The 144,179-nt window shown below is 36.2% G+C and overlaps 8 protein-coding genes and 1 non-coding gene across 14 annotated transcripts; 5 read left to right on the top strand and 4 right to left on the bottom strand.

The window, feature by feature from the left end:
* The first annotated feature begins 21,140 nt into the window (after positions 1-21,140).
* On the top strand, positions 21,141-26,402 carry LOC110895078 (eukaryotic translation initiation factor 4B2). The gene is made up of 3 exons (XM_022142349.2): positions 21,141-22,540; positions 24,139-24,666; positions 26,048-26,402. The coding sequence occupies exons 1-3, from the start codon at positions 21,345-21,347 to the stop codon at positions 26,070-26,072; spliced, it is 1,749 nt and encodes a 582-aa protein (XP_021998041.1). The 5' UTR covers positions 21,141-21,344; the 3' UTR covers positions 26,073-26,402.
* Positions 26,403-27,398: 996 nt separating this feature from the next.
* On the bottom strand, positions 27,399-27,471 carry TRNAR-ACG. Its single transcript has one exon. It is a non-coding gene; the product is annotated as a tRNA-Arg (tRNA).
* A 929-nt stretch (positions 27,472-28,400) lies between these two features.
* On the top strand, positions 28,401-30,443 carry LOC110895079 (alpha-L-fucosidase 3). Its single transcript, XM_022142350.2, has 5 exons — positions 28,401-28,727; positions 29,016-29,228; positions 29,336-29,508; positions 29,632-29,902; positions 30,053-30,443. The coding sequence occupies exons 1-5, from the start codon at positions 28,493-28,495 to the stop codon at positions 30,313-30,315; spliced, it is 1,155 nt and encodes a 384-aa protein (XP_021998042.1). The 5' UTR covers positions 28,401-28,492; the 3' UTR covers positions 30,316-30,443.
* Positions 30,444-42,103: 11,660 nt separating this feature from the next.
* Positions 42,104-43,251, bottom strand: LOC110892963 (ATP-dependent DNA helicase pif1-like). Its single transcript, XM_035981277.1, has one exon. The coding sequence runs from the start codon at positions 43,249-43,251 to the stop codon at positions 42,172-42,174; it is 1,080 nt and encodes a 359-aa protein (XP_035837170.1). The 3' UTR covers positions 42,104-42,171.
* A 1,775-nt stretch (positions 43,252-45,026) lies between these two features.
* Positions 45,027-65,711, top strand: LOC110895080 (GDSL esterase/lipase At3g26430). 2 transcript variants are annotated; one of them, XM_022142352.2, is made up of 5 exons: positions 45,027-45,264; positions 63,744-63,953; positions 64,084-64,253; positions 64,421-64,691; positions 65,226-65,711. In XM_022142352.2, the coding sequence occupies exons 1-5, from the start codon at positions 45,033-45,035 to the stop codon at positions 65,486-65,488; spliced, it is 1,146 nt and encodes a 381-aa protein (XP_021998044.1). In that variant the 5' UTR covers positions 45,027-45,032; the 3' UTR covers positions 65,489-65,711. The 2 variants fall into 2 exon arrangements, with proteins under 2 accessions (XP_021998044.1, XP_021998043.1); XM_022142351.2 differs by lacking the exon at positions 45,027-45,264 and adding an exon at positions 59,444-59,742 and having other exon boundaries at positions 65,226-65,699.
* Positions 65,712-79,446: 13,735 nt separating this feature from the next.
* LOC110895081 lies at positions 79,447-86,726 on the top strand. Of its 5 annotated transcripts, none has more exons than XM_022142354.2 (15): positions 79,447-79,772; positions 80,770-80,852; positions 80,944-81,043; positions 81,731-81,868; positions 82,716-82,820; positions 82,914-82,997; positions 83,065-83,180; positions 83,752-83,853; positions 83,933-84,049; positions 84,151-84,207; positions 85,581-85,647; positions 85,725-85,778; positions 86,135-86,209; positions 86,283-86,312; positions 86,411-86,705. In XM_022142354.2, the coding sequence occupies exons 2-15, from the start codon at positions 80,809-80,811 to the stop codon at positions 86,546-86,548; spliced, it is 1,227 nt and encodes a 408-aa protein (XP_021998046.1). In that variant the 5' UTR covers positions 79,447-79,772; positions 80,770-80,808; the 3' UTR covers positions 86,549-86,705. The 5 variants fall into 5 exon arrangements, with proteins under 5 accessions (XP_021998046.1, XP_021998049.1, XP_021998045.1 ...); XM_022142353.2 differs by having other exon boundaries at positions 79,480-79,772; positions 80,667-80,852; positions 86,411-86,726; XM_022142355.2 differs by having other exon boundaries at positions 79,599-79,772; positions 80,686-80,852.
* A 6,983-nt stretch (positions 86,727-93,709) lies between these two features.
* LOC110895082 (beta-1,4-mannosyl-glycoprotein 4-beta-N-acetylglucosaminyltransferase) lies at positions 93,710-95,812 on the bottom strand. The gene is made up of 2 exons (XM_022142358.2): positions 95,438-95,812; positions 93,710-95,059 (listed from the first exon to the last, which is right to left on the bottom strand). The coding sequence occupies exons 1-2, from the start codon at positions 95,549-95,551 to the stop codon at positions 93,962-93,964; spliced, it is 1,212 nt and encodes a 403-aa protein (XP_021998050.1). The 5' UTR covers positions 95,552-95,812; the 3' UTR covers positions 93,710-93,961.
* Positions 95,813-120,355: 24,543 nt separating this feature from the next.
* Positions 120,356-121,461, bottom strand: LOC110896749 (ethylene-responsive transcription factor ESR2). Its single transcript, XM_022143893.2, has one exon. The coding sequence runs from the start codon at positions 121,448-121,450 to the stop codon at positions 120,497-120,499; it is 954 nt and encodes a 317-aa protein (XP_021999585.1). The 5' UTR covers positions 121,451-121,461; the 3' UTR covers positions 120,356-120,496.
* Positions 121,462-133,070: 11,609 nt separating this feature from the next.
* LOC110892964 lies at positions 133,071-134,402 on the top strand. The gene has a single exon (XM_022140093.1). The coding sequence runs from the start codon at positions 133,071-133,073 to the stop codon at positions 134,400-134,402; it is 1,332 nt and encodes a 443-aa protein (XP_021995785.1).
* The last annotated feature ends 9,777 nt before the right edge of the window (positions 134,403-144,179 follow it).

Below are 144,179 nucleotides of genomic sequence, written 5' to 3' on the forward strand. Positions count from 1 at the left end.
TATGACCCATATATCAAATTTATCATTTAAAACCAAACTATGCACCGTAGGGGTATTTTAGTAATTTCACAAGGGCTAAAACTGCCAAAACTGGAAACCTGAGTTCAAAATATTATACTTACTGTTATTATATGAAAATATGCAATTTACATCAGTAGGTATAAGTCTTATATGTTAAAAACGGGTATAACGCTTACTATGCGCTTAAAACGCTAAAAATGCGATTTAGAGCCGTTTCCGGGTTTTTATATGAAAGCTGAGATTTTTATATTTCCAGAAGGCTCAAAATAATTTATTTAACATATAAAATCAGTAGGAAAAGGTTTCGGGTCAAAAGAATGTGTAAAACTCATTTTATGGCTTAAACGGTCAAAACCGACATAAACCGAATTAACTAGGCGATCTAAGATCCGATCAGCCAAAAATTAAATAAAAATCATCTAAAATCCCAAAATATTATATATCAACAGTTGGTAAAAAGTTTTGTATCAAAATGTGGCCAGAAACGGGTTCTACACGAAAAGGGCCGTTTATGTAAATTTATAATATAGTTTTACGCTAATGGCCATAACTCACAATCTGGACCACCAACTGATCCGAAATTTTCGGTGCAAGTTTATATATTAGAAATAAAGATTTCCATCCTTTCACTTTTCCAAAAATCACGTTTTATATCAAAAAGGGCAAAATAGTCAACTTTTAAGCATAATCGGAAACATGCAATTTAATCGGCTAAGTATAGACTCAATCAACAAAAATTCCAGAAAGTTTTACCAAAATAACAATGGTCAAAAATACTTTCTAATACAGATCTCGAACATGCATGTACGAATCCGAATCGATAGTCTACGAAATAGTCGTTTTATAGGACTTTCGGTTCCGATTCGTGTTTATACTATAGATTGTCGAGTTGATGATGATAAAACACATTCTTATATGTATTACAAGTTATTTATGATGATCAAACAGATTGCATGTCTAATATATTAACATTCAAGCTTATTTTTGCAAAAATCACTTCTGTTGACTTTTTAGAATCACGTTTGACTCGACAATTAGCATGCATATAGTGGGATTCAGATAGTACCCTTTAGAGGGTTTGTTTCCCACATAAATACCCACACATATCAGGTTTTAATTCGAGAAATGACTGATTGAAACTTGTTTAATCAGAAAGTCAAAGTGTATGATCAAACAGTTTGACTTTTAGCAATAATCAAAGCAAGAACGGATTAGAGATCGAATTAGAAGCTTACCAAGGTCCTATTGATGTTAAGCTATCACTAGAAATCGGCCTTGATGTCCAGAAATGCTCCAGAAGTCCTTGAGAGCTTTTGCTAATTGAGAGCTTCTTGGTTACAATTGCAAATGCCCAAGAATGGATGAAAAATCTGATTTAAAGCTGGAAATTCAGAGGTTACTGTATCCTAGGCATGCATGGCATTTCATTGGATCAAAAGGAGGTGAAAAACAGCTGTTTACAACCCAAAATCGGACCCAAATCAACCCAGTTCGCGACTTCTGTCGCTGGGCGCTGGGTCGCGGCCCGCGTAGCACCTCAGGCGGGCGCCTGGGGTCTGCAGATCCAAACTTCGCTCAATTGTTGCAGTTTTAGTCCCTGTACTTTGGTTGCGATGATTCGGCTACTTATCTTGACCCGTAAACCCCCAAACTTGGTTTTTAGGAACCTTAGGACTTTTACCAACATGGTAATGTCCTCGGATAATTTTGCGCTCAACCGAAAAGCCATGAAATTCGACGTTGACGCTTTTAGTCCTTCAAGTACGGTTTTGGCCATAACTTTCTCATACGTTAACGAAACTTCAAGAAATTTTAACCACATATTCTAGTGAGTATATTTTAGCTTCTCAAAGCTTCGGGTCTGCCAAAAGTTCACTCAGAGGTATAAGTTAAACATGTTGACACTTTTGGCCCCTATAGTTTGAAATACTTCACTTTTGTGCAATTTCCGCGTCGTATGATCCATGAACCACCCGTTTAAGGTTATAAACATTATGTAGGGTTATCATAGAGTCTATTTATCCATTGTTGACACTTTGGACCCTTACGTTCCATAGTTTTCACTGTTTGTCACTTTTAGTCCCTCTAAAGTTTGTTTTCACATACCGGAACATTATGACACGTGTCAAGACATTATTGGACGAAATTTTTCGAGGTGTTACATAAGACCACTAATCGCGTTTAACCTTGTTAATCACCTTTTAATCCCCTCTTTAATCGCGATTAGATTTTTAGAAAAATTCGCCATAGTTTCCCCTAAACTATGACGTTTTCCCACGTTATAAAAACGCATTTAAATCACCAAATCAAGTTTCTAAATCACCACAATTTACCAAGTTTCACCAAATATAATTTTTACAACATTAATCAACACTCTTTCCTTCAAATTTCTCATGAGCATTACTTATGTTAAATTTCAAGACTTTAAAGTTAATCACTTTTCGAGTTAATCCTTCACATAAACTTGATTATGCTTGTTTTATGCTTTTAGAAATCCCCAAGTCTTACATATTTCAAGTTTATTAAGAATACCAAGACTTTTTATGTAACACCTTTTATAAACAATTTTATATAAACTTGTTTTATGTAAAAACCAAGTTACTAGTGTTTTAAAAGTCTTGATTCAAGTTCATTCTCATGTTCTATCTTTCAAGAACACTAATCAAAGCTTCATGTATGTAATACTCATGAATTTGAAGGTGATGATCTTGTAGGATTTAAACATATATATGTTTAAATCACATTTTCAAGTTTATTATGGCTAGATTAACATATCTATGAAATACTACAACAAATAAACATGAAGATCATCATAAATCTCATCTTTAAATAACTAATCTTGACGTAATCAACATAATCAACAAGATTACACTAACTAGTTGCACTAATCTACACAAATAACCACATAATAAGTTTAGATTAGTAGATTATTAGCTTTGAGATTAGGGTTTTTGGTGTGATTTTTATTAGTCTTTTTGATGATCAACTTGTACTTCCATAATGTATACATAATAAGAAGCTTAAATATGGGTTTAAGAAATCTTACAATTTTGCACAAGACAAGATAAGGAAATAAGAAGAAGATTAAGCTCCAAAGTGCTCCTAGTGATCCTCCATTGCTTAAACTATATTGAGATGTTCTTGAAATGGGATTTTGATGCCTAAAATGTCGTGTTCTTTAAATCAAAGTGGGTGTTATGTGTGTGTATGTGTGATCCGTGAGGTGAGGAAGGGAAAGAAAAGTGTTTGGTTTGTGAGATTTTGCAAATCATAGTGGAGGTGTTGTAGTTATTATTGTAGAAGATTTGCATGTCAACAAAGTCAAGAAAGATTTCTCCTAGCCATACTTGAATCCATCATTTTCTATCATCTTTCAAGTTTTGAGTTGATTTGGGTGGGCCCCCATGTGAGCCGATTGTTTTGTTGATGTAGCATAGAAAGATATATATATATTTTTAATAAAAAAAATAACATGTTTAAACATAAATGTTAATTTGGATGTTTAGGCATTTACTAGAAGTCTTGTGCCATTAGCCCACTAATATTAGTTTAGGGTGTTAAATGAAGTCCAATTAGTTTATTAAATTAGTGGGTATAAGTTTTGGATGGTAAAAAATACCGCTAGTTCGCTCACCCATTCGATATCGGGTGATATACGAAAGTTGTAGTGTAGTACCAGGAGCTATGGTTTTATTTTACCATCGATGTTATGGCATCTATTTAAGGCGTTTGTGATGCCAAAATATGGTTAACTAGCTCGCTGGACTAGTGTAAGTTGTATTTTGATACCTTAAACGCTTTCCGTTTAGGCGTCGGCTAATTAATGACACTTTTATTTCGTACCGACGTAGGTTTGCCGCAAGTTGTTATCCCGCAACCAAATGATGTATGAAGTGATTTTGAGTTCCAAATTAAGCTTAACTAGTTCGCCATGTTGTCCGTTTGGTTGTTTTGGCGTTGGAAAAATTGCTTACTAGTTCGTCGGTTCGCTAACGGACTAGTTTAATGCATAGCGATATAATATCGGAAGCTTATGATTCTGGTCATCTCATTGATATCCTTAAAATGTTTTAGTGTATTTTTCATCAAGTGACATAATTCTGAAGTCCCGGAAATGCTTTGTTATAGGTTCGGACAAGTTAAAAGTGCTATATTTTTAGCCGAAATAGACATTTTTGAGATTTGGGCGTTATACCGAAAAGTCTTGTTTATTTGCAAGATGTGTTTTCATAATAATGTTTTCTTATATAAATGGACTCAATTATGTTATCCGAGTGTCGTTTTTTCTTTTTCAGTGTTTCGTTCTGTTTTCAGGGTTTTGCTGGCATGAATAGTGTGACCGTGAATAGTGCACGCAACACTTTTTACCAACACTTTTAGGACATTGTTTGACTGGTTTCGAAATATAACGAAAACCAGCATATGTTTTAGCTTCGTTTTCTTGTCCTAACACTGATATTCAGTATACGACACAGTTACGTAATTAAATTACGCTAAATGCATGCGATTTTGTAAATAAATAGTGATTAGTTTGTACGGAATTACCAGTTATTTGCCAGTTGTCACAGTTAATTTGGTAAACAGGAATTTCGGCCGGAATTATCTCAATCACGAAAGAAGTCAAAGGTTTCTGAACTTTTGTCTTGGCGGTCATCGTTTAAAAAGGAAAGATTGTAATCTGTGTCTAAGATTAATTTGTTTCCAAATGTGTTTGGATGTGGCATGCCCGACCGAATGGTTGAGAGATTGTTTGCTGAACTGAAGGTCACGAGTTCGAATCCCCGAAGGGCCGGTCCGATCAGAAGGATCCCCTTTTTGTTATTTTTTTGACTTAACTGAACTAACTGAGGTTCCTAACTCAGTTAGTGGTCTCCTTTATAAAAACTAACCTGGTTAGACTTTAACTAGGTTATCTCCAATGTTTCAAAGGATTAACTAACTTAGTTAGTTTAATCTAACAAAATTCCTTTTTATTTATTTATTTCACAAAATTTGATAAAAAAAATTTATTTATTTAGTCAATTAAAATGTTAATTAACTATTTAAATATTATAACTATTTGATTTAACCCAACTTTCTGGTAATCTACCGAATTAACGTACGAAGTCCCGATTTTTGTCCGGTTTAGGGTAATCTCTTGATAATACTTGTTTCGAGAGCAAAGATTAGGATATCTTTCCACTGTTTTTACGTGTTTGACATAGTTTAACGTGATTTAACGTGTAATAACATAACATAGTATTAAAACAAGCATATGATCAAAACGATGCACTTTTTCATTATGATCCAAGTCTCGAAATACAATAGAGTAAACTGAGAGTACAAATGACTGAAATTAGAAAGTACAACCCATAAAGCTATAAATAGAAAGATCAAAACGCGGAGCGTTACAGTTTACGCCCTAAGGGAGGCTATTGACGAAATGACGGGAGTGGAGGAAGCATTGGTCGACCGTATCAATCATCTAACGGTGGGACTGGAGGGTTGTCTCCGAGAGGTGAACCTCTTGCACCAGAGGCTAAACCTTCTCGCCTCCCCGCCCTTGGTGCCTATAATAACCCAAAGGGCGTGGAACGTGGTGCCCGAAGTCATCATTCCGGCCGATTGGTACGCCATGCACCCTGAGCCTCCGCAAAGAGTGGTGCAAGGAGTCCCGGTGAATGTTCCCCCTCAGCCACAAGTTGCTGAGGAAAATGAAGCCGCCTTCTTCCTTCCAAGGGAAATAGAAGAATGGCTTTAAACAACATCTAAGGAAGAAAACCATCGGCCGAAAGTCCTACTATATCGGGAAGCTATTCTCGAAATTTTCTTAAAAAGTAGAACCCTTTATGATAACCTCGTGTACCACCTGACCTAGTTAGTTTTTATTTTATTTAGGAATCTTATGTATTTCTCTATGGTTTAAATGGAACAATGGTTTTAAGGATTGGATGGTTCATAACAAATAAAACACACTCATGGTGGTAAAGGATGATAAGGGAAATGAGAAACATGGACCCATGCACAAGAACAAGGCCACACGTCAACAATTTCTCCGTTACAGTAGGTTCAACACGGGCGGTGCCCAGCCAACACGGCCCCGTGCTGAACCCCCTGCAGAAAAACGCCCAGTTCAGGTAACTGGACACGGGCCGTGTTCACTAGACACGCCCCCGTGTCCAGGCTTCTGTTTCTTTTTCTTAATTATCGTTACTGGCACCTGACCACGGGGCCGTGTCCGGTCCCCACGGGGCCGTGTCCGGTCCCCACGGGGCCGTGTCCAGGCTGCCAGTAACATTAATTTTTGCTTTTAAACACCATGTTACACATTTAATCAACCTAAAAATTTATTTTTGGGACACATTGAGGACAATGTGTAATTTAAGTGTGGGGGGGATGCTAAAACCTTGAAATTTTGCAAATCCTAATAACAAGCCTTACACAAAACTCTATTGGAACCGCTAATCACCCAAAAAAAAATTTTTTTTTTTTTACTTGTCTAAAGTTTAAGTTGGGAATTCTAAGATTAATAAGGTTATATTTTTGCAAGTTTACAACCGATAGCGTCGTGATAAAAAGAACTAACATAAGAAAATTATGAAACGGTATGACAAGCTTAGTTAAAATTCGATTATATATACTTGATCACATAGAAAAACCCATTCCCACAAAAAGTGAGTTTTGAGCCTTTATTGATCATACAAATACACATCTTTAGACTAAATGCTCATTTTTCGTTTCTTGTGTGAATAGCCGCTTGGTTCTTACGACTCTAGAACTTGCCACGACAATTCATTCCTGGTCCTTACCAACTTAAACCCAAGTAAGTAAATGATGGAGGCATTAGGACTAACCCTTTTTCTTTCAAAACCATTATTTTCATTTTTCTTTTCACCTACCTAAAAACTCCCCCTAGTTAACCCCTTTGAGCCTAAACCTTTCATTTCTTTACCTTAAAACCCTTTTACCCACCAAAACCCTTTTTATTTTTTACCTTTTATTTTAGTGACAAGCTCGGTTTTCGTGTGACTAAAAAAAAAAAAAAGATGATGAAGTTAGAAATAAACAAACAAAGCTCTTAAAACAAAAAGCTTGTTTGAAGAAATACTTCATTAAGAATAAAAAGTCACTAAAACAAACGGTTTTACGAAAACCGACGCTTTTTACGCTTTTCGCCCTTTTCTACTAACCACTAACCCAACTACCCACCTTTAGCCCAAGCCTTTACCCAAAAAGTCCTCTTGATATTTTACAAAGGTAACAAGTTAAAAAGGGGGAGGACTGATTGCTTGGCAAGCCTATGGTAGGAATAAGTTCCACGCCGCTCTCGAGTGATTCACTAAAAATACACCTTCGGCCGAGTGTGAGTGATTTCTCCCGTGAGGTATGTGACCTTGTATATAAATGGAATTTTAAAAAGGCATGCTATGCCCAAATAAGTAATTTATCCTATGAAACGTTCTAAATAAATCATAACGAATAGGATTGTATATAAATGAAAATAAAACCAAAAAGATCTTGGATTCCCGACACTCTATGACAAGCCAAAACCTTCTCTTCTACCCATTCCATTTGGGAGTGTAAGCCACGTATTAAAGAGTTTTGCTTGAGGACAAGCAAAAATTCAAGTGTGGGGGTATTTGATGTGTGTAAAATGCAACATATAAATTACATCAAATGAGGCATAAAACTAACCCTTTTTAAGTACTAATGTTGGAAAAAGAGTGTTTTTGTCTTTCTTTTGTATTTTCAGGATTAAATGAGCTCAAATTCACAAAAGAAGCAAAAAGACAGCTAAATCTAACATAAATACAAGAAAAGGAACATAAGTGGATTGCCTGACCCCTCAACAGCATCCTCCCAAGCAAAATAGAGAAGGCAGAAGACTGAACACGCCCCGTGCTCAGCCAGCACGGGGCCGTGCCCAAGAAGCAGCAGAAAAAGACAAACCTATAGAAGCTTTTATTGCCCACCACGGGGTCGTGCCCAGTGAACACGGGGGCGTGGCGAAAGTACAGCAGGCGCATTAATTGTAATTGCGAATTACAATTAATGAAGAGAGAGAGTGTCAGACAGGCACGGGGCCGTGTCCAGCGGACACGGGGCCGTGCCCAGCCTTCTGTTCAGCCTATAAATACGAGTGCTTGGCTTCATTGCAACTCATCCCTTGGCACACCACCTCTCTCACACTTCATCCACCACCCACCATCATCACAACACCATCATCCACCACCATCATCCATTGTCCATCATAGAGTGTGTGAGTCGTCTCGGGATCCAAGATTGATCGTAAGAGTTCTTGACAATCAAGGCCATGTTTGCCTACGTCTCTTACATCACTTGGTGAAGTCAAGTGTTTAGTATAATACTTTTTATTTTTAATCTTTTGCACTTTTTATTTGGTTTTGTATTAATGACTTTAATAACTAGTTGCTTATGTTGAAGGTGATCTTTCCTTATCGTTTGTCCATGGTGTCTTGGCATTATTTTACTGTCTATATAAAATAAAAGATTTTCACCATTCATATCTCCACGGTCTATATGGAGGTATGTTGGCTACCTGGTCGGGGGTTAAGGGAACGGTTTGGTAAGGGTCTTGCCCTTGTTCAACGTTTAGAGGTCCTACAAGGGACCTGCGTCAATTTTAGTAGGATCTCCTTCAATGCCCATAGGTATTGGATGGCGGGGATCCAAACTCTTTGACCCCCTCATAAGTTAACTACTATTAATACTATAACCCGGCTATTTAGGACTGTATCCCTGCTGACTCAAACTACTTAGCCGAGGGTAACGTCACCGCCAAAAGCGGGGCCTACCATAATTTGCATTAATAACTTAATTCATTATCTTCCAATAATCCAACCCTTTAGGATTGTATCCTTGCTGACTCAAACTACTGGGTTGAGGGTAACGTCGCCTTCAAAAGAGGGGCCTACTACAATAACTAAGATAATCTCTTAAACAAGTGCAAAAGTGCGAAAATAATCAAAGGTTATACTAATACACGAGTCGGATCCAAGTGATTCATCTTGTCTATCTGTTTTTATTTTCATTTTATTTTCAGCATTTAGTTAGTTTTTATTTTCTTAGTTTAAAAATCTTTTCTAACTTTTTGATTTGATTAGACGTTGAGGATAAACTGGTACAAAAAGCTCTTGTGTCCTTGGATGACCTCGGTATCTTACCAACACTATACTACGTCCACGATGGGTGTACTTGCCCATATGTGTGTTTAGTGTTAGTAAATATCGTGTTTTATAAATTTAAAACTTGGCTAAAAGTGTAAAAAGGGCTTAAATATACATCTAAATCATATACACACTTGCACGCATCAATAGCCTTCTGATGATGTGTGTTACCGGAGTAGTAGGGACGATTAACACAGTTTCTAGCAATGTGCCCCGAAATTCCACAATTAAAACAGGTTTGTCTCTTTGAGAAAAAGACATTCAGTTCTGCTTGTGTTATTCCAGGGAACTGATTTGGTTTCTTCTTTTCCTTTGATGCTGATTGCTTGTGCGTATGTTTGGTCTTGAAAGAACCCTGCTTACAGTTATCAGCACAAGAGCAAGTATCAACAACTTTACCCTTCAGCTTAGGTTCAGTTTGCTTGAGAGACGGGTTTTCCTTTTGAATTTTCTTTTTCCGTGGTCTTCTGTTTTTACGTGATTGTCTTTTCTTTAAAGGAGCAGATTCGATAGACTTTGCTTTGCTTGAAACGCTTTCTTCCGAATCTGATCCTTTGGGATCAAGAGTTAAATCATCTGTTGAATTGACTTCCACAAATTCCTTTTCCTCAGAAACTATGTTCTCAGGAGTTTCTACAGAATTGGCTTCCACAGATATCTCTTCTTCAGTTTCATCAGTTGAATCAACTGTTGAATTGATTTCCGTGGATCCCTTTTCTTCAGGCTCCGAGATCTCATAAGTTTCCTCAGAATTGGTTTCTACGAATTTCTCTTCTTCAGCTTCATCAACCTCTGAGTTTCTGACATCAGCTGATTCTGGTTTCTCAGACGAAGAGCAATCTATGTTTGAAACTGTTTGACTCTCTTCAGGCATTGCACTACTTGGTTCTGAGTGTTTGTCATACCCAAAATTCCTAGAAACGCTACGCTCATCATCTAAAGTACCAGAATCTACCACTTGAATGTCAGGTTCATCAGATGATCCCTGTTCATCAATTTCTTCACTAACACAGTTAAACATATCAACTTTCTTATCTTTATCATGTTTAAAAATTTCTAATGTATCAGTTGATGTTTCAGGCACATTAGAATAGTTACCCGAATCAACAGAACTGGTTTCTGAGTCACTTAAAACAGGTGTTTCAAGTTTATCAGACAAAACATCATATTTCCCTGTTAAAGCATTTTCGTCACAATCATAATCTAAAACCACAACACCTAAATCATCAGTTTTAATCGGAATACCCCGACTCTCAGCATACCAAGACATAACACAGTTCCAAGCGTAATGATTGGGTTTGGTAGCATCAAAATCATCAGCAACATCAGCAACGATTGAATCTGGTTCATCATCCACTGCAGACTGCTCTTCAACTGTCACTGATTCTGCACATGTACTAAAACAATTAATGTTATCTACATAATCAGAATCAGAAATTGACATAATTTCTTGGTGCTCCTCAGTTGACGTTTTTACTTGTTCTGTTTCATTTTCTTTTTCAGATTCGCCACCCGATTCATTTGAGCAATTTTGATCCGCATTTTTAACAAAATTCATTGGTTTTTGAAAATCAGCGATCTGGCATTCTTTGGTTTGAAAGGCTCCCATGGAACATAATCACTCGGTTTACCATAAATCATTGTATCATAATTTTCTTGTTCTTGCTCAGAAGTAGGCATTCTTGAGTAATTATGATTATATGGCAGTGGAACCTGTTTGTAGCCCAAACCCTTACCCTTATTTTCTTTATAAGCAAGTTGCACATCACACAGATTACGAACAGTGTCACTGGAAGTATCAAACTTTTTGATGTTTAACTCGTTTTGTTTATACTTTCCAGTGAGGAGCTCTAGCTCACCCTTCACAGAGTCACATTCAAGAGTTTTAACTGTGAGTCTATGTTTGTAGTCGTGAACCCAACATTGCTGTTGATTCACGTCTCTGTGAAGCTGAGCTATATCCTTCTTAAGTGCGTCAATCTTTTCATAGAGAATTTTATTGTTCTCTCGAAGACTGATGTACTTTGCCATGACACTGTTGTAATCATCCATCATTTTAGAATTGAGTGCCCTAAGTTGTACAACCCTATTCCTGCATGGTTCAGTACACAACAGATAGTTGACAGTGTCGATGAGCAATCTAGGTTTGTCTGGCTGAGTTTGGACTTGGGCTTGGGGTGCTAGTTTGGCCACTTCATCAAGATGAGATCCTGTTGATTGTGGGGCCTTCACATTAGATGATGCAGCAGCCACATGTGAAGGTGAGGAAATCTGAGCGGCGTTGGGATTAGTAGCAAGTGGAGAAGTAGCAACGACCTTCTGACAGTTAAACATAGATGACGATGTGTTTGCGTGATTCTGACTCCTCTGCTTGTCTTCCTGGACATATTCATTGACTAAAGAGATCACATCTTTTGTTTCCATTGTAGAGTGATTGTATGTCCCCATGATAACTGCAACACGATAGTCCCATGTCTTGCTTCATGGCAAACCGTACAGAATCTATGTGGATGAAATTGTAGCTCGACATGGTGTTCCTTTAAACATCATTTCTGACAGAGATGCTCGTTTCACTTCTCATTTTTGGAGAACCATACAATCTGCTATGGGGACCCAACTTAATCTGAGCACAGCTTATCATCCGCAAACGGATGGTCAGTCTGAAAGAACAATCCAGACTCTGGAGGATATGCTTAGAGCTTGTGTGATCGATTTTGGTGGTAGTTGGGATTCACATCTTCCGTTAATTGAATTCTCCTACAAAAACAGTTATCACTCCAGCATCAACATGGCTCCTTTCGAGGCTCTCTATGGTCGAAAATGTCGTTCACCAGTCTGCTGGAATGAGATCGTCGAGGCTCAGCTTACTGGACCTGCCCTCATTTTAGAGACAACAGATAAGGTTAAGAAAGTTCGTGATAACCTTCAGACAGCTAGAAGCCGTCAAAAGAGTTACGCGGACCTAAAACGCAAGCCCTTGGATTTTCAAGTCGGTGATCGTGTATTACTTAAGGTCTCACCTTGGAAAGGTGTGATCAGATTTGGAAAGAAAGGAAAACTTGCACCTAGATACGTTGGACCATTCAAGATCGTCGAAAGAATCGGTAAGGTAGCCTACAGACTTGAGTTACCTCCTGAACTTGGAAATGTTCATCCAACCTTTCACGTGTCCAATCTCAAGAGGTGTTTAGCTGATGAGAACCTCCACATACCGCTTGACGAAATTCGTGTTGATAAAACACTGAAATTTGTTGAGAAACCGGTGGAAATCATGGAACGTGAAGTCAAGTGGCTTAAACGCAAGCGCATTCCTTTGGTCAAGGTTCGCTGGGAATCTAAACATGGACCCGAGTTTACTTGGGAACGTGAAGATCAAATGAAGGCGAAGTATCCGCATCTTTTTCCACGAGTTTCCTCTAAATAAAATTTCGGGACGAAATTTCCACAAGTAGGGGAGACTGTAACATTTGTGCTTGAAATCATTGTGAACAGTTCAGTTATCAATAAAACAAAGTTATTTGATCCCAATGTTTGTTTGGTTATGTTTTACATTTTTCATGTTTTGACTTTTGTTCGATTTTAAACTCTGCATCGCTTTCTAGAGAATTATACGCAAACTGGTGCGTAAACGTACTCAGTTTAATGCGACAAATACTCCGGAACATCAACATATACTTAACATACCTTAAATAACCTTTACATAACTTAGAAATAAGTTTTGAAGGCTTTGGTATGGCAAAAACAAGTTAATTCGCTTACAGGGACTAAACTTGACAAACTGCGAAAGTATGCCAATTTGAGCTGTAACAGACATTCCGGAACATGACCATAAGTTAAACATATCATAAATATCCTCTCCATAGCTTAGAAATAGGCTTTGAGGTGTTCGGTGTGCTAAAATAAACTTTTGGATCATTCAGGGACTAAAAGTGTCAAAAAGTGCATAAGTTTGCACTTTCGCGCATAACTTACGTTCTGAATACATCCGGACATCCATAAATTTATGTAAGCATCATAATATTATGCCTTAGTGTTTGGCATGAGAAAAATCCATTCGTCGCGTCATTTGGATCGTTTTTCGCGCTTATGCGCATTCCGTCGTAATTAAGCGAACATCGCGATCGTACGACCAAACGAACCAACATCCGGCATATTTTTGAGCATGTTTCATGTCCACAATGTTTAAGAATCATTTTAGGGCCTTAAAGATGGCTTAACAGGCTTTAAACATGTCGGAAATGGCCTTAAACCACAACAGAGACCTAAACTGTCATTTCTGAAAGTTGTTTACTGATCAGGACATTCAGGCGGCCCGCGTAAGCCCAGGGTGACCCTTTACGCGGCCCGCGACAACCCTTCAGATCAGCAAAGTTCGTTTTTCCAACTGCTAGCAGCCTTTCAGCCCTCCAAAGGGCAATGCCTCTTGCATATCTCTGGGGTTGGGGTCACATTATGATACCACAACTTTGCGACACTTGTACGAACGAGATTCGAGCACGTAAATCGATAAACGATCCTAACGGTCTTGCATATCCTATAAATACCCCCCCCCCATTCTTGTTTAAAACCCACAAATCTGATCAAAGAGCTCTAAGTTGATGCCATTGCTTCATACCTGAGCTCCTGGATCAAGATTAGCTTTCGGGGACCCTTCGTAAGTGTTCTTTCGTTCTTTTATCGCTTTTCGAGTCCGAAAGTCAAGCTTTGTTTGACTTTCTGCATTGACCAGTTTATGGTCAATGCGAAGTTCGTTTGAACTTCATAACGTGAGCGTGATCACGATGGTTATAGTCCATAGTGACTATACCTACTGATTACCATGTTATCTAGGCTCAGTGACGAGTCGTAGTTTCGGCCAAAATGCGCATTCTTGCGTATTTTGTAACCAAACTACTCATAGGTATCAAAACCATTTGTTTTGATACCAAACCTGTTTTCTAAACTTAGTTAAGCATGTTCTAACATGCTTAGCTCGTCACTTTTAGTATAGTGCTTATATAAGGTCGTAAGGTAAGCGATCTAATCGCTTATACTTTTGAACCCGACCATTTGGTCGATCATTAGGGTCCGACCAAACGCATTGGGTAACCATAGTTGTATAGGGAATAACCTTCCGAGGTTATACCTTATGGTCACGACGTTAGGCGTTCCAAACGCGTTTTACGCGAACGACGTTAGGCGTTCCAAACGCGTTTTCACATGTGTTTTTAGGAGCTTTTGCGTAGGACGATGATCATGACACTAGGGCGGACCTATGCTTAGAGACATAAAAATGAAGATAGACTTAGATTAACTATGTTATGTACTCTTGGTTTTCATGTTTAAGACAATGTTACACTCTTGTCGATAAATAAAACGTAACTTTGTATGCCATGATTGTGAAACAATTAATTCTGTTACAACACTCCCAGACGTTTTCGCCACGTTTGATTGCTCCACGTGGTCGGGGTGTGACAGAGGAGACGGTGGCCGGAGGTGATGACGAAGGCGGAGGTGGGGTCGCCGGAAATGAAGAAGATGAACGGAAATGTGTTAGAGTGGTGATCGGGGATGATGAAGGTAGATGAAAATGGTGACGAAGATGATGATGAATAGTGATCGGAGAGGAATCGGAGATGGAGAGGTTGGTGAATGATGGTGGGTTAATGACAGGAGAATGAGGACGATAAGGGATGATGATTGGAGATTCGAGGTGACCAAAGATGTGAACGGAGGTATAGATGGCCGTTAACAGGAGTAATGATGATGAATGGCGTTGGTCGGAGTTGAATGGAAACAAGTTAACGGGAAATGGTTGCAGGTTGAAGGTTGAGTGGAGGACTGGAGGCGGTCGCCGGAGAAGATGAATGAAAGACGGAGATAATGGACGGGCTGTGGTGGTTGTCGGACGTGATGATGGAGGTCCGTGCGATGGTCGGAGAGGACGGTGGTGACTGACGATGTTCGGTGTACAGAGTTGATGTTCGGTTGACGACGGAGTGATGACGAAGGGTGTCGAAGATCGGAGATGGATGACGGCGAAGACAGACGGTGATGTGCAGGAAGAATGATGAACAATGGATAGAATGAATGTTGAAGATGAAACTGTGAAGATGGTGTTTCGGATGATTTCGGATGAATTTGTAGTTGATCTCGGATGATATTTTATGATCTCGGATGGATATGATGATGAAACGATGATGTAGTGATGAATTATGGATGATGTCGGGTCAAATTATTGTTGATTGCGGATGATTGCGGATGAATATCTTGATGATGATGTCAGATAATGTACGGCTGATGATGATCATGGATAGAACAATGTTGATTTCGGATGAAAGTTGTATGATCTCGGATGAAAGAAGATGTGTCTCGACTGTTATCCGAAATGACTTCAGAAATATGTGATGATGATAATCCGTTGCAATTTTTGAAATAAAAATGACGTTAGTTGACGTTGATGATAGTAGATGATCTCTGATGATGATGATGTAACGGATGAAGTCAAATGAATGTTGTACGATGATTGATGAAATGATGATGTTTCTGATGTTTTAATAATGAAGCAAAGATGATGTCGGATGATGATATTTTGAAGATTTGAAGATTTTTAACACTTTCTAACCAGATTAAAAAGCAAAATATGTGATTTTTTGAAGAATGCGATGAACACGAAGAAGATCTTTAACCAAAAAATGCAGAATTTCTTGAAAAAATGATATCTAAATGGCTCTAATACCAATTGTAAGTCCCGAAAATCCGGATCAAACAACGATATCAAACAATCACCAAGGATGGGCGGAATCCAAACTTGATGATGATCAAGAAATCAATAACACGATGATGAAGATTCGAAGATTCAAATGATTATAGATTCAATGCTTAAACTTGCATACAAATCTTGTTTGTCTAATACAAGTTTCTAAAACATGGAACCAACCCTTTCCCTTAATTATCATCTACTATTTATAGTAAGGGGTTTCCCCCAAAACCCTAGGCCCATAATTCCCCCAAAGCCCACTCTAATACCCACCACCTTCTAGAAGCTTGGTCCATTTAGCCAATCCTACTAATCCATAAACCTATTGGGCCTAACAACTTTTATGCATATATACTTTTTGTACTTTAAATTCCAATCCGAATCCTCCGTTAACATTCCGATTACTCATACACCTTCATTTACCCCATGTAGGGTGACCTCGGTGTTTCCAACTTCCAATTCTCCAACTCTTCACGGGATTACCAAAGGAACGCTTTGCAAAACTGTGAGTACACTTGAACGCCCTTTTTACGCTTTACACTTTTTAGGTGCAATATGTTTAACTTATCAAATACATGCAATCACACTTATACTTTATGCAAACACAAACAATCCATCATAAATGCTTAAATATGTGATACTTGATTTGTATTCTTGGAACACTCTTATGTGATTCGCTTGTCATTAACTTAGTATGAGCCTCCTCTTAACATGTATAGCGCTATAGGAGTAACGCACCGCCCATAGTCTCGTGGTCATGTTAAGTCTTTAATTCATGCGGTAATCAGAGGATTGACTTGTTAAATTGCATACCATGATACATTAATCTCGTTAACTATTTTTGCCATGTGGATTCGTTTAAACCGTTTTTATATACTTATGCTATTATTAATCTTGTGTACTCGTCAATACCTTGTGTGTTGAACTATACTGTTAAACATGTTGCAGGTTGATGATGTTGATTTTGATGAAATCTAGTAGGGAAGACTTATAAACACATTTAGAAATACTAGATTTTGTTGTTGCATCGTTGTTAAATTTTGGTTGTACTTTATCTTTTCAATGTTGTACTTTGATTTCCTACGATGTAGCTTGACAATTATTGTTATGAAATGAATTTGGTTTGAATTAAATATTGTCACAATAGTGTTATGAAGTCTCGAGTAATCTCGTTCGTCTCACTCCGATGTTTCCGCCATCAGTTGGGGTGTGACAACTTTACATACTTTAACTTTTAATTCCCGAATCGAATCCGTTAAACAAAACCGCAACTCACACACCTTCGTTTCCCTTTAGGGTAACTTCAGTGTTCCAAGCTCAAGAACTCGTCCGACTCACTTTCGTGGAAACTCTACGCAAAGCGTGAATATACATGACCTTTTTCCATTTTCACACTTTTTGGTGCAATATATATACCGTATTAAAACTCACACAAACACACATACACAATTACATTATTTATACAAACGAATCCATCAATGCATGCTTTATACATTTATACTCTAGAAATACATGCATGCTAGAAGCCATTATTGCACTATTCTTTGTCATTAACTTCGTACAAGCCTCTCTTAACATGTATAGAGTAGCACACCGCCCTTGTTGGGTCTATGTTAAGAAATCATACAAAGAGGGTCTTGTGTTTGCGACAACAAGATTACGTTAGTGGAATCTTTGGGTTGACACGTATGTAATGCATACTAGTTCATGTTATGTTATGCCGTAGTATACGTTTTTGCCATGTGGATCTCGTTAAAATTCTCTTTATACATATGCTAGTACACTAAACTTGTATGCTCACCAATGCTTTTGTATTGACATATTACTTTAATATATATTGCAGGAGCATGATATTGATACATTGAAAAAGAAATTTAGTAGGAAGGACTAGAAACGCCCTTATTTAAATTGATGTTTTGTTGTTTAAGTTGTATTGTGTTAACTGTTGTTTCCTTTAAAACGATGTATTATCCTTAGCATGAAATGAAAAATTGTTATTTTAAATACTTGTCAATTAGTCGTCATGAAGTCTATTGCAATCTTGTTTTCGTTTCACTCTGATGTTTTCTCCATCGGTTGGGGCGTGACAGAAAAGTTGGCAAGAAAGCCTCCAGAAAGTCATCTTATGCCAAAGGCCCAAAATTAATAGTGCAACATGTAGAGCTTCTTACTTGCTATCATTTACATCTAAAGCCTCCAAAACACAATGTACTATTTTAGGGCATGTGTATAATGAAGTTTGGATGATAAGACGGTCAGGATACGAGTGTTAGGTGTGTTCATGGAGTCTCCAAAGGTTTTTTTTATCAACTTAAGGAAAAACGTAAGTCTTACACCTTGAGAGATGGATGGTTGCTTTAAGATGCATGGAAATGAATTTAGAAACTTGTATAAAACATGTATGAGACTATAAATCACCAGACATGATAAAATGTATGATCGAAACATAAAATCTAAAACATTTTATTGCTTGAACATTAAACAAAATTACATGGAATATGAATACAGAACAGGTTACAAAAACGAGTCGGGTTCTAGGATTCGTTTTTTTACAGATGCTACAAAAATGGATGTTATTGATCCAAATCGACAACCGCAGGAACTTGATTATTCAATTTTGACACTCAAGAACTGAATGTGTCATCGGGTGTAAACCACATGGAAGGAAATTGTAGTTTACTCATCCCTTTTTTCATGAGTGCATCCTTCGCAGCTCTGCTCCTATCCTCATTACTCGCAACCTCGCTAACTGCAACCGACATGAATAGCGATTAAGGGATATATTAGGATGTAACTAGAGGTAATCAATTGCCACCAATGGGTTCTTTATACCATATCAAAAACCCCGACTTATTAGTTCGGTTTGGGCTTCAAAACGTTGAACCGACCTTGACTATAGTACTACTTACTAGGATAAAAGGTCAAATTTTTTTTTTTTATTTTATCGGGTTGCATTATTATTTTCTTTCAATTTTGTGTGTTGGATTGAAATACATTTTATTTTATTTGTTTATGACTAATGGTGTACATGTCTTTCAATCCTTCCAGTAGATTAATGTGGCACTTGGTGACATAAGAATTGATTGATTTATTTATTTTTTACAATGCATTTGTTTTGTATAATCGTTAAGTTTACTGGAAGTTTCAATGAGGCTCAATCCTTAGCAGTAGATCAATATTCTTTATGTTAGGATTTATGTGTAAAACCGTAAAGGCTAAATATGTTCCAACTCAACAATGGTCGTTGAAGGACTTAATTAATTTTTGATTTTTGTCACTTCACTAGTTCACTTGAAGTGTCATTATGTTATAAGGCATGTATGCAACTTACTTTGAAAACAAGCTACACCATATATTCAATAATTTAACGGTGTCATAAATAAGATACTTTTGTCGACAACCCATTTTAAGATTAGATTCTTGTACACCTACTAATTACAACCTAACATTAATTTTACAGTTTTACTGATACAAATTCCTTCATCCACAAATGTCATGACTTCTTATTTTAGAATCGTAGTTAGATCATTAACATTTAACATATTATACTAACTAAAATAAAATGAGGTTTAAGTGTTTAATTATTATACTTTTGGCATTTCATTTAAAAACACCATCATTTGAACATAAAGTTATGTTGTTGACATTTTCGGATGTAATAACTTTTTTTTATGATTACATTAACATGTAATTATATAAAACATGCTACAGGTAATCATACATGACGTTATCAATTGTATAAGATTGCTTTTTAATTATTTGTAAGTTAATTGTAATGTAATTATTCTAGAAAAAATATTTTTTATTTCTCTTTTATGTTAATGAGGCGTCAAGAAGATCGATATGAGCCAAGGCTTGGGGTTCGAGTTTACTAGCCAACTTATCTTGGCATTAAATATATCTATTAATTTATGTTGATGAGGCGTCAAAAGTCGATATGAGCCAAACTTAACTGGGGGTTGAGTTTAAAACTGTACTAGCCAACTCATTTCGGTGTAAAATATTACATTGAACTAAAACTTGAGCTCGAGCTTAGGTCTTGTTTGCAACTCGACTAGCTTTTTTGGTTCGACAAGCCAACATTTGTTTGAAAATAAAACAATAACATATATGCACTCAGTAGCAACTAAAGAATTTTGATCAAAGCAATCAAAATATCAACCATCAAAGCAACCAAAGATGATCAAAAACAATTGGAGAGTAAACAGCCATAAAGCTGAATGCTTATTTGGTGACAAACAAGACTCATGTATGAAACAATTGGTCTGCTCGAATTTCCTAGTGAAGAACACAAAGATAGCGTCAGTAAAAACAAGAACTAAAATTAGCACTCAAATGAGGTGAGAAAAATGAAATAAATAATCAAGATGGTGGATGGTTGAGCTTTTTATCAGTATGAATTTTTCTTATATTTCTTGAGTGAGTGAGTATAAGAGGTAAGGTAATTGATATCAACTCAAACTCGTCTACGAGCTAGTTCGACGCAAGCTATATAAGTTGTGACGAATTTCTGACAATTATATTTTCAACTGATTTTGAGAGGTTATTTTAAGCTATATGTTTGAAATGGCATGAGCCATAAACATTTTTGGATTAGCTAAGATTCTTTATCCATGAAAATTTAATATTTTTTTTAATTATAGAAGACTTTTAGATAGGATGAGTATTTTGTACCGAACTCATATCCTCTCATTTTTTTTATTCACTTTTTATATTTTTTGGTATTGATACTTTCGGTTCAATATGATATAATATTTTGGGTTAATTTACTATCGAGTATCCGTACTATTTTGATACCATACCTTACCATCCACTTTTGCTACTGGTACCCATTTTTTCAGTTTTTGAAGATCAGTACTTTCGATTTGATACAAGTACGGTACCGGACTCATCCCTAGAAGCTAACTTTTTAAATAAGTACATAACTTAATACTGAAGGACGTGAAACGTAATTCACCCAAAACAACCCCTGTTAGCTGTTTTCACACACTAATCTCTGCACCCACGTCTAACAAATAAAATACTGCCACGTCAACAATATCACCTACTTCACATCCCCACTCTCACACAACCAATCAGAAACCATCCAATAACCATCCAATAACCATCCAACGGTCCGTGCATTTCACGCTCCACTCACACGCGTCACCACCAAACCCCCCCTCTTTCTCTCTCATCTCACACTTTCTCTCTCTAAAAACTCCGAAAACCGCACATTAGCGACAGTTGTTGAAGATTATTCGTTTCACACCATCGCTACCACCACCAACCACCACACATCTCCGCCGTACGCCGGATTTATCGTCCTGTTCACGGCACAAAACCTAGCACCACTACGTTACAAATCAGTTATTACACATCGTTCGGTTTGAGATCTGTTACAGATCTGTTGTTGTTACAGATTTTACAGATCTAAAATGTCAAAAGCATGGGGGAAGATCGGCGACTGGGCGGCGGAAGCCGAGCGAGCCGAAGCCGAAGAAGCCGCTGCCGCGGCTGCCGCCGCGGCAGCTCCACCGCAGAGTTTTCCGAGCTTGAAAGAGTCGGTTATCTCCAAAAAAGGTAAGAAGAAGACGAAAATGACCTTACAGGAGTTCACGATGGCCGGAGGTGTTGCCGGAGGTATCTCCGGTGGCGGTTCTCGCCGTGAGCTGGCGTTCGAGCACAACAGATTGACTCCTGAAGAGATGATGCAGCTTCCGACCGGTCCGAAAGAGCGTTCTGCGGAGGAGATGCAGTACGGAAGGATCGGCGGTGGTTTCTCGTCCTACGGAGGTGGCCGTAGCGGCGGAGGACCTAGGGGTAGAGATAGAGACGCGGATGGTGACGGTTCATGGGGAAATAACCGGAGATCTTACGGTGGATTTGATGATGAACGTAGAACTCCGGTTTCTCGTAACTCGGAGTATGATAATTATCAACCGTCTAGGGCAGATGAGGTGGATAATTGGGCAATGACGAAGAAAACGCCGTCGTTTGATAGTAGTTCTAGACCTAACCGTTACAGTTCTAGTTCTAGTTCTCTCGGTGGCGTTAGCACCGGAGGAGGAGGAGGATTTTCTAGGGCTGATGAGATTGATAACTGGGCAGTAAACAAGAAGCCTGTAGCTGTAGCACCACCACCTGTTAGATCTTCTAATTTTGGTTCCGGTTTTCGTGATTCCGGTGGCCCGGAACAGGACCGTTGGAGTAGGGGAGTGAGCCAGGAACGGGCACCAGGGGTAACAGAACGACGTCGTTTGGTGTTAGATCCGCCTAAGGGTGATACTGGTCCGGTCGAGAACGTTACTAGGGGTAATAAACCAAATCCGTTTGGGAGTGCTAGGCCGAGAGAGGAGATATTGGCGGAAAAAGGTTTGGATTGGAAGAAAGCGGATTTGGAGCTTGAAGCTAAGAGAATGAGTAGTCGTCCCACTAGCTCTCATTCTAACAGTCGGCCGGGAAGTGCGCAGTCTGGTAGTTCGGTTGAGGTTTCAGGTGCATTGCAGGGAGAGAAACCGAGGGCTAAGGTGAATCCGTTTGGTGATGCTAAGCCTAGAGAGGTTTTGCTGCAAGAGAAAGGTTTGGATTATAGGAAGATTGATTTAGAGTTGGAGCGGAGGCGGCTTGGCAGGTGATGATCCTATTATATTTTACTTTTTGCTAATTAGTTTGATTGAATAAATTAATAGTGTGAATTTGGTATCCATTGATGCACTAGAAACTATAAGTCAATACCTAGCATATGAATTTAGCATTGTTGGGGTCTGAAGATATATTAATTGAACTGAATTCTGAAGACTTATCATTATCTAGCTTGTTATTGTGTCACGAAATGCTTTGGTGGAACCCTTATAGACTAGTTTTTTTTCATTGTAAATTACTGGACTACTGGATTGCATCTTAATCCATACCCTGATTTTGACTCAAATCTAGACATGATTCAAATACAATACTAGTTGGGATGAGAAACATTTATAGACTAAAATGCTCACTTATATGCTCTGAGTTTAATAACCAAATAGTTGAATTGTTGATAATCCTGTTTTGGCTGGTGTACGTTGTGTTGTTGGCCTGTTTGGATATTTTGCTTATGTTTAATATTCAGCAAAAATGGATTATTGATGTAGTTAGTTCTTTAGAAGTATCTCTAGAGTTTATGTCAGTGTTATGCTTTGTTTGTTCTTTATCTTGTCTGGCAAGATGGTCCAGTTTTACTATGCTTGAGTGTGCATCTACAGGTGCAGTTTTTTTGATGCAGTATTGGGAAATTCAAGAATGTTGTTTGGGGAAATAGTTGATTTGCTGATACTGTGATGTACTTAGATGACTGATTGATAGGGTAAAATCTATGTATGTTATGCAAGTTAAGTTGAGTGTATTAACAGTTATTGGGAAGGATAATAATGTTTTATCGAGCATGGTAGTTAATTTAGTTTAGTTTTTGCTTGTGTAGTCTATTTCAGCTCTAAATACGAGGATCTTGATCAAAGCTTTATCCGAAAAAGTTTTCATTGAACAAAGTTTTTCGTTTTAGGTGGATTTTGCTTGCATAGGTGATGCTCATGAATTTGATATGGCACCCATTGTCTAGTTGTTAACTTGTTATAACTTGTATGAAAACTCTGAATTCTGATTCTTGGTTATCTTACACTCAGTTTTTTCTGTTTCATTCCTAACATCAATTTTTATCTTTTCTTTTTTCTGTGGATTGATAAATTTCAAGGTTGAGGGGCTTGATTAGAGCTCCTAATAATACTTATAATTTAAACTGTGTTTGGACACATGCTTTCAGTTTAAATTAAAATGTTGCTTTATATTAAGAAACTATTTTTTCTTGGACTATACTGGAGTTTTGGATCACTAGTGAACCATGTTTCTTTTCAGCAGAACTGAACAATAGTATTTAGGTAACTTGTGTATTTATCCCCTTTATTATCCTTTAAACCTATATGGTTTGATATAGTTGGTGTACTTCAGAAGTAAAAGAGTGTTTCTAATTGGTCTCGGTTTAATGATAGAATCTTTACTACAAATATATCCATAAAAGAAGTCTTGTGTATATTTAACTCACTCATTGCAGTTTGATATTATTTGATTATACTGTAAAATATAATGGGAGATTTGTCTTTTATTTAGTTGACATTTCTCTCTTTTCTTGATCTTCCTATGAAACTTTTATGTGGATGGTTAAATCTGTTTTTGATATCCGAAGGGTTATTACATTTTCAGGCCCGACACAGAGGAAGAAAAGAATCTAAAGGAAGAAATACATAACCTCAAAATGGGTTTTGAGAAAGAATCTACCGAAAATCAAACCAATTTACATAATACAATACTTGAGAAAGAAAGGGAACTGGAACAATTAAGCCGGGATCTTGATGATAAACTTCGGTTCAGTCAAAAAACCATTGAAAGGCCCGGTTCTGGTGCAGGAAGAGTGGGCTCGGGCTTCCAAGAAAGACCAGGTTCTGGGTCAGGAAGAGTGGGCTCGGGTTTCCAAGAAAGACCAGGTTCTGGGTCAGGAAGAGTGGGCTCGGGTTTCCAAGAAAGACCAGGTTCTGGGTCAGGAAGAGCGGGCTTGGGCTTTCAAGAAAGATCACTTTCTCAATCGGGCTCGTTTGATGAGTCCAGAAGTGTTGACTTTTCAGAGAGGCCCCGGTCCCGTGGTGATTTTGGGATGAGACGCGGTGATGACAGAAGAGGATATGGTGGTGGAGCTGATAATAGAGGATTTTTGGGCAACAGAGACGTTGGCAGGTATGCATTCTCATTAAACTTTAATACTTTATATTTTGGTAGCAACTGATATTTAATGTTTTGAATGTCTGGCCATATGCTCTTTTGGACTATTTTAGACTTCTACAATTTTTGAGCTTCTTATATTTTTGAAATTAGGAAAATAAACCATCTTGTTCTAGAAAATACTTAATTTGTTAAGTCTTTCTTTAATCAAACCATGTAGCATACAATATATTTTTTACAAACAATACAACATACTTGCATCTTGTAATATCGATAGTCGACAGCAGGTTACATGCCAGGTATTATTGAATAGTTAAAAATATGCTGATATGGCCATCATGTCCATGTAAGCAATAAATTGATCAATGTCAAACTATGATTGTGGGTTTTTTTGTACTTTTCATTATAATGTGTGTGTCCTGTGTGCTCTTGTGTGTTTTTTACTTCTTGGTGTTCAAGAACCATTAAACCAACTATGAGTACGTTTGATTTTGTGTTCTTGACTACTTGGTGTTCAAAAACAAACATATCAATCATTAATAGTAATACATTTGAGTTTGTTTATTTGTTTTTTTTTTTTTGGCATAAAATGGCAAGATACCACGAATCAAATCTTAATTCTAGTAACCAACTCTAAAATAGCAACAAACCTAACTTTTCTTTGAAGCAAAATTAGCAACGGTTCACCTGTCAGTTTGTACCATTTCTACTAGGGGTGAGCTTGGTACCGTACCGGTACCAAAAGTACGGATCCCGAAAATCGCTAAAAATGGGTAGTGGTACCGAAAGTGCTTGGTACGGTATGGTACTGTTACTAGTACGGTATTCAAAGTTATGAAGTGGGTAAAGTACCGAGCCGAACCGAAAAAGGCCAACTTTGGGTACCGAAATTCATTGGTACGGTTCGGTACCCTTTTTTTCGGCACCCACTACTGATTGCTCACCCCTAATTTCTGCTGTCTTTCTCTATGGTTATATTTTTACTTCCAGTTAAGTACAAATACTCATTATTGCTACTAAAAAAACTTAAAGCTAAAAAAGAAATTTCACAGAAAAAGACATTAACAAATTGCTTTTTCAGCAGAAAAACTAAAATCATGAATTCGTGATGCTATTTTAGAGAATTTTCGTAGTTGGTTGCTAGAATCATGAATCGAGGCATGATAACTTTTGGAAAAAAATATATATATCAACCTTGGAGGGGTGGCACAATGGTACACCCTCAGAGTCCTCTATTAGAGGTGTTAGGTTCGAACCCCATTTTTGAGTTTTTGGGTAATTGGTTCTTATGGATTAGAGAAAACCTTGATCTTCAAAGCAAATCAAAAGTGGATGTCTAAGTATAGAGATGAATGGTAGAGGTTGTGATATTACTGGTTGTATGTTTTGTTTGCAGGTCAGACTCAAGGGATAGATGGTGAGAGTGAATGAATGTGGGGTGTTTGGCAAGTAGAAGAGAAGAAAATAATAATACAATGGTGTTTTTGTCAAGTAGAAAAGAAGCAAATTTTCCAACTTTGAAGAGCTTCTCTGATTTGGTTAAAAAGGACTGAGTTTATTATCTTATTATTGTTACCCAAACACACTTAGTTTTGATTGTAAATCTAGAATGGGATAACTGGATTTTAACTGTTTGTTTATTCATCTACCTTACTTTTGGGATTGGTTTGTATGAACATGATCAACAACTGCCAGTGGAAAGCAACCTAGTAGTTGTTTCTATCTAATCAAATTCATCTATTTTTATGCCATTTTAATAGTCTTTATGTTTGTTAATTCTTATGTTGTATCATAGTTACTTGATGCTGGAATTTGTTTCACGAAACATAGATTTAATGATGTTTGGAATTTGTTTCACGAAACATATGGTTATGGAAGGAATACTTTGTTTTTTTAAATTTATTTATACTACAAGCATTTGGGTTTTGCACACATTTGGCATGTTTTAGGGTTGGGGTATAACATCCTCTCGTATCAGCCAGGTATGTCATCTCAACTTATAAAGCATTAAAAAACCCAATTTCAAGTAGTTAAACTCAATTATACCATAATTAGATTGCTGTTCAATAAATACCCATAATTAGATTCATATTTTCTTTTGAACCCTCAAATTTTATTAAGACGACATACTAGCAGCCAGAACACAAACATACAATCAAGACGTGAAATTACACCACTGACTCCACCTTAACGTTTTAAAAGATGACCCATTTTTAATGCACATAAAACTCTAGGCTTAATGTCTTCAATCACCTTTTAACCTGTGATTTCTTTGCTCGAGAAAACTGTCTCATTTCTCGCTTTCCAAATGCACCAAGACGCTGTCATAATAATCCCTTGAAGCACTTTTCTCTTTCTTCTTGTTTGGATGACAGCTCTTGTGAAAGTTTAGAAGGTCCAAAATCGAAAAAGCATATATAGGGGCACATTACCCCAATTTGAGATTGCTTGCCAAACATACGCCGCTAACGAACATGATAAAAGTAGATGCGAGGTTGATTCAGAATCATAATTACAAATACCACGAGATTTTCTTTTGTCGGGATACACGATCCAAGTTTGCTCTCCGTGTAAAAATGTGTAGTTAGAAATTAAAGTAGACAGTATTTGCTATTTAAAAGACATCACCTGAAAAGTGCTATAAAGATAAAGGACAAAACTTGTAATTTTTCCCTTATAACTAAAGACCAAAAGATCAAAACTTAACAGTTGATATCCAAAATCAGTATTTATAAAATTACAAAAAACGACTCTGCTGGGGATCGAACCCAGAATCTCTGGTTTCGTAGACCAGCGCCTTATCCATTGGGCCACAGAGTCGGTTTTGTTTAATTGAACCGATTAAACATTGTTATCTGTTGATTTTGGGATCAGTGACTGGTGAGCCATGTTGATTTCTAGTTGTGGGATTGTGGTCATGGGAATAGGGTACACATTGATAACGACCTTAATATTAAAATAGAATAAAACTATTAAAACATGTTAAAATTAGTTATTCCAGATATGAAGAAAACCATAATGCTAGTCACCAACTATGAAAAACAAAAATATAAGTACATGTATAAATAGTATATGTGCAATTGTGCATAATCACCTACACAGTTTTATTATTTAGCGTTTCAACGTTCTTCGCTATCCACAATAATATATTTAAGTGTGATATTGGATGTGGTGCCGGATAAAGTGGACTATGAACTCAAACGAACTGGCCGATTAAGCATTGTTTGGTTTAATTAATATAATGTAAATAAAAAAAAACCCCAACGGCATTATAGCCGTTTAAACTCAATTCCAACGGTCAAAAAAGGACACAAACCATTCGGTGACTCTTCCCCGACTTTATTGGTTTACCAACAAAATTGGGGTTGGTAGCGGTGTTACCATGCGGTGAGCGGTCACCGCCAGCCTTCCCGCTAAACACCCGTTACACCCCAAGAAAAAAATACTAGGTATGTTAATTCTTTCTAAAAGAAATAAATCTATTCATAAAACCAATTTAAAAAAAACTAGTCTTATGATTTTATTTGTACATATAAAACAGAAAGTTAATACTTAATATGATTTTATTTGTGGTAGTAACGGTTTTGGATCCCACGACCACGAGTCATTCTAAGATACCACACGTGTCAAAAGACATAAATACCCTCATAACCTTGCATCTTTTCACTCTTTAACCATTAAAACAACACCTTTTAGCAAACCCATTTTGGTCATTTACTAGCACACATATTGCACAACACAACCCATGTCGTACATGTCACGGGCAGTTTTCACCGACACTTTATCTTCCTCGTTTTTATTCATACATTCCACCGCAATATCTCAGCATTTTCTCTAACTCATGGAGCTTATGATGAAAGCTGTTATGCTGTTTTTGCTGTTGAACCAAGTTGTACAAGCCCGTATTAGCCAACACCCGTGTGATTTTCCGGCTATTTTTAACTTTGGAGACTCAAATTCTGATACCGGCGGCTTGTCTGCCGCGTTTGGACAGGCCGGACCACCCCATGGAGAGTCCTTTTTTCATGGTCCGGCCGGCAGGTTCTGCGATGGACGTCTAGTCATCGACTTCATAGGTACTCCGTACTTTTTTAACTGGGCGTTACAGTTGCTCTCTACATGTTTTTATTTTTTAAAAACATGTCCATTATATTAAATAAATTAAAAAAAATATGTAACAAATTAATTTAATAGTCTAAAATATAACTAGTGGTATTGTATACTTGATTTGAATATTCATATTTACTTTTAATTTTAACTAATGGTGATTTATGTGTATACATTTATGTTAATTTGTGTTCATTCACGTTTTATAAATTCTAACAATGTATAAGATGGTTGTTAATTATGTTAATATTTCACAGCACAAAGTTTTGGGCTACCGTACCTGAGTGCCTACCTGGATGCACTTGGTTCCAACTTCACTCATGGTGCCAATTTCGCGACCGCTGGTTCGACCATTAGACCGCAAAATACGACCCTGGCTCAAAGTGGGTTCAGTCCATTTTCTTTGAATGTTCAATGGTACCAGTTCAATGATTTTCATCGTAGGGTCCGAACTTTTCTCACCCAAAAAGGTGACATTTCTTATGTCAATATCAAATAATTGATATCAGTTTTGTATGTATTGTATTGTAATGTATCGTGTTATACGAGTGTGTAAAGTATATTCCATATGATGCAGATGATCCGGTGTTTAAAAAATTAATGCCTAAAGTTGAAGATTTTTCGCGTGCTCTTTACACATTTGATATTGGGCAAAACGATTTAACGGCGGGGTTGTTCCAGAATTTGACCGTCGAAGAAGTTAGGGCGAGTGTCCCCGACATCGTAGGTCAGTTCAAAACAGTCGTTAAGGTGAGTGTCGATTTTAGCATTAAACATTTGTTAAATGTGTCGTGTTTAGAACTACATATACCAAACGTCATTTTAGAATTTAAATCTTGTACCATTGTAATAAATTTGTTTATTCTTGATTAGGACATATATAATCAAGGGGGAAGATCATTTTGGATACACAATACGGGTCCGTTTGGATGTTTACCATACGTGATGGACCGTCAACTAGTCACAGCCGGACAAGTGGACAAATTTGGATGTGTGGGCCCATTTAACGATCTTGCGCAGTTTTTTAACCATCGGTTAAAACAAACCATTGATCAATTACGGGAGGATCTACCCAAGGCATCATTGACATATGTTGACGTCTATACAGTCAAACATGCACTCATTACTCAAGCAACTCGACACGGTGAGTTATTTTAACTTGTTATACAATAAAATGTATTTCGGGTTTAAGATTTATGGTTTAGCGATAGCCGATATTAGCTAGATGGTTATAGTAAGATAACAAAGTGATTGTTGTGTGCTTTTAAGATTTGTACATTTGTTTAAAATGTAGGGTTTGAGCATCCATTGAGGGCTTGTTGTGGTCATGGAGGAAAGTACAACTTCAATATGCATATTGGTTGTGGTGGAAAAGTCAAAGTCAAAGGGAAAGATGTTCTAGTGGGGAAAGCATGTGATGATCCAACGGTAATGATTAATTGGGATGGGGTGCACTATACTCAAGCAGCCAATAAATGGATATTTGATCACATTGTAAACGGGTCATTCTCGGATCCGCCAATACCAATAGGTTTGGCTTGTCATAGACAATACTAAGATAGGTGTTTTGGTTTTTTTTTTTTTTTTTTGTTTGGGATTGTTACATAGACAAGTTTGATATTGGTGGTTTATTGTTGATTTTTGGACAAGGTAACCTTGCGATGATCAATCTTCAATTTTACCTCTATGAGGATCAAATCATAATCTTACATTCAATTAAAAGAATTCACTAATCACTAGCATACTACTACATCTAGCATTAAAGCTCACCATAACCTTACATAATGATGCTTGAACACTAATTTATGTGTTTTGGTCCCGTGATTATCTAAGACCATAAGTAAGATCTAGTCCTTTGACTTGTAGATGAATTGGTTTGGGCCTGGTATGGTATGTAATTTGGTATTCATAATCCCATGCCTAATCGTAATAATCCAATACTTGGTTCTAATTCCATCGGGCACCTAGTACTAATTACTAGTCGAGCATGCAGGTTGTTACGCTACGCTTGTATTGGGATCTCCATACTAGGAGATTAGGTGGTTAAAAGTTAACTCGTCCCAAATCCAATTTAAACTAAACACTTAGAGCATAACTATAACATATTCAAATTCTAATAAATAATTCGTCCCAAAGCCTATTTAAAGTAAACACCCGAGTATAGCTATAACATATTCAAATTATAATAATTGGACTTCGGCTTGAGCTCGCCTTGATCCAGATAACTTAATTTATAAAAAAAAAAAATATAACATGTACTAAAAAAACAACACATAGCATTATATCTGTTGATGCAACAAACACGGGACCAAGGATGGTAGCTAAGCTGGTTAGGCAAAGGGGCTGAAGGGTTCAGTTTTGCCTAACGCAGGTCGCGGGGTCCCTCCACGTTTGCAAAACGTGGAAGGAGGTTCACTAGTATGTTCTTGTTATTTGCTTTGAGGTTCTTTCTCCGAGGCCAGCTCGAATCCAGAAAAGAAAGCAAATAGAATGGAAGTAATGAAGAGTTATTTGGAAGTGACAAAGAACTCTTTGAATGACTAGATATTAAGGAATCTCTGTGCTTTCGGAATGTCTTAGAAGTGTACATGAGCTGTCTTCTTATAGTGGAAGACATCTCCTGAAATAGCATAAACTATACTAGCTAAACCTGTTTGCAAATGGAGGGTTTCCCCTTTTGGGGTTGAAGACTTTGGACCCCTGGTTAATAGAGTGTGCTTGTGCAGACCTGCTCTGACTTTGTGAGTTGGTGAGCATGAGTTGGTGGGACGAGTTTCTAGACATGACTGATGACTGATTACTGTTTCTCGATTTCCTCATTTTACAGCTTTTCATCCGATGAACCTTTCAACCTTTTAAGCTCTTTGCATATTAATCATTTTGTTTATCCTTGGGCTACCCCCGTCGTCAGCCCCCCAAGTCAGAGGTTTTTGGGGTAGTATGCTCAAATACTTCTGACTTTTATGCATGTCTTTTAAAGGCTTCAAGGGTTCGTTGCTTGGAGGCTTGAAAGGTTTGAGGCAGTTACTTTTTTGAATTTTGAATTTGAAACGATTTGACAGTTGATTTGATTGACATGTGTCAGGCGGCGGTTTTGCAGGGATTATTTATTTACCTTTATTACCCCTACTTTACTTTCATATTTATTTTAAAGTTGTAAAATTTCTTCATTTACTTACAATCAATCACAGTTTCCTTCTTCAGGTTAGTTTCTCTTCTCCATTTTCGTTTTTACTTTGTTCAATCATGGGTGCCCTTAAGGATTTAGCAAGGTCATTCTCTCGAATGACACAAGAGGAAGTAGACCTGTTTTGTCTTGAATATGGTATTGATAAGAAATTTAATCCAACTGCCCCTTCTTGCGATGTCTCTGTTGACAAACCAAATCCTGGTTCGATTGCTTTGTATTGTCGTCACTTTCAGTGGTCTAATCTTCGTTACCCTTTTTCGTTTTTTGTTTTGAACTTGCTTGAATATTATCGTGTTTCTTTTGGGCAAGTTCATCTGAAGGGGATGGCTAGGGTTTTGCACTTTGAAATGTTGTGTCGTGCTCTTGGGTATGATCCCTCTTTGTTGCTTTTTCGGAGATTTTTTCGTTTAGCCAAAAATGGTGATTGGTTCACCTTTGAGACATCAAAGGTTGATACTTGTCTTATTTCATCCATGGTTACAACGCTTGGGTCCTGGAAGGATCAGTTTTTCTGGGTTTCTGATTCTATCATTCCTTTCAAAATGGTGTGGAGGCGTCCAGATGCTGTTCTCAATGATCCGGAGTCTTCTGAGTCAGAGTTGAACGATGCTTTTCTTTCAGCCATTCGGGGGTGCCCTTCGAGGGTTCGTCCCTTTCCCGAACATTTGTTAGTGCTTTTAGGGGTTAGTAATATTTGGGGAAAAGCCGATCGGGATCCGGTCTTAATGAGAAATGGCGTTGGTATGCATTTTTTCCCTTATGCCTTTTCTTATTTTACTTTGCTTATGCCTTATTTTCTTTTGTTTTGTTTTTACCAGTTATGTCTGCTTTGGACTTCATCAAGAGTGACGACACGTCCGACGTTGTGTTTGAGGATGCCCCGTCTGTTCCGGGTGAGAATGTTGTTGTTAGGACTTCCGAGCAAAGGTTTGAGGGCACGGGTTATGTTAATGTTGCCAATGTTAAGGGTTTTACCAAGTCTACTGCCCCCAAGTCTTCAAGTCGCCGATCTTCTCGTCGTTTGCTGAAAGCTGGACCTCAATCCACTTCCACTGAGCCAGTGGATTTGACTGATGATATTGAGGTTTCGGAGGATCAGGTTGAAGCGGGTGTTGAACAAGATAAGGAGTTGGTTGTTCATGGCAAGAAGGTTCGAGGTAAGAAGGTTATTCCTGTTCAAGAATCTTCAAGCAGGGACGCTGGAGGGTTGGACCCTGAAGGTGTTTATGTGCCTGCTTGGCAAGTGAAGAATGATGATACCTTTAAGGATGCTGCCGTTTGTGAGGATGCTCTTAGTCATCTTGCTCCTCCCTCTGTTCGTGAAACCATTGCTGAGATGGACGATGACTTTATGTTATCTCGCATGGTTTTAACCACCTGTAACCTTGCTGCCATGCTTCCCCAAGGGATTACTCGGTTTCGCCAAAGGATGCGGGAGTATGAGGATTTCTCGAAGAAGAAGGATAAGATGAAATCCTCCCTAGCATCAATGAAGAAGGAAATAGCTGGGTTTGCAGAGAAGGAGGCAGCGTGGAAGAAGGAGGTTGATGGTTTGAAGAAGATGCATGATATTGAAATGGGTGACCTGAGGAAGAGCTTTGAAGCTAACTTGTTGAAGTTGAAGGCTGATCGAGAGGCCCTAACTGTCCAGCAGCAGGCTTTTCGTGAAGAAAAGGAAGGGTTGAAAGCTTCATTTGGTCAAGTCACTGCGGACAATCAATGGTTGATCGAGCATGGTTTCCAGCAGGTTGTGACTTATCTTTTGCATTCCAAGGAATTTAACTCTGCCCTTGGTGATGTTTACACCAAGCTTTTGAACTTGGGGAAGCATCAAGGCCTCACCGCTGGCTACAAACTTCATGAGTCTGGACAACCCTTGGAGAAGTCACCCATGTTTCGCCCCGAGGCTTCTGATATCTTCAAGGCTTCTGTTGAGCAGATGGAAAGGCTAACTTACCCCTTTATTCATGAGGTATCATCTTGCTTTGGTAAGCCTTTGTCTGTTTTACAGGAATTGAAGCCTGAGGGGTTGAATGAGAAAGTTTGTGCTGAGGTTTTGGGTTCCTTGTCAAGGAAAAGGTCCTACTCTGGGGATAGTGATGATACCCTCTCGAGTTTGCCTGAGGCTTCAAAGGATGCTGGTTTAGAGACCTCTGCGGTTGGTGGTGAAGAAGGTGCTAAGATGAAGAAGACTAAGAAAGCCAAGAAGTCTAAAGATGAAGGTTCCAAGCCTTCTGTTAACTGATATTTATTCGTAGCTTTCTTAGCAAACACTTTAATGTCTGTAATGTTTTTAAACAATGTTAGGTTTTTGGGAACCCTTAAGGTTCCTGTGGTTGGTTAGGCCTGTATGGCCATTGAACACTAGTTTTATTTGCAAGTCACTAGGGCTTGCTTTGACTATCTTCTGAAGGTCTTTTATGGCCTTCCTAACTATGACATGATGGTTGTTGTTGGTGTTATTTTTGTTTGCTCTATTTGCTTGGTTTGCCTTGTGAGGTTTCAACCCTTCAGGCTTTTTGTGTAGTTGTTAATGGGTTGAAGCCTTTAACCTTTCAAGCTTGTTTTCTGTTGGCTTGAAATTTGGGTAGCTTTTGGTTTGGTTTGCATGTTTAGTTGATAAGTTCGTTTATCTTTTGTCCCTTGTTTTTATTTTCTTGTCTTGTCTTTGTTTACTTTGTCTTTATGTTTTTTACACTTTAAAGGGTTCAGTGCTGCAGTCACTTTGCCTTAGTGTTTATCATCAAGACGTAGTATCTATCCTTTTCTTTATTTCGTTGTAATTTGTTTGATTTCGTAAGTCTATTTATTGAGTACATTTTTTAGACTTAAGGAACGATTGGTGTAGGCTGTTCAAACCTGTCTATGAGACATTGTTGTTTTTCTTTGATAAGTCTCATGGAGTTGTATTGATCTAGGAACTCACCCCTTATATAGGTCCATTCAACCCTTGAACCTATTGAGCGATATGGCCTGGGAGCTCATCCCCTTACATGGCCCTTGCCATGGAGTTTTTTGCTAGGTTCTCAACCTGATATTAGGATAGAAAGACAAGTTTGATAAAGTAACTTCATTCATTCAAGCAACATCTGCTTTTACAAAAGGTTTTTGTTTTGCTACAAACCAAACTTTCTAAACATAGAATTTTCTCAAGGTTTTTCCGTTCCAGTGCCTCGGGAGCCTTTTGCCTTCTAGATCTCCCAGCTTGTAGGACCCTCCTTTGTGTGCTTCGAGGATGGTGTATGGACCTTCCCATTTTGGGCCTAGTTTCCCTTGATTTTCTTTTTTGCTTGCTTCGTTGTTTCTGAGGACTAGATCCCCTGGCCTGAATCGTTCGTTCTTGACCTTCTTGTTGTAGTAGCTTTCCATCCTTTGCTTGTATTTGGCTTCTTGTATTGCTGCTTGATCCCGGGCCTCCTCTAGGAGTTGTAAGTTCAACATGGTCTCTTGTGTGTTTACCTCGGGATCCATGTTGACAATTCGTTGGGTTACAACTCCTATTTCAGCGGGGATTACGGCTTCGGATCCGAATACCAAGCTGTAAGGTGTCTTTCTGTGACTTGCTTTTTCTGTTGTTCTGATTGCCCATAGAACGCTAGGCAATTCTTCCAGCCAATTACTTTCATATCTCCCCAATCTTGTTTTGATGCCTTCCACTATGCTTCTGTTGGTCCTTTCAACCTGACCGTTTGACTACGGGTAAGCCACTGAGCTGAAGATTTGGTTGATCCTGTACTCCTTGCACCAAAGGCTGAAGGGTTTCTCAGCGAATTGTTTCCCATTATCGGTGACAATTACCCCTGGCAGCCCATAGCGGCATATGATATTCTCCCAAACAAAGTCTATGATTTGCTTTCCTGTGATCTTGGCAAGGGGTTTGACCTCTGGCCATTTGCTGAAGTAGTCAATTGCTACCAACAGGAATTTTACTCCCCCTTTGCTTGGAGGGAATGGTCCAACAATGTCCATTCCCCATTTATGGAATGGCCATGCTGAGGTTATGGGGACCAAGTCATGTTTGGGACTTTTTGGTATTGGGGAGTGGATTTGACAGGCATCACATTTCTTCAATTGCTCGACGGTGTCACGATGCATTGAAGGCCAGAAATATCCCAAGTTCATGAGCTTTGCAACCACCGACCTAGCCCCAAAATGAGCTCCGCATATTCCTTCATGCACTTCCTTAACCAAATACTTGCTTTGTTCAGGGCCTACACACCTTAGTAATGGTGCAAGGTAACCTTTTTTATAGAGAGTTTCTCCTTGCAACACATATTGTCTTGCTTTGATCTTGACCCTTTCAGCTTCCGTTTGATCATTAGGCAGTTCATTGTTTTGAAGGAATTTTTTGATAGGAGTCATCCAATTTGGATCTTCCTCGGTGACCACATCTTGTACTTCCAATTCATCAATCGACCGGGCCTTCAACACTTCAACCAACACCTTTTTTGTGAGGTGGGCGAATGTGAGAGATGCCAATTTGCTCAAGGCATCGGCCTTTTTGTTTTGGGATCTCGGAATCTGTTTGATGTTGCATGCTTGGAAGGTGTTCATTAACTCCTTAGACTTTTCTTTGTATTTTCTCATGTTTGGCTCCTTGGCGACATAGCTGTCATTAACTTGGCTTGATACTAGTAGTGAATCAGTGAACACTTCAAGCTTTTTGACTTTCATTTCTTTGGCCAGCCGTAGACCGGCGATCAGTGCTTCGTATTCAGCCTCGTTGTTGGTGGTCTGAAAATTAAAACGGAGAGCATACGTGAATTCCAGCCCCTCAGGGTTGATTAAGACTAAACCAGCTCCTGACCCTTCAACGCTTGAAGCCCCGTCAGTGAATAATTTCCAGGCTTCAGGGTTGGAGGGTTCAGCGGTTGTGGTGTTCACTTCTTCAATTGTTTGGCTTGGGACTTCGACTAGGAAATCAGCCAAGACCTGAGCTTTGATGGCTTTTCGTGGGACGTAGGTGATGTTATGTTCACCTAGTTCCACTGCCCATTTTGCCAACCTTCCTGAGTTCTCAGGTTTTTCAAGCACATTCTTGACAGGTTGGTCAGTGACCACTTGTATAGGATGTGCTTGGAAGTATCTTCTAAGCCTTCTGGCTGTTTGGACCAGGGCTAGAGCAAGTTTTTCAAGGGGAGGATATTTTGTTTCAGCTAGTTTTAGAGTCTTGCTGAAAAAATAAACGGGTACCTGAGCCTTGTCTCTTTCAATAGTGAGAACTGCACTGATGGCTTCGTCGGCAACTGAAAGGTACACCGATATGAGCTCCCCGGTTTCTGGTGCTGCGATATCAGGTAGGGAAGCTAAGTGCTGTTTCATTTGATTGAAAGCTTCTTCAGCTTCATCGGTCCATCTGAAATCTTTTTTATCTGAGCAGTTCTTGAGCGTTTTGTAGAATGGTAGAGATCTTTCGGCCAGTTTTGAGGTAAAACGCTTCAAGGCTGCAAGTTTCCCGTTCAAGCTTTCAACTTCCTTCTTGGTTGTTGGTGGTTTAGCTTCAAGGACAGCTTTTACCTTGTTAGGGTTGGCTTTGATACTTTGCTTTCCAACGATGTGGCCCAGGAATTTTCCTTCATCAAACCCGAACGAGCATTTTTCCGGGTTAAGCTTCATATTGATCTTTCTAAGGTTTTTGAAGGTTTCTTGGATATCGTCAAGCATTTGGTATTCCGTTTTGCTTTTGATCACCAGGTCATCGACATATGCCTCCATGTTTCTACCAATTTGGCTTTCAAAGGCCTTGTCGACGAGTCGTTGGTAGGTGGCGCCCGCATTCTTGAGGCCAAAAGGCATCTTTTGGTAACAAAAAATGCCTTTGTCGGTGTGGAAAGCTGTTTTTTCTTCATCCTCCTTCTTCATGAGAATTTGGTGATAACCTTTGTATGCATCGAGAAAACATTTAAACGGATACCCTGTGAGAGAATCAACCTTGAGATCAATTTCCGGGAGCGGGTAGCAATCCTTGGGACAAGCCTTGTTAAGATCTTTAAAATCTATGCACATTCTCCAAGAGTTGTCGGGTTTTCTGACCATAACAGGATTTGCAATCCATGATTGGTACTTGACCTCTCGGAGGATGCCAGCTGATACAAGCTTTTCGACCTCCTGGCAAGCTGCCAGGCTTCTCTCGGGTGCCAAGCTTCTTTTCTTTTGAACCACCGGCTTTACATTGGGTGGTATCCTTAACTCGTGTTCAGCAATGCTTCGAGGGATCCCAGTCATATCTTCGGGAGACCAGGCGAATACATCGCTGTGATGTTTCAGCAGCTTTTCAAGGTATGAAAGGGTCTCTTGAGAAAGGTTGGGGTTGACCCTTATTCGTTGCTCGGGGTATTTAGGGTCGATGACTAACCCTTGCTTGTCTTTCTCACCATTCGAACTTTCCCCTTCGATTAGATAAGCTTCCTGAGAGGGTTGAAGGGTTGCAATTCCTCTTTCGGTGGGAAATTTGACAGTGCCATGGCCAACGGACACTGCCATGTAGAATGCACATTGTCCGGGCCTCCCTATGATTACGTCATAGTTGGAAGGGATGTTGATAACCACGAAGGTTAGTGATCGGGTTCTTTCCTTTGATCCCTCCTTAAGACAGACATCAAGGGTTATTTGCCCCAAAGGCTTCAGGGTTACATCGGCGATACCTTTTATGGAGGTCCCGGAGGGTTGAAGCCTTGAACGTTCCTCATTACTCAACTGGTTGAAAAATTTCTCAAACATGATTTCAGTGGCTGCTCCCGTGTCTATGTATGCTTTACACGTTTGTATGGTGCCCACGGTGGCTTCAACCACAAGGGGACCAGGGAGTGGGTCCTTCCTTGTTGGGGGGAAGCAGACACACTGAAGCTCCCAATCTTCCAACCGTCGCTTCTTGTAAGGGACCTTTTCGTCAGAATATACCATGTTTACTTCCTTCCCTTTGCCTTCAGCCATTTTGTCTCGAACCCCTTTTACCAAATGGGCGAGTTCTCCTGACTTAACAGCCTCTTCAATTCTCTTTTTCAGTTGGAAGCAGTCATTGGTGTGATGTCCCTTTTCTTCATGGAATTCACAGAACTGAGTGGAGTTCTCATTTTTTCGACTCTTGGGAAGAGGTCTGGGAGGTCTAAAGTTTTGCTTGACTTCTTCCGTCGCCAGGATTTCTTGAGGGGTTTTGGTGAGGGGAGTGAAACTCATGCCTTTATCTCTGCTTGAAGGGTTTCGCCCTTCAACCCTTCGAGGGTCTGAACCCTTTGAGCGTCTGTCGTAAGAGTTAAAGTTTCCTCTCTTTCTGGCTGGGCTACTGCTTCGCCAGCCAGGACCCCTTTTTCTTTGTTCTTTGATATCCACGGCTTCCTCTCCCCGAATGTGAGCCTCGGCTCTTTCAAGGGCTTCTTCCAAGGTTTTGGGCAGAGATTTGTTGAAGTCTCGTGTGAGATACTTGGAGGTTATGGCGTTCATAAAACCGGCAACCCTCATTTTCTCATCAGCCCCCACATAGGTTAGCCCTTCTTTCTTGTATCGTTCAATGAATGCCCGTAGGCTTTCATCATCGCGTTGTTTTATCTGAAAGATCACTGTGGCGTCTTTAACGTACCTCCTTTGTTGGGAGAAGTTTGCCAGAAAACCTCTGCTGAGATCGTCGAAGCTTCGAATGCTTTGAGCAGGTAGGTCGTTGAACCAGATTCTAGCGGACCCAACAAGAGTCTGCATGAACATTAGACAGCATTCAACATTCGTCCATTTTTCTATTCGAGCAGCTCCAGTGAAGATCTGAAGATGATCTTCGGGATCTTCAGTCCCATCATACGTTCTGATGTGAGCTGGCATTTTGATTTTAGACTGAAAATCATAATCAGCTATCTGTCTAGAAAAGCATGAAAGGTTACTTGGCTTGTAAGGTTTAGCCAGGTCTTCTTCAGGTCTCGTACCTACGTTGTTGTTACTGCCATGGTTTCCCTGGGTGGCAAGCACTTGATTGATAAAGTGTTGCCAGGGGAAGTTGGCCATCATCTGAGACATCATGTTGGGTATGAAATTGAAACCTTGAAGGCTTCCCGGACCAACTGAGCAACTTACCCCAAGAGGGGTGCTGGCCACAGCACTTCGTGCTAAAGGGAGCACGGACAGGGCTTGCTCCCATGTGGTAGTTAGAGAAGTGGGACAACTGGTCACCGGGGATTGTACGAGTTGGTCGAGTGTTAACTCGTGTCCCAGAGGAGTACCACTAACAGTTGGTTGGGAAGAGAGAATAGGGTGAACAGTGGGGTTTGTCATAGTGGACAGATAAGGGTGAAGGTTTGAAGGGTTGCTGGGACCGGCCTCACCTCTTGTAACGAAGGGTGGTAGAGGTGGCCCAGGAGACAACGTTGGCTCAGGTTCGTCGTAATCTAGACGAATCCTTACCCCTTTTTCCCTTTCTCTGTTCACATGTTGGTTAAGAAGTGATCTTAGCTCAAGGAAGTTATTAGCGACCCCCTCGGGGGTAAGTTCAACACGTGCCGGAGTGTCTGACACACCAACGTTGGGAGACGGAGCTCCAGATCTGGATGGGGTTGGTGTGTTAAAGGTAAGAAACTCGGGTGTACTCCCCGGAGTTGAAAAAGGCGTTGTTATTGTTGTGTGAGCTTGACCACTTCCCGGGGTAGAGGTGTTAGGGATCTGGTTTACCTCTCCCGGAGATCCACTTTCTGACATGGTGGTTTTGAATGAAAGGAGCTACACGTACCAGGTCTCTTTTGAGGAGAAACAGCGGCGTAGCCCCACGGTGGGCGCCAACTTGTTGATGCAACAAACACGGGACCAAGGATGGTAGCTAAGCTGGTTAGGCAAAAGGGCTGAAGGGTTCAGTTTTGCCTAACGCAGGTCGCGGGGTCCCTCCACGTTTGCAAAACGTGGAAGGAGGTTCACTAGTATGTTCTTGTTATTTGCTTTGAGGTTCTTTCTCCGAGGCCAGCTCGAATCCAGAAAAGAAAGCAAATAGAATGGAAGTAATGAAGAGTTATTTGGAAGTGACAAAGAACTCTTTGAATGACTAGAGATTAAGGAATCTCTGTGCTTTCGGAATGTCTTAGAAGTGTACATGAGCTGTCTTCTTATAGTGGAAGACATCTCCTGAAATAGCATAAACTATACTAGCTAAACCTGTTTGCAAATGGAGGGTTTCCCCTTTTGGGGTTGAAGGCTTTGGACCCCTGGTTAATAGAGTGTGCTTGTGCAGACCTGCTCTGACTTTGTGAGTTGGTGAGCATGAGTTGGTGGGACGAGTTTCTAGACATGACTGATGACTGATTACTGTTTCTCGATTTCCTCATTTTACAGCTTTTCATCCGATGAACCTTTCAACCTTTTAAGCTCTTTGCATATTAATCATTTTGTTTATCCTTGGGCTACCCCCGTCGTCAATATCCTAGTAGCATCTTAAAGGTGAGATATAACTTAGAGACTATTAAGTCTTGGGTTCGATTCTCACAAAGGAGTGAAGATGGATATGATCGGGTGGTTCCGCCCAGTATCCAAATTTGCCGTCCAAAAAAAAATTAAGAATTCGAATATTCAGCTGGAATAAAAAATAACAAATTTTAATTCGAATCTCAATCTTGGTTTTTCAAATCGGATTCATATAATTTAAACCCAATTGGATTATCTATATATATACTATATAATAAAAGAAACCAATGTAGGGACACTTGTCATTATTCTAGGCCATTCTTAATTGTAGATAATTATTATTTAATTTAAATTATAATATTAATTAAATTAATATAAATTTTATCAACTCTAAATTATTGGCAAATATTATTGTTTTAATAAGGATAAATTATAATAATATTATTGTTAGCTGAAAGATATAAAATCGGTTAGCTTGAATCCTTGAATAGCAAAGTTCGATAGTTTTAAAACAACAAATAAAACGAAAGTTTTAAAACACCAAATAAAACGAAATAGTTAATAATTGGGTTCTAATTGTTACTTTATTTATTTATAATTATAATCTATCTATACTATACTATGTAATAAAAGAAACCTATGGAGGGACTCTTGTTATTATTCTAGGTCATCCTTAATTGTAGATAATTATTATTTAATTTAAATTATTAAATATTAATTAAACTAGGTTATTACCCGTGTGTCACACGGATTGAACGGTAAAAAAAGAAAACACATATAACTTTATATTCAAAACAATTTAAATAAAATAAATGCAAAAGTTTCCTTAACAAATGATAAATGAACAAAAAAGACTACAAATTTCCAAAAATTTCTTTGTATACAACATTTGTGGTCTTATTTGTAGCATGGCCATCTTTATCTGTTATCAGCATCTTTAAACCGGCTCTACTTTTAACCCTTGATAGTGCCACATAAAGTTGACCATGTGAGAAAACAGGATCTTTGAGATACAATCCAACCTTGGATAATGATTGTCCCTGACTTTTGTTAATAGTCATTGCAAAACAAACAGCAACCGGAAACTGTCTTCTTTTGAACTTGAAAGGAATTTTCTTATCAGATGCTGACAGACTAAGGCGAGGGATGAAAGTTCTTGTACCAATATTAGCACCAGATATAATCTCAGCTTCAATCACCCTATTACCAAGATAAAGTACTCGTAGTCTTGTACCATTACACAAACCATTCTTCTGGTCAATATTTCGAAGTAGCATTATTGGAACACCCACCTTCAAAACTAATTGATGATTAGGTACACCTGAAAGTTTAAGTCCATTCAAAACATCCGGTGAGTAGAGCTTTTCATCAAAAGTTTCGTTTACATGATCTGACTGACAAATTGAATCTGAACTTAAGTACTCATTTTCATCGCCAGGAAACAAAGACATCAAGCGATCATTGATAGATTGAACAACCTCATTTGTAGGTGCTAAAATGGCTCTATCGTCAAAATAGTTAGGCTCATGGAATCTATCAAGAATGGAAGGATAGACAAAGTTAATTAAATCAATAATAGGATCAGAAGAATCACCAATTAAAAGATCTTCAGGTATATCAATAGTTGATTCACCATCATTTGCTTCACCAACTTTTCCTTCTCCGATGTCTAATAGCCAGTTTGAAAAAGCAGTAGTTTCCTTGATGTTTGTAGAGTCGATCCTTAAAGATAACCTCATGTTCTTTGTCAACCTTAAGACTTTGACGTTTGACCAAATATAAGAAGAACATAATGACGCATTAACAATGTCATGCCTGCTTCCATTTTGTACCACAGGAAGAATCTGCCTAAAGTCTCTACCAAAAACAACGACCTTACCTCCAAACATGATGTTTGAGCTGCTATGATTGCCAGAGATCAAAATGTCATTCATTGTTCTATTTAGGGCTTCAAAGGCATGTTTGTGAGTCATTGGAGCTTCGTCCCAAATAATCAAGGAGGCTTTTTTTAGTAGCTCTGCAGCATCACTATTTGGCTTAATAAAACACATAGAGTCTTAGGTTAGATTTAAAGGAATAGAGAAACGGGAATGTGCCGTCCTGCCTCCGGTTAGTAACAAAGATGCAATTCCACTCGAAGCTACATTTAAAACAATTTCTCCTTTAGATCTGAGTACTGTTGATAATGTCTTCCACAAATAAGTTTTTCCAGTACCACCGTAACCATATACAAAAAACACACCTCCTTTATTTCGTGTAACAGATGTCATAATATTATCATAGACATGTATTTGCTCATCTGTTAACGCACTAATGAGAGTAACAACATCGGTCTTCAGATTATCGATATCATAAGATAGCTCTTCGGTAATCAATCGATTGTTGCAATTTGAAACAAAATCAGAATCAGGAAATGGCATTGCTGGAAACTTTTTCAAAGTTGAGTTATTACGAAGTAATATTCTCTCAATTTCAAATAGTGTAAGGTTCTTGATTTGATTGTCGGTAAGTGATAACTCTACAACAGACAAATGTGGATTATAATAAAGTCAGCTCGGAAATTGCATAATAAGAATTTAAAACATAAAGAAAAATCTATATGCTCATTAGCAGGTTTCATCAAATCCTTAACAAATGTAAATAGAAATCTTATTAACTTAAGACAATTGAAGAAATATTTAATAAATCCTTAACAACTGTAAACGGAAATCAATATTAGCAACAATAAGAAAAACTTAAACTGAAAACAAATATGCCTAAGTGCACAGTCAATTTTCAAACACGCAACAATGTAAGGAAAGACCTACAAAGTGTTTACCTACAATTTAATGTTATATTTCTCATCCATAGAAAAAGAAAAACATATGGATAAATGTTGAGATTATGGATATCCTATGGGTCAAATTAGTGAAAACATAGATTAATCATTATACGCAAGACATAGATTAAATCTTATCAACTCTAAATTATTGGCATAAACTTAACTTCAAATCGTAAATTCTTATCTAAACTAAAAAACATTGTTTCACTTAATAGTAGATAAACATGCATATTATTTATTGTTAATGTTATTATTGTTAAATATGATAAATTATATTAAATAACATATTAATCAAACCAAAAATTTAAATTAGTATTAGCCTAATTTAAAAAATCATAAAAAAAATCCATTTTGATTTAGAAAGATTTTTTTTAACAATGGATAAACACGTGTAATACACAAGGTTTTTAAAGATATAGCATTTTTTTATTATTTCCTATATAAAATTAAATTTATTCAACCCGTACAATACACGGAGTTTTTATTAAATATAACTTTTTATTATTTAGTATATAAAATTACATATCTTCCACCCGTGAATACACAGGGTTTTTTTTTAATATAACTTTTTTATTGTTTGGTATATAAAATTATTTTTATTCAACCCGCACTTAAAAAGATAATTTTTTATTATTTAATATATAAAATTTTATTTACTCAACATGTATAATAAATGAGGTTTTTAAAAATATATTGTTTTTTTATTTAGTGTATAAAATTTAATATTTTTTTATTTAGTATATAAAATAACATTTATTAAACCCGTGTAATACACGAGGTTCTAACCTAGTTCTATTTTATATATCAAAATCAAAATTTAGACGCAATTTCAAACCTCCCCTAACCTCTTGAACTCTGTCACTCACTCGCTCACGACAATCTCGCTGCCTGAAAATGGTCCCGGCATGCAACCTATTGGTTTCCATTACATTATTGTTACCACCAATCTCAATGTTCTCTTTGCCGAAATGTAACTTTCCGGCGGTGTTTAACTTCGGTGATTCAAATTCAGATACCGGTGGCTTATCGGCGGTCTTCGGCCAACTTCCTCCGCCTAGCGGCCAAACCTTCTTCCATTCTCCGGCCGGTCGCAACAGTGACGGCCGTCTCCTAATCGATTTCATAGGTACGCATTTAACGTTTTCTGATACATGCTCATCAATTGTTCGTTAGTATAATTTCATAGGTTTGGTTTAAACTTGTTAGTTTGTATTAAAAGTTACTTTTAAAATAATATCAAACCTTGAACTGATCCCAAACTAGACTTACTTCGGTTTAGACGGTTGGATCGGTTTCAAACGAGTACCATTAGTTGTTAGGATTTTCGTTGTTTATATTTCTTCCCTAATTTCTCTTAATAATTTTGGGGTTTTCTAATGGCACACCCCCTGTCTATCTACACACTTTTTCAATTCAATACGCGTCGTATAAGCCTATATGATGCGTATTAAATTAAAGTAAAAAACATGTCAGACTGACAGGTGTAGGTTATGTCTGGCGGCGGGCCTGATACGCATCGTATAGGCCTATACAATGCGTATCAGGCCGCTGTTTTTTTTTTGAATTTATGTTTTGTTGTGTTGTGTCGAATGCGAACCCGAGAAACGAAAGGTATTTCGAGCAGTTGGTCGATGATATGATTGATAAAGATCTTGACACGATTCTTTCCATTTTCAAGTATTATTATAACTATTCAAGCCAACCAGTCTACAATGTGGTTCCCAATTTGCGGAACATAATCACATATTATCTAAAGAAATCTTTTATCATGTGTCATGTGGTAAACAAATACCAAGGCTGTATACAGATCTCTATTCGGTCATCTTTCCAAGCTTTTACACACGAATATGTGGTTCCCAATTTGAGGAACATAATCCCAGACTATCTAAAGAAACGCTTTTATTATGTGTCATATTAGATGTGTTATGGCGAGATTTTTCAAGTTTGCACAATGGGAGAAAAGACCAGCACCTCTGTCAGTATTGTCCTTTAAATTCGCATAAACATATATCCGTTTCATAACCTCCTCCTATAAATCAACCACAACTCACCCGATACATCTTCTCTGGATCACACATGATAAAAGCGCTTCTTTAGACAATCTGGGATTATGTTCCGTTTCTTCAAGATTTACGTCTGATGTCCAAGTTTGATCACATTTGACTTCATCTGCGGCAGTCCAATGACTTTCTTGAGTCACATATCCGACAATAGGGCCCACGGATCTTATACCCACCTGAGTCCGACCTCTGGATCACACATGATAAAAGCGCTTCTTTAGACAATCTGGGATTATGTTCCATTGTTGTTCGTGAATGTTTCGAATCATCATAGAAGACGTGTCGGGTTCTTCTGCTAGTGGTCGGGCTTCCAATGCTCACACGGGGTGATAAACAACGCTGATATCATCATAGAAGTGTTGGGATTCAAGGGTTTATTCTCTTTAGTCTATTAGAACGATCCTTGTTTTGTCACGTACAAGCGTTTAATTCCCAACATCCTTGTAGTGTTTAGAATGTTTGAAGGAAATGTTGGTTCAATACCACCGGTTTCTAACTTTATGCTTGCATCCACCACAATGAATATTAACTTTGTTGGAATCTACGAAGAAACTGTTCGATTTCACGGTGAGTGGAGAAATTAGCGACGGAGAAACTGTTTGTATTTGTGGATTTCGGTTGGCTCAGAAACTTAACAAGAGAAGCAACTAAAAAGCGGTGAACGGTATTTAACGTACACACCGCATTCGAAGATCCTTGCATTAGACACAATTTGTTGTAATTTGTGGATCAACAGAAATAACTGAAATAGTTCTCTTTAATCTATTAGAACGATCCTTGTTTTGAGAACCTAATTCTGTTGTTGAGTACCAACAGAATGCATACACAAATAGTTCTAGTGGACGAAGCAAATGAAACCGGAGCCGTTGTTCAGTACCATCAGCGTTGTTAACTACCAAAAGAATGCATACACAAATAGTTCTAGTGGACGAAGCAAAGAGACCGTTGTGTATCTGAATCAGGTTCTCAAACAAACCGTGAAATCGAACAGTTTCTTCGTAGATTCAAAGTCGATTTCAACTTCCATTGATCAAATAATAAAAACCCTAAGAATGCATACACAAATAGTTCTAGTGGACGAAGCAAAGAGACCGCCTTGTTAATTTTAATGAAGCAATGAAGATTGAATCTGCAAACTGCAACCTTTATTGATCTGGAGTTGGAGAACCGTTGTTAACAAGAGTATGTTGTTCCAAGATAAATTCCAAGATTATTGATGGTAACAACAGTATGTTGTTCCAAGATCAATTCCAATTGCAATTGATGAAACCGGAGCTCTTATCTCGGTTGTTCAGTACTTTCGTGATAACTACAATGTTCATCTTCGTTATCCTTTGCTTTCTACAATTCAAGTAGGCATGGATGCTAAACGTATTGTTATTATATCCGAGACGATTCAAGTGAGTCCTATGAAGCAAGTGTCGGTCCCTTCAATTGTGAGGAATCATTGCATTACATCCTTGTTGAAAACATAATCGATAAATTTAGAGAAAATGGGGTTGAAAGATGATAACCCAACAGTGGAGGATCTCATTCGACAACTTCGATAAATTAAGAGGTATTCTCAAATAATATTTCCTAGATGTTTGAATACCAACAAATGTCCAAAGTGTTACTTCTTCGTTCGCGTGACGGAAAGCTACCGCGTGACAGGAAGCTACCTTGCAAAAATTAAAAAATTAAATCGACACCCTCAATACGCATCGTATAGGCCTATACGATGCGTATTACTTTTTGGTAGGGGACAATGGCAGCCTTTGGTAGGCATAGAAGTTTGAACCCACCTCAATACGCATCGTATAGACCTATACGATGCGTATTGAGGGTGTCGATTTAATCCCCCAATGTGTGCCAATAATAAGACCCATAATTTTATCTTACAATCGATTCTTAAGGCATGTTTTCGGTTATAAACATTTGGTTTATGATAAAATAGAATCCATACTTTGTAACTCCTTTATATGAGAATGTTTGATTCATTTGGTGAACAACATTTAATATTATTCACATTCATGATTCACCAATGAGTTTCTGTTTAAGATAATTTTATATCTTAAAAAGCAAGATGTAAATTTTGTAAATGTTTGATATTTTAGTGTAATCGGGATTGACTTGGTGATCAAAGTGAATAATAATGCACATCAAGCTAGTTAGGAGGTGCGGGAGTGCACGCTTTTTTGAGTTATTATAATTCGAAGTGTACGGGCGAAGCCCGTACTCTATGGGGGTTCCAAGGGGGCAATGCCCCCTTGGCAGGGGTCCGTGGGGAGCGCCCCTGGGAGCAGGGTCCAAGGGGTGGCAGCCCATGGCGGGGTCTAAGAGGCAGAGCCCCTGGCTGGGGTCGAGCTGAATGAAACTGCATCAGAAAATTTTATTTTCATTAAATTGCCTTAATGAAACTGCATCAGAAAATTTTATTTTTTGGAAATTGTAACATTTTCTAAATGATTAAAAATGACAGTTTTTGGCAAGTTTTGTCTGAAAATAGTGATAATTGCCATTAGGCAGTTACATCTAAAAAACCCAAAATTCGTAGACATTTTTTTTGGTTGCATTCTTCCTGGTTCAGACTATTCAAAGACAAAACATACCCTGGTTCAATTCTCGAAAATCAGAGTTGTATTCGATTGAATTATTCGGGTGAACCACCGAAATAATTTGATTTGAGAGTGATTACACGTCTCTCTGATCCTCTGATAATCTGAAAATTCTACCGCAGAAAATAGTCTTCATAAACACAATGTGAGATTATTAACCTCAATGTTTAGGGTATGTTTAGCATGAAGTTTTTAGGAGCTTCTAACTTTAAGCTTTTAAGAAAAAACTCATAGTCAATAAAAAGTAGGGCTGTAAACGAACCGAACGAACAAGAATAAGGCCATGTTCGTGTTCGTTCGTTAAGGAAATTAACATGTTCACGAACTGTTCACGAACGCCTACCGAACATAAGTTTATGTTCGTGTTCGTTCGTTAAGGAAATTCAATTGTTTACGAACAGTTCATGAACACTGGTCTCGAACACAAACGAACACAAGCAAATAAAAATGAACACAAACGAACATTTAACTTGAAAATTAAAAAAATGAAAACATTGTTATCCTTAAACATTGGATATAAGTAGTTAAATACAAATATCAAATGATAAATCAAAACACAAGAAGTCTACCACACCACCAAACGATGAATAAAGTTTAACTAACTTAGACATAATTATCCTTAAAAATGTCTTAGAATGTCCAAATTTTAGCTAACTTAGAAAAAACATGGTTTCAAGTTTTCAATATGTTTAGATAAAAGGTTTATTATTTATTATTTTTTAATATAATCAAACCGACAAATTACCGAACGTTCACGAACGAAGTCGAACGAACGAGATTGTGTTCGTGTTCGTTCGCTAAGCTAACCGAACGGAATTTTTTGTTCTTGTTCGTTCGTCAAGCTAATCGAACGAACATAAACGAACTTCCCACCGAACGGTTCACGAACTGTTCGCTGAACGTTCGGTTCGTTTACAGCCCTAATAAAAAGGCTTGTTTGGTTGAAGGAGCTTGAATCTTTTAGGTTAGGAGCTTGAATCTTTTGGTTGAACGCTCCTACTAGTAGCGTTTAGAAGGAGCTACAAGCTTTTAGGGAAAAAATGACTATTTTAACCTCTAAAGATAATGAACTTTTTAATGTACAAATTTTTTAAATTTTTAATTATGTCCATTTTGGTTATTTTATACATTTTATTAAAAGCTTCAGCTACTCTATCAAACACCAAATATATATCTAAAAAGCTACAGCTACTAGCTTTCAAACACTAGCTAACAACTACTAGCTAACAACTTCCAAACCCCAAACATCAGCTACTTTTAACAAACATACCCATAATATTCAATTCTAAGACTAGAGGGTATGGAGAGCCCCATCCTCAAGAGGATGGGCCGCCATATCACCGCCACTTAGGAAGGGCTTGAGGGTGATGGACCTAGGGGGGTAGGGGACGAACCTCTTTATATATATATATATATATATATATATGTAACACCCCGAAAACGGGTTTGGTAATCAAACCTCGTTAATACTAAAAGACGGGTAAAGTACCGTTAGTAGTAAAATTACCCGGTGAATATTAGGATTTTTAAGTAAGTAAACCTGATATTTAATAAAAAGATAAATAAAGGTTTATGGATGAATAAAGTTTATAAAAGGTCCGAGTTAACGGGACTCAAAATAAACTAAGTCGTAGATTTCCCGAACCCACTAATTTAACTAGGAATGTTTAACCTAGTTAATAAGTGGGAATATTGTTAGAAATAAGTAGGTTGTATCCTACTTAATAACTAACCCAACAAGAGGGGGCAGATTCGGATAAATGGAAAGTTTAATTATAAAATAAAGTTAAAATACAAAACACACACAAGGTGTGTTGTGTACGTCGACCAGAAGGTTCTCCAAGAACCAAAACCCTAGTTTCACAAAATCAATCAAATTGAAGGCCAAATCGGGCTCGAATCAAAGGCATAAATACATACAAATGATCACCAAGTCAAGGGGAACAAGAGGTATGTAAAATTTTGTTGTTACATGAAGTTGTAAAAATTGGATGAACATCACTATATGCGATTTTGGTATAAATCGTAGAAATTAAGACTGAATTAGTGATGTGTACATGTTTAGTAACAAAACCCCAAGTGAAATCATGCATAACATGATATGAATTGAATGATTGAATGAATTCTCACACTAGGCTAAGTGGGTATTAGTCATAAGATAGATTTGATGATATGATTGTGATTAGAATCATCATGCATGTAAAGTAATCATGAAATACTTAAACAATTTGCAAGTTTGATGGTACGTGCGCGACTATACATATTTTTATAATGAAATTACACACGAATTGGTTTTAAATTTATAAAAGTGATTATTACTTTTACATCAAAACACACACGAAAGAGGCAAGTGTACCCCGTCATATATGTAGTAAAGTATCGGTAAGAACCAAGTATCGATCCACGGAAATGGGTGGAGAAATAATACTAGACCTTTGTCACTAAATTACCGGTAAAAACATAAATTGTCTTGGTTTTAATTAATCTAAATTAAGCATAAATAAATACTTATAAAACATAGTAAAATATCTATAAATAGCCTTGCTTAATACACAACCACAGCATGTCAACTAAGTCAGTTTTGGCACTAGAAGCATTCGGTCAATTTTCCATTTTGAGACAATTAGTATCCCTTTCGGGAATCCTAACATGACAATCATTCGGAAAGTTAAAACGATAAACACACTTTAACCACCTAAAATTGTTCTTTAACGTGCGATTGATTAATGTCTACAAAAATCTCCTAAAAATAAGTTAGTCATCCGTTAGGAGTTTTCTAACCTCACTTAATCAAGGAAAGCAACACCGATAAACACAATGCAACCACCGAGACAAGCATAAACTAGATTAAATCACAACCGAGTTCATTTTACAAATCTTGCACATAAATTCACCAAGATAGCAATTTTGGCCGAAACTACTAACTAAGCTAACAAATCATGGCAAGAATTCGTAACAACACCATCTAACCCGTTAGAGTCCTTCCGTGAGGGCAAGCTCTCTTGATTAATAATAATTGCATTTTATTAAACCACTAACCCGTTAGAGTATCATGGTGCCTACATTTTAACCAAGTTAAACTAGTTAACCAAATTAAAAGTTTACTAATACATGATTAAATAAGCTTCATTTTTCAACTATCTTACCTAACCAAGCACCAATCATCCAACACAATTACTTATAATCAAGAAATCAATATCAATAACAAGGTTGCAAACTAATCATCAAAGATAATCATAGAAAACACTTCAAAATGTCATTACAAACATAGATTGACATACTAATAGCTATAATCAAGCAAGGGATTGTTGTGTTTTTGCCCAAAGGCTTACATTAATACATAATAATCAGTCTAGATGCTTGAAACATAACAAAATTATGGAAAGATTTGAGAAACCAAACCATAAACAAGCATAAGAATGAGAATCTGGATAGTAAATGAGCAAAACCGGGCAATGTGGCTTGAATCCGAGTGAAAGCAGCAGCCTTCGGAGCCACAAAATCGCCTGCAGAGCTCCCAAAATGTCCAGAGTTACTACTAAAATGGTTCTGTTCTGTTTAAATGCTTTTTCGAAGTTGCACGGCCGTTCTTCCGATCGCACGACCGTGCACTTTAAGCATTATTGGTGGTGGGCCACCATACTGCATGACGTCACAGATCGTTGACTGGTCTTCGGTCACGCACGGTCGTTCTCGGTTTGGCATGACCGTTCCTTTCCGAGGTTTGAGTTGCACGCTCTGTTCTTTGGTCGTTCTTTTCCGAGTTTATGTTTGACCTCGGATCCGCACGGTCGTTCTTGATCGGGAACGTTCGTTCCTTATCGGGCTTGCCTTCAGTGCCTTGCACGGTGAGTTGCACGCCTGGTTCACTGCCGGATCTTCTTGGTTTGTCGGATATGCACGGTCGTGCATATGGCCGCATGACCGTGCCAAACGCCCAGGTCAGTCTTTTTCCACAGAATCTTCGCAGCTTCATCGTTTTGTCCGGAAAGTCCTCGTTTTTGGTATCATCCCGTCTGGTATGCTGTTTTAGGCCTATAAACCAAAATGTAGATAATTAAGCATCCGAATGACGGTTTTACGGCCGAAAACGCATAAAATGGGGGTAAAACGGGGGACTAAAATATGTGTAAATTAGCGAATATCATTTGAGTATTTGATTATAAGTGATAGTGGTTGAATTTTGATGTAAATCTTGGTGGAAATAACTAGTTATGAACTAGTTAGTAAATATGTAAAATTATGCACATTAGGTGTTTGATAAAATGCCTAGGAGAAAGCCAAATGTTGAAATTTAGTACGAAACGCTTATTTGAATAATATGGCTAGTTAAATGAAATACGAAACGAGAAGAGTTCTAATCATCATGTTGATTTAGACTTAATGTTGTAAACCATGTGATTGAAGTAGTTAACTTTGATAAACTAAGTTAACTAATCATGAAGTCGAATAGTAGCTTCGACATAGAAAATAAATGAGGTGGAATAGTCGTGATTGTTAATGACTAACTTAACCGCCTTGTAAATGATAACAATAGTTTGACGCTTGACAAGCTAGGTGTGAGCTTGTGGATGAAGCGGGTCAAACGGATCAAGAACGGAAGGAAAAGCATGGCATGGATGCAAGGTAAGTGAATCTTACACTTCTTTTGTAAAATACCTATACGTTCTACAAGTGATGAATATGATATAGATATTATTCGAAATATGGTTTCCGACGCGTTTCAATACGGGTCGGAACAAACATAAATGATATAGATCACGGTTCATGGTAAAAAGGGCGAAACGGTAAATTAGTCATGTAATGACTAAGAGTTTTTGAGCTTTCGTTAAGATTACCTTATAGTGTAATATAATAATAATAATGATAGGAATATGATGACAATTAGTCGCGTGTCGACAAATGTAAGTAAAAGTTAAAAGATACTCTCTAAGGCGTAAGCCGAAATGCGTCAAATAATGAAAATGGTAAATTTGTATGTATACCATTTTAATACAAATGCAAAGTGTTTGGTCGTTTAGACCAAACAGGTAAAATGGTGATTTTAGCGCCATTTGACGAATAACGACTAATGAGTATTGTCAAGTCAAATGCGACAGGATAAAAAAAAAACGGCTTACGGAAGTTTGCATTTGCTATAAAATTTGCAAAGTCATTAATGCAAGGTATTAAAATGGGTCAGTACTTGACCCGAACCAGGTACGCATATTTTGAATGATAGTTAGAAGTAATATGATGGTCAAATATTAGTGAACGGCCTTCGTCGTAATACGAGGGACTGAAATTGACCAAAAAGCCCTCGTTGGGTAAATCGAACAAACAACCTTTAAAGGTTGTTTGGAAACGAGTTTTATGGTTGAATAAATACTTAGAATAAGTATAGAAGCCGAAGGAGGTATTATATTAGTCAAATGGCACTATTTGAGTTTTGCCGTAAAATAATGATTCGATAGGTAAAAAAAAAATGGTTTTCATAGATCACCACATTATATCCACCATAAATACAGTTGTGGTAGGAGATTATAGGATAAGAAATGTGGTGAAGGAATGCTAGAAGCAATAGAAGTGATTTTAGGGTCGAAAGTGCTTAAATACCGTAACGGGTCAAAACAATCCTTTAAGTATAAACGGGTTTAAGATCATACCTAAACTTGTGAATTAAACCTAATATGATAGACAACATTGAAATTATAAGGTTCATGTGAAATCGGGATCAAACAATCATGTTGTTTGATAAAATCACGAACGGGTCAAAATTTGGTGAAAAGGGGTAATAAGCCGAAGACTTGAAAGTCTTAAATTTTGTTAATCCGGATGTTGGATTTTAACTCCACATGATGGGGGATCAAATTACAATCACATGGGAAGAAACGGTGGGTCAAACGGATAAGCGTATTGAAAGATACGAAAGTTTTCGTGTCAAATAACGGCAGAAAATGGAAAGGTGGGATGCAGGGGCCACCGTAACTTACGGTGCCACCGTAAGTTACGGTGGAGCTAAAACTTTATGGTAGAACACCCCTGATTTACGGTGGGGGAATTTGACATTCAGGGGCCACCGTAACTTACGGTGACCACCGTAAATTACGGTGGAGGCCAGAATTCAATTGATTGTTTGTGGACCAAGATATCAATGTTGCATTTTTCCTAATTTCCTTATTATATTGGTTATTTAATTATCAAAACTGACTTTTAAGTTGGTTTTGATCACATGTGAATGTCGTTAGTCCCGGATGAAGATCAAGCATCGAGCAAGAACCGAACACACGTTAAACGAAGCTTCCGCAATGTTGTTTCGTCGTTATTCTATAATGGCGAATTAGAATCACATTATGTTGTATCACTTTAAATTGTAAAAGTTTTTAGCAAGCCCGTATTTTCGATATAATTGTGACTATAATTACATGGTTTTGAGATTAAATTATACGATAAACGTTAGATAATAACAAGGGTGTTACAATATATATATATATATATATATATATATATATATATATTATACGTATATGTATGTATGTATGTATGTATAGGTATATGTGAGAGAAGGAGAGAGGAAAGAGGCCCGTCCTCTCTGTCTTGTGGGGCGCCGGCCCCCATACGGCTTGGTCTAACTGTGACGAAAAAAACATCCATTTTAACCTTGTGACAAAATGCTCAATTTCACTTTGTGAGGGTCAAATGTTCAACTTCATCCTTACGAGGATCTAATGCTTAGGCCATGTGTAGTCATAAAGCCCTCAAAGGGGCGTTATACGACATGTGGCATGCCACGTCATCAAGGGGCTTTATGGGGCGTTATGCAATTTGAGGCCGTAGTCATAAAGCCCCTGTGTAATCATTACTCAATTAATTAATTTTCAATTTTTTAATTAATTTCTAACTTTTTTAAATTAAAAAACCATTACATTAAATAAAAAACATTAAATATGTTAAACCCAAAAAAATTTCAAAATCAAATCGCTGCTTCCTTTCCATTTTGCAGGGACCAATCGCTGCTTCTTCTCCAATTCTCCGGCAGGTTTCCGGCGGACTTGCAGGTTTCCGGCGGACTTGCAGGGACCAATTGCTGCTTCCTTTCCATTTTGCAGGGACCAAACAAGTAAAAATCAAAAACCATAAACAATCAAAACGCCGCGAAATTTATAGCGGCGCGAGAATTTTTTGGGCCATAGCGCCCAGGGGGGTGGTGTGCCCGGCGCCATAGCGGCGCTATGGTGGGCTATACCGCCCCACTACGTTCAACCTTAAAATAAAAACATAATTGACTTAACCGATTAAAAGATAACCTCTTAATGTTTAATTCAAATTTAAAAATTTTGAAGTTCAATTCGAACGACTTCGATTTGAAATCAAAATTTTGAGCTCGTTTGAATTAGGATTTATTCACATTACCCGAGTAATAAGAATAAAAAACGAATTTAAATAATATATATTAAATATTATAGCAAACAAATCTAAATATAAATAATATATATAAAAATAAAATATTAAAAAAACAAAATCTATACTTCTATACTATATAATAAAAGAAACCTGATTTTGGACATGTCTCATTCATTGAAGATGTCCACATTTGTAATTTCCTACCTTTTCATACTTAATATTATTATTTACCAAATTGACACTTTTTTATTTAGTTGACCCTTATCTCATATTTTATAATAAGGATTAAACATTAAATATTCGAAGCTATTTATTTATTAATAAAATAAGTTTAGTAAATCTTCTATAATCAATCTTATTTAAGAAGGGGTAGGCTAAATATACCCCCTCTTATTACTTTTTATATCCACTTTCCATAAAATCATATTAAAACTTGTAATATTTACCCCCTATACAAATTATCATTTTAAAAAATATTCTTTTTGTTACGAAACAAATTCAAAAGTGTAAAAAAAGACTAGTGACGTCTTTTTAGATATTTATTTTTGAATTTTTATTTAAATCATTTTTTTAAAGTTTTCATATAATGTTTCTAAAGACACTTTCTCAAATAGTATTTTGATTATGTTTTTTTATTGAACATCTTTACAAATAAATAATAACATTTTTTCTTATAAAAATAATAAAAAAGGTTTTTAACTTTCTTTTAAAAAAAAGTCTATATTATGATTTTTCCTCGTCTAATTTGTATTTTAAAGGTCTTACTTTTATATTTTTTAATACTTTAGACTTGTTTATAAAATAATTAACAATTTTTATTTATAAAAAAAGTAACAAAATATTCTTTTAAAATAGCGTTTACAGTCCTAGCAAATATTAATCATTCATACCGTCTATGTAAGTGAACAAATAAACAAATAGGTACTAAAATTATTTTATCAAACTATAAATTAACAATCTATATAAATTCAAATTTAATTAGTGTAAACAGTAGGGATGAGCTCGGTAGCAAACCGATACCGGAACCAAAAGTACCGGTACTGCAAATCCTCAAAAGTAGGTACCGGTACCAAATATACCCTGTATGGTACGGTTCAGTACCAGTACCGAATATACCCGGTATGATACGGTTCGGTACCGGTATTTGAGGGTAAAAAGCGGTACCGAAAATGTCAAAAACCGGTACCGAATCGGTACCAAAAATGTACCCGGTTCAGTAAATTCGGTACCGGTACCGGTTCGGTATAGGTAACGGGTACCATTTGCTCATCCCTATTAAACAGTATGTTATAAACAAGTTAAAACCAGCTTAAGACTTGGATCGAAGTGAACACTTTTCTAAAGCAAAACAAATGGATAGGGTTGATTCACAAATAGTTTTCTCTTCTTCATTTAAAAAAATATATTAAACTGGTTGACTTCAAAAATATATGTGGATTTTTTTTGTAATCAAAAGTAGGTCATTCGAAACCAAAAGTCACGTAAAAGCATAAACTTAATTACGAATAATCATCGGTTTTCGGCCACGCATCAGATACCCACTTCAAGTCGTTCCAAAATTTAAAAAAAAAAACATCTTAAAATATTTAAAATAATAAATATAAGACATTTAAAATACAAACTAGACGAGGATGAAAATATAATGTAGACTTTTTTCAAAACTTTTTTGTTGTTGTTTTTATATGAAAAACGTTATTAGTAATTTGTAAAGATTTTCAATAAAAGAAAACATAATCAAAATACTATTTGAGAAAGTGTAAAAAATATCTGAAAACTTTTTAAAAAATATGGTTTTTTAAATAAACATAAAAAATAAACATTTAAAAAAATGACTATAATTTTTACACTTTTGAATTTGTTTTGTAACAAAAAAGAATACTTTTAAAAAAAATATGACTTCTTTAGGGGGTAAATATGACAAGTTTAAAAATGATTTTATGAAAAGGGGGTATAAAAAGTAACAAGAGGGGTACATTTAGTAGCCCCCTTTAAGAAATAGTTAATAGTTTAAAAATATTTAATGTAAATCAGGTGGTGAAGCCTTTCACATAAATCAAAGTTGCACCGAATTTCCGGACTTTTTTAGCCATCATATGAACCACCGTACAATTTGAAGATGGACCACAACCAAAAAAAAAATATGCATTTGATGAAACCATTTGAGCTTTCTTTAACGTAACGAAAACATCCCAAATTCCCAATACATATTCATACTAACATATTGCCATATTGGGGGCAAAAGTGTAAAATAAAAAATAAAAAAATGAAGGTAAAAACATTCAAATCGTTCCAATGGAAAAGTTGATGAAATTACTGAGTATGATAATGATGATGATGATGATTTAGTATATATAACTAGATTTATTCAACCCGTATAATACACGAGGTTTATAAAGATATAATTTTTTTATTATTTAGTTTATAAAATTACATTTATCCAACCCGTGTAATATACAAGGTTACAAAATTATATTTATTTAACCCGTGTAATACACAGTGTTTTTAAAGATATAACTTTTTTATTATTTAATATATATAATTAGATTTATTCAACCCGTACAATACACGGGTTTTTATTATTTGGTATATAAAATTACATTTATTCAGTACAATGTCAATACATGAGGTTATTAGAGATATTATTTTTTTTTAAATTTAAAAAATACATGGTCTTTGTCTCGATTGCTAAGTGTTATGTGCCTTATGTCCAAAGCTTGATGCAAAACTACTATCGAGTCGGGTATTTAATCTGTGTAATACACATGGTTTTTAAAGATATAACTTTTTTATTTTTTGATATATAAAATTACATATATTTAACCCATACAATATACAATGTTCATAAATATATAAATTTTTATTATTTAGTATATAAAATTACATTTATTCAACCCGTGTAATACACGGGGTTCTAACCTAGTTAAATAATATATATTAAAATAAAATACACATAAATATTAATAATATAAATATTAAAATAAACAAATTTAAATTCGATCCGAAAAGCAAATCCAAAATTCGATTCCACTGCTAATCTGATCAAAAAATCCAAAAACCAAATTTCAATTTATAATCCGAATTCAGTTAGGTTTAAATTTTGGTTATTTATTTTTCAAATCCTATATATGTAGACAAAGACCATAAAATTATATTATAATAATAATAATTATTATTAATTAATAGTAATTCAATAGACAAAGACCATAAAATTATTATAATTTTAATATATGAAAAATTGGATGCAGTAATCATATATAGGTTCCACTACCTCCACCGGTAATTCGAACTGCGAATCTCTCTCTCTCTCTCTCTGCCGCCTGAAAATGGTCCCTATTTGCAAGCTAGTGGTTGGTGTTACATTGTTATTACTACTACTACCAATATCAACATTCTGTTTGCCGGCGGAGTGTAACTTTCCGGCGCTATTTAACTTCGGCGATTCAAATTCAGATACGGGTGCTTTATCTGCACTCTTCGGTCAACTTCCTCCGCCTAGCGGCCAAACCTTCTTCCATTCTCCGGCCGGTCGCAACAGTGATGGCCGTCTTCTTATCGATTTCATAGGTACCGCATTTTCTGCTTTCAAAATATTATATATTCATCAATTGTTTCGTAATAATAGGGACTGGATGTTATTTTATATAATAATATATCATCACAATCTAATACACTTACCTAGTTCAACTTTTACCATTGCTAGTTTACTTTAGTTTACCACTTTACCCTTCATCCTTTCAACAAGTTTTCATGGGTTAGTTTTTTTTTTTAACCGCAAATTTCTTTTATTCATGTTGTCGTGGCACTTGAACCAAAGAGCTCCTTCTTCGAAGATGTTTAAAGGCTTTGCCTTTATCAATGAACCACTAGCCTATTAGTTGCACACTCAAGCAGTGGCAAGGGATTAGACGAAAAAAAAAATGCACTAGTTTGAGATAGAAAAGCACATGGGGTGTGTGTGTCAGTGCGTTGAAAACTAATACTATTCCACAAATATATAATAAAGAAGTATTTTAAAATTATCCAGTTAGGACCAAAACTACTAAACATTCAAACACAATATATGCCAAAAGTTCAAAAGGAATCTTGTATCATTGTACAGAGATTGTGGAGTTAATAAGGACAGTGGGGATGGTCCGTGATGGGCCATTGTTCACGCGTGGAAGCATGCAACTTACCACTGCCACTTACAAAGTCCACGAGTGATGGAATGTTCAGCGTGATAAATTCAACGAGTGATGGGGTGTGAGTGATAAATGGATGTAAGGGGGTGTGAGGGTTTATTGTTGGGTGTTGTGAGTGATGACCATTGCCAACTAGGGGTGGTTCACTAGTGATAGAATCCATCACTCTCAATGTCCAATAAAATTATGCCATGTCATCAACCAAATTTCCATCACTAGTGATAGAAATGTAGGAGGGGTGGAATCACTAGTGATGGAATTCTATCACTCCCATTTATTTTTAATTTTCATTTTAAAATTATAAATTTCACTAATTTTTTTAATTTTTTATTTTAAATTAGAAATTAACAATAAAACACTAAAATTAAAAATTTCATTAAATTTAAAACATACTACTTCAATTTAACATACTAGAAACATACAATTTTTTTTAAAAAAAAAAAAACCCTACTCCAATTTAACATACTAGAAACATACAATTAAAAAAAAAAAAAAACCTACTCCTCGTCCGAATCCGGAAACTCCAAACCTAGAGAACCTACTAGTTCGATTAAATCGAATCTCAACCGAAAGTGAGTTTCTTCGTTACGCAATTGTAAATTGATATCTTGTGGAACTTGAACTTGTGTAGGAGGATCCGGCACCCAATCCGGGGATATTGCACGTCCGTCGTGTTTGATCAACATATTGTGCAATATGATACATGCATACACTATGCTATGTATTGCTTTCTTGGTCATTGAACGAACCGGTCGGTGTAGTATACCCCATCTACCCTTTAAAACACCAAATGCCCTCTCAACATCTTTTCTTGCCGATTCTTGCAATTTTTTGAACGCCTTTTCTTTAGCCTCGACGGGAAATGAGGGAGCTTTCACAAAAACAGACCAAGACGGGTAGATACCATCCACAAGATAAAAGCCTCGTCTGTAATGTCGACCGTTAACATAGAAATGAGAGGAAGGTGCGGTACCATCCGTTACGCTTTGGAACAACGACGACGTGTGCAACACATTGATGTCGTTGTTTGAACCTGGAACACCGAAATAAGAATGCCAAATCCATAAATCATTCGACGCCACCGCTTCTAGTATGATGGTTGGTCTTTTGATGTCTCCCCTCACATACGCCCCTCGCAACTCTCTTGGACAATTTTTCCACTCGATATGTGTACAATCGATGCTACCGAGCATCCCGGGAAAATGCCATCTAGCCTCGTGTGGCGGCGTAAATACGTGAGATGTCGTGGCTCGTCGGTTTACGTAAAAACTCGTTAGCATACAACTTAATGACCGCATTGCAAAAAAATTGCAAACATTCACGTGAATTTCTTTCAGACATAGCTAGGTATTCATCATATTGATCGGGTGGGTTACCTGTCGCTAGTTGGCGAATGGCGGACGTGCATTTTTGTATCGGCGTGAAACTTGGTTTGCCCCTCGCATTGTAACGTTCTTGAAACCATTCCTCGCTTGCCTCGATGTCTCCAACAATCTTTAAAAATAATTCTTTGGGTAAACGAAACCGATCTCTAAACGTTTCGGCATTGTATAGCGGGTTTTCCACAAAATAATCGTTCATCAAAACTTCGTTGGCACTTATACGGTCACGGTCGACCATCTTCTTCTTTGGGCAGGACGACTCGGCATCAAGCTCGTTATACACCGACACAAAATAGTTTAGCGTGTCGTTGTCGGAAGACGACTCGGTATCGGTATCGCTAGACATCGGAAACGTCGAATCCGTAGGGAATTCCATTTGAGAAAGATATAAAAATTGTGTGAAATGGGTTTAAAATGGTTTAAAAGATATAGTTTGGTGTGTGAAAAATGGTTAAAATGTGGATATATATATATAGATAAAATGGATAATTTTTTTTTTATTAAAAGTTACCGTTTTAAAACGGTCAAGTTCAAACAACGGTCGGATTTTTCAAAAGTTTAACGAGTGATGGGTGTAACGCGTTTTGTTTATAACGCGTGGAAGATAGGGCGGCGGCGGTGTAGCGTTGAAGTTCAACGCGTGATACATGTCCATCACGCTACCGCCCCGAGTCCCCTAAAAAAGGTTGTGATTGATGGAATAATGGTTGATGACATGGCAAAACTTGATTGGGTGTTGTGAGTGATGAGGGAGGACCACCCCCACCCCCAAGGTAGTGGTGATTATTTCCATGGGTAAAAGCATAGTTGTCAAAAGCGACCTAGGCATGCGCCTAGGCGAGGCGCCAACAAAACGCCTATTGGCACTCCAGTCGCGCTCTGGCAAGCTTCCGACCAAATACTGGTTGCATTCTGCAAATTTTGGCTGAATTCTGGTTTGAACAGTTTTGAACATATAAAATTGGTCTGTAATATTCAAAAAGAAGGCTGAAACTGGCCTGAAATGGCCTAAAGTGTAGTTGCCGGAGTTGCAGGTTGTGAGTGAGGGAGAAGGGAGAGGAGAAGAAAGAAAATGATACCTGGATTAAGGGTAAACTTTACAGTGTCATATTTTTAATTTTTAATTGGTTATACATTAATCTTGTTTTGTTGTAGATAAGAATTATTGGTTAGAATCTATACTTTATACAACATAAAACATGTCTAAACACCTAATACCTTTTGTTTATTTTATTTGAAGAATAGTATTATTTTTCTGTAACATAATATGTTTTATACTTTTCTAATTTAAGTACGTTTTTTTTTTCTCGAGACCTTGCTTTTTTAGCGCTTTGCGCCTGCCCCAGGCGAGGCCTATGCGCCTTGAGTGCACCTGGCGCCATTGATAACTATGGGTGAAAACAATCCATCAATAAGAGAAAAAATCAAATAAGATAAGAAAAACAAAAATAAGATGGCGTCTTATTAGATAAAGCCCATCTATTTGAATCGCATGCTTCCGAGACAAAGCGATTGCTTGGGAGGGTTATGTACAAACTACATCCTGGCGTTTTCTTGGGGTTGCCCCTTAATTAGCGCCTTGACGTGCGCTCGAGGGCCTTTGACAACAAATGTTTGTTTTAGTTGGTTTCAGTGAAAATTTTGTACCGACTGGTTTACTGGTTTGACGTTTTAAAGGTTCGGTTTGAACTTGTTAGTTTGTATCAAGAATTGCAAAATAACACATGATTGTAATAAATAAAAGTAACTTTGTATATTTTTAAAGGTTAAAATACGTTTTTCAAATTTCAAACCAAATCGTTAAACCATCAAACCTTGAACTGAACTATTTGGACCCCAAGGCCCAAACTAGCCTTACTTCGGTTTAGATCGGTTACAAACAAGTACCATTAGTCACCACGCTCTAAACGTGTGTCAGGATCATTTTTGTTATGATTTTCCTGTATTTCTGATTTCTCTTAATAATAATTTTATTTATTGTTTGTTACTTTTCAAATTTCAGCTGAGGGTTTAGGGTTACCTTATCTTAGTCCATTTTTGGATTCAATGGGTACAAATTTTAGCCATGGAGCCAATTATGCCACAGCCGGATCCACAATTCGACGTCAAAACACCACCATTTTCCAAAGCGGTTATAGCCCGATTTCCTTAGATGTTCAGTACGCCGAATTCTCTGATTTCTTTAAAAGATCACCAATAATCCGTGAAAAAGGTACTTAATATTGCCTCGTTGTCTAGAATCAATTTTAAATAGAAAACTGCGAGAACCATAAAAGGTACATGTGGCATTATACACGTTTGATAACATTATAAGTTGAAAATGCGGCATGACCATGGTGCAGGAGACGTGTTTAAGAACCTGTTCCCAGAAAATTACAAGTTTTCTAGCGCATTATACACGTTTGATATAGGCCAAAACGATCTCACCGCTGGGTACAAGCTTAATTTGACTACTGAACAAGTAAAATTATACGTTCCCGACGTTATATCACAATTTACGACTATCATCAAGGTGAGATACCCGATTTCCAGTTGTGTTTTGAAACTGGTTATTTGATTATTACTATTTCAATTGTCAAAAAAATTTTTGTAATAGGAATATTAGTATTACTTTATTAGGAATCAAATATATAATTACATAGTTGGTTAATGTGTTATTGAATCACAATGTGTAAACAGAAAGTGTATGCTCTTGGAGGCAGAGCATTTTGGATACACAACACTGGGCCAGTTGGTTGCTTGCCTTATATCATGGATACCCGCTTGATCACAGCGGCACAGGTGGATCCACACGGTTGTGCCTCCCCGTTTAATGGTGTTTCACAGTTCTTCAACCAGAAACTCAAGGAAGCTGTAACCCAACTCCGAAAACAACTTCCTTCGGCTGCCATCACCTATGTTGATATCTATTCAGTCAAATATTCGCTTGTCGCGCAAGCAAAAAAGCTCGGTAATTCTTTGTTTTCTTTCCGTCATGTTTCATTTTAAGTTGAAGTGCAAAATAGTCGAGTGACTCGTCGAAACGGGCCTAGTTAACCTTAAAATGGGTCATGGTATTTTTGGTACATTTTAATAAAGAGTATAATGCCAAAATCGTCCCTGAGGTTTCACATGAATAAAAACATAAATCATGCATGAATAAAAATCATAACCATGCGTGATTAGGGTTTTGAGTTTTATAACATGCGTAATTTCATATCGTACCATCGCACGTTAAGGAAAATTGTATTTTACAGTTTCACTATATATACACACTTATTTTTTTTAAATTTTCTTTTATACCTTTAAATAAAAAATAATAACTTAATGATGTTTGGTACGGCACATTTATATATATAGGCGGCACATTCATACCTAAAAAAGTTCTTACGTACTTTTGAGCCCCTTTTTTTAGTTGACCCGTTTGTCTAGTTGGAATAAAAACATAACCCGAATCAATCTGTTTAAAACTAAATGGATCAATATTATCAACTCTGGTTTTAAGGATTCGATGATCCGTTCTTGGTGTGTTGTGGGCACGGTGGAAAATACAACTTCAACAATGAAAGGAGGTGCGGGAGCACAAAAATGGTGAAAGGTAAGGAAATCCTGATTGCGAAGTCTTGCAAAGATCCGTCATCACGGATCAGTTGGGACGGGATTCACTTCACCGAGGCAGCTAACAGATGGATGTACAGTCAGATTGCTGACGGGGCGTTCTCGGACCCGCCCGTTCCGTTAAAGATGGCTTGTCACAGAAAGAAGTGAAGGTTTAATAGTATTTGTAAGTTGATTGTTTTAACCACATAACTAAACTAACCGAAACAAAATAACCCACGCTCACCTGATAATATGTGTGATTATGTCGTGTGTTATTTCGTTTCGGTTTAGATTAAAAAGTTTCGATTTACCTGACGATTAGTATTGTATTAGAAGGTTCTGATTGTATTTAATAATGTAATTTGTGTATGCGTAGGTTTCATTTTCTTAACTGTTATGTCTTAAAGCGTCTGTCACATCACTGACACATCACCATACCACTTTTTCTCACTGCACCCTGTATTGGTTTCACTTATATTAACCATTCACCACTTATTAAGAGAATATTTAAATTATATTAGTTTGAGATCTTAAAAAGATAATGAGGTTAGTGGTACACATGGAAAATTTTTAATTGGCTCCCGCACTTAATTCCCACCCTCACCTTCCAATGCTTTCCTCTTCATTTCGTTAGTCGGCTAACGACCAAAGGGCTTCACGCCCCTAAACGGGAGGTCGGAGCGGTGTTTAACTGGAGTCACGGCCTCCTCATCATTAGGGGCGTGACCCCATTACACCTAGTCTTAGCGATTTAGATTTTAGTGTATTGAACTTGTTGGTCCAGGTTTTCACCTATGGACTTCTTAATGGAAGTTAGTAGATTTTAAGTAGTAGGAGTAAAAAATACACATACTGTTTAAAGTAAAGGCATGGCATATGTTTTATAATGTTTTATTGTAGAGCAAATTGGCCGAGTTAACGTTAGTTTGACATAAATAGTCGATCAGTTTAACAAAAGATTAAGCGGAGGACAAACTCCATCAATGAATACAACACTAGAGAAAGATAAGTTTAAATTGTTAGAACTACAGCAACAAAAAGTATATCTTGAAATTTAGTTGCTTGTTTATTGTATGTGGCAATAAAATGACTATGTGGCAATCATGACTTATTCTAAAAAAATGAACTAATTTTGGCAAAATAAATTGTGGACGGGTTTATTTGGGTCATCTCAAATCTGTCAAAGTGGTTAATATTGGTCTATTTAAATTGATCAATGGACTAAAAAGTACAACTATTATAATTTGTTTTTACCTAAAATGGTTTATACGGGGTGGCACCACCCATGGGCCATGGCAATTATTTGTCTCTCCATCATTTCATTTACTCGTTGTTGCCGGCACCACAACCGTTTCCACTCCACCAACACTCCCACCATAGTCGCCACTCCATGGCTTACTATTTGCTAAGGATGTTTGGCAAAAGTAGCTGGTGGCTGAAAGCTGGAAGCTGGTGGCTAGAAGCTGGTAGAAGCTGGTAGCTAGTAGCTGTAGCATTTTAGATATATTTGGTGTTTGGTAGTGTAGCTGGAGCTTTTAATAAAATGTATAAAATTACCAAAATAGACATAACTAAAAATTTAGAAAGTTGGTGCATTAAAAAGTTCCTTATTTTTAGAAGTTAAATTAGTCAATTTTTCCTTAAAAGCTTTTAGCTTCTTCTAAACGCTACTACTAGTAGCTTTCAACCAAAAGCTTCAAGCTACTAACCTAAAAGCTTAAAGGTATGTTTGGCAAAAGTAGCTGGTGGCTGGTAGCTGGTAGCTGGTGGCTGGTGGCTGGAAGCTGGTAGCTGTAGCTTTAGCTTTTTAGATATATTTAGTGTTTGGTAGAGTAGCTGAAGCTTTTAATAAAATATAAAATTACCAAAATGGACATAACTAAAAATTTAGAAAGTTGGTGCATTAAAAAGTTTCTTATTTTGAGAGGTTAAAATAGTCATTTTTCCCTAAAAGCTTGTAGCTCCTTCTAAACGCTACTAGTAGTAGCGTTCAACCAAAAGCTTCAAGCTCCTAACCTAAAAGCTTAAAGCTCCTTCAACCAAACAAGACTTTTTATTAAGTATGAGCTTTTTTCTTAAAAGCTTAAAGCTAGAAGCTCCTAAAAGCTCCTAAAAGCTCTACGCCAAACATACCCTAAAGCTCCTTTAACCAAACAAGACTTTTTATTGAGTAGGAGCTTTTTCTTAAAAGCTTAAAGCTAGAAGCTCCTAAAAGCTCCATGCCAAATATGTCTAGGAATGGCAAAAAAAACCCGAGCCCGACGGGTATATCCGAAACCCGAAGCGTATGGGACAGGTATACCCAAAACTCGACGGGTTTGGACTGGGTATGAGATTAGTTTTAAAAAATTTCACGAGTATGGGACGGGTGATACCCGACACGATTACCCGAAACCACATACTCGTTTTACCTGAACTTTACACCCGATCATATACCCGATTTTTTTAATTTCCCCTTAACCCTTATCGATTGGTGATTTATTTTAGTATGTTCATTATTTGAAAAAAAAAATATATATATTTTCTTTTGGAATATGTACTTAACAATATGATTTATATTTTGTATGTTGTGAAGTATATACAGCTCTATAAAACGTTGTGTATAATGTATATTTTAATTATCAGTAGGTGTTATATAAATAAAAGTTCTACAATAATTATAACTAGAATTACGACCCGCCGCAATGCGGCGGGAATTCTTTAGTTATAACTAAGTCGATTTAGGACGCGCACGTTATGTTGAACCTGGCAAACGGGAAAAAAAATAGACAATGTAAAAACGTTCACTCACACACGTACGTTGCGTCGTGTTAACTTGCAAAATTTAGAACGAAATATAAAAACGTTAAACCAAAGACGCACGTTGCGATGTGTTAAGTCACACAATTTAGAACGAAGCATAAAGAGAAAAATTTGCAGAAAATGAAAACTATAAAGGACCAAAGTTGAAAACAAAAAAAAAGTTGTGAGGATAGATTGCAAAAGATAAAAAAGTTTTGTGTTAAAAGTAAAAAAACAAATAGTCTTAGGTTAAAAGTAATTTATGAAATACTTTTATGTGAAAAGTAAAAAAATCATTTTTTTTTGTAAAACCCCCAAAGCGAAGGTTACAACACATAAGTAAAAAAATGAAACTGGTTAAATCGCAAAAGATGGAAACTTTTGAATTAAAAGTGAAAAATCAAATTAATCAAAGGGGTTAAATTGTATAAGATGAAAACTTTTGAATTAGAAGTGAAAAATCAAATTAATTAAATCGGTTAAATTACCAAAGATTAAAACTTTAAACTCAAATTGTCAAAGATTAGAACTTTAGGGTTAAAAAGGAAACAAATATTACCAAAGATTAAAACTTTAAACTCAAATTGTAAAAAATTAAAACTTCAGGGTTAAAAAGGAAACAAATATTAAAACTTTAAACTTAACTTGCAAAGGATTGAAACTTTAGGGTTAAAAAGGAAAAATCCAATTTTTTTTTTGAGAAACTCCCAAAGCTAGTTGTACAAGTACCATATGCATAAAGTAGTTGGTTTTTAATAAGGTTTTAATAGTAAAAAATAAATGTATTTGGAAATTCTAAGGGGTACCTTTAACAAACTAACGGCTATTTACGGGACACAATTTCATAACCGGGTATAGATATGAGATTATGAATACCCAGCCCGAACCCAACCTATTGCCATCGCTAAATTTGTCTTCTTGAATACAATAACCAATTGTAAGATTTGCAACACACTCAAACCTCTTTATATTATAAAACTGCATTCCATCGAGGGAGAGGGAAGGGGTGGGGGCGGGGGTTGAGATGATTACATGTGGGTAAACAGGTTTCAACGGGAGTCCTTGGTCTTTGCCTGTACGACAACACCCATGATGGTGTTGTTTTCGGTACCATGTTGCCACATCATTCGTTCCTTCGGTACCAAGTAGATTTTATGCTCTATACCGTGTGCTCTTAATTTGACTAACATACGATCATCTTCTTAGGGCATGTTTGGCTAAGTTTTTTAAAACAACTTATTGATTTATTGACTTATTGGCTTTTTGAAAAGTTATAAGCTTTAAAAAGTCTGTTTGGATTGAGGGTGTATGTGAGGAGAAAAGTGACTTTTCCAAAAAGTCACTCAATCCTGACTTTTCCAAAAATCATAAGTCACTCCTGAAAAGCTAACCCAAACATGTCCTTAATTCTATAACTCAAACAATTCACTATAAACTTATAAATCAACGAATCTATACTCCAATTGATACTATCCATCACCCTTATTATAACTTATACTTTATAATAATTTACTAGGTTATAATCCCGTGTATTACACGGGTTAAAAAAATAAAATATCAAATATTTAATAACAAAAAATTAACAATTATAAAACGATATTTTAAGACACTTTTCTTATATCTGAACAAAATTTTGAGTCGTATGATCAAAACTTGTGATGTTTGTCAAGTTTATAAATATGAAAGTATTTGAACCATCGATTAGAAGACAAACTGTATCATCTTACATCTAAACCCGAAAACCGAATAGCCTGACCCGAACTAACTCGAAAGGAAAAACCAAAATCCGACTAACCCGAACTTTAAAATGGGTTGGTTATCAGGTCAATTTTTCCCAGAGAAAAACCCGAACAACCCGAAACCCGAAGAAAAAACCCGATGAACACCGCTAATTAAGATATAATTTATAACCTAGTAATTAATATAAATAAAACTCTATCCGTAGTTTCTTAAATGTGTGAAACATATATTAAATTTAATAATTTAAATTAAATAATAATTATCTACAATTAAGTAAGAGTAAATGGTCTAAAATAATGACATGTGTTTTTTATTGGTTTTTTTTAGAAACACTATTTTCCTTTCTCACAAGTTTTTTTTTAACCTAATTGTGTTTACATATAACATGGTAGTGGATCAGTACGTTCTCAATCTTATGAACTAAAACCAAAACTACTACCAATATTTGATTATTAAATTTCAAAAATTTTGATAAATACTAAGGGTGTTAACCGAGCCCGAGTTTTATATAATGAGTTTAACTCTATTTGGGAGTTTGAACGGTATTATTATATCTATTTTGAACATTTAAAAAAATCTATTTTGAAACATATATTAAGTTTAATAATTTAAACAAAATAATTATTATCTACAATTAACTAAGGATAGATGGTCTAGAATTATGACAAGTGTCACACCCCAACCGATAGCGGAAATATCGGGATGAGACGAAGTGTGTATAGATTGCTAGAGACGTCATAACACTATGTGACAATATTTAATTAAACATTTCAAAACTAAATGTCATACAAAATTTAAAATGAAATAACAACATTGTTTCAACAAGTAACATAACAACAAAAGATAGATAAATTTAGGTGTGTATCTAGCCACCCTAACTTGTTTAATCAATCATCCATACTTCAATAATCAACCTGCAACATGTATTAAAATAGAGTTTCAATGCAAAAGTAAAGAGCGAGTATACAAGTTTGTTTACATAGCATAATAGAATAAAAATCTCATATCCAACATGAACATAATAAAATAGTTTCAGCCATGCTAGTTTACGCAGTCCAAGTGATAGCCCAAGTTTCCAATGCGTTAAAGTACCTAACCCAAAGTTTCACGGGAGGTTAATATGTCTCCTCCTAACAATACCCCTCGACTACAAATGGGGGAGGTGCATTACCCCTATAGCGCTACCATTGTTAAGGCGGAACTACACACAAGGATTAAACGTTCACATAGCACAAAAGAGTCTCAAGTATCACAAGTTTCATGTTTCATGTTTAGAAGGATAGAGCATGTTTCAAATAAGTTTCAAGTGTCACGTGCGTTTAATATAGAATACATGTTGCACCCAAAGTGTTTAAAAGTAAAAATGGGTTCGAGTATACTCACGGTTTACAAGTCTTGACTTGAAGTTCCGAGAGTAAGTTTGGTGGATGATTTAGCTTGGAGCACCTAGTCCTTCTACACGAGGAAACGTAGGTGTGTGAGTTTGGCGTTTACGAAAGATTAAGAATATGGAAATAACTTAGTATAACGAAAGTATATGTGTATGTAAAAATAATCATCTTTTAGACTTTATAACCATCATATGACACTAGGTAACCAATATGGTTATTTAATGTTTTTCATGGGTAGTGAACCCATTAGAATCATATTAAGGTTTAGGTCTTGGATGATATTCTACTTCTTTAACATGTAAACACAAGTTTAACATCAAAGGTTCGAATGAGTATATGCTTATACTTAGGCTAAATATTACATATTATTTAGGTCCAATATTTCAAGTAGGAGGTAAAAGATTAAATCTCCATTTAGGCACCTCTTAGTTACAAGGATGTCATGTATGGGGTAGGAAGACTAAGCTTCCATTTAGGCACCCCTTTGAAGTTCACCACTTCTCTTGATGTAAAGACAACCAAGGAGGGTCACGAACTAAGGTTTATACGAGTATATAAGATAAGCTAACTAATAGAAATCATCAAATCATGTGATGATTGTATGTTTGGACAACCCAAGTTGTTCCATGATCACTCATGTATCAAAGTCTAAGTTTGACATGACTTGTGGGTTAAAATCCTAATCAAAACACCAAGTTTATGAGGTTTAATCCTCTGAGTTTAAGTGTCTCAACCATGTTTTTAAGCTTACCCAACCATAAGAGAGGTTGTAAGCATTAGGACATTGGTGTGAGATGTGTTAGACACAAGTTAGATAAGAAATAACAAGTTGTTGAATAATAATAAACAAAACAGAAAGTTTTAGTCCATTTTAGGGCAAATCCAAGCATGATTTTTCCAAGGAAAAACCAAGGATTCAAACCCAAGGACATAACAAAGCAATAGGAAGAAGAACCAAGTGATTTGGTTGAGAAATGAGCAAGTTACACTCACTTTTGTAAGTCTTCACGAATCTGTCCAAAACTCAGATTCTCAGCTGATTAGAGAGTAGTTTAGTGAAGATTTAGGAGTTGTGAAAGTGTCAAATGGGTTGGAGGAGGTGGGTATTTATAATGGAAGAGTTAGAAGGTGATTGGAGGTGATTAGAGGTGGATTAAAGGTGATTGGGTGAGTTTGGAGAATTGGATTTCGTGCAACCAGCTCAAGAAACACACATTCTGCCGAAACAGGGGCGTAGCGTGACGCGAGGGGGGCTAGGCGTCACGCGGCGCCCTAGTTCCAACAAGTTTGGTTTTGTTGCATTTTGGCCCCTGAAGTTTATGTTTGATTCTTTTAGATGCATTTTTGATAGTTTAGGGACTTGTTTTGATATAAAAGCATAGTATAAGGTGTAGTTAAGCATGATGATCATAACCAAAGTATGTTTAAGCGTATAAATGTCATAACCAAGTATCGTTCTCGTTCAAAACACGTTCAATGCATAAGTTTAGATTAATTACAAGTTCCGCACATAGTTTCCAAGAATAACGATTAAACATCGATTGATTCACCAAATCGAACATACGAGCATACATAGAATGCGTATAACATAAACGTAACAAAATACAAGCTTCATTAATGATCCAAGTCTCGGTTTGACAATGATTACAAAGAAAGGAACGATTACAAGAACACAAAGTTTCCAAAAATAGAAATACGAACAAAACTTTCTATAAATGGAAAGTACCAAAGAGCAGGGCGTTACAGTCTCCCCTCCTTTAGGAAATTTTGTCCCGAAATTTAGGAAGACGGAAGGTTTGAAAAAGTTTTGGCAATAAGATGATTATTAAGAAATGAGACCTTGAAAATTTGAATCGTTTTGAAAAGTAGGAATTTTTTTTGGAGAACGACAAGGCCTAGTACTTTGAATAAAGTGATAATGGTCTACTAAGTACGCCTATATAAGAAATAAGAATAGGACGGCGGTTTAACAGAATTGATTGTCAACGAGGTTCATATAAAGGACAAAAAAATAATGAAGAATACTAGAAGTATAGAAGTGGACGATTGATTCTTAAGAAACGAATGCATGTATAAGAATGATATAAGTATTAGATAGATGAAAGTAGCGTGTTAAAGATGAAGTCTCGTCAAGGATAATCGAATATAATGCGTTTGTGAGTTGTCTAAGGTTATAACAGGTCTAAATGGTCTGTAAAACACTGAATTTCTCATAGCACGTTCTATGAAATTTTGGTAACATGACGAAAACACTTATTTATAGGAAGTACCAGCGGCGTATCCACCATGTTTTGACCACGTTGCATCTGTTTCATATTTGTGCAATGTTACGTTCTGTGCCTTACCATACACAGTAGTACACTCTATGGTTCTCATACGGCCATTACTATAATCCCGTGTGCACCCGCGATTATACCAACCGTCGCATGATCCGAATATCTTGTACTAGTTGCGTATGAATCAAGGTATGCATAAATTTTGAAAATAAGATTGCGAGTGTATAAAAATATAGCATATAAGTACGTTTGTGTTCCAAATAGTATAAGACCAACGTAAGCGAATCCCTTCGGTTTCGCTCGCGTATAGGCGCGAAAGTATAAATTTTAAGTATGAATAAATCACGAGCATAGTATAAGTTTAAATATGAGTACGGACGTGAGCATAAACACCAAAACGTATGACGAGAGTATGAGTAAAGTATAAGCATGGCGTGTATGAAAAAAAATGAGCATATATGTGAGTACAAATTTGAGCATAAACGAATGAGCGTGAGCATAAACGTAAATCGTATAAATGAGAGTATATATATAAGTACGAGTCTAACGTAAATTGTATAAATGCGAATATAACTATGAATTTAAGTATAAACATAATTGTATTGGTATGAGGAAAATATATGGATGTGAATATAAGTTTAAACATAGTTGTATAGGTGCAAGTACAAGTAGGATATATGAGTATAAACACGAATATGAATATTAGCGTAAACGTAATTGTGAGTGTAAGTATAATCGTATTATTATGAGTATAAACTTGGATATAAGTGTAGTGTAAATGTATAATTTGGGAACATGAGTATAATATAAAACGTATGAATATGGATATGATTATGAAAATTAACATAAATGTGTAAATATAAATATAAGTGTAGACATAAGATGTAGAAATGCGAATATGGATATGAGTGTAATACGTAATGATTTCGTTTATGGTATGAATCGCAATATATGAATTTAAACATGTGAAAAAAAAGCCAAGAAGTTTTTTGAGTATGAAGGTAAAATGAGTGTATAGGTGAAATTGTCGTGAGATACAAACTAAAGCACATAAAATGATATACAAATATAGTTGTTTGAGTAAAGCGTGACGTTTATTTAAAATCAAAATAGATTGAGTTGACATGAAATATAGAATCTAGTTCATAAATGTAAAGAGAGTATAAAATATCTATTGGTTATGTGTGTTATACTTTGTGAAAGAAAGGAAATGCTACTCTTGTTTTAAAAAAAAAATTGTTTGTTGAAGGTGGTTGGTTCTTATGAAGCTTCCGTGCCCACGCATTTTAAATTAAATTGACGTATTGAATAATGGTTGAAAAGGTTCTAGAAGTAAATAAGTTTGCATTGTTTTAAAATGATCTTGCATTGAAGAAGAAATTCGAAGTTTAGGGATTTTCGTGACCACGTTGATTCTTATGAAAAGGATTTTGGTATACGATCATAGTGATTGTTAAAAAAAAACGTTTTTTAATAAAACATTTTACTGATTTTGAAAGGAATTTTAGTAAATGATCGAACAAAATTGGTAGTATTTCATAGGTGTGCGTGAAAAGAAAAAAATTAGTTTGGTTCCTAATTGAAAATAGAAATCTCTAGTTTAAGGACATAAGATGAGCCCTTTTTAATAGTTACGTTGAATACAAAATTTCGCGGGCAATGGATTTATTAAACCAACTAGGTTGATAAGTAGCATTTCGTAAATTTTGAAAATCAAGGAATAAGCATTTATGGTAAAGGTTAAGAATTTTGTGTGTGTGAGCTATATAAAAATAGATTATAGAATAAGGAATTCGTTCATATAACCAATGCATGTTGAAATAAATAGAGATTTGGCTAATGATAGATTTAGATATAAACGTGATCATGTTTACGTCACATAGTCTATTAAGGAAAATATTGGTAACGATCACCTAGGTAAGGGAATCACCCCTAATTCGTTGGCGAGGTCGTTGTAAGATGAGAAAAGAAACGGAGTTAGTCGTCAAGGCAAGGAAATCACTCCCATCTTGATGATATGTCTCCATTTATTGTTACCAGGGGTATAAATAAAATTATGTGAAATCATGTATGTGGATAATGTATAATGTATGACAAAGTCTTTGTACGATATATGCGTAAAAGTGAAATTTCAAAAATAATTCGAATTCGAAAAGAGGGAATAGGTGAGACTTGATCATAATGTTTGTTTAAGAAAACGAAATTGATCACATAGCATAAAGGTTCACTTAGCATAAAAGGTTCAACTTGATTTACATAGCATAAAAGGTTCAATTTGATTTACATGGCATAAAAGTTTCAACGTTTCATATAGCATAGTCATGAATTCCACATAGCATAACATGAATAAACGAAAGCATTGTAAATTTAGTTTGTTCACGAGGGATTATTATTGTTTGTGATTGCGATAACGTGCGAAATGATTAAAACGACATTTGGAAATGAATGAACGTTCAAGTATAAAATCACATGTAAATTGAGATACATAAAAGAAAGGCTCAATAAAACATTGGATTGTTTCGGGTAGAGAAACGTCGACTATTCCAAAGTGGGTCGAAAGTTCTTTCGAATTAGAGATATTGTGCTTTGGCCTATAAGTAAGATACTCTCGTCGAGAAGCGATTAACGGTATCTTACCCTTCCGGTTACTACACATCTCTAAATGATTGAAACATTCGGGACTTTGGCGAGAATAAAATCGAGGAATGAGACTTAATCGACGAGATGCGGGTTTCACCCCTAACTTAACGATTTCGTACCCTAAATGTGGTTGGTACTCATCGATCAAAATAAAATTTTGACACTTTGATGAGGGTCCACTAGAGTTGAAATGGAAATTACCATTAAGTTGTGGATGTCACTCCTAGCTTAATGGTGAAATTTCGTGCAAAATAGATTAAAGGTAGAATGAGAATCGTTTGCCAAATTGTGGGTTTCACGCCTATTTTGGTAAATTTTTCTCGTTGGTGTTACAAGAGTATAAAAATAGCATAAGTGTATTAGTGTTAGCCTTAGGAAAGGCACATAAATTTAATCAACAAGAAGTATAGCTAGGAAGCATGCATGGTAGAGCACAAAAGTTTTAAACAACAAATAAGAGGCAAAATTCCAAGAACTATAGATTAGGGCAAAAGCATGGCAATTTTCCTAATTCCCTATAGTTATGGCTCTGATACCAATCTGTCACACCCCAACCGATGGCGGAAACATCGGGATGAGACGAAGTGTGTATAGATTGCTAGAGACGTCATAACACTATGTGACAATATTTAATTAAACATTTCAAAACTAAATGTCATACAAAATTTAAAATGAAATAACAACATTGTTTCAACAAGTAACATAACAACAAAAGATAGATAAATTTAGGTGTGTATCTAGCCACCCTAACTTGTTTCATCAATCATCCATACTTCAATAATCAACCTGCAACATGTATTAAAATAGAGTTTCAATGCAAAAGCAAAGAGCGAGTATACAAGTTTGTTTACATAGCATAATAGAATAAAAATCTCATATCCAACATGAACATAATAAAATAGTTTCAGCCATGCTAGTTTACGCAGTCCAAGTGATAGCCCAAGTTTCCAATGCGTTAAAGTACCTAACCCAAAGTTTCACGGGAGGTTAATATGTCTCCTCCTAACAATACCCCTCGACTACAAATGGGGGAGGTGCATTACCCCTATAGCGCTACCATTGTTAAGGCGGAACTACACACAAGGATTAAACGTTCACATAGCACAAAATAGTCTCAAGTATCACAAGTTTCATGTTTCATGTTTAGAAGGATAGAGCATGTTTCAAATAAGTTTCAAGTGTCACGTGCGTTTAATATAGAATACATGTTGCACCCAAAGTGTTTAAAAGTAAAAATGGGTTCGAGTATACTCACGGTTTACAAGTCTTGACTTGAAGTTCCGAGAGTAAGTTTGGTGGATGATTTAGCTTGGAGCACCTAGTCCTTCTACACGAGGAAACATAGGTGTGTGACTTTGGCGTTTACGGAAGATTAAGAATATGGAAGTAACTTAGTATAACAAAAGTATATGTGTATGTAAAAATAATCATCTTTTAGACTTTATAACCATCATATGACACTAGGTAACCAATATGGTTATTTAATGTTTTTCATGGGTAGTGAACCCATTAGAATCATATTAAGGTTTAGGTCTTGGATGATATTCTACTTCTTTAACATGTAAACACAAGTTTAACATCAAAGGTTCGAATGAGTATATGCTTATACTTAGGCTAAATATTACATATTATTTAGGTCCAATATTTCAAGTAGGAGGTAGAAGATTAAATCTCCATTTAGGCACCTCTTAGTTACAAGGATGTCATGTATGGGGTAGGAAGACTAAGCTTCCATTTAGGCATCCCTTTGAAGTTCACCACTTCTCTTGATGTAAAGACAACCAAGGAGGGTCACAAACTAAGGTTTATACGAGTATGTAAGATAAGCTAACTAATAGAAATCATCAAATCATGTGAGGATTGTATGTTTGGACAACCCAAGTTGTTCCATGATCACTCATGTATCAAAGTCTAAGTTTGACATGACTTGTGGGTTAAAACCCTAATCAAAACACCAAGTTTATGAGGTTTAATCCTCTGAGTTTAAGTGTCTCAACCATGTTTTTAAGCTTAACCAACCATAAGAGAGGTTGTAAGCATTAGGACATTGGTGTGAGATGTGTTAGACACAAGTTGGATAAGAAATAACAAGTTGTTGAATAATAATAATAAACAAAACAGAAAGTTTTAGTCCATTTTAGGGCAAATCCAAGCATGATTTTTCCAAGGAAAAACCAAGGATTCAAACCCAAGGACATAACAAAGCAATAGGAAGAAGAACCAAGTGATTTGGTTGAGAAATGAGCAAGTTACACTCACTTTTGTAAGTCTTCACGAATCTGTCCAAAACTCAGATTCTCAGCTGATTAGAGAGTAGTTTAGTGAAGATTTAGGAGTTGTGAAAGTGTCAAATGGGTTGGAGGAGGTGGGTATTTATAATGGAAGAGTTAGAAGGTGATTGGAGGTGATTAGAGGTGGATTAAAGGTGATTGGGTGAGTTTGGAGAATTGGATTTCGTGCAACCAGCTCAAGAAACACACATTCTGCCGAAACAGGGGCGTAGCGTGACGCGAGGGGGGCTAGGCGTCACGCGGCGCCCTAGTTCCAACAAGTTTGGTTTTGTTGCATTTTGGCCCCTGAAGTTTATGTTTGATTCTTTTAGATGCATTTTTGATAGTTTAGGGACTTGTTTTGATATAAAAGCATAGTATAAGGTGTAGTTAAGCATAATGATAACCAAAGTATGTTTAAGCGTATAAATGTCATAACCAAGTATCGTTCTCGTTCAAAACACGTTCAATGCATAAGTTTAGATTAATTACAAGTTTCGCACATAGTTTCCAAGAATAACGATTAAACATCGATTGATTCACCAAATCGAACATACGAGCATACATAGAATGCGTATAACATAAACGTAACAAAATACAAGCTTCATTAATGATCCAAGTCTCGGTTTGACAATGATTACAAAGAAAGGAACGATTACAAGAACACAAAGTTTCCAAAAATAGAAATACGAACAAAACTTTCTATAAATAGAAAGTACCAAAGAGCAGGGCGTTACAACAAGTGTCCCTTTATTGGTTTCTTTTATTATATAGTATAGATATAGATTACAATTTATTCTTTATGATAAGTTCTTAGAGCCCAATTTCTTTTTTTTTTAAATCAACACCCCAACAAGTACTCTTTTAATGTAATAATTCAAGTCCAACAATATTAGATCGAGATCCAGTCAAGATTACAACTTAAACGAGTAGAGAGATAATATGAATGTCCTACTCATCTTCATTTGACAAATTCATAAAACTCTCACAATATATTAATATAACTCGCATGATTCAAAACTAAAGTTAATATTGAAGGCCATCAACGACAAATAGACCTTGATTAAATGAAAAAGTCGTCTAAATTATTTAGAGTGGGGAAAAATACCATATTGTCTTCATCATTATCAATTATCAACTTGTGAATATTTATCATTATCAACTTGAAATCATTCCATTCACCACCACCAAGCGGCACACAAGTTCTTCACTTGTTGACACCCAAATTCTCTTTTTGTTGAAAAAGTCATCAAGATCACATTTTTCAGACACCCTTTTGATCCAAGAATCTTTAAGATTAAAGCTGTTAAACCCACGTTGGTTTCGTCGAAATAGTCTTAAAAAGCTGTTTCAGGTAATCTTTAATGTAAAAGTTGATTTCTTTTGTGTGAGTTTTGGGTGCTTTGTGTTAATTTAGCTGAAGAACACCCTCAAGATCACATTTTTTCAGACACCCTTTTGAATCAAGAAATCTTTAAGATAAAAGCTGTTAAACCCACATTGGTTTTGTCGAAATAGTTGTGGGTTTGTTCTAAAAAGTCGTTTCAGGTAATCTTTAATGAAAAAGTTGATTACTTTTGTGTGAATTTGGGTGCTTTGTGTGTTTTTAGGGGATGATTCTGTGAATTGAATGTAAGCAAATTGACGTTTTTTTCTTTTTTTTTTAATTCAAGAACTAGGGTTTCTGATGTGTGTGTGTGTGTGTTTTTTTTTTTTTTTTTTTTTTTTTTTTTTTTTTGTATTTGTGCTTCATTAATTTGATTGAATCATGTGGGTTTTTCATGTTGGGTGGTTTTTAATTTTGGTAATTTATGGGTATTGGGGAACATTTTAATGTTGATATGCAAATTGTATATGAGTTGTCTATGGGGTTATTCAGGGGGGGGGGGGGGGGGTCATGTATTCATGTGTTTTGTTTTTGTGTGAAATTTGGTCAAAGAATTTAATCCAAGATTGTAAGTAGGCTTTTGTGTTCTTTGAATCTTTGTTCTTGTTGTTTTCTCTTTTATTTTTGGTGTGAAATATATAATACTCAATCTTTCTATTGTTTATGAAATAAGAAATTGAGTGAAAAGAGGACATATGTAGTATTAGTTCACGGCGTTTTCATGAGAGAATTGTAACGAAAAGCGATAAACTTTGGTCCGATATTTGAGATTTTGATCCTAAAAGTACCATTAGTTGTCTCTTTGTTGTTGGTTTATTTACTTATTGTATGAATTAAAAATCTTTATTCCTTTCAAAACAGTTTACCAAGTGTTGTTTAGGTATACCGTATACGCACATCTTGTTCTGCCGATCTGAGCTGTCTTTTTGTCATTTCTTAATTAAACGCTTGGGTTTAACCGTAGAATGCAAGCCAAGTTTATAGTATAATTTGTCCTGACACCATGAAAATTGATGAGTATAAAAGAAGAGGAAGCTCTATACGTCGGTTCGTTTCTTTATCCCCCTTCGGTTTATGTTAAACATTTGCTGATGAACATTATCATGTGTTTCTTCTTTGTTCATGGTGCAATTTTCAGAAAACCGAACGAATCTATGAGGGCTATTGTAACAATCACAGTTGGTGTTGTTTTTGGCTTCTATATTGGAGTATCGTTTCCTGCCTTTGCACCATCAAAGGTACATCTTTCAACATATACCCCTAAAAAGTATGCGTTTGACTTTAGATAGTCAAGGTAGTCTTATTTCACTGCAAAATTGTCATGAATCATTCATTTTCTGTAGACAATATTGATAACTAGATTGAACACTGTATAACATATCTACCCTTTCAAGGTGTTTCACCACCAAGGGTACTTATTTCTCGCTTATCCTGAAAAAGTCAACCTTTGACTTTCAAAATTAAGTTAGTTATATTTGAGTTCCCAATGCATAAAAATCTTTAACTCTATGTAGACCATTTTGATAACTAGATTATATGTAAACATATTTATCGTTTCCGGTTTTCTCACTTCCGACAGTACTAATTTCTTCCCATATCCCAAAATACGCATTCATTTGACTTTTTGGTAGTCAAATTACTTATCTTTGACTTTAATATCGTCGAGAATTATATAGTTTGTCTAGACAGTATTGATAGCTAGATTGAACTTCATAAAAATTACCAAAAGTACGTCTTTGAGCCTTTATCCAAAAAATGTCCACATTTGACTTTCGAGAGTCAAAGTAGTTACATTTGACTTCATAATTGCCAAGAATAATATACTTTGTGTAGACAAGATTGATAACTAGATTGAATTGTTTATAACATAATTTGAATTGAATCACCATGTTAATGACATTGATTTCATGTTTTAAATTTGATAGCTCAAACTTGTACCTTCGATTGATACATTCCTTGGTGACTCATATTCGGGCCAATCTACACAAACCATATTAAATGTGATTTCTGTCACGAGGGACAACGTCTCAACCGAAGCTCAAAAACTCGATGATCCTTCAGAGGTAATAATATTGTTTCACGACTTAGTGTTGATTATATCTTTCCGAAAGTTGATTAAAACGTAAGTTTCTAATCAAGTTATCCGTCAATGTACAATTGTGGTTTATACTTGTATTTAACATATTAACCGTTTATAAAATTAAGAAAAGAATGACGAAAATTGTTGGTATGCCAATCCAAGTCGACCCGTTTTGACATGCTTTAAATCTTTTACCCCTTTTGGTCACGTATATCTTTGGGCTTTTGTATAATGATATATACATTCAATGATATAAATTTAGGGCTGCAACGAACCGAACGAAATACGAACAAGACTTTGTTTGTGTTTGTTTGTTAAGGAAATATATGCGTTCACAAACTGTTCTTGAACACTTGTCGAACGAGATTTTATGACCGTGTTCGTTCGTTAAGGAAACGAATGTGTTTGTGTTCGTTTGTTAATTTTAGACAACGAATGCCAACTTACGTGAGTTACGTTCATGAACACAAACAAGCGTTCATGAACATAATATACGATATATACTGATACTTATTTAATTTATACTAAGTATTTAAATAAAATATAAAAACTAAAAACATTAATGAACTATCTAACATAAACGAACGTTCACGAACATAAATCAACGAACGCGGCATCTGTTCATGTTTGTTCATATAACTAAACGAACAAAATTTCTTGTTCGTATACGTTCATTTATTAAACGAACGAACACAGATGCACTTCCCGCCGAACTGTTCGCTAAATGTCCGGTTCGTTTGCAGCTCTTATATAATCACATCATTAATAACGTACTATATAATTATAATTTATAAGACGAAGTGTATTGATAATCTGTCGATTTTATGCAGATTTTCGTCTCAACTAACCCTCGGGGTGCAGAAAGACTACCTCCGGCTATAATCGCTTCCGAATCAGACTTTTATCCTAGAAGGTTATATGGTAGACCTAGTGAGGTCAGCAAATCTATGATCACAACTTTGTGTCTTGGTTTGACTTTCTTGAAGACTCGTTAAAACGTTAAGCATCTAATGCCTTCAAATTTGCAGGACCTAACGTTAAAACCAAAGTATCTTGTAACTTTCACCGTTGGTTATAATCAGAAAGAGAACATTGACCAAACAGTAAAAAAGGTAAGCTTTTTTTTTTCTTTATCTCGGCTCGCGTTTTATCTCCGCCTCAACGGTTTTGATTCTACAGTTTTCAGACAACTTTACGATCCTTTTGTTCCATTACGATGGCCGAACAACCGAATGGGATGAATTTGAATGGTCAAAACGAGCGATTCACATAAGTGTTCCCAAACAAACAAAATGGTAAAGAAGCTAGATTAATTTATAGTATTTTATTTGTAGATTCAGGTAGTATCTTTGCTAGGGCTGCAAACGAACCAAACGTTTAGCGAACAGTTCGTGAACCGTTTGGTGGGAAGTTTGTTTGTTTATTAAACAAACAAACGCAAACAAAATATTTGTTCGTTAGTTAAATGAACGAACATGAAATTAACAGAAGCGGCGTTCGCGACGTTCGTTCATTTATGTTTGTGAACGTTCGGTAACGTGTTCGTTTATGTTCCATTGTGTTCGATAGTATCAGTGTATTATATATGTTGTTCATGAACGCTTGTTTGTGTTCGTTTGTTTCCATTTGTGTCATGGACGTTAGTTTGTGTTCTTAAACGTTTGCGTTCGTTGCCTAAAATTAACAAACGAACATGAACACGCTCACTTCCTTAACAAACGAACACGAACATAAAATCTTGTTCGTTAAGTGTTCATGAACACGAATATTTTCCTTAACAAACGAACCCAAACAAGTTCGGTCGGTTCATTTTCAGCCCTAAATTCTTTACCTTATATTTGACCTATTTATCTTTTAATTCTAAAGGTGGTACGCAAAAAGATTTCTGCATCCTGATATTATTGCGCCATACGAGTACATATTCATATGGGACGAAGATCTGGGAGTTGAGAATTTCGACGCTGAAGAGTGCGTGCCTCTGAAACTTTTCGATTAGTCAATTTTTTTACTTTGACTTTGTCATGTAATTTGAATATTTATGTCACAGATACATTAAACTTGTGAGGAAGCACAAATTGGAGATATCACAGCCTGGTTTGGATCCAAGTAGTAAGGGTTTGACGTGGCAGATGACCATGAGACGAGAAGATCTTGAAGTTCATAAGTAAGTCAACACTTTGACCTTCTATTTACGTGTTTAAAATGAAATCTTTTTGAATGTATTTGAATGTTTTTAATCAAATAAGTGATGTTTCATTTTGTTAGGGAAGCTGAGGAGAAGCCGGGTTGGTGCAATGACCGACATCAGCCTCCGTGCGCAGCGTATGAACAAATTTAATATGATATAGAATTTTTGCATGCACTTTTGACATTCGGAGTCTAACGGGCTAATATGATATTCAATATTAGAGGTTACAATTTACCCTTTTAACAAACAATGGATCAATGTGACTGAAACTAAGGGGCTGTTTGGCAACTTCTGAATGGTTGAGTGCTGAACCAGTAAGAGGTCTGAACCATTAAGTGTGGTCTGAACCATTAAGAGCCAGTATAATGCTTAACCGTTCAGAGGCAAATGTCTGACCAATTCAGATTAGAGGTCTTAACCATTCAGTCTCAGTATAATGCTTAACCATTCAGACATCTGCTCGCGAAACAAACAGTGAACCATTAAGCATTGAACCAGTAAGAGGGAGGTCTGAACCATTAAGAGCTAAACAAACAACCTCTAAAACAATTAGCAAAAAGTGTATAGGGTCAAGTGGTTTGGAATTCACACAAAGCAATATATGATTCTAACTTCCTAAATCAATCTAGTTAAAGAAATAGGAATAATTTTTAGAGTAAAGTTTTGTAATCAAATTTAAAATATATAAATTAAGAGTTCCTGCATAATGTACAAAAAAGCATTCGTTGGTCAACCCAACCCTACCCGGCCATGTAGACCTTTAATTAAAAGAAAAATTGGATTTAAATAATCCCAACTATTACCTATTGGCCGGCAACAGTCCAAACCGACGAAATGTTTTGTGACAGTCCCAACTTTCTACCTATTTTCTCCCAACGAGCTTTTTCTAACCGAGGTCTAACCCGTTGGTTTTTGTTGACGTGGACTACTTACGTGGCAATAAAGTCAAAGTTTTGATGATGTGGACTGCTTATGTTGCATAAGTTTTGATGACATGGACTGCTTATGTGACAGTTTGATGACGTGGACTTCTTATGTGGCAATCCACGTCAGCAAAAACTAACGGGGTTAGACCTCAGTTAGAAAAAGCTCGTTGGGAGAAAATAGGTTAAAAGTTGGGACAGTCACAAAACATTTCGTTAGTTGGACTGTTGCCAGCCAATAGGTAACAATTGGGACTATTTAAATCCAATTTTCCTAATTAAAATGACATGTTCTGACCCGTTACATAATGTGCCTTTCGATGGTCAGATTGTAGTGTAACTTCCTATGATCCTATCTTCATTTAAAATTGTAACATTTTACGTTTCCCATAAATTTACGACATTTTGACCATGACTATAGTTTCATACAAGTGTTTAGCGTGTGCACAATGTAATAAAATTTCAGGAAGTTATTTGACCTTAAAACTTGGCCAAAAAAAATAAATAAACAAAGAAATGTTGCAATTTTGTGGATCGAGGGAGTATTAGCCAAATGTTTTAACTTTACGAGTTATGGGGTACAGATTTGTGGAAATTATGGCTCCTGTGTTTTCTCGAGAGGCTTGGCGTTGTGTGTGGCATTTGATTCAGGTATTGCATATGCTATGATCAATTTTTTAGAAGCCGTTAGTTGAGTAATTTAATGCTTCAATTGGTTGTAAATGTAGAACGATTTGGTTCATGGATGGGGTCTTGACTTTGCCCTACGAAAATGTATCGAGGTAAAACATTTTTGTGTCGTTGTTTACCATAACTTCTGTTAAAAGGTGGCAAATTTTCTTCTTCTTCTTTGTGTGTGTGTGTGTGTGGGGGGGGGGGGGGTAATTATTTTAATAAATAATATATTTTTTATATCCGAATAAAGTTTACAATCAATTAAAAGTATTTCCTTTTTAGCCCTTTATGTTATTTTAATTGTAATAATAGAGAGAGAGAGTATAAAATAACACAATAAATATCATTTACAAGAAAATGGGTTGAAACTGCCACCTCTAAGTTCCTCGGTTTCTCGTCTTTCAAGAGACCTCAAGATGTTTATAAAAGATTTCCCTTTTCATTTTCAATGATATAATTATAGCCTGCATATGAAAGAATTGGAGTTGTAGATGCACAATGGATTGTTCATCAAGGCATACCTTCGCTCGGAAACCAGGTAATACACATATTTCCCTAATTGCCGTGGTAAGATTACTATCATGATCTAATCTTTGTTGTTTTGATTACAGGGCAACGAAGAGAATGGAAAAACTCCAAGTGTATGATATGAATATCTTTTTAATCACATACAAGTGAATACATACACGGGTTGTATAAAAATGCTTACTTTTTGGTGGTCAAATCCTTTTGTTGACAGGTGAGAGATAGGTGCAAAAACGAGTGGAAAATGTTTCAAGATCGTGTAGCAAATGCAGAAAAGGACTATTACAAGTCGGTGGGTGTTGGATCGATGGATCATGAAGCGAATTGGGTGACACCCGATAGAATTCAATAGTGTTTTAGAGATTAGTAGTATGTTTAGTTCCTATCAATCCCATAGTATATGATTTTAGAGGCAAATCTTTACTATATACACAACCTTTCTTTATGTTTCTTCATAGAGTAATCATAACGGTGGCGGTGATGGGTGGTTGCACCGTGTTTATATGATATATCGTGAATCGTGATGGTTAGTTGCAAGTGGTTGGTTGATGGGATACACGAGGTTGTGTTTAACGACTGCAAACACATATAGATACGAGTTTAAGGTTCTTGTTACTCGAACATATCAAGCTTAGAGTAACAGATTGGCACAACATTATTCCTTATGTTACATGTGGTATCTATCAAAGACTGGAACAAAACAACATAATCACACATAAAGAAGATAATGAATGATATGTGTTTAGAGTCCCATCCGAGGCGTTGTTTTGCTAAGTTCAAACTTTTTGTGTCGTGACTCAATGAAATCCTTAGCTTCTGCATCTATATCCTCTTCGTCTTGGATAAAACCGTATTTGTGCATATGGCCATAGTAGTTCGCGACTCTAGTGTTTGTTTGAGGTCGACTTGATTGTCTCTCAAACCCATTACCGATGAACAAGATGTCATAATAAGGAGGCGTGTTACTGTTTGTTTGAGGTTGGTTTGAGAGTCTCTCAAAACCATTACCATTGAAAAAGATGTCGTAATAAGGAGGCGTATCATGTAATTTGTGTGGCTTCTCTTTCAGTATTTTCTTTGATGAGTCGTGATGGTGGTGGTTGTGGTGGCGATGGGTGGTTGAGTTGTGGGCGTTCGACATATTAGTTTATCCGTTGAAGTTATTATGAACTATGAACATATATTTATATATGAGTTTGTGAAGGTTTATGTTGATGGATTGTGGAAAGGAGTTACGGAATCCGATTCCCATTATTTGGGAGTTTTATTAACAGATGTATTATAAGTCTTATATTCCGTATACATTTTTGGTTCTTAGTAAAAGGATTCCTTGGCCATTTTTGGAAGATATAATATGAATATATGCCATCAACCTTTGAATCGTTTTAAGCTAGGTGGCTTTGATTTGATCCGACAACACATCAAGCCTAAGGCTATTCGTAGTGGTGGTGTGAATGAGAAAATTAAGTGTTAAGTGCTAGGCAACACCTCAGTGCCACATAAGCAAATGGGAGAAACCACACTCACATGGCGGCTGGAGATGTGTGGTGGTGGTCATGTGGGTGTAGACCATTTTGTAAACAGAAATATCGCTCTTAAGGGACATCTTGTTGGTAAGGTGTCTCCCTTCTATCCTAGAGATAAAGGGTTCAAATTTTGCAAGGTGCATGTATTGGTGGTTAACAGGAGTATATTAAGATTAGGAGATGCTCTAAAAAACATAATCAGACCTCTTTTAACATTATTTTTTACATGTAATTATAAAATACATTGCATAAAATACATGTAACTACACATAAACATTAAAAAGCATTGCACAACATAATATTAAATAAAAAACTACATATATTAAAAACAAGAGAAACTAGCCTAACACACACACACACAAAAAAAAAAAAAAAAAACCTAGCAACACAATTTATAAAAAAAAGCAACGTCTATTGTTAGTTGTGTAAGAATGTACAATCTTTTGACGAATATCTCTCTACTTTGACAAAAACAAACTAGCAACACACCTTGTAAAAAAAATTGACGAATATCTCTCTACTTTTACAAAAACAAACTAGCAACACACCTTATAAAAAATAGCAACGTCTATTGTTAGTTGTGTAAAGAATGTGCAATCTTCTGACGCATATCTCTCCACTTTGCAATGATACAATGACCCGTATTCTCCTTGGCCCACTTTTTCGTGACATTTGTCATGAATACGTTTCCAAAACATTTTGTTCGTTTTACTAAGTCCTAAAAAAGCAAGGTAGTGCCCTTGTGGACAACCTCTTCGGTCCTCCCGCTGCTACCAATGTTCCATCGTCAGCAATTTTGGGTGGTGAAGCCAAACTGGCACCATCGCCTTAGTTGGCCACCATCATTTGGTAACAGAGGACTATTAGGGTTGATCATCATCACAACTAGGGGTGTTCGACTAATCAAATAACAAATTTTCGATTTAATCGAATCAAATTATTTGATTTTTCTTTAGTTTTTACTTTGGATTCGTATTTGATTCGAATTAGATTTGAATTTGAATTTGAATTTCAAATTTATGTTCAATTCGAAATTCAATTCAATTTGTATTCGTGTTTGTATTCGAGTTTGAATAAATTCGATTCACTTCGTATTCACCCAAAACAATAAATTATTTTACTTTTATTTTCAAAACTACTACAAACTTATTATTTTTAGCGTTAAAAATACTAATCTAAAAGATAAATAAACTCTTGTAACGTCAAAAGACCAAAATCATAATTGTAACACCCAAATACAAATTCAGTGTAGAATTTAGTTAATAGGACCAGAAAGAAGTAAGATGGGACTATGAGCTATTGGGCTTAGTGATGCTATGGACTTTTGCCTTATGAATGTAATTTAGATTTTGATCCAAATTTAAAAAGTCTTTTTTATTTCCGCGTGTGTATGTATTTAATATTTAATTATGTATATACAAATTCAGTGTAGAATTTAGTTAATAGGACCAGAAAGAAGTAAGATGGGACTATGAGCTATTGGGCTTAGTGATGCTATGGACTTTTGCCTTATGAATGTAATTTAGATTTTGATCCAAATTTAAAAAGTCTTTTTTATTTCCGCGTGTGTATATATTTAATATTTAATTATGTATATACAAAAATAAAAAAAAATCTATATATGTATATTTTGAATTCGAAATTCAGATCAAATTGAAAATCATAAATTTGAATTCGATTACTGAATTCAAACTTGAGTAACAAATTGGCACAATAATAAATTCGAATTCGATTACTGAATTCAAGCTGATTGACACAATAATTTACAACTCAGTTTAAAATTTATGACAAACAATTATTCCTTATGTTACATATGTTATCTAAATAAGACCGGAACAAAACAACATGATCACACATAAAGAAGATAATGTATGATATATGCGTTTAGTTTCCCATCAGAGGCATTGTTTGCTAAGTTGAAATTTTTTGTGCCTCGACTCAATGAAATCCGTAGCTTCTGCATCTATATCCTCTTCATCTCGCATAAACCCATGTGTGTGCATGTGACCATAGTAGTTCGCGACTCTAGTGTTGGTTTGAGGTCGTTTTGAGAATCTCTCAAACCCATTACCATTGAACAAGATGTCATAATAAGAGGCGTGTTATTGTATGTTTGAGGTTTGTTTGAGAATTTCTCAAAACCGTTACCATTGAAAAAGATGTCATAATAAGGAGGCATGTCGTGTAACTTGTGTGGCTTCTCTTTCGGTATTTCCTTAGATGAGTCGTAATGGCGGTGGTTGTGGTGGCGATGGGTGGTTGAGTTGTGGGCGTTCGACATAGTGATGGTGTTTAGTTGCGTATGGTTGGTTGATTTATCCGATGAAGTTATTATGAACTATGAACATATATTTATATACGAGTTTGTAAAGGTTTATATTGATGGTTTGTGGAAAGGAGTCATGGAATCCGATTCCCATTATATGGGAGTTTTATTAACTGATGTATTATAAGTCTTATATTCGGTATACATCTTTGTTTCGGTTAGTAAGAGGATTCCTTTAGCCATTTTTGGAAGATATAATATGAATATATGTCGTCAACCTTTGAATCGTTTAAGCTAGGTGGCTTTGATTTGATAACACGTTAAGCCTAAGACTATCCGTAGTGGTGGTGTGAATGTGAGATTTACGTGCTGACCAAGAAGCAACAGCTTAGCGTCACATAAGCAGAGGAGGAAACCACACTCACATGGCTAGAGAGGTGTAGTAGTCATGTGGGTGTCAAGCATTTTGTAAACATAATCGCCCCTAAGGGACATCCTCGTGGTAAGGTGTCTTCCTTCCATTCTAAAGGTAAAAGGTTTAAATTTTGCAAGGTGTATGTATTGGTGGTTAATAAGGAGTAAATTAGGATTAGAAGATGTTCTATAGGAAACATAATCATTGTTTTTTAGTGACCTCTAACATTATTTTTTACATGTAATTATAATATAAACATTTAAAAACATTGCATAACATTAATGTTGTATAAAAACCATCACATAAATTTAAAATAAAAGAAGGAAACTAGCATAACACGTAAATGAAATAAAAACTAGCAACACAGTTTACAAAAAAAACTAACGTATATCGTTGGTTGCGTAAAGAATATGCAATCTTTTGATGCATACATCTCCACTTTGAAATGATACGATGAATTGACCGGTATTCTCCTTGGCCCACTTTTTCGTGACATCTATCATGAATGTGTTTTCAAAACATTTCGTTCCTTTTACTAGTTCCTAAAAAAAAGGTAAATATGCATAAACACAAGTAAGTATTAGAAATAAATAAACATATGTACATGTCGCCAACACAATCCATGTCGTGCTCAATCACTATTATTGACCTTGTGGAAAGCCTCTCTGATCATGTCACCACTAAGTGCTACCAGTTGTTCCGTCGTAAGCTACCTTGGGTGGTGAAGCCAAACTGGCACCACCGCCTCACCCGGCCACCATCATTTGGTCACGGGCGACTATTAGGGTTTGATCATCACCACAGCCACGTGTGTTCAACGAATCGAATAACAAATTTTTGATTTAATGGAATCGAATTATTTGATTTTTTTTTATACTTGGATTCGTATTCAAATCCAAATTTGAAATTTATGCTCAGTTTTGGAATTCGATTTGATTTTATTTGTATTCGAATTCAAATAAATTCAATTCTTATAGAACATAGGTGACTCGTATAGAACATAGGAAATGTTCTATAAAAACATTAAAATAACATTGCACAACATTAATATTAAATAAAAAAAAACATTACATATTAAAAAAAAAAGAAACTAGCATAACACGTAAAAATAAACTAGCAACACACTTTATATTAAAAAAAAAAAAAAAAAAAACGTCTATCGCAGGTTGCCTAAAGAATGTGCAATCTTTTGATGCATATCTCTCCATTTTGAAATGATACAATGACTTGATTGGTATTCTCCTTGGCCCATTTTTTCGTGAGATCTGTTATGAATGCGTTTCCAAAACATGCCGTTCCTTTTACCAGTTTCTAAACAAAGAAGGTAAATATACATAAACACGGGTAAGTATTACAAATAAATAAACATTTGTACATGTCGTCAACACAACCGCCGTGGTGCTCAATCCCTGATATAGCCCTTGTGGACATCCTTTTCGGTCCTTCCGTTGCTAAGTGCTACCGGTTGTTCCGTCGTAAGCTACCTTGGGTGGTGAAGACAACTGACATCACCACCTAGTCGGCCACCATCATTTGGTCACGGACGACTATTAGGGTCGATCATCACCACAACCAGGTGGTTCAGCGAATCGAATAATAATTTTTCGATTTAATCGAATCATATTATTTGATTTTTTCTTACCTGGATTCGTCTTTGAATTCCAGTTTGAAATTTATGCTCAATTCGAAACTCGATTTAATTCGTATTCAAATAAATTTGATTTGCTTCATATTCACCCAAAATAATAAATTATTATTTTTTTATTTTCAAAACTACTACAAACTAATTATTTTTAACATTAAATAAAATACTAATCTAAAAAATTAACAAACTATCGTTATGTCAAAAGACCAAAATCAGAATTGTAACACCCAAATATAAATTTACATTAGAATTTAGAAAGTAGTATGAGACTAGAAAGAAGTAACATGGGACTATGGGCTTAGTGATGTTATGGACTTTTACCTTATGGATGCAATTTAGATTTTTACCCAAATTAGAAAGGTTTTTTTTCATGTGTTAAATTAAATTATGTATATGCAAAAAAAAAAAAAAAAAGTTGTATAATTTGAATTCAAATTTCGAATTGAATTGAAAATCATTAATCCGTATCGAATCGAATCTAATTTGAATTTTTGAAAACTGAATTTGAACTTTGATAATCAAATTCAAATCCCGTCGGATTTCGAATTTTTAGAATCCAAATTGATTACTCAATACCCCTAACCACAGGTGACATCAGTGATTAACCCGATCACCCTTGCTATTGACCGCCAAGACCACCATCGCCAACTGTGGGAGTCCCTTTCACAACCAATAAACCTCACATGATCGATTTTCTCTCTCAAAAGTCAATAAACAACCAATCCCCACAAAAAAAATCATAGTAATCGAATGAATGAAAATCATAAACGGGTAAGTCATTACGTGAACGAACCCTATTAATCCAAATCGTTGATTCTTGCATGAGCTTCTTTGAAGTCAAATAGGGAGTCTCCTTGGGTTTTTTTCCCTTGGTTACCTCCTCAAATAACGATCACTAAAATTAAGGAAAATCTCTTATTTAAAATCGACGATCTAAAATGGTAGAATTCAAGTCAGACACTTGGGCCAAAACACTTATGACAGTTTGTCACATGATCCAACAATCGAGCCGTTTTAACCTGGTACGTTTTTGCCACATCTTCCACCCACTATGAGAATGAACATTTTTCTTATACACCTTGATACCACTAGGCTACGTGTCATCTGCTATAAGAAAATATACGTTACACCTTTTCCTTAAACATAAGAGGAGAGGTTATCCAACAAATCCTCTCTTTATATATTAGATTATTATTATATTTACAACAAATTATTTCACCCATAAATATTAGATAAACACTTGAAAGCAAATCTCAAACACCTAGAAGCATCTAGCCATAAAAAATGGACCAAACATACCCAATATTTGATACCAAATGCATTCAATGATTGACCAAACACCAAACATGAGCCATGAACAAGGAATCTAGACCAGCAATCAACAATAGAACATGCTTGCTGTCAATTTGTGATTTCTTTAACAACAAATTTAGCAGCTGTATATGTATGTAGGACATTATGCCAACCTCAAACAATAATCTTTGTCCAAAAAGGCATCAGATTCTTCTTCATAACAACAATCATTCTGTCTTCGGCAGTTTCAATGTTTTATTATTAATATTCACAGCTGTGTACAGAAACAGTTGACATTAAATAAAACAAAACAAACAACACCCCTCTACAAAGATATCATCAAAAAACAAACCCTAAGCTACAAATCATAAGGTAAATATGTAACATAATTTGAATTAATAAATATTTAAAATCAATGTGTCAAGATTCAAGAAAACCCGAAAAGATTATGTACACTATAGCCCTGTATATTAAACATTTCTGAAAGAATGATGCTAGTACCGCTAAATGAAGACGCGGGTCAACTATCTTTTGGTCAAACCCGATATGGGTTTCGTATGAAAGCTTCAAAGATCCAAACTTTACATCAAATACAACAATCTTGATATGAATTTTGTATATTATCCACCTTCTCTAATACAGTTTCCTGGTAATAGAAACCTGTACTTGTCTGCGTTTTCTAGAAGATGAACCGGAAGATGAACAGCTGAATACGAATGCGGGATGGGCCCCATTTTTGCGATAATTTCCTTAAACGTGTATTCTTCGGGCACCATATCAAAGAGATCAGCACCTTTGCAAATTACCTTTTGTACCCTTTTCGGGTTCAAGAATTTGTTAAACCTCACTCTATCCACATGACTATAAGCTTTCATCTTGAAAACAAACTCGCTGATGTGGCGGAAGCAAAAGCTACAATGCCATCCTGCGTCCGCCAACACAACGTCCGACTGGCGGTAATGGGCGTACCTTGTCTTTCCTGATTGATATCGATGAACCGATGCCCTCCAACTATTATTATCAAGAAAAAACTCGAACGAATATAAATAATTTTTTAACCGAAGATGAAGAACAGGGGGTATGTCATCACACCATCTCAAGAGATTTATCGTATGTCTACTCGGTATCTCATCAATATCCGACATGATTAACAAATCATCATCTTGAATCCCGGCTTTCCTTAAAAGATAATCCAACGCGAGCCTTTGATACGCTTCTTCAACAAACGGATTCTCCCCTTTTCGCGATCTTCCGGGAATCTTCCCGTAAGTCAACCTCGGTTCCACGAATTTGAACTTTCCACGTTGACTTTCGAACACCAAAGGTTTCGGTAAACCCGTGAAAGTTGAGTTTGATTCAAGGAGTACAAACTCGGTAACATAAGGATACAACTCATGCCATCTTATTGTAAGGAGATCAACTTCATTGCTAAACAAAACCGCATCAAAAACACGTCTTGGGAACTCACGCGTCCTCCACCCATGAAGCTTGCAAAGATTATGCATCGACACGTTTTCGTGATAATAATGTGGGATTTCTTGAAACGGTTTTGGTGGCGATTCCCATAACGGGCGTAGAAAGTATGAAATCTTTTGCCCGTGAACGTATAAACCGAGGATAACAGTTGGGACCAAAACGAAAAGAAAAACGAGCATTTTCAAATCGAGCCCACGAAGAATGCATCGTACTCTTGACATCGTTAAAGATTTTCCTGAATCCTGCATACCAATTGTACAATTTTGTCAAGATAATTTACAAAAGATCACTCAAAGTCAACAGGGGGTCAAAATAATTTACAAAAACATAACATGATATAGACTACTTGATTAAAAGATAGAAACATATCACAGCCCTGATTTTTTTTTTTAATTTTGATTTTTCAACAAAACTTGAAGTAAATGTACTACATAAAGAACCCTAATTTTGACCAAATTAGGGCATAAAATATAAATTCAAATGCATATCATAAAAAGTAATATACTTAAGATAAATAAATTATATAAGCACATTCAAATTGAACAAATAATAATAAAAATTATGGAAAAACAAAATCAAAAGGGGGAATTTTTTTAAATGAATGAAACTAATTAAATTACCTGATCGCAAACATCACTGCAGATATCGTCGGATTTTTTGGAACAATAACGAGATCCACCTTCTGCAATTAAATAAAGTTTGTCGAGAAATTGTGATAAATTAATCATCGCCATTTTGAAACCCTAATTTTAAAATAAACCCAGATCGATAAACCCCCAACTTGTGACACGAAGCAACTTCTTCAAGCTTGTCGACTTCAAATCAAGAAATTGGGATGAATTGAACTCTTGTCTCTATCTCTATATGTGTAGATACATATATGTTTGTGTGTGTGTGTGTTGTGCGTGTTTTAAAAGGGTGTGAAATTGGTGTGTAATGAATGGTAGTGGTGCAAGGAAGCCGTTTCTTTGTCTTCTACCCCACCCTCTTCTGTATTTATAGATACAAATTGTTGTATCTATATATTGAGGGTTGGAATTTAAAAAATTGGAATAGGATTGATTACTTTTGGATTTGACAAAAATGCCCTTGGAATTATAATTGGTTTGATTAGGGTTGTATATAAACTCAACCGAACCAAATTGAGCTGAGCTGAATCGTGTTAATGTTAGTTCTTTTAGCGTTGAACTTGTTCACTAGTGGTTCATGAATATATATTGAACGAAAAGTCTTGTTCGTGTTCGTTCGTTAAGAAATTGAACATGTTTACGGACGGTTCATAAACACAAAAAAAGATATATCATTTTAATAAATAAAAAAAAGTTATTCTTTTTTTTTTGAACGGCCAACAAATCCTCCAAATGAGCATCATAGGCACTCTCAATGTAATAATTGTAAACATAATTATCCCAAAACAAAGACGCAAGTTAGGTATAATAAGTATTAACATAATTATCCCAAAATAATGTTTAAAGATCTAAGTTTCAATTGATTGAACATAAACTAAACTTAATATACAACCATGAACAGATGTACACATAAACGAGCATATTACCAAACATTCGTGAACGTAATTGAACGAACATGACATATGTTCACGTTTGTTCATTTAATTAATCAAATGGAATTCCTTGTTCATGTTTGTTCATTTATTAAACAAATGAACGAACGTAAATGAACTTCCGCCGAATAATTCGTTGAAAGTTCAGTTGTATACAATCCTAGTTTTGATTTTTATTTTATTTCATAATTGTTTTTTCTTATGGTTATAATAACCTAAATTCAAAAAGAAAGTATCACAATTAAGTTTTCTTTTAAACATCATTGTAGTGTGATTGTTTCTCTTGCCTTGCTCCTTATATTACATGGAAATATAAATATTTTATTTTAATTGCTGTAATGTTCTTTTAGAATAGGAAAATTGGTATTTAATAAACCAACATTTGTCCAGTTGGTAAATAATAATCCAACCTACAGAATTGGTATATAATAATCCTACCTATCAACATGTTGGTACTCAATGAACTCCTGTTAGTTTTTTTTAACTGAAGTTAGTTTTTAAGTTTTATTTATTACACAAACAGTCCCTGTAGTTGTAATTTACTAGTTTTAACTATGAGTTAATAGCCAAAATGGTCCCTGAGGTTAATAGCCACAGCACCGCCACCACCGCCACCGCACCGCCACCACCACCACCGCCACCACCACCGCCACAGCACCGCCACCACCACGATTAACGCGGTAATTTATGACCCTTAATTTCGTGATTAACAAGCGATTAACGCGACATTAGATTTACAAGATCTCTTGAGAGATCTCAATATCTCTATACATAAATGCCTTTTAGTCTCATTCACAAACAAACACAGAGAAGTAATCTTCTCAACTAGAAAACCCTTAGTTTTCTTTGTCTGCATATTGTACATACACACACAAACTTTATCTTCTTCATCTCACAAACAAAACCCTATCTCCTCACTTTCTCTCGATTACTTTCACAAGCAACAAAGAACAACCCTCAATCTTCATTCCCTCCTCTCGATTCTTTGTCTGCCGGTGGTCCCCTCCGATGAGCGACACCCCCCTCCAATTTCCGATTGACAACTGCCACCACCAGATGGTGGCATATGGTGCGGCGGTGCGACACAGAGAAAAACGGGAGAGAAAGAGACTGAGAGGCGAGAGAGAGAGAGGCTGAGAAGAGAGGAGGGCGGCGGCGGCGGAGGTGAGCAGCGGCGGCGGAGGTGAGCAGCGGCGGCCGGCAGTGACAGCGGCGGTGGAGCTTGGCTCCGTCAAAATCTTCCGGTAAACATACCCCCCTTCGGTTCCTTTTATCTTCTGATGATTGAAGATGGTATTGATTTGTTGTGGTTAATATTGTTTAACTCAGATCTGAGTTATGTAGGGAAACGGGTGGTGGTGGCGGTGCTGTGGTGGTGGTGGTGGTGGCGGCGGTGCGGTGGCGGTGGTGGCGGTGCTGTGGCTATTAACCTCAGGGACCATTTTGGCTATTAACTCATAGTTAAAACTAGTAAATTACAACTACAGGGACTGTTTGTGTAATAAATAAAGCTTAAAAACTAACTTCAGTTAAAAAAAACTAACAGAAGTTCATTGAGTACCAACATGTTGATAAGTAGGATTATTATATACCAATTCTGTAGGTTGGATTATTATTTACCAACTGGGCAAAGGTTGGTTTATTAAATACCAATTTTCCTAGAATAAATATGATTGAAAGTATTTTGGCTCACATTTCACGGTCCGTGAGATAACGTGATCATAACATTAGTACATTCAACCTTTCATGAAAGCTAACAAGAACAATGTTTTGTACTTTTATATATACTTATTCTATAAAACTTTTTATCTGTCGTATGTATACACAATTCCAAAATAAGCTATCAAACATTTCGAGTGAAACATTATGACGAAAGAATATGAATAATGTTCTCTATCAAACCTTGCGCAACACGATTAGGGTACTTGCACTACTAGAAAACTGTTACTATTCACACGTCAATTTCCGTGGAAAATCCGTGGGTAACTGCAGTTACTCACTAATTTCTCACGAAAACGGATTTCGTCGGAAATCTGTTGGAACTTTCCGACACTTCTCCTACGCAAATCCATTTGTCACTTTTTGTTGTTTTTTTTTTGTCACAAAACTAAGACCCTTTCTTATACGTCAGAGTTTCGTAGGAAAAGTGTCGGCATTTTCATTCGTAGGAAATGCGTAGGAAATTTTGGTAGGAATAGTAGCAGATTTCTAGTAGTGTTGATAATAGTGGTGTAATTTGAATGCAATACCGCTCTAGTTTTGAGGCATGATCGCACCTACACAGTTACTAGTACGTTTACCAAGTGGATGTGTTGTCAATAGGTTCAATCTTGGGGTGATGTTCTTATATCCTACTGCTGAGGTTGTTTTGGACGTGTGCATGGAACCGTCATCTAGTAACTTATAGTTTGGACTAGTTTAATGTCATCTCATCATGGTTATGGTCCGGATGGCCTTGGGTTGCTACACAATTGTCGAACTAGGTCTATCGGGTGTCCAGAGACATCAAGTTCTAGATGATCGTCACTGAGCTACGTGTTCTACAAAATTGACAAGTAACGTCTGACCTTGTCATGATCCAGATGACCAGTGTTGTCATATTATGTTACTCTTCATTGTTACCCGTCTTAGTTTGCTAGGCTACGGCCTGACCGGTTAAGGTCCGGACGTCTAGTACTTCATGATTCACAGGTGGCGAAGATGGTTGTGAGGGGTGTCACTAAATCAATTTCATCATTAAAACCTTAAAAGTGGACTAGATATAAAAGTAGTAATGTTCTTTTGTTATATTGGTTATACTAGTGTTGCAAGTATTATGGGGGTGCAACCATGAAGTTTAAGAAAATGTGTCGATTGAATAACAAGCTTAAATGAGTCAAGGACCATTGCTATTTTACTTTATTTAAACTTCTTAATCCAAAGGATTATATGTTCCATTTGAGGAAAAGGGAAAATATCTTATTTAATATTTTGAAAAATTGAATTATTACACTAATATTTATGATTATCCAAACTTAATATTAAAAAAACTAAGAATCTTATGAACATGAGAGGATGTATACTTCTTTTATTCTTATTATAAATTAAACTACTACTTTTTTTTTCCCTTCCATCTTCAATAGCTTAGAGAGTAAGTCTTTGGCCCATACCAAAAAGTTTTCAATAACTTTACTAAAAGAACAAGGATGACATGTTTTAACTTTGTTTTGATGTAACTTATTACGCTCACTTCGAATAAATAATCCATTTGTTTATTCAAAAAAAAAAAAAAAAAAAAAACCGTTATATGTTTGGTATAAGCTATCATATCTGATCTTATTGATTTGAGTTCACATAATCTATCTATACATATAATAAAGTAAATCATATTGGAGACACATGGCACTCTATAAGGTGATCTCAATAATTTTTTCCCGCCTAAATAAATAGATATTGATAATATTTGTTAATAAGATTTAAATAAAAAATATATTATTTTAGTCCCTAAATTTTATCTTTTACCTCAAACAACTAGATTGATCACATAAAACAAACTTATAATAATAAAACAGTTTAATATACTTTTTGTAATTTTTATTATTTTAATCAATTTATTCTATTAATCGAATAAAACAAACTATAATAATAAAACAGTTTAATATACTTTTTTTTTGTAATTGGGTATTTTTTCATAAGATTCAAATAAAGAATAACATATATAAAATTACATTTATTCAACCTGTGTAATACACGAGGCTTTTTAAAAATTAATACCCAAGGGATTTTTAATGATATACAAAATTACATTTATTCAACTTGTATAATACATAGGATTTTTAAAGATATAACTTTTTTATTATTTGGTATATAAAATTACATTTGTTCAACCCGTACACTACACAAGGTTATATAATAAAAGAAATAAAATGGGAACATTTTCCATTGGATTGAGATGCATGTATTGATACCAAGACTTTTCTTTTCAATTAACGCACACAAAGTAGTAAAAGTGAGTAAAAAGAATCAAAACAGTTGCATGTTTCTTTAGGGAATATTGGATTTCAATAATAACAACTATTCGTCGTTGACCGCCAATAGTCCCAACTTAATAAGTAACCACACTGGCACTCTCAACTATTAACATATTGACTTCCAATGGACCCTAACTAACAGAACCCTAACGTCGTTAGTCTTCGGTCGCCGAAAAAACGTTTTTGGTCGGAAAACTCATTTCTTTGTCTCAAACCTCTTTGTAACCGTATTACTTATTTTAGGAACCTTTTTCTACTAAAAGACCCAATTATTAAGGTCGTCGTAAATTCTTTCATCGCTAGAAAACTGCTTTTTGTCCGAAAAACTCAAGTTTTTGGCCGGAAAACTCAACGTTTTCGTCCCAAACCCTTTTATAACCTTATAGCGGACCTTTCAGAACCTTTTTCTGGCTAAAAACGTTTTTCCGGCGATCGAAGACTAACAACGTTACGGTTCTGTTAGTCAGGCTCTCTATTTGAAGCCAATATGTTAATAGTTGGGACGGCCAGTGGTCATTTTTGAAATTGGAACTGTTAGCGGCCAACGTCGAATAGTTGGGATTATTAAAATCCAATATTCCTTTCTTTAATTCAACTTTTCCTAAGTTTTGTTGGTATGAATTTTAATGACTTTATTTTTTTATTTTATAATTTTAGGATGTTTATCCCATGAAATTCATTGTTATTAGAGGTTTGTCTCAAAATTCAATGTTATTAATGACAACCTGTGAATTTATCATGTATGTTCAATCAAAACCATCAAGAGTAGATTAAAAATAATAAGTATTTACAAATAATAAAGGAAAATTGGTTTTTAATAAACCAACCTTTGTCCCGTTGGTAAATAATAATCTTACCTACGTAATTGGTATACAATAATCCTACCTAACAACATGTTGGTACTCAATGAACTTCCGTTAATTTTTTTTAACTGAAGTTAGTTTTTAAGTTTTATTTATTACATAAACAGTCCCTGTAGTTGTAATTTACTAGTTTTAACTATTTTAAAACTAGTAAATTACAGTCCCTTAAGGTTTTTTTGTTTTATAAAATAGTTAAAACTAGTAAATTACAATTACAGGGACTTTTTGTGTAATAAATAAAACTTAAAAATTAACTTCAGTTAAAAAAAATTAACGGAAGTTCATTGAGTACCAACATGTTGATAGGTAGGATTATTGTATACCAATTACGTAGGTAGGATTATTATTTACCAAAGGAACAAAGATTGGTTTATTAAAAACCAATTTTCCAATAATAAATTATATCATTTTCACTAATCAGCCCGTGTAACACATGGGGCCATAACCTAGTTTTTTATATGACGGGACGTTATTATTATAAAAAGTATATGTTATTTATTTTAAATGAATATGGATATAACTCTATATTTCAAAAGATATAATGATTGATTTTTCTTGGATATGATAAAAAACTATGGAATATTCTACTATTTTTTGTGGATTAATATATGTAGAGAAGAATCTTACGAACATGACAGGGTAAATAATTTGAACCATTTTTAATACTTACAAAATGGAATATTAAGAAAGAAAAATGAAGGATGAATGTTTATTTTAAAAGAGTTGTGTTGCATCTTCTGAATAAAGATTGCATACTTTTCTTCAAATCCATTTCATCTTTCCTTTTTTATTTAAGATATACGAATATTGATTTATATTTCAAAAGTTATAATGGTTGGTTTTACTTGCATATGATAGAACGTTTTTAATTGGTTTTTTTTTTTTAATTTTCACGAATTTGTATGTTTTCATTTAAATAAATCAATATCAAACTACCAATATACAAGAAAGAAAAAAACTATAAATATGAGATGAATTAGAAAATTTATGCTAAGTTATGTAATTATATTACTGGAGTAAGAGAATGCATGAGCTCTACCTTAAACCGATACTTGACTCAAAAGTTTATACGAACTAGTTTTTTTACGCCGCGCGTTGCGGTGAAACTTAGCAAATGAAAATGTAAAACAAACGTGATTTAAAAATAAAGCATGTTGTTTAGAAAACCAAACTATTAGAACGGTTTAGTTTATCATTGTACCGTTTTATGATACCAAATAAATAATTTATTTTGAGTACAAATTTGTTTATAACAAAACTTATAACGGAATGTCAGGGATTAAATCAAGCATAACTACGTACTTAAGTTTTAAGAAAAAAGTTATAAACGTAAATTATTAAAGAAGTATAAAATTAATAGATAAATTAATATATGTTCTAAAAAAGAAAAAAGAATTATTTAAAAAAATGGTTATGGAAATATATGGTTTAAAAAAGGAAAAAAATAAAAAATAGGTTATTAAAAGTAAATATAATAATAAATTCTTATAATATATTAAATAAAAATAACAAAAAGCTATAGGTTATTATAAAAATAAAGTACTATTTATCGTCTATAATCAACAAAATATATATATATATATATATATATATATATAGCTAGCTCAAGCCAAATCAAGGATGAATTTAAGTGAGTGAAATTAACAAGCTAATATAGTAACTATTTGTTTTCATATATGTTTGAACAAACCTAAAACAATTTGTTAATTTTGTTAGAACTGGTAAAATGCCCTCGCGCGTTGCGGCGAGAATTCGGTTGGTATTAGTTCCTTTCATTACAGTATGCATACGGTACCGGCATTCGATACAGCAATCGAAAGAGAAGTATAAGCACGTTGCAATAGTATATTCAGAATATTATCCAACATTATATTATATTATTAAAAATCAAAAAGGGTAAACGCCATGGCTATATATGAAAAACTAAAACTAAACCGTGATGTAGCTTTGATAACATGTATATTTGTTTGCTTGATCACTTGTACATTATTACTCTTAACAACTTGGTTTTGAATAAAACTTATATCAGTGCATAAATAAAAATAAGCATATTGCAACTGAATACTTGGAATTTTATAGAACATGATATCTTAAAAGTTATATATGAAAAACAAAATACGCCTAAGGATAATTATATTAATAAAAATAGTAAAAGATATAAGAGAAGTAAGTGTGCATATAAGAAAAGTCATCAGGGCATGAAAATTAGTAAAAAGTTGAATAGTAAATATGTGTGTAAGGAGAAAGTTTCAAAATAATATTTTCAATCAATAAATGAGAAAATTGTAAGCATCCCACCCACCCACATGGCTAAATCATTGTCATGGTGGTTTAATTGTAACCAAATACTAAAAGTGTTATAGAATCGATTCCTCTAATACCATCACTGGCCTCCTTTGGGTTTGGATACGTTTAGCCATTGAAATTATACCCAATGTATCCATCATACACCATTACCATCATCTTTAAATCTCTAAAAAATTTCATACCCAATTTTTTTGGCACCAAAAACCATTTTCGAGGCTCGGAAGCTAGCCAGACAACAGATTGGTAAGCTACCTAACACCGCTTTCTTAAGAGTAAAACGACTGCCACAAGAGGCAAGCTTCGACATCTAAGATGAATAAGACTGGCAAAGCAGATGAGTTAGGTCAACTAAGAGGTCAAATGGGTCGTTTTATAAAGATCTCGATGAATTTGGTTCAAGACAAGATGCTGTGGTGGTGGCCGTGGAGGATACGACATTGGTCGGTGGAGGCGAAGATGATACACTAAGAATTAAATAATCATGTTGGCTTGTAATATGCTGAAATTGATGAACTCGCATACAACTTGTATAGTAATTTTGTCATAAACATCAACTCCAACTTAATTTAAATTGTGTGACATAAACATAGCCTGTTTATCTTTATGAGTCAAGCAAGATTGTAGGGTTGTAAATGAATTATTATAACGTTGTAATAAGGCTGGCTTTTTTTAGTTTAACCAGAGCACGATATATATATTTTTTTACGGGTTGGAAAATGAATCTTTACAAAACGAGTTCCAAAACCATTCAAAAATATTATTATTTTCACGTTATATGAAAATTTTCAGCCAAATACATGCATGCATACATATGATATATTGAAAACTAATACTTTTGTATTATAAAAAGCTTTATATTTTGGGTAGATAAATAACAATTTTTATTGGGGTTGGTGGCTTAGGCCGTGGGGTATGGGGCGGGGGTTTGGGCGTGGGTTGGGGTAAAACACCTAAGGCACCACTCCGGGTGGGCTTGGGTTGTGGCGTGGCCCCTTGAGGCTTGACTTTCAAGCCGAGCGTGGGGCGGTTTGGCCAAGCTAGCTGGCGGACTATCATTTCTTCACCCCGCCACGTCAGGCTGTCACCCTGCCACGTCAGGCGGTCAAAATTTCAAATTTTGAATTTAAAATTCAAACGGTCCCCCCACTACCACCAAACCGTCACCCCAGTCTCCCAACAACCCTCTATATATTTGTAACCCCCACCCATTGGTCCCCCCATCCCACGTCGGTAACCACCGCCACAACCTCAACACGTGCCAACATAAATGGCGCGAGCTACGGCCCAAGCTCGATCGTTTCAAGGCTTACTACGAAGTGGTTCCGAGCGGCGAGTTGAGCCACGAGGACCGGGTGGCGGTGGCGAACATAGAGTTTCGAGGCAAGGAGCGAAAGGCGTTCGACAAGATCGACCTTTTTGAAATTTATTTAACGCTCTAGGTTTATTTTGTAATTTTTATAAATTATGTAATTTTTAGGATTATGTAATTTTAAATTTTAATGAAGTTGTAGGTTTTTTTTTATAAATGTTGTGTGATTTTTTTTAAAATTTTTTGTAAATTTATTTTTTTTTAATTTATGCCACCGGTGCACCCAACCCAAGCCCAACCCACGTCCCGCCATACCCCGCGGACACGTAACCAGGCGGTGGGGGGCTCCCTTTACACGTGTCACCAAATGTCCAACCCAAGCCCCACCATACCCCACAGTCTTAATGGTAGAAGCAATGCTTCTATGAGTACTTAAATTGGAGAAGTAACAGATTCAAGTCTCACAAGAAGTAAAGAAATTTGTGATACATGAAGAAGTAACAAGTTCACGTCTCACAAGGAGTAAAAAATGAAATTTTCCATTTAAAAAAAAAGATAAATAACAATTTAACATAGTAACACATGTCTGTAAGTTATACAAGTGTTAATATATTGAAAACAAGGAAAGTGAATATGGTATTGTTAAGCATCTGGCCTCAGGGGCGTAGCTTTCAACGGGTCGGGAGGGGCGTCCGACCCTCTGAACTTTTCGCTCAGTAGTGTTATGTATGTACGTTTCGTATAGAACTTTTTAGATATATACGTTTTCGACCCCCCGATTTTATAAGAAAAAAATTTACTTATATAGAATGTTTAGGTCCGGTGACTTCTGACCACCCGGTGAAAATTTTCAAACTTCGCCACTGTCTGACCTTACATACAAACCAAGAAAAAGTACGTGGTTCATGAATTTTTTATATTCGTGTTTCATATTTCTTGATATATGTTGTCGATTACTTTGTATGGTACGAGAATTATATGTCACGATAGAGGTTTTGAATATCGTTTGTGAGTTTTTTTTTGACATATTCCTTTGGTTTGTTCTTTATACTAATCTCATGATATGAATTCAGAAGCATGCAATATGGGCGTTGCAGATACTTTACCCATAAACACCACCTGTTTCAGAAGATTTCCAATTAAGACTGGGCTAGAAGGCAAGAAGAAGGTCATGCGTGTATCCATAGGCAAGAGGGGTCTCTTAAAAAAACAACTCTTGAGCATGACTTCAAAGTTAATGTGTCTTATGTTGATCGACACTTCTTTCACTATAAAGGAAGGATGCGTTGAACGACCGGCGAATGAATGCTGAGGTCCAAAATGAGGCAAACCAGCTAGACCAGTTGGACACTACCTAACGAAGACGGAACAACCAGTTGTATCACGACGATGTATTATCATAGATTAGAAGGCATTAGGTTTAGTCGTGTAGTACAGAAAGAAAATTGTTGACGTTGTATCTTTTTAAAAGTGTTTCGAGTAGTAGTTTGTCTTTAAACGTGTTGTGTTTTATTGTACTATTTATAATAGCAATTCAACCTTGAATGTGTTGTGTTAAAATTTGTCATTGTTTGTACTGAACCCCGCCGCATTGCGGCGGGTACTAATCTAGTTAAGTTTATTTTGAAAGTATTGAAGGCAACCTTTAAAATATTATAATATGTCGAAAGAAAAAAAGTTTTGATGTACATATTCATCTTACAAATAATTAACTTCTTAAGGTTGAATGAAAATCGATTAGGAGTAATTAGTAATTTTTTTTTTTTTTTTTTTTTTGTTTAGAGAATTCACAATAGACTGGCTATGGATGTTTATAGTAACTTGATGATGTGAGAGAGAGGAATGATGAACCTTTTTATACAAGAAAGCCTAAAAATTAGTTATGTGAAATGGGAGGAGAGGCTTTTTTTAAGCTGGTTTTGATTGTGATTTGTGAGGGCCTGAGGGGTAAAGCCCATACATGATGGGCCACAGGCCCACAGCTAAAAACTGTTTCTAGGCAGCCCCACTGTAGTGGGTCAGTGATCTTACAAGAAATGTATAAAAATTAATCAAATCAAATCTAATTAAAGTAATAATATCATAATATATAAATATACAAATTACTATTTAACCAGATTCAATCAGAATAACAATGTGACATTAAATAAAATAAAATCATAATAAGTTTATTTTTAACTGGATTCAACTAAAAAAAGTTGTATCACCAATTTAATATTAGAACTATATGATATATTATTAATCTTGATTTATTAAGACAGAAATTATTTTATTACAAATTAAAAACCAGTAAACTGAAACTATAACACCCTTTTAAATTTGGATCTTCTATTAGTTTTGTCTTTTCAAACCCAATACATGATGATGGGCCTCTACGGCTCTACTTCCTCCTTTAATTTTTTTGGATTGAAACCAAATGGGCTTTAGATTAATATTTCTTTTGTTCGCAAACTAAGTTAATTATAATATAGTTATAATTGATTTCTATTATAAACAGTTAATTTGATGAGGGTTAATAGCCTTTTAATCGTGTAACAATCTACAACTTCTAATGGTCCAAGTAAATAATATGTGTCAGACAGAATAATGCGATTTAGTATGTACTATGAAACCGGTATTTAATATTAAGATAATATTTCATTCATTTTGTTCTTTAATGCATTTCCCCGTTTTATTAATGTGATGTCATAAGAATTGTAGAAAAAATTTATACCGTATATTATTCGTCTTTTGTAGGTGATAAAGAAGATATAATGCAATAATTCATGGTTATGGAGGATACAAAAACAAATATAAATTATACATTGATGTCTGATTACGTGTTGAATAAATGTATTTATCAGAGTTTATAAACACGGTGACATATAATACATTGTATTTCCCACTGAATACACTATATGTAAACATAATGTAAATACATGTAAACACATTATTAGAAATAATAAATTAGCATTCACCAGTAAATACATATATTCATCGCTAAGTACACTATATCTAATAGTGCGTATGATAAGTGGTGAGGTTCTAGTGAGGTTTTGATATGAGGATATTGATCTGGCATTGATAAACGTTATGGCATTGTTTGTATTTGAAAGTGTTTTCTATTGATGAATATATCATAATACATAATACAATATAGACACTAAATTTACGTTAAGACACCTAGAGATTTATACAAATACACATAAGGGCTATCACAATATATTATCTACCATCCCCCTACAAGCTGAACGGCGGTGGAACAATATTAAGCATTTGTCGAAAATTGTTGAACTGAGAATTTGGAAGACTTTTTATAAAAATGTCAGCCACCTGAAGCTTGGTTGGAACAAACTTAGTAGCCAATTTACCAGCAGTTATTAACTACGGCCAAAAAATGATAATCAAGATCAGTGTGTTTGGCTCGTTTATGGGTAACCGGATTCAGAGTAAGGAAAATAGCACTTTGATCGTCACAAAGGATAGTTGGTCTGTCCGGAGGAAGAGCATGAAGTTCCAGTAGAAGATGAGTTAACTAGACAATTTCTGTAGCAGTGTATGCCATGGCACTGTATTCGTATTCACAACTAGATCTGGCAACAGTTGGCTGTTTCTTAGCACTCCATGAGATTAGATTTCCTCCCAAGAATATAGAATAACCATAAGTAGAATGATGAGTCTCTAAATAACGAGCCCAATCAGCATCAGAGTAACCTAGCAATAATGTGGAAATGGGACGTCTATAATGTAATCCATGTGCAAGAGTACCCTTGAGATAGCGCAAAATTCGTTTAACTTCTTGAAAATGATCGATGGTAAGAGCATGTAAGAACTAGAACCGACTGACTTGATTAACAGCATACACGATGTCAGGCCTTGTGATCGTCAAATATTGGAAAGCATCTATAATGGATCAATAAAGTGTAGTATCTGAAAACATGGTACCTGTAGAAACAAAAGAACATCGATGCTTAAAGGTGTGGGAGCAGGTTTTGCATCCAACATCTTTGCACGTGTTAGAATATCCAGTGTGTACTTGGACTGATTTAAGAAGAGACCATTGTTAGCAGTGGCGAAGCTTGACCCGAATGACAGGGGGTCGAAAACGTATATACCCAAAAAGTAGTTGAGTTTCCCAAGATCCTTCATGGCAAATTCTTTATTAAGAGTGGAAATGAACAATGCTAGAGTCTGTTGATGATTGCCGGTGAGAATAAGATCATCAACATACACTAGCAGATACATGATGTAAGTCCCACGTTTATAAATGAATAAAGAAGGATCAGCTCGACTACTTGAGAAACCATTATGAAGAAGAAAAGAACTGAGACGATGAAAGCAAGCCCTAGGGACTTGTTTTAAGCCATAAATGGCTTTGTTTAATTTGCAAACATGAGAGGGAAGTTGAGAATCAATGAAGCCCTTTGGTTGTTCCATAAAAACATTATCTGTAAGATTGCCATGCAAGAAAGCATTATTTACATCTAATTGATGGCGATACCAATTGGGTATAACACTTAAGGCCAGAACTACGCGAACAGTAGTGGCTTTAACCATAGGGCTAAATGTGAGAGAGTTGTCATGACCCGGAACTTGACTGAATCCTTGAGCTACGAGACGAGCTTTTTAACATTCAACGGACCCATCTGATCGAAATTTAGTTCGAAAAATCATTTTTAATCCCACAACATTTGCATTAACTGGACGAGGAACAAAAGTCCAAGTGTTATTTTTATTTAGAGCACTTAACTCATCTTTCATGGCATGAACCCATTTTTCTTCCTTAGATGCAGTATGAAACGTGCTAGGATCACCTGCAGCGAATAAGGCATGGTGAAGTGGAAGAACTTTGGTGTGAGCTAAGTCCACTCAATGGTGAGGTTTAAAAATACCGGACTTAGCTCATGTTATCATTGGATGTGATGGAATGGGAGGTGGGACAGAAGCATTACTATTAACTGAAGGAGATGGATTCTGAAGTGTGGAGGGAGATGAGATAGTTGATGAAGTAGGAGATGTGGAAGGGGATATAGGGCTTTTGGTTTGAACATGAAGTGGAGGAAGGATAGGTACCGTTTTAGTTTGGGCTGATGGAGGATAGCGGTTTGGGTTGTACCCGAAGGTTGAAGTACGCCTTTAGTTTGCGATGGGATAGAATGTGGGCTAACAATTTGTGATAAGGCAGAATGTTCGGGATTCGGGCTGTTTTGTTGGAACAGAGGAGGGTCTGTTGTTTGGGCTTCTTGAGGTGAGATGATATATGGGTTTGAATGATCAGTAGGTTTAAAAGATGGATTAAATTGAATGGTAATGGGTGGGGTAGGTTGATGTGAATTTAAAGGAGATTATAAAGCAGTAGTGGGTTATGTTGGTTTGTAAGAAGAATTGGAGTGTTTATGAGAGGATATATCTAAAAAGGTAGAAACCTCAAGCAAGGCGATAGAGTTGGTAGCGGTGGTTGATGTATCTAGAGGAAAATAAAGTTCATCAAAATGAGCATTTCGAGTAATATAGATCCGAGACGTGCACGGATCAAGACATCTATAACCCTTGTATTTAGAGCAATATCCAATAAATATACATGGAAAGCTTCGAGGAGATAACTTATGCAGAGCATAGTCACGAAAAAGGAAATACACGACAACCAAATGGCCGAAAATGGATAATTTGCTATTGGATGATATAAAAGTTCAAACGGTGATTTACCTGGTAAAATGGTGGATGGTAAGAGATTTATTATAAAAACCACCGAGGAGAAAGCATCAACCCAATATTTAGTAGGCAACTTGGCATGAAATAACATATCCAAACCGGTTTCAACAATGTGTCGATGTTTACGTTCAACTCGGCCATTTTGTTGTGAGGTATATGGACAAGACATGCGATGTAAAATGCCATGCTTTTCAAACAAGATACAAACACAATTGTTTGTGAATTTTGTCTGACCATCACTTTGGAAAATATTAATTTTAGTAGAGAATTGTGTATGAACAAAGGGTATAAATATAGACAAAGCATCAAAAAAATCAGATTTGGTTTGCAATGGATATAACCAAGTAAAACAGGAATAATCATCAACAAAGGCCACATAGTATGCAAAATTATCAACCGATTTTATTGGTGAAGGCCCCCATAAGTCACAATGTATTATCTCAAGAGTCAAAGATGCCCGTTTAATATTACAAGAAAAGGGTTGCCATTTTTCTTTGACAAGTTCACATGGGGAACAAAGACCCGGTTTAGGTAACACCGAAGTAAAGGACAAACATCCATTATTGATTAACATAGAAATGACATCAAAATTAACATGACCAAGTCTAGAATGCCATAACTCAAAAGAAGCTTCAGGACATGATGATGTAGAAACTAAAGCTTCATGAGTGTGGCGAAGAACATAGAGGTCGTCTTCATGGCACACCAGGCTAGAGTTTGCTTGGTTCGACGGTCGTGAATATAAAAATAAGGGTGAGAAAAGGCAAAATCAACGGGATTATCTTCGATTAATTTTCCAATGGACAATAATTTTTTGGTGAGATTTGATACCACCAAAACATTATTAAGAGCAAGATTGCCTAAAAGTTTTGTCTGTCCAATATGAGTTATAGGAAGAGATTGACCGTTACTGAAATAAACCTTTTGATTACCGTGGGTGGGTGACGATTTTTGTAGAGAAGTATTGTTGGGTAGCATGTGAATAGAAGCATCCGTGTCAGATGTCCAATCAAGAACTGTTGAGTTTATGTGACATTGGGCATAAAAAGATTGAGCCAATTGTTCTGGGTTTGGAGAAGCCGAAGCGACAAATGAAGCAAGTTGATAACATTGAGAAGCAAAGTGACCAATTTTGCGACATAATTGACATGTCTAAGTTCAATTATTCTGGCTGATGTTGCGTTGAGATCCCCTGTTGTTGTAAAGTTGGACCTATTAGGCCGATAATGGGTTTGATAAGGCATGTTTGGACGATATTGAGATCTGAGAGGTGCGGGTCTCGAGTTTGGTCCTTGGGCCGAAAAAGCAACACTGGGTGCAACATCGGTGCTATGCAATTTTTTATAAATAATTCATGACTTTCAGCACTTGCTAAGAGATCAACAAAGGTAGGGATAAGACGTACCGATCGAGTAGATGCTGAAAAACTTTCAAAGGCAATGCTTAGTCCACACAAAAACCGGTGAAATTGATCCATAGCATCGACAGGATGACTGATTGCACTTAATTGATCGCAAATAGCCTTGAAGGTACGACCATATTCAACAACATGTTTGTCCCCTTTTTTTTAGTGCACGAAGATTGTCCCTTAAATTTGGAACATGTTCTACTAAGGTGTTACAAAAAGCTGCCTCCTGTGACACCTCGGAAATTCCTGTCCAATTAAATAAAGACACGTGTCCTCTGCGACAGACGTGTCAGAGAAACCGGGTTAAATAAAGAGATATGTGGTAGGATTTATTTAAAAAAAAAATCAAAAAAAAAAAAAAAAAAGGGGCGTCATGTATTTTAATTACCGCTGAACGACCCAAGGGCGACATGTTATTAAATCACCTCTGAGCGACCCGACGCTTTATAAATCCCAAGATCCTTAAACCGATCTATGATCGTCTCATTTAATAACCGGTTGTTCTCGATAAATAAAGTTCATCTTTATAAAGGACAATGGAAGTGAAGGTTGTTACTACTCCTAAATCTAATAAAATCCTCATGGTTAATATTAGTTGTATAATTAACCAAGTCATATAAAATTGCAAGACCCATTCTTGAAATATCCGTCAAATGCCAAGACTTATATGAGAATTGAAATGGGGGACATGTAAGAGACTTCTCACCATGCAATGGCTGATCTTGAAGGCCCCACATCTGTAAAAGTGAGGGCATGTTTCGGTTTTTGTGGAATGCATGGTCAAGACTTAAAAATGTGTAAGTTTTTGTCTTCTGACCATCGCTTACGGACCGCAAGGCTCATGGTTTACGGTCCGTAAGCAGGGCGCTTAAGGTTCTGGTCCGCATGGGTCCTTACGGACCGTAAGGCCCGAAGCTTACGGTCCGTAAGACCGTCGCTGGCAGTAACTTCAGGACAGCTGCCTGTCCAAAGCATGTAACCGACTTAAAACGTAAAATTTGAATTCCATGGGCTTCCTAGGCTGTTTTTAGACCCTTAGGGACAATTGTAATGATCTTATATCAACACTAGACTTGCTTGGCTTGATCCAAGAGTCTTGGGTTCCCTATATAAAGAACTTGACCTTGAACATTTGAGCTTTGCTCACTTGGGAAGTTTGGCTAGGCACTTCTGGAAATCCTCTGGTCATCAAGGCAATTTCTTAAGCTCTCTAATCCATCTTAGGACTCTTGTAAGTGTCCTTAACCCTCTTTAATCCTTTCTAGCTTAGTTAATTAAGCGAAAGTCAAACCGTCGTAATTAAGGTTTGACTTCGTGATTAAGCATAATGTACCTTGTCTAATCACGAATTAAAAGTACCTTTAGGAAGGTAATTAAGTGGGTAACAAACCTTTAAAAGGGTATTTCCAGATTCTCACTCTAAGCATGTTAATTGTCGAGTCAAAGCTAATTAGAAAAAGTCAACAGAATGCTTATCTTTGAATTAACGCATAATTAGCAATGTAGGTTGTATGTAATCTGTTTGAAATGTATATAACTTGGTAATAAGTGTAAGAACATGTTTCAACATGTTCAACTCGACAATTTTCTGTTTAGACCCGGTTCGGAACCGAAAGTCGCATAGTTTGACTTTCGCTTTGACTTTCAGTTCTGACCCGTTTAGGGCAAGTTTGAATCTGCCTTAGAGCTTCTTTTGAACCTATTAACATGTTAGTATATCCCCTGTGATTATACAATGTGGTTCATTAGATATCTAGTTCGTATGCATGTTTCCGCTAAAAGCCCATATGTTGACCATTATGCCCGAATGTCCAGGAATCATAATTTTTGAAAATATAAAAGGGTAGACACCTTAGTTACTGAAATATAAAGTTGTCCCCAAAATTTGACATCAATTTGAGGTCTAGATTAAGAGTTATGCTCATTAGCGTGATTAGAGGCTTTCTTAGTAAATTATTAGCATAATTAACGCATAGCCTATCTAAACCCGAATTTTATGCCAAAACTTTATACCCACTGTTATAAAATAATATTTTGGGAATTTTAAAGATTTTTATTTATTTTTAGGCTGAACATAACTAGAGGTTCTAAGCTTCTTTCGGCTTATGCCGGTTTTACCCTTTTCGGTCATAAAATGAGTTTTACATAACCTTTTGACCCGAAACCTTTTTCTACTGATCCGTTATATTAAATATCATATTTTGAGCCTTCTGGAAATACAAAAATACCAGCTTTTCTTTTAAAACCCGGAAATGGCTCCAAATCGCCTTTTTAGGCATTTTCACGACATAGTATATGTCAAAATAAGATTTTATATAAAAGGCTTAAAACCTACTGATATATTTTATAAAAATATACATTATAACAGTAGCCTAAAGTTGGAAACTCAGATTTCCCATTTTACCCTTTTTAGCCTATGTAAAATTACTAAAATGCCCTTATGAGGCGTAATTGGCATATAAGAACATTTGGGGCGTATTTGGGCATACCTTTCTGATATTACAACATATTTGGTGCATATAATCTCAGGAAACTTGCATATGACTTATATGGTTACTCGTTGCGCACTTTCGCGTTCGGATCGGCTTATGTGACTAGTTCACACATATTAGCCAAAGCGGGTCAAACCATATCATCTAAGTCTCAAAATTCAGAATGTATTTAGTTTACCCATATTATACGAGTATCCAAACTTGTAGGGTCTAAATCACATTCCTCCCCAGTTTTCGCATTCCTCGCGATTAAACCATAATTAACTCTTTGGAACTAACCGGTCTAAGCTTAGGCTATGTTAAAAGACCCGTTAGGATTCTAATAGGTTATTATAACCTTCGTTCCAGAATAGGAGCCCGGTAAAAGACACGTGCATTTTTGAAATTGTGGTTATACTTGCTCAGGTAAATACTTTTAACTTATTTTCCCTATACGGGCTTGGGGGTACGGTATGTAATATACCGCTTGGTCGGGCGGTTGGTTCCATCTCATTAGAAGATGGGAATTACCAATGGGACCCGTTTGAAATTCTGGTGTTGTTTGTTTCTTGTACCTTTGGGAGCTTAATGACCATGTCCCGGATATCCTTGGCATCATTTTTGGCCACGACCTCGACAGTCGGGTGTAGGCGTACACCCGGTTTTATGTCTATTATTTTAAGGTATTAACGTTGGCTTCCCGCCGCGGACTTATACCATGTGGTGTGTCATTTAACCTTAAACCCGACACGACTCGGGCGACTGAACGGTCAACAAACATGTAAATCTTTTACAAGTTTAACTCTGCTTAATTATTCCCAAGTTATAAAATGTTTTGTGCCTTGTGCATTTAAAACCAATTTTTTTTTAAAACATTTTCAAAATGAGTCAGTTAAATTGTATTTACCAGTGCAAACTGACGTATTTTTCCCCAAAAAGATTAAGTGCAGGTGCTATACGGAATAGGCTGGTTTCTCCTTAGCATCGTAGAGTCTCGCAAGCTTTTGGGATGCATAATCTGTTGAACAATTTCTTTCTTTTTACTTCGATCCGCCTGTGGATCTATTTTGACTGGTTGTGATACTTGATATTACAATTAATAGTTGAAATAAATCTATTTTCATTTGCTTCCGCTGTGCATTATAATTTGTGTTGTTTGACATATGATGATATCAACTACGTCACGAATCCCCCACCGGGCCCACCGGTGACACGTGGAAATTAGGGGTGTGACACCTCCAGAGTAGTCCGAGTTCACGAGTTGAGGACATTCCAATAGTAACAGAAAAAGCTTCTTTAGTTAGCGAGGCATTAAGAAGAATAATTTCATGTTGTTCATCTTTAGCCCAAGTGGCATAATAAGAGTTTTGAACTTGCTTATCATTGCTTGTAATTAGTAGGGAAGGTGGAGAAAGAGAACCTTCCACATGGGGAAGCAATTGCTTATAGGTAAGGATGGGAAGCATTTGTGTTCTCCAGTATATGTAGTTGGAAGAGGAAAGTTTTATGGCAATCATTGGTGCCAAACTTGTCATAAGGGTATTGGTTGATGAAGATGATGTAGCCATGAGAGGAGATCAGCGATGAGAAGAGGATGATCAGAAACGAGATGAAAGGCAGAGGTGGTAGAGAAGAAAGCAAAGCAGAAGGGTTAAGAGGAATAAGATCGGCTGGGAATAGATAGGGTCTTTAGGAAACTCAATTACTTATGGTAAAAGTTGATACCATGTTTGTATTTGAAAATGTTTTCTATTGATAAATAGATTATAATACATAATACAATATGTAGACACTAAATTTACATCACTAAATTCATATATATGTATTAATCCATAACATGTATGAGCAATAGTGTCTATTTTGTCTTTTATGGTTTTGTTCTTATTATTATTATTATTTTTTTTTTGTAAACTTTAATGTTTTCATTATAAAACTTTAGATTTTTTAACTTTTCCACAAAAGTTAAAATGAGTTAAGTTTTTTTATTAGTTTTTCTTTAGGGTTTTTCTCGGATATGATCGTCGTCCAGTGGCTACTTAGTACAGTGTTTAGTGGTCACATTTGATCCATCAGGTTTTTTTACCCCCTCGATTTTCTAATATGTGTCATATAAATTCTACTTCGTCTATATGTCACATTACGTGAGTCACTTAGTGTTAGAATTCTTATTTTTATATTATGTTGATCGTCGTTCGATTGCTACTTATCGTTGTTTTACACCGCCTCTCTGCAATGATTTTACACCACATCCCGCAACGCGGGGGGCTATTGACTATTGACTAGTTTACATTAAGAAACCTAGAGATTTATACAAATACACATAAGTACTATCACGATATTTTATCTAACATGCATCAACAATCATCCTCATAAGCTAGGTTATATATGTAACAGCCCTGTAAATGCGACCTCTATAAACATGTAATAAGGATTTTGTTTGGCGACGTTAGTGTAGTCAAGAGAAAAAACAATGAGACATGATCAACATTTTTGGTTAATGCCGTTTTGGCTTTCAGTTCAATGACTTCATTGCTAGGGTTAGTTTTCATGACTATAAAATGGATGGTCGTAGATTGACATGTTTTAAAGCATTACGCAAAAATGAGTGACAGATCATTTTCTAGTTACTCCAAATTACTTAATGTTTGGAATTGGAATGGAGTGACAATATCTACATTAGGTTGTAAAATATCTAATCATAGTCTAGTTCTCCTAAAGACATGCTTTGCCAAACCTTTGCTCGAAACCATTTAACCATTTAAGGAGGACGTATAGACCTTTACAAACGGACAGTCCATCATTGAAGGTAGTAACCATCAGTTATCAATAGATGAAGGCAGTAATTGTTGGTGAAAAACCTTTTCACTATGTACAAGTTTAGTTTAACGAAATTCTCATGGGCCACTTCAAAGAACATCGGCATTGCCCCAAATTTGATAGTAACCAATTTTGCTATTTGTGCTCTTAACTATTCCAAACTACTGGATGATGTGTTCAACATGGTGGAAATCCAACAAGTTGTTTGGGGTGTTATGATTTGAAATTCCCTAGGTAAATTGTGTTTGATCCACTTAAGACATGCAAGTTGGTTCTTTTTTATTTTAATATTCATATTCTTTTTTTTAAGTGAATTATTATTATTATTATTAATATTAAATATTATTAATATATGATAAATTAATATTATTAATATATGATAAAATTAAAAGGGAATGAACAGTAATCATTCTTTATTATGTGATTTTTTATTATACCTTATATTCATTTATTAGACTATGGGGTATGAGGCGAGGGTTAGGGCGTGGGTTGGGTACAAATACCCAAGTCACCACCCCGGGTAGGCTTGGGTTTCAGTGTGGCCTCTTGGGCGGGAGTTTCAGTCCTGGCGTTGGGCATGACTAGCGGTCCTCCGTGGCTGGCTCTCATTGGCTGGGTTGGCTAGGCCATAGCGGCTAGATTTAAATTTTAAAAAATAACCGTTTGGCTTGTAATCATTCTTTATTATGTGATTTTTTATTTTATCTTATATTCATTTATTAGACTATGGGGTATGGGGCGAAGGTTGGGGCGTGGGTTGGGTACAAATACCCAAGTCACCACCCCGGGTGGGCTTGGGTTTCGGTGTGGCCTCTTGGGCGGGAGTTTTAGTCCGGGTGTTGCACATGACTAGCGGCCCTCTGTGGCCGGCTCTCATTGGCTGGGTTGGCTAGGCCATAACGGCTAGGTTTAAATTTTAAAAAATAACCGTTTGGCCAAGCCAAACGGTTCACCTAAGCCAAACGGTTCACCCAAGTCACTATAAAACCCCCCAACCCCACCGCATGTCCACATCGCTACTCCAAACCTTCACTCCACCTACCCGAACCCGCTACCCACACTTGATACCGGCACAACGCGATGAAGGGCCGCTAACCCAGTGAGACCCGTTACTGGCCGGAAGCTTTCACTAGCTACCGGCACAACGTGGGGAACAACCGGCACAATTTAAACGCGTGCCAACACAAGTGGCACGAGCTACGACCGAAGCTCGACCGTTTTAAAACCTACTACGATAGCGTCCCGTGCGGTGATATAAGTCACGAAGACTGGGTGGCGGTGGCCAACATCCAGTTCCGGGGCAAGGAGCGGAAACCGTTTGACAAGCTCGCCCGTTTCGAAATCTACCTAACGCTTTAGGCTTTTTTTTTTTTATTTTGTAATCCTTTTTTTTGTAGATATTTGTAATTTTTAGAAACTTTTAATAATAATTTTAGGCTTTTTTTTTTAATTCTGTGTGTATTTTTTAATTTTAGGTTTTTTTAAATTTTTATAAAACTGGCCAACCCACGCGGGCTAGCCACGCCCCGCCATACCGACCCAACACGTCACTTACCAGCAGGGGGCTCGAAGTCCACGTGTCAACTCATGCTCCAAACCCCCGCCCCACCATACCTCATGGTCGAAAACACCAATGCCTTTCGCGCAACGCGCGTAATTTAAAATCACTAGTTTTTTCATAATTTGTGTCATTGATCCAAGACCTTCTAACCCATGAGCCAAACAATTCATTAGGCATTTCATGATTATGGATTGTTAAGCTAGGTGTTTGACATGAAGACGTTGCAGTTTATGAGATTCGATTAAACTTTAGTTAGACGTACTTTGTACTTGTCGTTTGATCATCCTTTGAATTTAAGTAAATTTATGTAGTTAATTACATAAGAAGATACATTTTAAAATTAAAGAGTGTGAGTAGTCTCAATTATTATCGACCATGAATCATATTTTTATTATTAAAATCTAGTTTATCGTTTAAATACTCATACTTTAGCCGGTGAGTGTAGGGGGTCTAGTACCATTACCACGTCTCTAGCCATCTTGTTTCATTGCTTTTGTGGGACCGCATGGGGTGGGGTGGTGTTCTCGTGCGGTGTTGGGTCACAACCTTGCTACCACTCCAGCCATCCCGCTTTTGACCCTTGAGTCTACACCCATCGGACTTATGAAGTTTGTGATTTAAAGAAGTGATACTATTTCTAAGAAATTTGATTTTCCCCCTTATTTTGTATAATGTGTGTAAGACTATATATCATCTTACATATTAAATGTATATGTCTTGCACAACTATACATTCTCTTACTATTTACAAAGTTGTACATATTTTTGTAGCTCTGAATGAAACAAAAGCGGCTAATTAAAATGAAATCTGCCATCAACCTTCATCATATTGTACACATCTAAAAAGGAGTTGCTCACTTGCTCTAAGCCTCTAAAAGCTTCCAAACTTTTTATCTTTTTAATTTCAAATGTAAAAGTTGTCCGATTCAATAGAAAGGAAGTTCCAACTATCAACATTCCCCATATCTAGGAAGTAGTGCTATTCCAATGCCCCTTTCAATTCTTTTTCCAAACAAATTCCTTCATAATAATATATACCATTGGCATGGCTATTTATAGTCATCAATATTAAATTTCTTTATAAAAATATCAAGGACAAACGCACGTTTCAAAAATCTAGAATCAAGCACATTGTCAATAAAACTCATCCATATATATATGCATCACATACAATATATTAATATCCCTGTACATCCTTCCATATATATATTAATATCTCTATACATCCTTCCATGATATACTCAAATATTTCTGACAAATATTGCAAAAAAGGGTGTTTTATATAGTTCAAACAATCAACACTAACATACAAGTGTTTTATAGTTCAAACAAACATTTTTTGTATTTAATTTGCTACCAAGGTACAAACAACAGATTCACTTGAAATTATTGTTTAGTTAAATTGGGCGAAGCATGCTCTTAAACACCGGTATGTTACTCTACAGGATTCTTAATTTTTTATTTAAAAAAAAAACAATTAAAAGATTCATAACATAAAAAACATCCTTCATGAAATAACAAGCAACATATAAACTGGTAATTCAATTGTTCAAATTTCAATATCCACAAAAGAGTAACTTACAAAACCCATAATCAAACATGCAAACAACTACTTAAATATTATCTCATAATCCATTCATTTTCTTCAACAAACCCTAAAACCATAACATCTCTTCAACCCTTCAAGCATTTTGAACTCTAGCTGCAAACAAACTCCCAACAAAATCAGGATAATAACCAACATCAGAAAACATACTTTCTTGACCCTGAAATCTCACCGGACCCACCGAGCTATGCCCATAAAACGGCAAACCACCACCTACATTGACACTCTGGTCAAAGTCAAACTGACCCCGTTGACCATTTCCAGTTGAAGTTGACAAGAAACCAAAAGGGTTTGTATCATTTGGTTCTGGTAACATATTATGTTTAGGCTCCGGTGTTATTTGCTTCTCCGGTTTAGGGTAAAACCCGGTTAACACTTCATCAAGTAAACCGGAATGCTCCGGTTCAGATGGGAAAAACTCTTTGTACTCATCGGTTTGATTGATAACCGGTAGGGTACAACTCGACAAAGCAGTGTTGGAGTTCAAGACAACATTATTGTTATTATTATTATTATCATCAAACATAAGTGAGTTAAGAGAAGAACCGTTACGCTGCATGGTCGGTACAGTGAAGTTATCATAGGGTGAACACATCAACGGTTGAGATTGCATTTTGTTGAAGGTTAAAGGGTAGATGAGATTAATATTATGATCAGTTTCTAACGGTGGGTACACAAAGTTTGTTCTAGCTTTGGTTCCTCTCAAGGCACGTGCGGCACAATCATAGGCACATGCGGCTTCTTCAGCCGTGTCGAATGTACCGAGCCACCGTCGTTCTTTCGACTGTGGATCGCGTATCTCGGCTGCGTACCGGCCCCACGGACGGCGGCGGACGCCACGGTACCGAATGGGACCAGTGGTGGTACCATTGTTGTTGTCTTTGTTGAGTCTTTTGTTGTTTTTGTTGGTTGTAGTGGTGGTGGTGGTGGTGGTTCTTTTGTGGACGGTGGTGGTTGGTGGTGGTTGAAAGAAATCGGAATATTCCGGTGAGGGTGTGAAGCCGGAGAGTCTTCTCATGGCTTCTTCCATTTGAGGGTGATGTGGTTTGGGAGTATGTGGTTTGGAATACTGTGAGGGTGGTATTTATAGGGAGGGTAGATGGCGTGGTGTGCATTAGTGGTTTGTACGTTGTGTATTTAATACATTAAGTAAATTAGGGTTGAATTTGCATGCACGAGGGGTGATCATGATGTATTTGGTATAGTATCTTTGCAAGTTATGAATTTTGTTTTTTTCTCCCTTGGTGTTACTATTTGTTTTATTAATGTCGTAGAAGAGGGTGTCCATAAAGTTAATAAATAAATTTGTTATTATATTATTTCTACTCAAAAGGGTGATCGGGGCATTTCATAACTAGGATTATGCGAGTAAGGTACCTGCACGGTAACATCACTACCACCCCAAAGGGTAGGCCATGCTGGTTTTGTTGGGTTTCAAGCTTCAATTACATACAAACACACAAAGATAAACTCACTAATAGAGATTTGTTTTTACTGCTTATAACCCCACTTCTATTCATTGCAATCTTTATATTAGAGTAAATTTCTGTTTTCGTCCCTGAGGTTTGTCAATTTTAACTAGTTTAGTCCAAAAATCTAATTTATAACAAATCCAGCCCTGAACTTTGCATTTCTTAACGCTTTTCATCCCTAAGGGTTGCTTTTCATTTAATTCTTAGGGATGAAAAGCGTTAAGAAATGCAAACCTTAGGGATGGAAAACGTTAAGAAATGCAAACCTTAGGGATGGTTTTGTTATAAACTAGATTTTTTGACTAAACTAGTTAAAATGGACAAACCTCAGGGACGAAAACAGAAATTTACTCCTTTACATTATATAAGAAGAAACAACTAACAAACCACTACTTACGTATGCCTAAAGAACCGGAAACAATCCCATGACTTGACCCACTAACATGTTACTTGACTTAATCAAAACATAATAAAAACATGTGACTAAATAACAACTTTTCTATTGATCTGTTTCCTATTACGTAGCTCCATTTTCGGTACCCAAAAACCCAGATTAAAACCCGCTTTGAATCGTCAAGATTAACCAACATCCACCCCCTTAATCTTGACCTGTTTCTCCTTTCATTCTCGCCCTCTTGCTAGATCGGTTCACAAAGATCCGATTCGACTCTTGCACTTGTTTCCGTTACATGCTATCTAGAATCTTTCATCTTGCTTCTTGCTACGAACCGCACTTTCTGTCTTGCATTTAGATTCACACAGAATATTGCTTCTTGCTTGCCTCTTACGAACCATGTTACTCAAGTGTACATTGCCTTCTCCCGGTTTTCGGTTCTAACATATTATGTGTTTACTCACACCTGCCAAAAACAAAGAAACAAAATAGCACAAACAATATTTCCCTTGTTTTTTTTTTTCTCGTATAGTTCTTCACAGCCAAAAAGTTCCTTTGACTTTACAACCACAAAAAAAACCAAACATCCTCACATTCCATATCTTCTATGTCAGCGCCTCTTTTTCTTGCTTTTTTTTTCGAAAAAAAACATACAACACTGTCACACCCCCAATTTCCACGTGTCACCGGTGGGCCCGGTGGAGGGTATGGTGACGTAGTTGGCATCATCATAGACAAACAACACAATATAATAATGCACAGCGGAAGCATAAATAGATTCATTTCAACTTTAAATAAAATGTAATATTAAATATCACGAGTAGTTGAAACGGATCCACAGACGGATCAAATAAAATAAGATAATTGTTCAACAGTTGTATTGTCGTCCGAGCTTGCGAGACTATTGTGGACGCTCTAGGAGACAGCCAGCCTAGTACGTGTAGTACCTGCACTTAACCTTTTGGGAAAATACGTCAGTTTACACTGGTAAATACAAATTAACTGACTCATTTTGAAAATGATTGAAAATTGATTTAAATGCACATGGCATAAAATATTTTTATAACTTGGGATAATTATGCAATATAAACTTGTAATGGATTTACATGTTACTCCGCGTTCAGTAGCCCGATCCGTAAACCGGGTTAAAGATTAATAGACATACCACAATATAGAGTTATACACTGACGGGTGTACGCCTACACCCCGTGCTCAGGTCGTGGCCATCTCGTAAGATGATGCCAAGGATATCCGGGACATGGTCATTAACCCCCCAAAGGCTTCAAGTAATAAAACACATTCAAAACAAGGTCATCTCAATGAATTCAACCACTATACGATTAAATGATTCGATGCCGGACCAAGCGGTATTTTATATACCTTACCCCAAGCCCGTATAGGGAAAATAAGTTAAAAGTATTTACCTTAGTAAGTATGAATCACAATTGGCAAGTGAAGGTAGCTTTTACTGGGCCTCCTATTCTGGAACAAAGGTTTATAATAACCTATTAGATTCCTAACGGGTCTTTTATTTAAGCCTAAGCTTGACCGGTTAGTTTTAAGGACGATACGGTTCAAGCGCACGATTAAGCGAAGACCGGATAGAATGTGATTTAGACCCGACAAGTTTGAATACTTGTATAATATGGGTATACTAAATACATTCTGAATTTTGAGACAAAAATGATAACGTTTGACCCGTTTCGGTCAATTTATGCAAACTAGTTACATAAACCGAACCGAGCGCTAAAAGAGCGTTACGGGTAGCCAAAAGAGTCATATGCAAGTTCCCTGAGATAATATGCTTTAAATATGATATAATATCAGCAAGTTATGTTCCATTATGCCCCGAATGAATTTAAACTCAATTTATGCCTTATAAGGGCATTTTGGTCATTTAAAAGATTATAAAAGGGTTAAATTGGAAATCTGAGTTACAGGTCTAATTTATACAGTAAATATACTTAATTGACATATTATAACAGTAGGGTATGACCCATATACAAAACTTATCATTTAAAATCAAACTATGCACCTTAGGGGTATTTTGGTAACTTCACAAGGGCTAAAAATGTCAAAACTGGAAATCTGAGTTCAAAAACTTATACTTACTGTTATTTTATAAAAATATGTTAAATACATCAGTAGGTATAATCCTTATATGTTTAATATGGGTATAACGCATACTATGCGTTAAAAACGCTTAGAAAGGCGATTTAGAGCCGTTTCCGGGTTTTCAAAAGAAAGCTGAGATTTTTATATTTCCAGAATGCTTAAAATAATTTATTTAACAAATAAAATCAGTAGAAAAAGGTTTGGGGTCAAAAGGATGCATAAAACTCATTTTATGGCTTAAAAGGTCAAAACCGGTATTAACCGAATCAACTTAGAGACCTATGATACGATCAGCCAAAAATTAAATAAAAATCTTCAAAAATCCCAAAATATTATATAACATCAGTGGGTAAAAAGTTTTATATCAAAAAGTGGCCTTAAATTGGTTATATGCTAAATGCGCCGTTTATTTAACATAAAGCTATAGTTTTACGATATTGGACATAACTCGAAATCTGGACCTCCAACTGATATCAAATTTTCGGTGCAAGTTTATAAATCAGTAATAAAGGTTTCTACTCTTTCATTTTTCCAAAAATCACGTTTTATAACAAAAAGGGCAAAATAGTCAACTTTAAGCATAAATCGGAAACATGCATATGAATCGGTTAAGCATGGAATCAAGTTGTAAAATTCCAGAGGGTTAATCATAAATATAAATGGTTCAAAATAAGCTCTAATGCAGATCTCAAACATGCATGCACGGATCCGAATCGAGAGTCAAAGAAAAAGTCGTTTTATAAGACTTTCGGTTCCGATCCGAGTTTATACTAAAGATTGTCGAGTTGATTATGATAAAACATATTCTTACATTCATTATAAAGTTATTTTTGATGATCAAACTGATTGCATGTCATCTACATTACCATTTATGCTATATTTTGTAAAAACAAGTTCTGTTGACTTTTTAAGAACAACTTTGACTCGACAAATAACATACTTAGAGTGGAAATCAGAGAATACCCTTTTGAGGGTTTGTTTCCCACATAAATACCAACTTGTAGGTACTTTCAATTTGAGAAATGACTGAGCCATTTTCGTTTAAATCGAAAAGTCAAACTATAACTATGACGGATTGACTTTCGGCTAATAATCAAAGCTAGAACGAATTAGAGAAGGTTATGAATGCTTACAAGAGTCCTAATGAAGCTTAGTTATCACTATGAAGGTGCCTTGTCGTCCAGAAAGCTCCAGAAGTTGCCTTGTGAATTCTTGAAAGTTGTATGTGTTCTTGGTTACTACTCAAGACCTCAAAAAGTGAAGAATTGATCTGATTTTAATGTGTTTCAGATGTCATGAGAGAGCCACAGGTGTCCTAGCATGCATGTCCTTCGATTGGTGAGTTTTGGAGGTGGTGCAAGCTGTAAACAACTCAAAAATCGGACCCAAATAGCTCCATTCACATTTTCTGTCGCTGGCAGTGGGTCGCGGCCCGCTTAAGGATGCCCAGGCGGGCCGCCTGGGACTTGCAGATCCACAAAAGTTTGCTAAAAGTTGCAGTTTGGTCCCTGTTCTTCGTATACGATGTTTTTGCCGTTTATCTTGACTCGTAAACCCTCAAACTTGGTTTTTAGGAACCTTGGGACATTTACCAACATGGTAAAGTCCTCGGTTAACTTTGCGCTCACCCGAAAAGTCATGAAATTCGACGTTGACGCTTTTAACCCCTCAAGTACGGTTTTGGCCATAACTTTCTCATACGATAACGAAACTTCATGAAATTTTTACCACATATTCTAGTGAGTATATTCTAGCATTACAAAGCTTCGGGGCTGCCAAAAGATCACTCAGAGGTATAAATTCAACATGTTGACACTTTTAGTCCCTGTAGTTTGTAATTCCTCACTTTCGTGCATTTTCCGCTTCGTATGATCCATGATCTATCCGTTTAGGGTTATAAACACCACGTAGGGTTATTATGGAGTCTATTTATCCATTGTTGACACTTTGGACCCTTACGTTCCATAGTTTTCACTGTTTGTCAACTTTAGTCCCTCTAAAGTATGTTTTCGCATATGCAAAGCCTATGACACGTGTCAATGCATTATTGGACGTAAATTTTCGAGGTGTTACAAACACCCACACACAGTAGGTTACAATCGGGTTTCACACATCTTTCCCTACTTGAATCGCTGAACCACACATGTCTTTCTCGACTCCAATCACTAAACCACACAGGTTCTGTTCGCTACATGTCTGCACACATTGTTCGGCTGAACCATAGAATCACACAGATTTCGTTCTTGATTAGACTCACAAAGAATCACCACCATGAATCACTCAGATTCTTCTCCCTTTTTTCACACAGAAATTGTTCACGTAGAACACCTCTCAGTCGATTCACCCAGAACCGTTGCACTACTCACAAAGATTTCTTCCTGATCACACAGATCACCACTCCTGCCGGTTCACCCAGAACCCTTTCTGGCTCGATTTCGTTTCCTCTCCGATCACACAGATCTCACTTTCACATAGAACATCTTGATCACATAGATCATCTTCTTTGTTTTTCTCGTCTTCTACCGGCTCACTAAGAACCGAGTGGTTTACTCAGAACTCTTCTTCATACGGCTCACAAAGAACCCTTATTCGATCACTAAGATTGTCTTGTTCGATGACTTCGCCCAGCTCACTCAGAACCGTATCAGTTCACTAAGAACTTCTCCTCTTCTTCTTTCTGTCCATGGTAATCACCGCCAAAAAACCCGCTGCTCTCTTGCGAACTACTTATTCTTTTCTTCTCGTTGTTGCTAACTTCTCACCCCACAGTTTAGAGAGACTGCTCCCCTCTCCTCAGACAGACGACTCTCAAACCCACGGTACGAGCCCTAGGCTCTGATACCAATTGTTGGGTTTCAAGCTTCAATTACACACAAACACACAAAGATAAACTCACTAATAGAGATTTGTTTTTACTGCTTAAAAACCCCACTTCTATTCATTGCAATCTTTACATTATATAAGAAGAAAGAACTAACAAACCACTACTTACGTATGCCTAAAGAATCGAAAACAATCCCATGACTTGACCCACTAACATGTTACTTGACTTAATCAAAACATAATAAAAACATGTGACTAAATAACAACTTTTCTATTGATCTGTTTCCTATTACGTAGCTCCATTTTCGGTACCCGAAAATCCAGATTAAAACCCGCTTTGAACCGTCAAGATTAACCAACAGGTTTCAGTCACATGTTTATCTACCCGTGCTAGAAAGTGTAAAGGTTTGCAGTTTGAGGTGTTTAAGGTTGTGTGATTAATTGGTAGGTGGAGTAAAACATTGGAGTCCATGGTTCTAGAGTACTTGTGTTTAGGTCACGCCAATGTTTTGTGGTTCTAGGTATCTTGGGTGTAGAATTGACATGACAATGCGGGATTGCTCGGGGCTAAGGTAGTATCCTTTAGTCAGAGGCGTCTCTGAGAATTCACGTACCCTGTCCGAGCTCGAAAAAATGTGCCCTTCCGTAATGTTTATTATTATTTAAAAAAAAATCAAATTAGTATTGGACTCAATAAACCTAATGTCAAATGGGCTAAATTCTAAATCATAAAAAGGATTTGTAAATGGACCTATATTTTGGAATCGTTATGTGTTTACTATTTAAAAATAAATAAATAACATATATATATATATCGGATTTTTTAAAAAATTAGCGTGCCCCTCGAAATCACGGGCCTTGTGCGGAGGTCCTCTCCACACACCATCATAGCCGCCACTGCCTTTAGTGTCCCTTCCTCCCTAAGGGTGAGCTGGGCCTAGTCGGCAACCCATTTTGGTAAGGGAAATCGTGAAATAGTCACCAAAGAATGAAGTGTAGATTGTGTTTGTTTGCATGGAAAACAATGCAAGGGGCTAGGTACCTACGGGTACACTAGCGTCGGTTTCAGCAGGTAGTCGATTTGACACCGGGTTTTGGTGTTTTTTCGATGAGCACCCGGCCTTCCCATCTTAAGTTAAGAGTATGATAAGTTGGATTTCACTTTGAAAAATTAGAAGTATTTCTTAATCCTAACATATTTAGTCATTGGCTATTATATCACACAAATAAGGTGACTATGATCAATCATATGCCAGTCTCTCGTCAGTATGTTCGAGTAAAAACACCTTTCTCATATTTCATGACTTGCAAATATCCAGCCTCTTATACCAACTAAATGTACGTTTGCCCAAAAAGCTCACATATATTTTTTTGTTTTACTAGTGAAAACTTCTCAGCATAACATTCATAGATTGTTCCTATTCGAGCACACTTAAATGTACAACTTCGTTATTTCAATAAACATTATTGATACTTGAGGCAAGACATTTCTTATAATATATACATCTCTTATAAGAACAGTTTGCCTAATATGGCACCATTTCATATATGAACATCTAAATTATTAGGGTGGAAGGGGTGCTTTCCACGTGGGGAGTGGTAAACTCTCTATCTAGCCAATCATCTCATTTCATGTCAACTCTCATTTTCACTCCTCAAATTATTAGGCCGGAGGGTATGGAGGCGCCACCAGGGCCACCTCACCCTCTATAGCGCCACACGACGTCATACCTCCACACCCTGCGATTCAAGAAGGGGGCGCCATTGTTGTGGCTTCAACATGGTAGCGCCAATTTGAAGGGTTAAATGAGGGGAACTATAGCTTGAAGGGCTTTATCCCACACCCTTCAAGTTAAGGGGAGAGGCCTTAAAGCCCCTGTGTGACGTGGCGTTGACGTGACGTTAATAAAGCCCCTCCTACACCCTCCAGCCTTTAGGGTGGAAGGGTGTTCCCCACATGGGAGTGGTAAACTCTCTATCTAGCCACTCATCTCATGTCATGTCAACTCCTATTTTCACTCCTCATTTTATACTCAAACATTAGGTTGCTCGGTACGGGGGTCGTCCCCAGCCCGTTCAGGCCCGTCGCCGCCGGCAACACCATTCCCCCCCCCCCCGGCTGCATCGTCCCCAGCGTCGCCCTTAAGACGTTTGCGACGTTCGCTACATGACAAAACCCCCACCTCCTTCACACACATATACATACAACTAATATATATATATATATATATATATTAGGCCTATCCCCATTTCCTTAGTTTCATCCCCTTTGTCCCATCTCTACACCCATCCTATGTGGCGCTTACGTGGCGGGTCATCCTCCATACCGTCTAGCCTTATGGGTGCTCTATTTTAGTTGGAAGGAGTGGTTTAAATATCCGATGATATGTTGTAACTTTGCCCTTTGCCCGTTTGGGTCAGAGGTGTTGTTCTTGTTTGGCATTTTGCCGGTTTAGGTCGGAGCTGCGTTTTTAATAAAGTTTTATTTAAAAAAAAACATTACGGGTGCTCCACCAAAACATTTTTTTTAAAAAGGATAAATGTTTGATTGGTGAAATAGAGTAGACCCCACCATTAATCATATCTCTCTCCTCTTACTCCACTCGGTGACTACTCACTGACAAATGCATTTCACCACACATCGATGGGAGCCGGCGGCGTTGTGCCCGCTCGATAAACCCCATCCCCGCCTCATGTCACCGAACCGACCCTGTACACTATTATATTTTAACCAATTTGAAAAATTGAGATTATCGAAAGATGTTGTAGTTAGAACATTTACATTCGAGCCTCTATTCTATATTACATAGAGAAAATAATAGATGAAACAACAAAAACACCATCATATTGGAATCTCTATAATAGATAAAAGTTTAGAGAAATTAAAGTACACCTCTATATTTAGAGGTTATATTCAACTCTCTATATTGTTATTCTGAGTGTGTAGGAAAGATAAAAATTAATAAAATAAGTTTTTATGAATAAAAAATAGATAAACATAGAGAGTTGAGTTGAATGGGAGATTTCTTTATTTTTAGAGTTTTAACATTTTTATTGTTTGACAAATAGTCTTTTTAGGCATTTTAGATAGGTTTGACATTTTTAATCGTTTGGTTTTTTTTTTTATTATCTCGGTATATATTCACATGGTTGGGTCAATTGTGGTTGCAATAAAATCCCAATATAATGTATACGTGGTTTTAATTAGATGTCTAGAATCGTGGGGTGGGGTAATAAATGATATTAATAATTAGGGTTTTCTTTTTCAATGAAGTAAACTAAATGATGTTAACACCTACGCCTAGTACGTTGTAGGGGAAATATTTACGTTTTTTTTTTTTTGGGTTTCTTTAGTGTTATTTATTCTAGTTTTGAACTCAAAACTCTATATAAAATATCAAAGGTTCATCAAGAAGCTAAAAAAAAAACCCAAGAAATTTGGGAGCAATTATATGATCATATCATGTAAATTAAAATTACACCACCGTTTCTAATTGAGACCATCAAATTTAGATCTACATCTAGAGTGCTCCTTCATAAAATCCACCATTCGATGAATTGGGATCACCTGCTTATTAAACTTCAACTCGTTTCTAGCATTTTAGAATTACCCAGATAGTCATTTGAAAAAATTGCATTGATGAGCTTCTTCTAATCGTTTGATCCCACCATGTTGTTTATGCCGTTGACCCAATATATAGTTTAGAATTACTTTTTTTTAGAATTACTATGTGTTGTAAATTCTTTTCTACTTTTATCCACTTCAACTATATATAAAAAAACACATCTTTAAAGAATGATTTACTTGAAAATTGAACTGGACTCGTTAGTCTGATTAGTTAAATCAGAAGTTGTTGGTGACATCAGTTTAGTTATGAGCTAATAAACTTGACCCCAAAATATTTTAACGGTTTGAGTGTATTAGAAAAAATTTATTGAAAAACCAAGTTGTATTTAAATAAAACACTTTTATATCACAAGATTAAAAAGAAATACTTTATTTATTTTACAAGAACAACAGTTTTATGTGTTAATATTGTTTTTTTAGGGTTTTCTCCGAAAACTTCGGAGGCGACCACGGCGATCTAGGTTTTCTAGCGAGAATGGTGGGCAGGGATAGGTACAAGGTTAATCGGTGGTACGACATTCCAGAGAAGAATCGTAGGGGAAACAGCAGCGGACAACAGAAGGTTAGGACGACGGGTTCAATCACGAAGGTTTTCTTTTCGAATATTCCAGAGCGTTGTTCTTCGGCTGATCTGGTGGGGGTTTTAAAAGGCTTCGGGGAGATAGCGGGTTCCTACATAGCCAGAAAATATGATAGGCTGGGGAAAAGATTCGGGTTCGTGTCGTTCAAGAATGTAAAAGATCCTCTTTCGTTGGAACATGATCTTAGAGATGTTTGGATTGGAAGTTATAAGTTGTTCATCGTTCTGGCTCGGTTTGTTGATGGGGAGAAAGTATCCAGGAAGGAGGAGAAGCAATGGCAACAAGTGAAAGGTAAAGAAGTCCAGATAGATAAGATTGTCGAGAATATGGAGCCTCAAAAGAAGTCTGATCATATTGGAACCAGTGGAGGAGGAGCTAGATCGTTTAAAGACACCCTTATTAATAAGGAGGTGGAGCATGTGGTGGCAGAGGTCTACGTGGATGAGAAGGTACTAGCTTTTCAGGAATGGTTCGATAGAAGTCTTATCGGTAGGGTGAAGGATTTTGGTTCCTTGACTTCCCTGAGGAAGATGATTAGTGGGCTGACAGATTGTTCTTTTACCATCAAGTAAGTGGGAGGTTTCAGGGTGGTTTTGGTTTTTGATAATAGTAGGGAAAAGGATGAGTTTCTGGAAAAGAAAGAGGGGTGGTCTTCTTGTTTCGACAGTCTGGAGACTTGGAGGGGACAAGTTTGTGAGTATGAAAAGATTGCTTGGTTAAAACTATACGGTATACCGTTCAGATTATTGACTAATCAGGTTTGCAACGATATTGGTTCGCAATTTGGAGTAGTGGTTCAGTCGGGTTCTTTTGACCAGGAAGATGGAGATTTGTCATATGTATTGGTGGGTGTTCTTGTTAAAACGCCGGATCGGATTAATCAAAAAATCAATCTTATTTGGAAGGAGGACAAGTTTTCTCTAATTGTTGAGGAAGAGTCGAGCGACTGGATACCAGATTGTCTGGTTGATTTAGAGGAGGAGATAAATGTTGTTGATTCGCAGGAGGTTCCGCAGGCCGATGGTAATGTGGAAGGTGAACGGAGCGTGGGAGAAGACGAGATTATTATGGAAGGTGACGATTTTTCGGAAGGTGGTCAACAGTCTACGGTGAATAAGGTTTTAAATGATAATGAGAGTGATATTCATGGCAATATTCAAGGGATTTTCAGTAATCATTTGAAAAAAGGATCTAATGTGGCAACTTCAAAAAAAAGAGTCAAGAAATCTAGGAAACACCATGGGTCAGGAAAATCCAAGTCGCCAGTGGGTTTGGAGCGGCCCAAAAAGAGGTTTAGGGAAGGTAGTGACCCGTTCGATATAGACCGCTTTTTTTAATGTTAATTCAAGCCCAACCCAGAATGAAGTGTGTGAAGGTAGAGAAGGTAGTCCAGTGGATTTTTTGACTCCTGATCTTAATAAACAAAGTTTTGTTGAGGAAGATGGGACGAGGGACGGTTTGGGTGGTTTAGAGAATATGGATAATATGGTAAAGGACCCTCCAATGAATGCTGAGTTTCGAGAAGAGGTGGATAATACCTTGAACTTTGCCTCGGCTTTGGGAGTGGTGAATATAAATGAGTTTGAAGGTAATACTGTTAAGGCTATTAACGATGAAGGCTTTCAATCGGTGTACAAATGAATGTACTTTCTATAAATCTACGTGGGTTGGGGTGTGACGAGAAGAAAGATTGGGTTCGTAATTTGAGAACTTCTAACGATATCGGTTTTGTAATGATTCAAGAGACACAATTATCGTCAATGGACGGGGTGGATATAGGGAGATTTTGGGGTAATGGTGAGTTTCTTTGCGAATGGGTTGATGCTACAGGTCGTTCCGGTGGATTGCTTTCTATTTGGGATTCGAAGCGGTTCATATTTTCATCGGTGGAGAAGAATAGATATTTTTTGAGCATTAGCGGTAAACTAAGAGATAATGGTAAGGTTATTACAATTGTTAATGTGTATTCTCCTCAACGTTTGATTGAAAAAAGAACCTTGTGGGCGGACTTGGATCGATGTATTATACAAGATGAGAACTATTGGATTGTTGGGGGAGATTTTAATTGTGTTCGCGACCGTAACGAAAGGCGTAATTCCAAGTCTGTGCCGTCTACGTCGAATGAATTTAATGAATGGATTGATAGGGTGGGTTTACATGAATATTCTTTGAAGGGTAGGCGTTTCACTTATGTTTCTGGTAATAAATGTAGTCGTATTGATCAGATATTTGTTTCATGGAACTTTTTGAATGATTGGGTTAATGCGGAATACCAAGCTTTGGCACGGGAGAAGTCGGATCACAATCCTATTTTGTTGAAAGTGGTGTATCGAAATTATGGAGCGAAACCGTTTCGCTTTTTTAATTCCTGGTTACAAAGGGAGGACTTTGATGAACTTGTGAATAGCTCGTTGATGTCTTTTTCTAGGGAGGGCCGTTATGATTTGGTTATGTTGAATAAGTTTCGCTTGTTGCGGAAAGCAATTGTTAAATGGCGAGATTCAAAAACCGAGAAAGAAAAGGAGGAAGAGGAAAATGTAAGGCAAGATATCATTGAGTTGGACGGTATTATTGAGGATCGGGAGTTAACTGCCGCAGAGCAATGGGTCTATGTTGAAGCTAAAAAGAAGCTAAAAGAATTAGAAGATTTTTGTGCTAAAGATCTTTGTCAAAAAGCCCGGGTTCGGTGGGCTAGTGACGGGGATGAAAACACACGATTCTTACATGGGGTGGTCAACAATCGAAGGGTCGCGAACTCTATTCCAGGTTTGATGGTTAACGGTGAGTGGGTGTTTAAACCGCAAGAAGTTAAAAAAGAAGTGTATCGGTTTTTTAGACATAAATTTGTTGAAGAGTTGAAGTCTAGGCCTTGTGTGGAGTGTTATGGCCTTCGTACAGTTAGTGACAAAGATGCAGCGGACCTTGTGAAACCACTTTTGGAGAAGGAGATTAAAGAGGCCGAGATTTGATTGTGGGGGTGACAAAGCGTCGGGACCGGATGGGTTCAACATTAGGTTCATGAAGAAGTTTTGGCATTTATTTTCCTCCGATTTTTTGAATATTTTTCATGAGTTTTATGACAAAGGGACCATTAGTCGGGGTGTCGGTTCGTCTTTTATCACGTTGGTGCCTAAAGTTAAAGACCCGGTGAATCTAGGTGATTATAGACCTATCAATCTTATTGGGATGATGAGTAAGGTAATTTCAAAAGTCTTAGTTAATCGGTTGAAGAAAGTCATGGGGAATGTGACGCATGAAACTCAATCCGCCTTTTTAACCGGAAGGTATATTCTTGATGGCCCGCTTATAATTAGTGAGATTATTTCGTGGAGTAGAAAGATGGGGAAAGAATTATTCATGTTTAAAATAGACTTTGAAAAGGCTTACGACAACGTGAATTGGGATTTTTTGTTATTGGTTATGCGACAAATGAAGTTCCCAGAGATTTGGTGTAGGTGGATTCATGGTATTTTGTCCTCCGCTCGATCGTCGATTCTAGTTAATGGTTCACCTACGTTCGAGTTTGCTTGTGAGAAAGGAATTCGGCAAGGGGACCCGTTATCACCATTTTTATTTATTTTTGCCATGGAGGCATTCTCGGGTATGGTTCGTAAGGCGTGTGATAGTGGTTCTTTTGATGGCGTAAGGCTTCCTAATGATGGCCCTATAATATCTCACCTTCTCTATGCGGATGACGCGATGGTTATGGGTGAGTGGTCTCTTTTTAATTTTAAAGCATTAAGAAGATTGTTACGGGTGTTCCATCTTTGTTCGGGGCTCCGAATAAATATTAATAAATCCATTTTGTTTGGAGTGGGGAAACCTTTGGAGGAGGTAGCTAATATGGAGAGTGGTTTGGGTTGTCGGGCGGGGGATACTCCGTTCAAGTATTTGGGGATTCAAGTTGGAGCTAATATGAGTAGAATTGCTAACTGGGACCCGGTCATAGAGGTTTTCAAAAATCAGTTATCGGCATGGAAGGCGAAAGTTTTATCGATTGGGGGTAGAGTGGTTCTTATAAAGTCGGTGCTAGAAAGCTTACCGGTGTACTATTTTTCATTATATAAGGCTCCGGTGACGGTTGTTAACAAGCTTGAGGTGCTTATTAAACGCTTTCTTTGGGGAGGTACCGATGAGGTCCATAAAGTTCATTGGGTGGCATGGGGTAAAGTTACGAAGTCGAAACAAAAAGGTGGGTTGGGGTTTAACAAGTTGGAGGAAAATAATAATGCGCTTTTGTTGAAATGGCTTTGGAGATACCGGGTAGAAAGGGGCGCTTTATGGAGAAAGGTAGTTGATTCCATGCATGGTGCGGTTAGAAGATGGGAAATATTTCCATGCAATAAAAGTATTTCGGGTACGTGGAATAAAATTGTCACTTTTGGTTATCGGTTGAAGAATAATGGAATGCAATTTGTAAATACGGTTCGTGGTTTGGTGGGTAATGATAAGGAGATAAAATTTTGGCTTGACCCGTGGCTATCCTCGGAACCACTAAAGAACCAATATCCGGCTTTGTTTCGGATTGAGGAAAATAAGAGATACACTGTTGCCGAAAGGATTACTACTATTGATGAGATATGGCCGATTAACTGGGCTTGGAAAAGATATTCGACAATGGACGTGGAGGTGCAGGAGTTAATTGATTGTCATAGAAGGTTGTTGGACGTTCGGATCATTGACAAGCAAGATGGATGGGTGTGGGATAATGGGAGTAATTCCGAGTTCTCGGCCAAGGAGGCAAGAAAATGGTTGGCTAATGAAGAGGAGACGTCTAGCGATATTGTGTCACACCCATATTTTCCACGTGTCACCGGTGGGCCCGGTGGGGAGTATCGTGACGTAGTTGATATCATCATAGTCAAACAACACAATTTGAATGCACAGCGGAAGCAGAAGATAAAGATAAATATATTACAATACGATCTAAAGTAATATCAAAGTATTACAAACGGAAAGTAAGGGATCCACATGCGGATCGAAAATAAAATGAGACATTGTTCAACAGACTTCAGGCATCTAAGCTTGCGAGACTTCTATTTGATGCTAGGAGAAACCAGCCTATTACGCGTAGTACCTGCACTTAGTCTTTTTGGGAAAATACGTCAGTTTTCACTGGTAAATACAATTTAACTGACTCATTTTGAAAATGGTTTAAAAATTTATTTGAGTGCAAACGGCACAAAACTTTTTATTACTTGGGATAATTATTTGCTTATAATCTTGTAAAAGAATTACATGTTTGTTCTGCGTTAAGTTTTCCGGGTCGTGTCGGGTTAAAGATTAATAGACACACCACATAGTATAGTTCCGCCGCGAGATTTCCTCTCGTACCGACTGTTATACTTTATTGATTTTAATGCTCTACGGGTGTACGCCTACACTCGTATGCTAAGGTCGTGGCCATTCTTTGAATGATGCCAAGGATATCCGGGACATGGTCATTAAACCCCCAAAGGCGTTAAACAAACAAAACAACATTTTCAAACGGGTCATTTTGACAACACTTAACCACCGACCGGTTAAGGTCAATTACCCGACCAAGCGGTATTTTATATACCGTACCCCAAGCCCGTATAGGGAAAATAAGTTAAAAATATTTACCTGAGCAAATTTATACAATTTATCCCAGTCGTATACCACCAAGCAAGTACAGATAGCTTTTACTGGGCTCCTAAATCTGGAACGAAGGTTTTTAATAACCTATCAGATTCCTAACGAGTCTTTAATTAAGCCTAAGCTTAGACCAGTTAGTTTAAAAGAATGAATACGGTTTAATCGCATAAATAAGCGAAGACCGTTCTAGAATGTGGTTTTGACCCGACAAGCTTGTATACTTGTTTAATATGGGTAACTTCACCACATTCTGAATTTTGAGATGAAAATGATAAGGTTTGACCCGTTTCGGCTACTTTATGCAAACTAGTTACATAAGCCGATCCGAACGCGAAAAGTGCGTAACGGGTAACCAACAGAGTCATGAACAGGTTCCCTAAGTCAATATGCCTTAAATATGTTGTGATATCAGTAGGATACCTTTCGTTATGCCTAAAAGGAGTTTAAGACCATTTTATGCCCCGTAGGGGTATTTTGGTCATTTTAAAAGTTATAAGAGAGTTTAAATATCATTCTGAGTTCCAGGTCTGATATAATCAGTAAGAATACTTAGTTTACTAAGTTATAACAGTAGGGTATAGCATATATGTGAAATTTACTACTTATAACCAAACTATGCACCGCAGGGGCATTTTGGTAATTTCACATAGGCTTAACAGGTCAAAACTGAAAATCTGAGTTTAAAACTTTTCCTTACTGTTAAAATATAAAAAATTACTGAATATATCAGTAGGCATCAACCCTTATATATTTAAAATAGTTTTGATACCTACTATGCGTTAAAAACGCTTAAAAAGGCGATTTGAAGCCATTTCCGGGTTTGGTATAGAAAGCTGATATTTTTATTATTCCAGAAGGCTCAAAATACTTTATTTATCATATTAGATCAGTAGAAAAAGGTTTGGGGTTAAAAGGATTTGTAAAAAACTCATTTTATAGCCCAAAATGGCAAAACCGGCAAGTACCAAATCAAGCCTATAACCCTATGTTATGCTCAGCCTAAAAATAAATAAAAATCTTTAAAAATACAAAATACTATTTTATATCAGTAGTAAAAAGTTTGGTATCAAAAATTGGGTTTAGATAGGATATATGCTAATTACGCCGTTTTATTAATAAAAGGCTTTCTAAATACGCTATTGAACATAACTCCTAATCTAGACCTCAAACTGATGTCAAATTTTAGGGACAAGTTTATAAATTAGTAATAAAGATTGTTGTCCTCTCACATTTTCAAAATTCTCATTTTTGGGTCAAAAGGGCATAACGGTCAACATTTAGGCATTTAATGGAAACAAGCATGAACTAGGATTTCTATGGAACCAAGTTGTATAACCTTGGAGGGTTATACTAACTTATAATACGGTCCTAATGGAATCCTAAGGCATATCTAAATTAAACTAAATCGGGTCAGAACTGAAAGTCAAAGCAAAAGTCAACTTTTGCGACTTTCGGTTCCGAACCGAGCCTATACTTAGAATTGCTAGGTTGAATCATGCTTAGGCATGTTCAACTAATATTTACCAAGTTATTAAAGTGATAAAACTGATTTTATGACTTTTATATTAATAGTTATGAATTTATTTAAAGACTAACCTGATTGACTTTTATTTGACCCGGCAATTTAACTAAGTAAACGTGGTAATTGGGAGGTGCCCTTTTGAGGGTTTAATACCTTCCTAATTACGATCACGTAGCCATGTTCGATGCGATCAATGGCTCAACCGTTTAAAAGTCAAAGCGTTAATCGAAAACGCTTGGCTTTTCGGCTATTAACGCTAAACAACTTAAACTAAGAACGAAAGGACACTTACAAGAAGTCCAAGGAAGGAGACAACTCAAAAGGAGGTTCCCTAAAGTCAGGATCCTCAGATTTGAGTCTAGAGAGCAAGATTTCAAGAAATGGGTTAAGTGAACAAGTGAAAGCCCACCCCTATTTATAGTTTTCGGGATTGCACGAGATCGTGACAAGTGTCGGAATGTATAACCAGATCAAAACAAGTGTAAAATGGTTTTACAAATCTGGTAGCAAGCCCCTAGAATCAATTGTGTGAGAGGAGAAGCAAAACCAAAGCTGGTTTTTAGATTCTGGTTACTGGGCAAGGCTTACGGACCGCAAGGGTCCAGCCATACGGTCCGTAAGGACCTGGTCTGCACATGGGAACTTTCAATAGTTGACAGTTTTGGCCCCTGCACTTCCAAATGCCATTTCCAACATATCTAAGGCTCGTTAAACCATTTTTAAGGCTCTACAATGATGTCTAAGCATAGGGAACATGAAACATGCTCAAAAATATGCCGGATGTCGGTTCGTTTGGTCGTACGGTCCCGTTGTTCGGCTAATTACGACGAAACACGAACGGACGCTAAAAACGATCCAAATTACGCGACGAATGGAATTTTATCAAGCCAAACACTAAAATAAAATATTTTAGTGCTTACATAAATTTTTGGGTGTCCGGGGATATTCAGAATGCAAGATATGCGCGAAAATGCAAACTTGTGCACTTTTTGACACTTTTAGTCCCTGCATGACTTAAAAGTTTATTTTTGCGCACCAAACACCTCTAAGCCTATATCTAAGCTATATAAAGAATAAATAGGGTATGATTAACTTGTGGTTACATTCCAGAAGGTGCGATTCTATACGAATCGACATACTTTTGCAGTTTGACGCAATTAATCCTTTAATTGCGTAAAGTGGCGCGAAATGCCGTTTAATGACATCCAAGCCTTCCATGGCCCATAATAGGCATTCCCATGCATATGTTTAAATATTACTACGCTCCCGTTCACTTAAATGGTCACCGAAGGCGTAGATTCAAAAGTTGACGCTTTAGGCCCCTCTATTGTGCAAACTTGCGCATCTCATCATCTAATAGTATTGAAGCCTCGTCTAATCCATATTAGGCATCCTTGAAAGTATTATAAAACATCACGATGCTTAGGGTTCGCTAAAAGGTCATTCAGAGGTATAATTAAACATATTGACACTTTTAGTCCCTCTAATTTGCAAAGTTGCGCGTAACTTTACTTATAGGCATAAAAATCTTATCCGGCCATTATTTGGTATTCCCGAGAGCATAATCAAATATCATGAAGCTCCCGGTTTGTTAAAAGGTCACTCAGAGGTAAGAATTAACATGTTGACGCTTTTAACCCTTTATTGCGCAAACTTTCAATTTATTACACAAACAGCTATACTCGATTGACAAGTGGCACATTTGTGAACATAATCATCGTGAGAGGTTATTTAGAAACTTATTTTAGGTATGCTAACACTTCCAGTCCTTTCATAATCAATGTTTTCGATTTTTCAAAAAATTAGTCCTTTAAATTCAATATTTGACTTTATTAGGGTTTATTACACGTGTCAATACATTATTGGACGTGATTTTACAAGGTGTTACATATTGTGTATTCGTGGTATAAGTGGATCTCTAGTAAGTGCAATATCTTTATGTGGAGGGCGATGCTAGATAGGATCCCGACTAAAAGTGCTCTTCAAAGGAGGAATATCTTGCATGGGGATAGTATGTGCGTTTTTTGTGGCGATACTGAAGAAACTACAGATCATCTTTTCACCGCTTGTATTTTGGCTGCTGGGGTGTGGAATGGCATAAGTAATTGGTGCAATATGTCGGGTATATATGCGTTTTCGGTTGATGATTTGTTGCAGGTGGAAAATCATTTGAGGATTTCGGAAAAAAGGAAGGACATAGTATATGGCATATTCATGTTGACTTGTTGGCGTATATGGAAAGCGAGAAACGAGAAAGTGTTCTCTAGTATGGAGGTGAACGTGTTTAAAATTATTTCAGAAGTGAAGTCTTTGGGTTACCTTTGGTATAGGAGCAGGCATAAAGAGGGCTCGGTAGATTGGAAGGGTTGGTGTAATTTTTGTTTTGATGTAATGTAATTTTGTTTTTGCGGCTTATCTCCGTCTTGGAGGTAAGTTCCGTGGTCGTTTTTTAATGAAGTTATCCTTAAAAAAAATATTTTACAAGAAAATTTTAAAATTAAAATTGAATGCACATAAAAAACTAAAATGTGTATTAAGTAATGTATGTTAAAAATTAAATATACTTAACGAAATAGTTGATTATAGGTTATATTAAAACTAAAAAACGGAGACTATGAATTCAAAAAAACCAAAATTGCGATTGAGAGTTAGGGACTTAAATTCATTATTAAAAAAATAAAACAAAACAAAAAACAAGTACTAGTTTTACAAATCTTTTTATATAAGACATATTTTAAAAAAAAGTTATCGAATGCAATTTTACATGTGGTTGAAACATAGGTCCCCGTTTGGTAATCTTGTACGGGAAAGGTGGAGAGATTTTAACATGAGCGATATTGTGATCTAACTTCCTTTTGTTTGGGATTCTTGGCTCCTTGCTAGCCCTTGGTTCGTTTTATATATTTATAAAATGCCGCCGTTCAAAAAAAAGTATATATATTTAGAGATCCTGTACATTAATCCAGAAATGTGAAAAGTGTAAGAAGTGTATTATAACACTATATAACACCATATAAACACCGTATAATACTATGTAACACTATATAACACCATGTAACACTATATGACACTATATAACAATATATAACACTATACATCTATCATAGACATGCTATCAGACAAACTATAGTGTTATATTTGTTATATAGTGTTATGTAGTGTTACATAGTGTTATATGGTGTTACATATTGTTATACGATGTTTATATGGTGTTATATAGTGTTATAATACACTTCTCACACTTTTCACACTTCTGGATTAATGTACAAGATCCTCAATCTATATTTGAGTTTAAAATAAATAATTAATCAAACATCCTTAACCTAATTAAACACCTCAAGGTGCTCTCTTTTATTAAGTTAAACTTCATTCACAATAGCAACCCCTAAACAAAAATTTGTTTAGAATTCTAATTATATTATTTTATTTTCCCATTCTTTTTATAATAATTTTTTGTGTTCAAGCCAAATCTTCTATAAGAAGTAAATCTAGGGTTTCAACTTTCAAAAGCACCATCGCAGAACCCTAAACACACGTGCCTTGGGTCACTTTACTATTCACATGGTTTTGTCTCATGCACATAATTTAGACAGTTAGTTGCAGTGTGTGTTAGAAAAAGCAGCTAACTTTGTCTACTAGGTCTCTCACAAGTAAGTTATTAGGTTCGATCTTGGTTGCCCTAACACTAAGTTCACACATGTTTTTTATTTGTTTTTGTAACTACGTTCACACATGTGTTCCTATACAATTCATGAATTTTTAGACTACCTACAATAGTTATAATTTCAAAGCGTCACCTACACTAACCTAAAAACTTTCATTTTTTCTTCAACCTTAAACATTTTAAACCACCACCTTACACTTCACTTTTGTATAAATTTACATTTCAAAAAGATTATTTTAATGTGTGTGGAATTCCAAACTCCTTCAATTAGACCATGTGTAGTGGTTAAGAAAAATAATGCCCCCACCATGGGGCATTATCCGACACGTGGCAGTCCAGTCAGCATGGGGCGTTATTGCAAAAGTGGCGTAGTGGGAATAATGCATAATAATCCCTTTTAGGCGTTTTTTAAACAAAAAAAAAAAAAACCTAACTATTTTCTTATTGGCCAAGTCCTAAACTGGACCACACAACTTTACCACCTTTAGGCGTGTTTTTTAAAAAACCAAAGCATTTTTTTTTCAAAAATAACCCCCCAAAACGCCTAGTGTAATGGTGTTGGGGGCGTTTTTTTTCAATTTTTTTTCAAAAATAACGCCCCACTACGGGTGGTCTTAGGAGTGTGCAAAACAATCTCAATCCGTAACTGAACTCGAATTATCCAAAATTCTAAATCCGGAATTTCTGTAATTTTGGATGTCCGAAAATTTAGGAGATCCGACCTTTAGGATTCGGATACTAATTTACAAAAAATCGAATATTTCAGATATCCGAATTCTTTGAATTTTTTTTAAATTGTTAAATAACAAATATTAGTTGAAAATTTCCTTGGATAATTAGGCATCTGAAATGGTATTTTTAATATTTAAAAAATAAATATAGAGTAATTTCTTTTAGATTTTCGGATATCGGTTTCACTATCCGAATCCGTATTTCAAATTTTGAATACGGACTCGGATAATGAAATCTACTATCCAAAATTTCCGAATATTCGAAATTCAGAATCCAAATTTTCAGAAATCCAATCTTGAACACCCCAACCATAATTTGGAATGGGGGTTTGGAATTTCGGACCATGCTATATGAACACCCCAATCTTGAACATGTACCTTATTAGGCCACCTGAGAGGCCGGGTGAATTTCTTAATTCTAAATAATATGTTATAGGTTTGTATTATCTTTTTAGTACAAGCTTAAAATATTAAATTTTGTTATGACTTATTACAACTTTTAAGTGCTTGGTTAAAAGCAAATTATATGAAGCTAACTCACTTGATTAAAATACATGTCTCTTTGAGAAAAGGTCTTAGGTTCTAACTAGAGAAGGGATAGTAGTCTAGAATTATTTATATAGAATAGAATAAGTGTACATTGTCGATGAAAAAATGTTCCCTAGTTATTATGTATTTTATCTACAGTTTTTAAGTATGATTCAAGTATCACTCAGGAAAATATAGAAGATGTTTGGAAAAAAAACTAACATAACTTATGTTGAAAATAGGAATGGTAACATTTGTCTGGGTACGAAAAAAGGTTTTTGTAATCTCGGTTTCATATCTAGTAATAAATACACCTCTATCCAACATTCGTCGAGTACTTGTTAGTCGGGACATGTCAAGTTCTCGGGCATAGGCCATGATACATGTTTAGGGTCTAATGTGATTATAAATTAGTTATTAGGATGCTCATTACTTGAAACTCATTCTAAACTCACCTCAAAACTCAAAAGCCGACTTAGTATCTGAAACATTCAACAACATTTCTAACAATTATATAACGTTAACAACATCAAGTTTCTTTAAATACAAAAAAAAAAAAAAAAAAAAAAAACTAAGATTATATAATATATTAGTATTTTCGACAATAGCGCAGGAGTTTGAGTAATGTCATGGGTATGATCTTATAGTATACATGCCCCACCCTTGACAATTGTAAAACCAATTA

This window comes from Helianthus annuus, chromosome 12 (genome assembly GCF_002127325.2).
Source record: "Helianthus annuus cultivar XRQ/B chromosome 12, HanXRQr2.0-SUNRISE, whole genome shotgun sequence".
In the NCBI taxonomy this organism is placed as follows: domain Eukaryota; kingdom Viridiplantae; phylum Streptophyta; class Magnoliopsida; order Asterales; family Asteraceae; genus Helianthus; species Helianthus annuus.

Bases quoted from the DNA above. Each gene is read 5' to 3' on its own strand.
- LOC110892964 (XM_022140093.1), top strand. From the start codon at position 133,071: ATGAATGTACTTTCTATAAATCTACGTGGGTTGGGGTGTGACGAGAAG.
- LOC110895079 (XM_022142350.2), top strand. From the start codon at position 28,493: ATGGAGCTTATGATGAAAGCTGTTATGCTGTTTTTGCTGTTGAACCAA. The intron at 28,728-29,015 runs GTACTCCGTACT...AATATTTCACAG, and splicing joins TCTAGTCATCGACTTCATAG to CACAAAGTTTTGGGCTACCG. The intron at 29,229-29,335 runs GTGACATTTCTT...CATATGATGCAG, and splicing joins AACTTTTCTCACCCAAAAAG to ATGATCCGGTGTTTAAAAAA.
- LOC110892963 (XM_035981277.1), bottom strand. From the start codon at position 43,251: ATGAATGACATTTTGATCTCTGGCAATCATAGCAGCTCAAACATCATG.
- LOC110895078 (XM_022142349.2), top strand. From the start codon at position 21,345: ATGTCAAAAGCATGGGGGAAGATCGGCGACTGGGCGGCGGAAGCCGAG. The intron at 22,541-24,138 runs GTGATGATCCTA...TTACATTTTCAG, and splicing joins GAGCGGAGGCGGCTTGGCAG to GCCCGACACAGAGGAAGAAA. The intron at 24,667-26,047 runs GTATGCATTCTC...TTTTGTTTGCAG, and splicing joins GGCAACAGAGACGTTGGCAG to GTCAGACTCAAGGGATAGAT.
- LOC110895081 (XM_022142354.2), top strand. From the start codon at position 80,809: ATGAAAATTGATGAGTATAAAAGAAGAGGAAGCTCTATACGTCG. The intron at 80,853-80,943 runs GTTCGTTTCTTT...TGCAATTTTCAG, and splicing joins AGAGGAAGCTCTATACGTCG to AAAACCGAACGAATCTATGA. The intron at 84,208-85,580 runs GTATGAACAAAT...TATGGGGTACAG, and splicing joins CATCAGCCTCCGTGCGCAGC to ATTTGTGGAAATTATGGCTC.
- LOC110895082 (XM_022142358.2), bottom strand. From the start codon at position 95,551: ATGGCGATGATTAATTTATCACAATTTCTCGACAAACTTTATTTAATT. The intron at 95,060-95,437 runs GTAATTTAATTA...ATTGGTATGCAG, and splicing joins GCAGTGATGTTTGCGATCAG to GATTCAGGAAAATCTTTAAC.
- LOC110896749 (XM_022143893.2), bottom strand. From the start codon at position 121,450: ATGGAAGAAGCCATGAGAAGACTCTCCGGCTTCACACCCTCACCGGAA.
- LOC110895080 (XM_022142351.2), top strand. From the start codon at position 59,502: ATGGTCCCTATTTGCAAGCTAGTGGTTGGTGTTACATTGTTATTACTA. The intron at 59,743-63,743 runs GTACCGCATTTT...TTCAAATTTCAG, and splicing joins TCTTCTTATCGATTTCATAG to CTGAGGGTTTAGGGTTACCT. The intron at 64,692-65,225 runs GTAATTCTTTGT...TCTGGTTTTAAG, and splicing joins CGCGCAAGCAAAAAAGCTCG to GATTCGATGATCCGTTCTTG.